This window comes from Taudactylus pleione, unplaced genomic scaffold (genome assembly GCF_031769625.1).
Source record: "Taudactylus pleione unplaced genomic scaffold, aTauple2 ptg000281l, whole genome shotgun sequence".
Taxonomy (NCBI): Eukaryota; Metazoa; Chordata; class Amphibia; order Anura; family Myobatrachidae; genus Taudactylus; species Taudactylus pleione.
Genome location: NW_028284683.1, coordinates 1610031 through 1731413, shown reverse-complemented (window position 1 = coordinate 1731413; position 121383 = coordinate 1610031). Strand labels below are relative to the sequence as shown.

General features: G+C 44.8%; 2 protein-coding genes and 1 pseudogene across 2 annotated transcripts; all 3 read left to right on the top strand.

Moving 5' to 3' along the window:
- The first annotated feature begins 7450 nt into the window (after nucleotides 1-7450).
- Nucleotides 7451-76279, top strand: LOC148512595 (vomeronasal type-2 receptor 26-like; annotated as a pseudogene).
- A 3242-nt stretch (nucleotides 76280-79521) lies between these two features.
- LOC148512594 (vomeronasal type-2 receptor 26-like) lies at nucleotides 79522-82091 on the top strand. Its single transcript, XM_088482053.1, has 2 exons — nucleotides 79522-79528; nucleotides 81193-82091. Exons 1-2 carry the CDS (start codon nucleotides 79522-79524, stop codon nucleotides 82089-82091), a joined length of 906 nt encoding a protein of 301 aa, XP_088338179.1.
- Nucleotides 82092-84569: 2478 nt separating this feature from the next.
- On the top strand, nucleotides 84570-85478 carry LOC148512593 (vomeronasal type-2 receptor 26-like). The gene has a single exon (XM_088482052.1). It carries the CDS (start codon nucleotides 84570-84572, stop codon nucleotides 85476-85478), a length of 909 nt encoding a protein of 302 aa, XP_088338178.1.
- Nucleotides 85479-121383: the final 35905 nt, after the last annotated feature.

The following is a 121383-nucleotide window of genomic DNA, read 5'->3' as shown; positions in this document are numbered from 1 at the left end:
AGTGTAGACAATCATGGAGGATAGCTGGAACAACCAGACCGAGCTGTAGGAGGAAACTCTATAACCAGTGAGGGGGAATTAATCTGGAAGCTACAAATAGGAGGAGCAGCCAATCAGCAGCATAGGAGTATGAGTCACTCTCTGCAGCATCCCCGGTGCTTGGTAATCAGCGGAACCGGATTCTGAGTCAGTGTAGGTCCCAAGCTGGTGGGAAACAAGCCGCTGCCATGGCTTGTGACAGTACCCCCCACTTGACATGGGGTTGAAGAACCCCCAGAGCCTGGTTTAAAGGGAAATTCCTGAAAAAACACCTCTAGATACTCTAGAATCCAGCACTTTCTCAACCACAAACTCCTGTTGACCGTGGACCACCACCTAAGCAGGCCTGAAAGAACTCCAGTTCCCAAATCTATCTGACTTATGGACTGGCTTTAATAAAGTGGCATGAAAAGTGTTGTTAATCTTTAACGAATTTGGTAGTTGGAGTTTGAAAGCAACTGGGTTAACTTGAGAAATGATCCAGAAAGGACCAATAACCCGAGGCCCCAATTTGTGAGAGGGTTGCCGGAGTTTGATATTCTAGTGGACAGCCACACTAAGTCCTCCGATGTCTATCTGCCAATTTATTAGAATGGAGAGATGCCTTGAGGAGATTATGATGCACCTTGGCCCAAATACCACGGAGTCTGGAAACAGTCCCTGCAACAGAGGATCTGGAGAATGATAAATCAAATGAATTGGCCTGAGGATGTTGGCCCGTCACACAATAGAAGGGTGAAACTGAAAATGCAGAGTGAAAGGAATTGTTAAAAGCAAATTCAGCCATGGGAAGATGAGACACCCAATCATTCTGGAATTTTGAGACATAACACCGTAAATATTGCTCCAGGGTTTGATTAGCACGTTCTGTCTGCCCATTAGACTGTGGGTGATATCCTGAAGACAAGCTGAGACTGATACCCAGTGCAGTGCAGAAACATCTCCAAAACCGTGCAACAAATTGCATCCCACGGTCGGAAACAATGTCACAGGGAAGACCATGCAAACGAAAAATATGTTCCAAGAAGAGGACAGAAAGTTCTTTGGCAGATGGCAATTTGGGTAGAGGAATAAAGTGCGTCATTTTGCTAAAGCGGTCCACGATACTCCAAATAACTGAACAGCCAGCAGAGTGAGGAAGGTCCACAATGAAGTCCATCGCAATGTGTGTCCAGGGTCTTTTTGGTGTGGAAAGAGGAAGCAGTAATCCTGATGGTGGGGTACGAGGAGTCTTGTTACGAGCACAAACCTCATATGCCAAAACAAACTCCCGAATGTCCAAAGCCAAAGATGGCCACCAAACCGCACGAGACATTAAGTCAATGGTCTTATTGATGCCTTGATGTCCGAAAGCCCATCTCACATGGAAGTCCTGTAGGACAGCTTTTCTCAAATTTACAGGAACAAACAGGTGATTGGACGGTCTACCAGGAGGCGAATCCTCTTGAAACACAGACAGATCCTCAGCCAAATTTCTAGATAAAGCCACCTGGATACAAGATCTGGGAATGATGGATACTTTGATCACAGTATCCTGTTGGACAGGAGTGAAACTCCTGGGCAATGCATCAGCCTTGATGTTAGTAGATCCGGGTCGAAAAGAAATGAGAAAATTAAATCTGGTAAAAATAGTGCCCATCGTGCTTGCCTGGAGTTAAGCCTCTTGGCCGATTCAATGTATGCCAAATTTTTGTGGTCGGTGAGGACAGAGATCCGGTGTTTGCCTCCTTCAAGCCAATGTCTCCAATCCTCAAAAGCTAACTTTAAAGCAGCTCCCTGTTCCTAACGTCATAATTACACTCGGCTGAAGTAAATTTACGTGAAAAAAATGCACATGGATGGAGTTTGCCATCCAACAGATTATTCTGAGAGAGAATAGCTCCTGCACCAATCTCAGAGGCATCCACCTCAACCACAAAAGGCAGATCTGGATCTGGATGTTTGAGAACAGGGGCACTGGTGAAAGCAAGTTTGAGATGTTCAAAGGCCCGAACTGCCTGACTAGGGCAGTTAGAAGCATCCGCACCTTTCTTGGTTAACTCTACTATGGGGGCAACAATGGAGGAAAATGAGCCAAGAAATCTCCGATAGTAATGTAAAAACCAAGGAAACGTTGAATGCCTTTCAATGTAGTAGGCTGAACCCAGTCCAATACTACTTTAACCTTTCCAGGGTCCATGGAGAAGCCATGAGGAGAAATAATATATCCAAGAAAAGATACTTGCTCCACATGAAACTCACACTTCTCCAACTTGGCAAATAACAAATTCTTTCTCAATTTAGATAGGACCTGACTGACATGCTGGATATGCTGGTGCATGGAGTGAGAGTAAATGAGGATATCATCGAGATAAACAACCACAAAAATGCCAAGAAACTCCCGGAGTACATTGTTGATAAAGTCTTGAAAGACTGCTGGAGCATTAGCCAATCCAAACAGCATAACTAAATTTTCATAGTGCCCCGTATGCGTATTGAATGCCGTTTTCCAATCATCTCCGGTCTTGATCCGGATCAAATTATAAGCTCCACGGAGATCTATCTTTGAAAAACTGGAAGCTTACCGGGGCTGATCAAAAAGTTCCGAGATCAAGGGCAAAGGGTACGAGTTTTTGATGGTGATTTCGTTCAATGCCCTAAAGTCAATGCAAGGATGTAATGACCCATCCTTCTTCTGGACGAAGAAGAAACCAGCCCCAACCGGAGATTTAGAAGGACAGATGAATTATTTAGCCAAGGCATCCGCAATATACTCCTCCATGGCCTTATTCTCAGGTATAGAAAAAGAATAGAGATGACCCTTGGGTAACTTGGCTCCTGGTAACAGCTGTATGGCGCAATCATATGGACGATGAGGTGGTAGAGAATTGGCCTTTGATTTAGAAAAAACATCTGCAAAAAGATGGTATTGAGTAGGAAGTCCTGGAAGAGACTCTGAGACAGCAGAGATGGCCGTCTGGATGGGTGTAGATAAACAGCAATTTTGACATGCTGGACTCCATTTGACAATATCCCCCGTAATCCAATCAATGACGGGATTATGGGTCATTGACCATGGAAACCCCAAAATGATGGGAGCAAAAGGACACTGGAGTAGCAAAAAAGAAATCATCTCCGAATGCAAAATTCCAACTGAGAGACGAAGAGGTGGTGTCTTGAATTTGATAAGACCATTAGCCACCAGACCACCATCTAACCCACAAATAGGAACCTCTTGAGGTAAAGGAACTGCAGCTAAACCTAAGGAATGAAAAAATGATAAGTCCATGAAGTTCCCAGCAGCACCGCTGTCCACAAATGCCGATACGGAATGGACGGATTGCTACAGATGTACCACCGCAGGAACTAGCAATTATTTTTTTGAGGAAACAGATGCCAGGCCTAAATGTAACTCCTCTTTTACATTCAGGCCCGATCTTTTACTGGCCTATGTGGGCAAGATTTCAGCGGATGACCTCTAGCACCACAATATAGGCAGAGGCCTTGAGATCATCATCTTTGTCTCTCCCTGGGCGATAGCCAGAAAGCTCCCAATTGCATGGGTTCCTCAGAGTCCTCCGCCAGCAGCCAGGAAGGTGACTGAAGCGACTGTACAGAAAGACTGCGTTCTCATTTGCGTTCTCGGAGGCGATGGTCAGTACGGATGGCTAAAGAGATTAAGTCGTCAAGGGACTCAGGTAATGGATGTTGGACCAAAATGTCCTTGATGGCATCCGAAAGACCCAAGCGGAATTGGCTACGCAATGCCGGGTCGTTCCATCCTGAATCCACTGCCCATCTCCGAAACTCTGAGGAATAATCCTCTGCGGGATTCTTTCCCTGCCGAAGAGCCCGCAGCTTGGATTCGGCCAAAGAACTACGGTCAGGATCTGCATATAATAATACAAGAGCATTAAAAAAGGCATCTACTGATAAAAGCGCAGAATGTGTTGAAGCGAGACCAAATGCCCAAGTCTGTGGATGTCCTTGTAAGAGCGAGATCACTAATCCTACCCATTGAGTCTTGGATCCAGAAGATAAAGGTCGGAGACGAAAATAGAGTTTACAACTCTTACAGAAGTTCAGGAACTGAGTACGGTCTCCAGAAAACCTATCAGGGAGAATCATTTTAGGTTCCTTGGGAACGGCTCCTGGAGTGGATGCCCGAACATCCTCAAATCTTATAGAGAGCTCCTGAACTTTTTGGGTAAGCACTTGGATTTGTGCAGCAAGGATTTGTGCAGGGTTTTGAGCCTGCTCCATAATGAAGGACACAGAACGCACAGACTTAAATACAAAGTTGGTTAAGGCAGGAAAACTTGGTTTGTAGAGTAGCCTGGGAGGAGGGCAGGATAACTTAGTTAGATGAGTTGCCTGCCAGGAGGGCAGGATTTCTTGGCTAGATGAGTTGCCTGCCAGGAGGGCAGGATTTCTTGGCTAGATGAGTTGCCTGCCAGGAGGGCAGGATTTCTTGGCTAGATGAGTTGCCTGCCGGGAGGGCAGGATTTATTGGCTAGATAAGTTGCCTGCCGGGAGGGCAGGATTACTTGGCTAGATGAGTTGCCTGCCAGGAGGGCAGGATTTCTTGGCTAGATGAGTTGCCTGCCAGGAGGGCAGGATTTCTTGGCTAGATGAGTTGCCTGCCAGGAGGGCAGGATTTCTTGGCTAGATGAGTTGCCTGCCAGGAGGGCAGGATAACTTGGCTAGATGAGTTGCCTGCCAGGAGGGCAGGATTTCTTGGCTAGATGAGTTGCCTGCCAGGAGGGAGACGGAGAGTGGTAAATAGAAGCAGTGGCTGAAGTGTAGACAATCACGGAGGATAGCTGGAACAACCAGACTGAGCTGTAGGAGGAAACTCTATAACTGGTGAGGGGGAATGAATCTGGAAGCTACAAATAAGAGGAGCAGCCAATCAGCAGCATATGGAGTATGAATCACTCTCTGCAGCATCCCCGGTGCTTGGTAATCAGCGGAACCGGATCCTGAGTCAGTGTAGGTCCCGAGCCAGTGGGAAACAAGCCGCTGCCACGGCTTGTGACACTAACCCGGTCCTCCTACAAATGAGCAATTGCTGTTCTGGTAAAATAGATTCAAGATGGAATTTTGTATTGTGGACACATTACCTCAACTAATCATCTAAAACCAGACACATTGATTGCATTACAGGGTCCAGTTCACTAGCCAGTGCATGGCTATTTTCCATGGTGAAAAAAATGGTTCCCTAAGATGCAGCATCAACAATCTATGGCTCAGTGAAATCACAATAAAGACGTGGTACCCGCTCACACTGATCGCAGACCTCTTCAAGATGCTTCGCCATTTCACAGTCCTCACCTCACTGAACCTGTGTGGGGCCTATAACCTTATATGTGTCCAGGAAGGAGACAAACATAAAATGGCCATCAGGAATTAGGATGGCCACTACAAATACAGGTTTGTGCAGGTCAGCCTGTACAATGCCCTAGTTGTCTGTAAGAATACTCCTGGAGGATCAGTTATTTGGCAGGAATGGAAAATTTTCCCTTCAACCAATCCAGAGTGTACTTCTTGTGATATATAATTTCAACCCACAGGGCTGAATCCAGATGTTTGTGGGGTTTAAGATCTGCTACAGACTTAATTTTCTGAATTTTTTTCAAGTGTTGTTAGCCTTATAACTGAATTCACAAAAACAGAGGACTCCAAAAGACAGAAGGATTCACAGCAGGTGTCTGACACCTGAAGAACCATCTTAGCACCCAGTATCTCTGTCACAACCAGGCACTAGGGATGCCTCTGTTGAGGTCAAGAACTGGGGGGTAAGGGTGATAGAGCAGCAACTGATGAGGGTTACAGTGATAATGTCTTCCTATTGTGGCCAAACCCAGATTTAGCTAGACCTGCCCAGAGGCACAGAGTCTAACCCACGTGGTGGTCTTCACCAGTGAACCCTCCTATTGGGATTTGGGTTCCGCTGCATCAACTGAACAGGTACCTGGGTGTAATGTTCTGGTTTAGTTGTGGGCCCGGGGTGGTGACAGGAGCAAACACAGAAGCAGATTTAAATACAAAGGTAGCATTTTTAATGAGTGGCTTAGAAGACATGGGAATAGCAAAAGCAAAAAGTCCTGGTTTAGCACTAAAGTGCACTTGATTACAATAGTGAGGATAATGGGAGAATGTCCAGAAAGTGGCAGATAAGAACAGTCCAGTATGCAGGTTAGTGATCTGAAATAAATACAGGCAGTGGTGATGAGTCCAGCTGGGAGTGAAATAAATACAGGCAGAGGTGATGAGTCCAGCTGGGAGTGAAATAAATACAGGCAGAGGTGATGAGTCCAGCTGGGAGTGAAATAAATACAGGCAGAGGTGATGAGTCCAGCTGGGAGTGAAATAAATACAGGCAGAGATGATGAGTCCAGCTGGGAGTGAAATAAATACAGGCAGAGATGATGAGTCCAGTTGGGAGTGAAATAAATACAGGCAGAGATGATGAATCCAGCTGGGAGTGAAATAAATACAGGCAGAGATGATGAGTCCAGCTGGGAGTGAAATGGAGGCAGGGTGCAGGGTATCAGCAGGCTCAGGCACTCAGGCAGGGGAAAAGGTAGTGGAGGATGCAGGGTAGTCCAGCAGGTTTTAGGAGTTGACAAGCAGGCTGGCAGGTAGCATTTACACAGGTAACAAGAGGTGAGCACAGAGAACTCCCTCTCAGCTAGGCTGAGATACACGTTGCACTGGCAATGAAGGAAGGCTCTGGACCTTCCTAAATACCCCGTGCTGCACTATGACTGGCTGGAGGGAACACATGACTCACCAGGATTGGGCAGTTGAATCACATGGTCAGAAGGCAAGATGGCGGCGCCCATGCCAAATGGAACGGAAACACCACCAGGCCTTATCAGCCCTGAATGACAATGTGCCCGCACAGAACCACGCGTAGCCAAAGCCCCTCGCCAAACACCAGCGCCACTGCCAGACACCCCCCACCATAGTGACCTCACAGGTAATACCCGCCGACCACCATGCCGAGAAACCCTGGCCGTGACACTGGGAGTGGCAGAAGACAGAGATATAATACTAGAAATTAAATAGCACTGAGAATTATTGGAAATGTAATAATACTGGACATTTCTAAAAATGTTGTATCACTGGAGATTGCTAGCAATGAGACAGTACTGGGAATAACTAGAAATGGGATGGCACAGGGAAACACTGGAAATGGAGTGGCACTGGAAAAACTGGAAATGAACCAGATGCAGGCTTGCTCTGGGAAACAAGGGAGATCCTGAGACTGACTTGCTGTAACATCCAAACACTGAATGCTGTAAGAAACAATGGAGATCCAGATGCAGCTCTGCTCTGAGTAATACTGGAGATCCAGACATGGATTAGCTCTGGGAAGCTCTAGGAATTCAGACACAGAGTGCTTAGTGGAACACAGGGGATCCAGATGTGGATTAGCTCAGGGAAATATTGGAATCCAGATGCAGACTTGCTCCAAGAAACACTAGAGAACAATGTGAGAGCTAAACATGTAACTCAGGGAAATCAGCATGAGAGGTGAAACTTGGAACACTGGTAATCCGCTAAACAGCTGAAACATGTAACACAGGGAATCAGCATGTGAGCTGAACAGCACACTAGAAATCAACATGAGAGCTGATACATATAGCACAGGGAATCAGCTTGAGAGCTGAACTGCACACTGCAGAGAGAATCGCTGGAAGTCACTTGAAGTTGAAGACGACAGGGAGCCTGGAGTGAAGAAATAGTACACTGGAACACTGAAGACATGAAATAATTGAAGAAATTAAGTTGATCAGGCAACTTCCTGTTCCTGGACTCAGACCTAAATATCCCTAGGCAGTTAATCATTGGATCAGGAGATCAGCTGATTGACCGCAGGACTCCCATTGGGAGAGACTAGCAAGGTGACATGGACCAACATGGCTGTGGCCATGCTCACCACCATGGAAAGCAGGATGCATGCACGGAAACCCTAACACCTGGTGTCCAAACATCACAGAGCCCAAGAACGCCAGCGCATCAGTGAATAGTGGCCGATCCCAGGCTGCATCCTGACAATTCCGACCAAAGTTAGACCTATGTACATGAAGTTGATGCATGCAAGAGTGGAAGAAGTTGTGCCCTCCCAGGCAGTCTTTCACTTCAGCTTCTTTTTCTCAAATAAGTTTTCATTAGACTGGGTACATTTTGACATGGGTATCTCATGGTCCATAATGAGTGGAAGCACCTCCAGACCAGAGAAGGTTTCTAATGGGTATACTGAATGATATTCAAACAGTACAAATAAATTGGTATGTATGGAAATGTACATTTTCAAATATATTTGTTTTATTTTCGAACTTTGGTTAATTTTTTCGTAGTGATTTTGCTTTAATTATAAAGGATAAATATTAGACTTCTTATGTATATCAGGAACTGTGCTCACCTTCAGGGTCATGCTGCTCTGTCCTGGCGGGGGTCCTAGCCTGGGGTCTTGCAGAGGTGCTGTTGGTGGGTCCCCAGCATGATGGTGGTCTCAGGGGTCTGGAGCTCTGGCAGATTTCCCACCACTGAGTGCAATCATGGAGGCTCCTGTCCGGCTAGGTGTGTCACTGGAGGGTCCTCAGTGTGCTGTGGTTTCAGGGGCCTTGGTGTCCCAGCAGTATTCCCATCTGCCTAGGACACTGGGTGACACCATGTTGATCCTGGTCAGCTGACCACTAAGTCTCCAATGAGTATTTAGGTTGGCGGTCACCTGACGGCATTACTCAATCCCTGTGACTCACAGGGTATAAAGCCTTGCTCCTGATAGCATTTAGCACCTAATCTTCATTGTTGATATATGTTCTGATTCCAGCTCCCATGCTAGTTGAGCTTATCACTCTGACAATTCTGGCTCCAGCTCCAACGTATTTTCCAAGTCTGGTCTCAATGTGGCTCTACAGTATTCTCCAAGTCTGCTCCCAACCCAGCTCCTGTGTATTCTCCAAGTCTGGTCCCAGTCCAGTTCCAGTGTACCAGTGTATTCTCCAAGTCTGGTCCCACTCCAGCACCAGTGTATTCTATATTCTCCTAGTCCTGTCCCATTCTGGCCTCTACTCCAGTACCTACCATAAGCTCTGCTCTTAGTCCTTGCTATCATTGTACTTTGCATGATATTGTCCTGCTGCTTATATCCCATCTATGAGGAGTACTTATATACAACCATCTCTACTGCAAACCTCCCATACCATCAGTGAGCAGGTACCTGAGCCTCTACTGAACAGTCCAGAGTCCCCAGTCCTTACAATGTATTTATTTTAGTAGTGAGCGGGTTCAGTTCTACTCGGTTCCATTCGGATTTAAAAACCGAATCTTATTGGCTATCAGCTGTCACGAGTTTTGGATAGCCAATAAGATTCGGTTTTTAAATCCGAACGGAACCGAGTAGAACCGAACCCGCTCACCCCTAATTTATTTATTAGTAATTTCTGGAGTGGTTCTCTATGACATTGATAAGAAATTTCCGGGGTCATCTACTTTACTAAAATTGTATGTAAGAAAGTTTGAGCTTAAAAGTGTTCTACTTCCCTGATGAAGTCTGCTTATAGATGAAATGCATGGGAAAATATTTTGCTCAGCTCAGGAGATAAGTGCTGCTTAAAATCTCAGTGTTTTTAGAGCCCCCCCAAAGGACTGGTAAACAATCCAGAGGAGCTAATAATGTACCCCTCACCTTACAGATTTTAGTACTTTTACTATATTATTTCATGTATGTTTTCAAACAACTTGTATTATTACACAAGCAATATTATATACTTGTTGTAAAACCCAATTTGCTTTTTCTATTACAGTACCTTCGAATACTACATATACTGTAGATACATTGTGCTCATGTAGAGGGGATGTGCTTTGTGGCCCTGAGTTAAATCTTTATGTTTTATTTACATACATGCTTATAATGTTTAGGCACAAGTCCACTTAATAATACATCACCATTAAATGATGAATTCCAATATCTGTACCAACAAAGAAAAAGTAATTCCATACTCAAAACAATGGGTTGATAACAATAACAAATACTTTTTGTACAACAAGATGGAAATCAGTCAGTATCCACATACAAAATAAATTTCTTTCTCAAGAAGAAACATACTGTAAGTGAGCCAATGCAGATATCTTAATTGGGTATTAATTACTGCATCCCCATTTCTTCTAAGAATGTTCCCCATCTTTACTAATTTGCAGCTGTAGCTCTTCTTGGCAATAGCTAGGGTGTCTTTTTATGGGTTATCCAACCCCTTGACGCCACATTCCTCCACCACTGATCTGTCTATGACTCTCTCTAGTCTTCATCCCAATGGCCCTGATCTGACTTCTACTGTCTACTGTACTTCTCACCTTCTGTCTTCTTGACTCTCTACCACAGCTAGCTTGGGAACAAATGTCCATATGAATCCTCACCCCACCCGCACTGGCTTTGGCACCCATTCCCCTGTTTCCTACAATATTTACTCTGCTAAAGGCCTAACCATCCCTACTAATTGTCTGGTCATCCCAACTATACTGCCCTGTCACCTCTATGCCATATAGCCCACACCCCATAACTCCTCAGTTCTTTTGTCACCTATCTAGAGTTTTTAACCTTGTTTTCCAGCAAATTTATCTAGTAATGTTAGTGTATAAAGTAAATCAGCCATAAATTAAACACAATTACTACAATAATTTAACTATCCTCCCTCTTTAATTAGCTAGACTGCATCATACATTTATTTAAGCATTTTGCATGACATTTGGGAATGTCAGGAATAACATCACAATGGAAGTCAGAGATCTTGTAAAGTTCAAATATCTATTCTATATTTCATTATAAAAGAACTGACAAAGATTTGTGAGTCTTTAGGCCAGAGAGACTTATCATGGTAGCACATTAATAGCAGGGTGTCTGGAACTTAGCATACACATGGACAGCAGAGTGTCCAAATCTTAAGATTGCACATGGGTAGCAGAATAGCAATAGCTCACAAATGCACATGAGCAGCAGACTTTGATGAACTAATGATTGCACAATGGTAGCAGGAATCCAGGAAATCAAGATTGCAAATGGGTAGCAGAATATCAAAAACTCATAATTGCACACTGATAGCAGAGTATCAGAAACTTGGGAGTGTACTCTTGTAGCATGATGTAAGGAACTTTGGATAGCATAAAGGTAGCAGAGTGCAAGGGACTCAGGATTTAAGAATAACATGCCAAATACTCAGGACAGCAGGAAAAGTATTTGTGAATAGGTCTGAATCACAAGAACTGTAGCAGTGTGACAGCATCATTTCATCAAAATTCTGGCTCAGATTTTAGCAGAGGCAAAGTTTTAAAGGCCAAGCAATGGGTGCAGCAGCTTTAGTTAGAATATGGTATTCAAACTGCAAAATCCACAGTTATCAAGGACCAAAGCTTGAAGCTCTGACACATCTTCATAAAAATATATGAATGTTACACCTTGCAATTTGATTTCATGCCCACCTGTCATACATTTGACAACCACTTTATCAAGATTAAAAATTGGTGTACAGATGAAAATTACTCTTCTCAGGAAGGGACTTAAACCCACAGTGAAGAAGTTCTGTTATTAATTTTCTTTACTTTTATTTCCCAGTGTTGGTGGAGAATACTAACAGTTGCCAGAAGACAAACTTTTTCATTAGTGTCAATTTTTCTTATCTACTAACATTATTAGGACAAAACAGCTATCAGAACAAAATCAAACAGAATCTATACTATCAGGCTCAGATAATCAGTCTGGGCCCATTTTCTAGTTTATATTTTACAGTGATTTTTTCTCTGTGGTATATTTTTATTTTTTTTATCATGGAAAAAGATGCAGTGTCTGGAAAGTTGGATTTGTTTTTAATAAAAATAAAGTTTCATAAATTTTCTTTCCAAACAAATGTAATTATCCACGTTACATAAATATATATCTATATTTTTCCACTTACATCAGCCACATGTGTAGGCAACAACTATCTTGTCACTATGTAATTTTTCATCCATAAAAATATCCACAGTTTCACCTGCTGAGAGGGAAGTTATAATAAGATTATGGCATGTGAGCTCACCATCTAAAATCAGCATCCTGGGTATCACTACTGTAGCTTCCTATAAATGTCCTCTCTCCTCTCAGTAACGGTTTAGAGGATTCAGGAATATTCTCTGTACATCTCGTTCGTTAATCAGAAATACTGATGAGGAAGATTGAGCGGAGCCATCTGAGAGCAGAGAATTCCCTGTAATACTGTCAGCTAGAGACACAAACTAGCAGTCAGACCTCTGCTAAATCAGTGCAATTATTAGTCTGCATTTCTTGGACATGTAAGTACTAAACTTATTGTAAGTTTTTCTTTATAATTCTGCCAGAAAGTTACTTTGTATACTGTCATTCCTCTTTCTTACATTACATATATTACATATTATTGAGGAATATAAACTTTTTCTGTAACACAGAACATTAAAGTTGGGGTGGGGGGATTTACTCATCTTGAACATCTTCAGTACAGATCGTAATTTGTATTATTACAATATACTGTACACTGCAGCTAATAACATACAGATGTGTCCTCATTTAACTATCCTACCGGACAGACATTTGCATGGATTTGCGCGATATGCTGGAGAAAAATAGCATGATAAGAAATCAACTCACAATAAGGTGTCATAAGCTAGAATACTAAAGATTTCCACTGAATAGGACACTACAGTAGCTATTTATAGCTTATCACAAGTTGTTATATCTTATTATAAGATGTTCTTTTTTTAATTGAATATGACTCAGTCGCTTTGATTTACTGTATGTACAGCCAGATGCATAGTTATATGAGGACACACCTGTAAATACTGTACAAACACAGGGTCTTATTCTGGGTCTGACTGATACTTAATTGCAATTTGTTATAAAAAAAAAAGCTGCATCTCTGCGAACTATTCAGTTGGGATCGGTTGCATCTGCTATTCTTGAGCTGCGACTCCCTTCCCCTGGCTGCGACTCCTTACCTTGGCTGTGACTCCCTTCCCCTGGCTGCGACTCCCTTCCCTTGGCTGTGACTCCCTTCCCTTGGCTGCTACTCCCTTCCCCTGGCTGCGACTCCCTTCCCTTGGCTGCGACTCCCTCCCCTTGGCTGCGACTCCATTCCCTTGGCTGCGACTCCATTCCCTTTGCTGTGATTCCCTTCCCTTGGCTGCGACTCCCTCCCCTTGGCTGCGACTCCCTCCCCTTGGCCTCGACTCACTTCCCTTGGCTGCGACTCCCTCCCCTTGGCTGTGGCTCACTTCCCTTGGCCTCGATTCCCTCCTCTTGGCTGTGACTCACTTCCCTTGGCTGCGACTCCCTCCCTTTGGCTGTGACTCCCTCCCCTTGGCTGCGACTCACTTCCCTTGGCTGCGATTCCCTCCCCTTGGCTGCGGCTCACTTCCCTTGGCTGCAACTCCCTCCCCTTGGCTGCGATTCACTTCCCTTGGCTGCGACTCCCTCCCCTTGGCTGCAACTCACTTCCCTTGGCTGCAACTCCCTTCACTTGGCTGCGACTTCCTCCCCTTGGCTGCGACTCCATTCCCTTTGCATGTGACTCACTTCCCTTGGCTGCGACTCCCTCCCCTTGGCTGTGACTCACTTCCCTTGGCTGCAACTCCCTCCCCTTGGCTGCAACTCACTTCCCTTGGCTGCGACTCCCTTCACTTGGCTGTGACTTCCTCCCCTTGGCTGTGACTCCATTCCCTTTGCATGTGACTCACTTCCCTTGGCTGCGACTCCCTCCCCTTGGCTGCGACTCCCTCCCCTTGGCTGCGACTCCCTCCCCTTGGATGTGACTCCTTTCCCTTGGCTGCGACTCCCTTCCCTTGGCTGCGACTCCCTCCCCTTGGCTGTGAGTCCTTTCCCTTGGCTGCGGCTCCCTCCCCTTGGCTGCGACTCACTTCCCTAGGCTGCGACTTCCTCCCCTTGCAGCACCTGGCTGAGACGAGACTGGACTGCGACTGGATTGGTGGCTTCTCGGACAGTACCGATAATGCTAAAAATCTCAGCACAGAATAGAAATATATTAATGTACAGAGTAATAAGTACCCAAGAGCTTGGAACATCTGAATTGCTCCATGAATCAGACAAAAATATATATATATTTTTTTTTTTAATCTCAAGACTTTTGAAAACATGAGCAGGCTTCCTTTAACCCAATCGTTTTTATGTATTGCATATTGAAGAGAATACAGAAAAAAATAACAGTTACTGGTGCATAAAGTTTAAATAAAATATAACTTTTATTAATCGATTTAAAATAATTGAATATTTGCACCACATGTATTACAAACTAGCAGCGAAATATTGAAAAAACAAATCATGACAGAAAGGGTATAGATGGAAAAAATATTCATCCTACATTGTATTTTAGTGTGTAACAGAGTAAATCAGAGCTACCTTTAAATTGATCTGTCCTAGCTCAGACTATTTCTGTATATTTCATCTGATTTTCTAGAGATGTATCAATATATGAATATTAACACCACGCTGAGCTGATTACCCAGCAGGTATAGGATCATTTGCGCACATTATGTAGTCATATAGCACAATGTGGTTCTTGTTGGTAAAATGTCCTCATGAACAGATGTTTATTTGTGGATTAAGGAGTCTGGCTGTATTTATAGACTATGGATATTCCCTCTATATTATATGTGTATATACCGTAGATGCCATTTATTGTATATATATTGGCATAATTACTTCAGCTCATATAAAAATGTAATAGCATGAAGAATAGAAAACTAATAGAAAATGTTTTATTAAATCTGAAAATACAGATCATATAGAGCGCTGTAGCATTAGCATAAATTTATTACGAAGGCTCTGCCAATGCTGTAAATACTGAAGAGATTGTTAGATGTTATTAAGTTGCAACATGAAGAAAAGTTGTTATTCTGTATTAGTTTATTAGCAACATTGGTAACTTTTTGTATCATGTGATTCTTACGTCTCATTACTGGTGCTACAGTTTCAAAATAGTTAGTAACTTGTGATAAAGTATTTATAAATTGCACTATGGAGAGCAGTTACTCCTAAATACAATATTATCATAGCTGGCATATATTTATTGGCTAGATTGCAACAATCTTTTAAGTTAGTTTCTCTATTATACACTAACACACAATATATTGGAAAAGAAGACACAGGACAGGCACGCAGATGATGAATATTGTATTTGTCACTGTTTTCCATCTGTACACTTTATGTCATGATTTGTTTTATATTTTGCTGCTTGTTTTGAATACATGTAATATAAATGTTCAATTATTTTCAATTATTTATTAAAAATATAATTTAATTTAAACTTTAGTGCACTTATATTTTTAATTTCACCTGAGTTACTTCTATCCAGTCTGTGATAGCGCCCACTGCTTGGTAATGAATTAATTGATCATACAGATGTATAATGTACAGGGGTTAATATAAATCTATTATTTTGGGTGAAACTTCCTGGTGCAATAGACGATCCTCTTCTCTCTTTTAACCAAGTTGTATATTAGTCAGTGGATGCTCTCAGTATTTTATATTGGTACTTATAGTTATCTCTGTATTGTAAATTGTATATAGGCCACATGAATATTATATGTACTATAACAGCACATTAGGTGTATTACAAAAGGTGTCAGTAAGCAGAAAAAAGGTACTCGCCTATAGTCACTAGTAGATACAAAATGTATAGTAGCTTCCACACTATGGTCAAGTCTTCAGAAGTGTATTTTTAGTAATTTGTGAAATGATTTTACTGATTTCATCCTGTTTCTGAAACTTTTTCTAAGAATTAATAATTATACCAAACAACAAAAAATATCATCAGAAAAAAAGTTTTGATCTTTATCATTAAGTCTATTTTGGCATTTTTTTTTTTTTTACTCTAGTCACATAATCAGTAATTATTTTCATGCAGTGCACAAAAGCAATGCCTTGTATTTATCAGAAGACTAAAGGGGTGTATTGACTAAAGTGAGAGTTTTTAGAAGTGGAGATGCTACCCATAGCAGCCAATCAGATTCTGATTAACATTTAACTAGCGCCTTCTACAAGATAATACCTAGAATCCGATTGGTTGCTATGGGCAACATCTACATTTCACTTTAGTAAATATACCCCTATGAATTTTCAGAAAATACCCTTAATTTGTTTGAACCTACACTGCAAATTTAATCTACCCAAAGTGTCCAAATAAGTGTTTGTTTTTTAATTGAAAAAGTTATCCCCTATTTTTGGGGATTTTTTTTAAATAGTGTTTTGTTTGTAATCGGTTGGTAATTACATGAGATCACCATACAATAACTACTAAGAGGCTCATTGTATGAAAGATGGGGCCTCTTCTTTTTGAAATGAGGTTGTCCCCAAGCATGCAGGTGCCAGTATTGGAGAGAGGGGTCACATGTAGAGCCCTGCCCTTATCTATGGAAAATGTAGTGTGTTCTGCAGTGCAGGTTGATATTGTCTGGTGATTACTATGACGGGATTCCCCCCTTTTCAATGTAAGTGGCCCTAAGATAATGGAATCCAGGATAGGGGAGATCTTCCCTATCCCCTGATATGTCTTTGTTTTTTGGAGGGAGTTATTGTCTGTTGATCACACTGATGACCAGATAATAACTTCTATGTGTGCTCACAGCTTCAAAGATGGGTCACCCCACTTTGAAACAGGAGTGCCCCATGTTTTTAGGGTGGCAGGAATGGAGTGAAAATAGATTTTCATTCTCATTCTCCCACCAATACCTGCAGTACAATTTTATTTCTGTCTAATGTAGGACCAAGTTGACATGGACTTAAGGTTGACAAACAATATGTTTGCATTCACGCTTTTTATTTATTTTAGCCTGACCCTAACCATTACCCCAACCCTAACTCCTAAACCTAATTCTAAACCTAACCGTAAAAATAAGCAAAAAACTGTATGCCGACATTCTGGCATTGACATGTTAAATTTTGACATTCTGACTGTCGACCTTCTTACTGGACACCGTGTCAGGGGGAGGGGGTGGCGTGTGTGCAACCCTTGCTCTCACTGGCACTGGTGACATCCTAGAGCAGTGGTTCTCAAATTCGGTACTCAGGACCCCACACAGGTCACGTTTTCAAGGTCACCCAGCAGGAGCACACGTGTAGTCATTACTCACCGACACATTTTAAAAGATTCACTTGTGATTCTGTGAGGAGACCTGGAAAACATGCACTGTTTGGGGTCCTGAGGACCAAGTTTGAGAACCTGTGTCCTAGAGCATGAATATTTGTAGAAAGCTACAACGCATATCATCCCCACTGTCTCACTTTCACTGTATAATGCCTTCCAAAATGGCACCAGCCTATAGAGGCACAATAGTAGCCAGTGTGCTTTACGAATACACATGCATTCATGTAACATATGACATGTAAGTCACTGCTGACACTGCCCTTTGGTCTCCCCTGGAGCTGTAAAGGTCAGCCTGTGGGCCCTCATTCTAATGTTGCTGGAAGCCTCTCTTAGCATAGTGCTATGTCCTTCCTCCAATGAGACCAATGAAATAAGCCCTCTCTCTGTCTATCAGTGACAGCATAGTCAGTCTGCCTCATCCTCCTGGTGTTCCTGCATTCAGGCCATGTGTAAGCTATCAGCACTTCTGTAAGTTATTCCACACATTTCTGTGGCATGTGGGGTAGTCAGATCAGTATGGGATAGCTGAATATTACACACAGTGCATGTATGGGGATCTGATGAATTGTGGGAGGTCTGATTGGCACTTATGGGGGGTGCAGTGTGGGGTTTTGAGGGCATGGGGGTGGTCTGTTTTGGATCTTAAGAGTGGGAGAACTCTGATGGGAATGTGGGAGGGGTCTGATTGGCTCTTGAAGGGCATATGGGTGTGATGATATGGGGGAGATCTGTTTGCCATTTGAGGAGCATGTGGGAAGTCTAATAGCATTATAGAGGTCTGATAGCGAGGGAGACAGGGGTAAGGGGAGAAGCACTCGCGACACAATTTTATGCACTAACGACCCAGTGAATGACAGGTCCAAAATATTAGTGTTTTCTATATTTATGTTTGTTGCTAGAATGCTCTCCTTTTTCAATATTTGATACTAGAATGACCCTGTAGTTTAATTAGAATAATATTTGAATAGTTTTTATGTCAAAATGACAAAGAAATATTTAAATAAATTACTAGAAGGCTTTGTACAATTATCTCAATTTGTTCCCCAGAATTATGACTGTATTGTATGTAAGACAATAGATAACTTTTGCATGTGTATTGGTTACTAGAATGCTCTATTTATTGTATTTTTGTCACTAGAACAATCTCCATTTGTATAGATGTCATGATAAGCCCCCCAGTATTTTACAATGGTCTTTAGAAAACTCACATTATTGTACATTGTCACCTAGAATGCTCTCTGCAATTTATATTGGTCCCTAGAATTATCCCTGTATTGCATAGAAGACTCATGAATGTGTTGTATTGTATTGAGGTCACAATAATGCTCTTTGTTTCTTATATGCGTATAATTGGAATTATCTACATAGCTTATATTGGCCCAGGAAGAATCTCTGTATTGTAGAGTAAATACTTGAAGTCTCTCTGTATTGGATAGCTTTCAATAGAACATTCTCTATAATGTATATCGGTTGCTAGACTGTGCTTATTATTGTTTATAGGTCACTAGAATGCAAACTGTTTTCTTATATCAGTCACTATAATACTTTCTCTATTGTATATCGGTTACTAGAATGATCTTTGTATTATATGAAATTAACAAGAATACTTTTTCAGCCAGTAGAATGGCCATTGTTTTTTACAAGAATGCTTTATGTATTGTATAGTAGTCAAAGACTGTTCTGTGTATAGTTAATGATCACTAGAATGTTGAATGTATTGTATAACAGCCACCAGTCTTATCTCGGTTGTATAAAAAACAATGGAAGGTGCTCTGTATTGTATTTTGTATTGTATAAACCAGATCTCGGGATTACCGCAAAGGTGGATGATGATATCACAATGTATGCAACTACACGTACCTCACTTACGAGTCAGCCAGGCTTTTGTCATGCATATAACCGATGCCTGACAGTTTTTTTGAACGGTAATGCTGTAGCCTCACTAGTTGTTAGTTACAGTATTAAAAAGTGACCAAATAATATTTTTATGGTAAAATCATATTGATTTATAAATATGCTAGCGACCCACCCCGGCTTCACACAGGAGCTATTTTGAATTTATGGCGGTAGTCTTTTTTAACCAAGGTCTTATAAGATTGCCTTGTAGACGACATTAGTCGTTTTCCCTCTTGACGACATTACGATAGGGCCATGCAAAGTTGTCCATGAGAAAAACATTAAACTCCAGCCACATTAAGTGTCTGTCCCTGCGCTGTATTTATGGTCATGCCAAAGCCAACTCCTACCGGGAATTGGACTAGTTTGTAATCAAAGAATCATTTTTCACATACATGAAATAGGAACAGTAATAAAAGGGAAAAACTGAAAATTTGTGTCACTAAACAGGACTTGCATCAATTGTTATGGAGAATCCAGATAATACATATCAAGCTCTACACGGTATAAACTAAAGTCCATCGTTGTGATATATATATAACGGTATATGCAGCGTAAGCCAATTTTTCATGGACTTGCTTTACTATTAATGGCAGAGGGTCTTGGAAACATTGCAGCCCTGGATACTGTAACAAAGGCACTGGCAAAAGTCTAAAGTTATTAATGTAGAAATGTTACTGTATATTTAGCTGAAGGGTTACTAGTAAATGTAATGAACAAGTAGGTACATTTTACAAACAGCAAAACCCATTTTTCCAATGTGAGTAACATCTGTATTACCTTTTTATCTGGCTATTTTCATACAATTAATAATATATCCTGCTTACTCCCCATCAGGCAAAAAAGGATTTGGAATATTGCGGCTCTACTGCTCTTCCGTGAAATCTTGTTGACTTTAGCAGTAAAAACCTCTTGTGTTATTAGACATTATGGATCTCCTCCGCACAATATTAAAGATGGCGACCTGATTCTAGGGGGAATGATGCAGTTATTCTACTTTTTGCCCCACATTCCTCCTGGGAATAATCAGCAACCAATCACGACAATGTGCTCCACGGAAGCCTTTGCTAATTTGTTTTACCACTCTATGGGGTTAAATTAGTTGGGTGCAAGATGGCTCGCCCTGTGAGTAACGGCGGCCAGGGCCGGATTAAGGTCTGTGGGGTCCCCTGGGCAACAAACATCTGGGGGCCCCTATTAAATGTGTCAAACTGGGGGTATGCGCAATAAGGACCCCAGTAGTGTCAGTGCCCATAGTGGTAGTGCCCCGTATGCAGAGCCCACAGTAGTGGTGCCCTTTATGCAGTGCCCCCTATGCAATACTCCCATTAGTAGTGCTGGTGTATCCATGCCGATGCGCTTAATTAAATTGACCCCTTTACTGTATATCATTAGAGGGAAGCAGTCATAATGTTCTATATGCTAATTCAACTGGTTTCAATCAACTACCAACCACGGGCGAGTAGGAGACCAGAAACACTATGAAGGATACCCTGGGGACTTACATCCCCTCAGGCTTAGGGCAGGCCTTCAGTTACTTAACTTTGATTGGCTGATGTTTTTTAAACATTCTTACATATCTCCGGCTGTTACATTCCTGCTGTTAGGAGGAGAATACTAAGAGGCTGGCGCAGAGGAAACCAGTACAATGGGCTCTCCTGAGTCAGTCCCAGGCATCCCGCTACATAGCAAAGAGGTTCTCTGTAAGTTACCTGATCTCCGTATACCAGGTGCCTGTCCTTACTACACCTGACTGGTGAAGCTCCGACCAATCAGATTGTTCAGCGAAATGTGGTTACTAAGCGGTTTATTCATCATCACTTAATTTAACATTTCACCTACGTTTATATAAATTAAGTGTCAGACCCATTTATCATTCATGTAACGCAGGAGATATCACAGATAGCTAATGGTTACAAATGTGCCTCCTTCATTTCAACAATCCCCATACTTTAGTACTTTAGAGGTCAGTCATTTTTAGAGCAAGGAAAGTGGGCGGGCGGGAGTGTGGTGGGAGCTGGGGTTGGAGGTGTAGTGGGGGGAGAAGATGGGGGTGAGCAATCAGTCAGTGAGTCTAAATAGACCCCTGAGTGCCATTGTATAATCCCCAGACAGATGCTGCTTATTCCCAGTTATATGGGATGTTAATGAACTGTTGTTATTGGAGGAGCTTTATGCCTGGATAGTTACATAAGGACAAAATAAATACATGTGAAGGTGTTACAGCACAACTAAGGAAAAGGAAAAGAAAACTGATATTAAAAGATAAAAACAAAAGTCTGAAGGAATAGCAGAAATACGTTTCTTTCCACGAGTGAATAAACGTACTGTAAATAACTATTTGGAAACAAGGTGGGTCACTCAGAGCCGCTTGCGAGCGCAGAACGCTTGCAAGCGGGTCGATGTTCCCCCACTGCGCATGCGCACGACGGGTCTCGCATCAAAGGGGCCGTGCTCCGGGTCTCGCACCAAAGGGGGCGTGCTGTCGATGTTGATTGACAGCACGCCCCCTTTGGTGGGCGTGCCGGGGGCGTGCTTGCCAGACGGAGGCGTTCCCATGGGAACACCTACCGTCTGAAGCCGGCCCCACTGACATCAGTAGTGATGTCAGTGGGAGTGATTTTGGCTCTGATAGGGCCAAAATCAGTCCAGAGCTTGCGGAAGCGAAACCCTACCGCAGGGTCTCCGTCGCAAGCCCGATGGTCGCGATGGTCAAGACCATGGCGACCATCATCATGGACGCTCGCATATGCTGTGGGTGGTCACCCACAGCTATGCGAGCGGCCAGGAGGCCGCTCCATTTTCATGGAGGAGGGCCCTGAATCAGGCCCAAAGTTCATAAATAAGTGCTACTATGGCATGAAAAATGGTGAATAAACTGATAAAAGCCCAAAACAGGACTCAACAACCTATTTCTCATATCAATGACAGATGATAATACAGTAAAATAAGTATAAAAAATAAAATAAGGGAAATCCTGACTCAGATCAAGAAATAGACCATTGTCAACATGAAATGAAGACAGATGAATACAAAAAACAACTAATTATTAGGAGTACTCCAGATTATTTGGACAAATCACTGTAAGCAAATAATTAAAAGGGGAAAAAAACCTTCAATTTTCTAAAAGCCTAATCAGCACCAAGCCCAGTATCCTCGGTAGGATGATTGAGGCCAGGCACAATGCTTGCTGATTACTACGGGGGTCTTTCTAGAACTCTCTCCTGCCAACTGATTAATTTCCCCATTCTTGCCTCTAAGACTTTGGGGGCTATTTATTAAGCAGTGTTAGGAGACAGAGTGAAAAGTGATAAGAAAGTGATAAGGTGCCAGCCAATCAGCTCCCAACTGTCATTTTTCAAACACAGCCTGTGAGATGACAGTTGGGAGTTGATTGGCTGGCACCTTATCACTATCTTATCACTTTTCACTCTGTCTCTTAATACTGCTTAGTAAATAGACCCCTAAGTCTGTGCTGCTCCCTACCTATGGAACTCTCTCCCTCTCCCCATCAGACTCTACAGCTCTCTACTACTATCAAACAGGCGGTCAAGACCCACTGCTTCATCAAAGCTCTCCAGCTCTCATTCTCACCCACTGCCCCAAGCTCACTATCCACCCCATCTGTGTCACCCCTGTCTGGCTGACCATTCCCTTTAGAATGTAAGCTCTTACGAGCAGGGTCCTCCTCCCTCATGTGTTTGTCCTACCCTTACTTATACTATCATTTACTCCTAACTCCCCACAACAGCATTTAACACTTGGTTGCTGGCGCCCTGCTCCTTTTTTAAGTGTTATGAATCGATCACTAATACAGCAAAGTGTTTATACCATGTCCGTGTCCTGCACTGATTTGCACTGTTAATAATTGTTTTTTTGTGTTCTCATTTGCATATGTACTAAGGCGCTGCACAACCTTTGTGATGCCATATAAATAAAGAATAATAACTCCATACTGTTGGCTACTTTGCAATTGTACCCCATGCATGTTGACATATGTTGTTCTACAAGTGCTAGCATGCAGCAAAAGTCATGGGCTGCAAGTGTGCATGCTGGAATTTGTAGTGTCACTTGTGCTTGTACAATACTTTAATATCTTCTCCCTGATACCTACTGTACATTCCACATTTTCCATGAGGGGCTCCAAGCTACTCAGAAATGGTTGGGTCAACTGTAGATGCGGAGATCCTTTTGAGGCCCACTCCAACCAGACCCCCACAGAGTACCGACTAGCTATATGATCTTATATGATGTAATATAAAGGACAAAATATCTATTTTACAGACACAGACAAACATCAGAAAAGGAATATTTATTTAACGTAGCAAAATACAACACAAATACAGAGAATATTTTAATGACCACCACACAATACAGAAAGCATCCCAGAGACCATCACTGTACAATAAGAGATCGTACACAAATAAAGGGGATGTAATCGGGAATCCGGCTGCCTTAATACCGACAGCCGGCTTCCCGGCTGCTTTATCCCGGCGTGGGATAAATGACGGGCGTCTATATCTAGACGCCTGTCATTTACCTGACGCCGGGAGACTGGCGCCCAGCATCCCGTATCGAAGGGATGCCGGGTGCCGCGAGTGGACAGCTGCGGGGGGGAGGGTTAGGTTTAGGGCACCCGGGGGGGGACTTAGGGTTAGGCACCCCCCTGGGAGGGTTAGGGTTAGGCTAGGGGAAGGGGGGGTTAGGGTTAGGTACCCCTGGGGGGAGGTTAGGGTTAGGCACCCCCCCGGAGGGCTTAGGTTTAGGCAGCAGGGAAGGGGGCTTAGGGTTAGACACTTAGAGGGGGGATTAGGGTTAGGCACAGGGGGGAGGTTAGGGTTAGGCACCCCTAAGGAGGGTTAGGGGGGTTGGTTAGGTTAGTTTTTACTTACCTTAGGGACGATCGGGATTTCCAGCGGTGTCGGGCTTCCGTTGCCGGGCTCTGCTGATCTGTCGGGCTGCCGCTGCCGGGAATCGAACTGCCGGCCATGCGGCAGCCGGGATTCCATTCCGATTCCAAATAAAGGGTGAGGAACAGGGGGAATACTTCTGCACTAGTAGGTGTTATTTGTAAATTAATATCAAAACCCTGGATTACTATTCACAATGTGTAATATTTCTTTATCTCTCTTTTACACACACAGACAAACATCAGAAAAGGAATATTTATTTAACCTAGCAAAATACAATACAAATACAGAGAATATTTTACTGACCACCACACAGTACAGAGAACGTCCCAGAGACCATCATTGTACAATAAGAGATCGTACACAAATAAAGGGTTAGGAAGAAGTGGAATACTTCTGCACTACTAGGTGTTATTTGTAAATTAATATCAAAACCCTGGATTACTATTCACAATGTGTAATAGAGTCATTAAATTTTCTTAGACAAAAAAAAAAAGAAAAAAAGGGAATTGTCTTTTTGCCTAACGCACTGCAGAGAAACCCCAAATAAAAGTGCGCCAGGCAAAAAGACAATTTCTTTTTTTTTCTTTTTTTTTGTGTCTAACAATAAAAGATCAAACCAGAGACCGCCACGCAATAGATAGAGCATCCCGGTGACTGAAATACAGTACACAGAGCATCCCATGATTGACATACAATAGACAAAGCATATCAGTGACTACCATAGAGTACACAGAGCATGCCAATGATCACCATACATAAGACTAAGCTTCCCAGTGACTGCCATACAGTAAACAGTGCATCTCAGTGCTCACCATACAAAAGATAGAACATTGTTGTGATTTCCATACAGCAGCGTCACTAACCCTTCACACACCTGGCGCAAGGGTCAGGGATCCTATAGCGTGCCAGAGGCACGCGCACGTGAGGGGGCGTAGCCTCATCCCGCAAAGTTTCGGCCACTCTTGGAGTTGTGACCTCCTGTCACACCCCCCTGTTTACGGCACTTAATGGGGCTTAGAGGCAGAGGAGAAGCTGGGGGCTGCTCTACCCAGAAGATGTTGCTCCACGGAGTAAGCCCGGTTACTCAGCGAACCAGCAGCAGCAATTGGTCAGTCCTCTGCCTCTCACTGCAGTGTGGCTGCTCGGTGACACCATCTGAGGGGGTGACACCAAAATAGCAGAGCAGCTCTGCTATTGTGGTGTCACCTCCTAGGATGGTGTCACCCAGTGCTCCTCGCACCCCCCTAGTGGTGCCAGTGTTGTCATGCACTACACAGTGCATCCCAGTGATCATCATACAATAGACAAAGCATCCAAGTGACTGCAGTCCCATACACAGAACATCCCAGTGATCACCATATATAATAGATAGAGCCAGAGCCGTAACTAGACTTTTTGGTGCCCTGTGCCAGAAAGAGCATTGGCGCCCCCCCATTTTTCAAAGGGACATAATGCACCCAAAAAAGGGCCATGGCCTCATGGGGAAGAACCAGGGAAAAGATAGGGGAGGCCAGGAGATGCTGGGGATAAATAGGGACATAATATAGTGCACCTGAGAGAGGACCATGGCCTCTTGGGGAAGAACCAGGGAAAAGATAGGGGAGGCCAGGAGATGCTGGGGATAAATAGGGACATAATATAGTGCACCTGAGAGAGGGCCATAGCCTCATGGGGAAGGGCCAAGGAAGAGATAGGGGAGGCCAGGAGATGCTTGGGATAAATAGAGACATAATATAGTGCACCTGAGAGAGGGCCATGGCCTCATGGGGAAGGGCCAGGGAAGAGATAGGGGAGGCCAGAAGATGCTGGGGATGAATAGGGACATAATATAGTGCACCTGAGAGAGGGCCATGGCCTGATGGGGAAGGGCCAGGGAAGAGATAGGGGAGGCCAGGAGATGCTGGGGATAAATAGGGACATAATATAGTGCACCTGAGAGAGGGCCATGGCCTCATGGGGAAGGGCCAGGGATGAGATAGGAGAGGCCAGGAGATGTTGGGGATAAATAGGGACATAATATAGTGCACCTGAGAGAGGGCCATGGCCTCATGGGGAAGGGCCAGGGAAGAGATAGGGGAGGCCAGGAGATGCTGGGGATAAATAGGGACATAATATAGTGCACCTGAGAGAGAGCCATGGCCTCAAGGGGAAGGGCCAGGGAAGAGATAGGGGAGGCCAGGAGATGCTGGGGATAAATAGGGACATAAGCAAACAGCGCCCCCTGACCTGTGGTGCCCTGTGCGATGGCACCGGCCGCACTACCCTAGCTATGGCCCTGGATAGAGCATCCCTCTGATCTCCATACACTATAAAATGCATCCCAGTGATTGCCATACAATAGACAGAACATACAGTATCAATGCCTACTATATGGCACATATTGCATCCCAGTGATTACCATACAATAGACAGAGCATACGATTGAATGCCATTTCACACAAAGCATCCCAGTGACTTCCATAAACTACACACTGAATCCCAGTGATTGCCATACACGAGACAAAGCATAGCAGTGACTACCACACGGTACACAGAGCATCCCAGTGATCACCATAGAATAAACAGAGCATCCCTGTGACTTCCATACACAACAAAATGCATCCCTGTGAATGCCATACAATAGACAGAGCATACAGTATCAATGATTACTATATGGCACACATAGCATCCCAGTGATCACCATACAAGAGACAGAGCATACCAGTGGCTGTCATATTGTATAAAGAGCATCCCAGTGACTGCCATACAGTACACAGTACACAGAGCAACCCAGTGATCACCATACAATAGAAAGAGCTTATTATCAGTGACTATCAGAGTACACAGAGCATGCCAGTGATCATCATACAATAGACAGAGCATCCCTGCGAATTCCATACATTACACTGTGCATCCCAGTGACTGCATAATAGAGAAATTTGTTAACTCCACACAATATCATCCGCTCATCATAAATTAACTGCTCTTATACATAACATGTGTTGTAACTCCTAGCCACAGGAACGCAGCATTCATCTGCATCAAATTTAACATATTAATACATTATTTTTTTTTTATAAAAATATTGACACCATTTTGAATATAATAAATAGTTTTCACCCATTACTTGGGAAATGGTGTGCGACTTGGTTAAATCAACAGTGTTTTGGGGGGTATATTGCTTACGATCAGATGTATTAAAGCCATACTCATTGGAAAAATTGCAGAAAAATCAGAGTGTCCAACACAGCTTGCCACAAACTGTCGACCCAATTTTTTTTGTTCTGAACACAAATAGTCAAATTTATTCAGCTGCAGTTTCACAAACCACTGCAAAAGCACCAAAAAAAAGAAGTGTCTTTGGCTGTGTGATTGCAGAAACTGCATGCAATTTTATAATTCTGTCCAGAACATAATATTAACATTATAAATAGGCACGTTAAAAAGATGTATTAAGTTGTCACTAAATAATAATTAAGGGGCCGAAACTATTTAAGGGGCACAATTATTTAATTTATATTTGGCTCTAATTAATAGTAAATAATAACAATTTAATTGAGTGGGCAATATAACAAATAATATTAAGGGAACAATATTATTTATAAATGTAATAATGGGGCAAGAATAATTGGGGTATTCTTAATTAATTAAATAATAATGGAAGGATGTGCATGCTGGTACATGTAGTGCCACCAGTGTGGAATAAATTGGTTTTTCCATCATTAATATGGCTCCAATTAAAATACAATTTTATTACTAATAGCATTTAATTTATAAATAATATTGGCTCCTTGATATTCTTTAAATAATATATAGTCCACATAATTAAATTTATTTTTATTATTCATTATTGATTTACCCCTATTATAAACTAATTCTATAATTCTGCGCTATAAATTTATGTATTTATTGTTTGGGCACCTTAATTAAATATTCATTTGTGATAACTTTTTTATGTTCTGGACAGACAGTTTGATCAAACTTGCTGGCTAGAACCATTCTCTGACTTTTTTTGGATGAAATCGCCGACGTGTTTGGCTTTGCAATCCTGCCGCAAATCACCACACATCCATTATATTTCCTCCTGCATGTCAGGTATGTCTGAGAAGTCAAACTGCAGAGTGAAAAAAATGTGTTTGAGTCCGACAAAGATTATTGGACAGTCAGATTTGTTTTGTGTTTAAAGAAATGTGTGTTACAATGTTGTATGGAATATATTATCAATTATGTTAGCTTTTTTGTTTCTTTCTTTTGTTTCTAGGGATCTAGCACTGAACTGTATGGCTGGCAATAGGGATCTATCAATGGAATGTATGGCTGGCAATAGGGATCTATCAGTGGAATGTATGGACGGCAATAGGGATCTATCAGTGGAATGTATGGATGGCAATAGGGATCTATCAGTGGAATGTATGGCTGACAATAGGAATCAATCAGTGGAATATATGGCTGGCAATAGGGATCTATCAGTGGAATGTACTGTATGGATGGCAATAGGGATCCATCAGTGGAATGTATGGCTGGCAATAGGGATCTATCAGTGGAATGTATGGCTGGCAATAGGGATCTATCAGTGGAATGTTTGACTGGCAATAGGGATCTATCAGTGGGATGTATGTCTAGCAATAGGGATCTATCAGTGGAATGTATGGCTGGCAATAGGGATCTATATGTGGGATGTATGGCTGGCAATAGGGATCTATCAGTGTAATGTATGGCTGACAATAGGGATCTATCAGTGGAATGTATGGCTGGCAATAGGGATCTATCAGTGGAATGTATGGCTGGCAATAGGGATCTATCAGTGGGATGTATGGCTGGCAATAGGGATCTATCAGTGGAATGTATGGCTGACAATAGGGATCTATCAGTAGAATGTATGGCTGGCAATAGGGATCTATCAGTGGAATGTATGGCTGGTACTGGTGGTGTGAGTGGGAATAACATCTGCACACAATAATTTAAGGATAAATCTTCATAATCAATTTGTTTTGTATTCATTATTCACTATAGACAATATACAGAATTACACATACATCTGTACTAATATAATAGGAACGCTATGTCTGTCTATTTGTTCCTCGTTGGTGCAAAAACTACTGAACCAATTTCTTTAAAACTGCATCATTGTGTAGTAGAGGCTCCTAGAAATAACCTACACTTTGTTTCATCTCGATTCACCGTTAAAGCTGAGCAATAACAAAAACAACATTTATTAACAGGCCCCTATGCAAAGCAATGGGACTATAACATCTCAAATAATAAACATGATGGCAGAAACTATAACATTGGGGGCAAAGCTGGTTTATTTATAACGTTTTCAATAACATGCCTATAGGGTACAACCTAACATTGTCCACATCGTCTACATAATAACATTATATCTCTTTGACAGGCCATCTCCTCGTTTCCTGCGTCATTTTCTGGCATTTGAATTCGCTGTTAATGAGATTAATAAGAACAGGGATATTTTACCCAATGTGACTCTTGGTTATGACATCTTTGACTCTTGTTTCTGTGAGGCTACAGCTGTAGAGGGGATTCTGAGGATCTTATCAGGCGGAGAGCTGTATCCTAACTATGACTGTCATCAATATGGTAAAGTGGTGGCTTTTGTTGGTCATCTACTCTCTTCCTCATCACAAGCCATTGCAAGCCTGCTTAGAGTTTATGGGTACCCCCAGGTAAGTTCAACAAGCAACATATTCAGTTGATCAACCCCTTACTGACAGCATGGTCTTGGTCTTCATTTTTCATGTGGTTTCAACCAGGTTGGTTTTACCATCAAGCAGACGCGTCAGAAGCACATTGATGCCTTCATGTTGCTTGCTATTACATTCCCTCCCCCACAGTCCATGGGTGCCAGGTTGGGTCCTAGGGCTGGTAGCCTCTAAGAAAAGAAGCAGAAGCAGGGCGAGGTCGGGAGAGAATGTGAAACCAGTCCCAACCCATTTCAACCGTAGGTGAAACTAGGGGGTGTTCTGGGGGTGCACCGGACCACCCATTAGCCCAAATCCACCATATTTATTGAAGGCAGCGCTGCGGTGATGGTTTGGCCGAGCCACCTGCTACAGCCGGGCATGAAACAGCATATAAACATGGCGCCGGAAGTGAGCCAATGACAGCTCGTGGAACAGCAGCCATTCAGGAGCGCCTTCTCCTGATTGGCTGCTGTTTCACAAGCTGTGATTGGCTCTTGGCTGGCGCCATATTTAATATGCAGTCAGCGCTTCACGGTTGAGCTAGCGGTAGTGTATGTATAGATCCCCTTCAGTGAAGTGCTAGTGCACTGCTGCTTGTGCCAGTGCTCCATACAGGTACATATATCATTACCCTGCCTCCTGTGCACCCCCCTGTTCAGCCAGCTTGCCCTGTAGCCCCAAACAATGTCCTGCCTTCCCTGCCTTATGTTCCCCCAGGTCCAGCCTTTCCTGCCCTGTGCCACCCTAACCTTGTGCCTTCCCAAGTCCAGCATTCACTGTCCTGTGCCACTCCTCCACCATGTCTATCCATCCCTGTGCTATGCCCCAATAGGTCCAACCCTCCCTGTCCTGCAGTATTCTTATCTAGCCCTACCTTCCCTGTGCCCCCATATTAAGCTCCAGCCTTGCCTGCCCTGTTCCTCCAAACCCTGTGCCTCCCCAGGTCCAGCCTTCCCTACCTTGTGTTTCCCCAGGTCCAGCCTTTCCTGCCCTGTGCCTCCCAAGCCCTGTGCCTCCCCAGTTCCAGCCATTCAGGAGCGCCTGCTCCTGATTGGCTACTGTTTCACAAGCTGTGATTGGCTCTTTGTTGGCGCCATATTTAATATGCAGTCGGCGCTTCACAGTTGAGCTAGCGGTAGTGTATATATAGATCCCCTTCAGTAGAGTTCTAGTGCACTGCTGTGTGTGCCAGTGCTCCATACAGGTACATATATCATTACCCTGCCTCCTGTGCCACCCCCTGTTCAGCTTGCTTGCCCTGCAGCCCCAAACAATGTCCAGCCTTCCCTGCCTTGTGTTCTCCCAGGTCCAACCTTTCCTGCCCTGTGCCACTGAAGCCCTGTGCCTCCCCAGGTCCAGCATTCCCTGCCTTGTGTTCTCCCAGGTTCAGCCTTCCCTGCCCTGAGCCTGTCCTCCACCATGTCTATCCATCCCTGTGCTGTGCCCTTATAGGTCCAACCCTCCCTGTCCTACAGTACACTTATCTAGCCCTACCTTCCCTGTGCCTCCATATTAAGCTCCGTCATTCCTAGCCCTGTGCCTGCCACAGCCCTCCCTGACCTGTGACCCCCTATTAAGGTCCAGCCTTCCTTTCACTGTGCCACCCCCCACCATGTCCAGCCATCCTTGTGCCCCAATAGGTCCAGTCCTCCCTATCCTGCACTATCCCTTAGTCTAGCCCTCCCTGCTCTTTCTCCACCAGGTCCATCCCTCCCTGACCTACATCCCCCTTGGTCCTGTCCTCCCTGACCTACATCCCCCAGGTCCTTTCTTTGATGTCCCATATCTGGCCATCACTGGTCTCAAAAAACACTTTTCCTCTTGCCCTGCACCTCATTCCACCACTCCCTTTCATCTTTTACTTCTCCCTTCTTTATCCCTTACCATATTCCTCCTCCTTTCAATGATTAGAAGCAACGTGGAGAACCCTAGGCATGGCAGGTAAACACAAACTTCTGACTTAAATCTTACATTTTTTCCCTGTAACGCTGCTATCGCTGGCAAACACCCTGACGGCAGAAACATTTGCCAGTTTTCACCAGTGAAAGCTTCACAGTGTTATGGTGGATCTGGCTTCTTCAATGTTTTTTTTCATCTAGCGCTGGCTTTTTATATGTATTTTATGTGGATCTGGCTATTTCAATGTATTTATGTGGATTATTTTTATTATTTAAATTGGGCAGCACATACGGCCTCACAACACTGTGGTCGTGAGGCAGTAACTGCCTTTGAATATTCTCCCTGTGCATGCGTGGGTTCCCTCCAGGTGCTCCGGTTTCCTCCCACACTCCAAAAATATACTGGTAGCTTAATTGGCTCCCAAAAAAAATTAACCGTAGTGTGTATATGTATGCGTGTACATGTGATAGGGAATATAGAGTGTAAGCTCCACTGGGGCAGTGACTGGCGTGACCCCTAGTGTGTATGTGTGTGTACATGTGATGGGGAATATAGAGTGTAAGCACTGGGGCAGGGAGTGATGTGACCCCTAGTGTGTATGTGTGTGACCATGTGATGGGGAATATAGAGTGTAAGCTGCACTGGGGCAGGGAGTGATGTGACCCCTAGTGTGTATGTGTGTGACCATGTGATGGGGAATATAGAGTGTAAGCTGCACTGGGGCAGGGAGTGATGTGACCCCTAGTGTGTATGTGCGTGACCATGTGATGGGGAATATAGAGTGTAAGCACTGGGGCAGGGAGTGATGTGACCCATAGTGTGTATGTGTGTGACCATGTGATAGGGAATATAGAGTGTAAGCTGCTCTGGGGCAGGGAGTGATGTGACCCCTAGTGTGTATGTGTGTGACCATGTGATGGGGAATATAGAGTGTAAGCACTGGGGCAGGGAGTGATGTGATCCCTAGTGTGTATGTGTGTGACCATGTGATGGGGAATATAGAGTGTAAGCACTGGGGCAGGGAGTGATGAGACCCCTAGTGTGTATGTGTGTGACCATGTGATGGGGAATATAGAGTGTAAGCACTGGGGCAGGGAGTGATGTGATCCCTAGTGTGTATGTGTGTGACCATGTGATAGGGAATATAGAGTGTAAGCACTGGGGCAGGGAGTGATGTGACCCCTAGTGTGTATGTGTGTGTGACCATGTGATGGGGAATATAGAGTGTAAGCACTGGGGCAGGGAGTGATGTGATCCCTAGTGTGTATGTGTGTGACCATGTGATGGGGAATATAGAGTGTAAGCACTGGGGCAGGGAGGGATGTGACCCCTAGTGTGTATGTCATATCTGTGAGAATGTAATAGGGAATATAGAGTGTAAGCTGCACTGCGGCAAGGACTGAAGTTATCCCTAGTGTGCCTGGTGCTATCCGGGTCTGGCGCATGCACACAACGAAGCCTGCTCCGTCGTCCGCATGTGCTCTGGGCCACCATTAACCAGGTTGCGAGTGCTCAGCACTTGCGACCGGGTCTGAATCAGGCACATAGAGTTTAAGCTCCACTGGGGCAGGAACTAATGTTTCCCTTAGTGTGTATGTGCGTGTACATGTGATAGGGAATATAGAGTGTAAGCTCCACTGGGGCAGGGACTAATGTTTCCCATAGTGTGTATGTGTGTGTACATGTGATAGTGAATATAGGGCCTGATTCAGAGCCGCTCGCTCTGAATCAGGGACAGGCATTTTTTTTTTGGTCGGCCTCCTGGCGTACAAAACTTGCGGTCGTTTTTTGGGAAACTACGCCCCCTGGCCGCTCGCATCCTACGTCATGTCCGCTATTTATTAGATTAATCGAGTACATCGAACAGGGTATGAACTGCTCACTATTCTTGTGGTCGGTTTTTGCTACCACAATTTTGCGAGCAGTTCTGGCTATAAAATAACCCAGTGACGTGGTCAATGACGCTGCTGTTTTAATTATGCACACCCATAAAACGCCCGTTTTGACCTTTAAGCACGCCTGCGTTCGGATCTCCACTCCCCGTTTTCAAGCACCTTCCCCTGTTACCACCCACATACGCCTCATTCTGTCACTCAAATTAGCAGGCATTCGCTATTTTGTGAGCACATGAATTTCGACCGCACTGACTGGTTCGCGCATGCGTATAACGATCCGTACGCATGCGCAGTTGCCAAACATCGCTCGGAGCGAACGAGCTGCCGCTTACGAGTGGCTCTGAATCAGGCCCATAGAGTGTAAGCTGCACTGGGGCAGGGACTGATGTTACCCCTAGTGTGCATGTGAGCATGTGATAGGGAATTTAGGGGTCTATTTACTAAGCAGTGTTAGGAGACAGAGTGAAAAGTGATAAGGTGCCAGCCAATCAGCTCCCAACTGTCAATTTTCAAACACATCCTGTGAGATGATAGTTGGGAGCTGATTGGCTGGCTCCTTATCACTTTCTTATCACTTTTCACTCTGTCTCCTAACACTGCTTAGTAAATAGACCCCATAAAGTGTAAACTCCACTGGGGCAGGGACTGATGTGATTGGCCAAACATTCTCTGTAAAGCGCTGCAGAATTTGAAAAGGGGGTGTGTCTCAAAATCATGCCCCCTGTTAGAGTGAACATGCCCCCTGTTAGAGCACGCCCCTTCTGCAAAAGTTCCCTTTTCGCTAACGGACACCCTGCCCCCTGAACTCTAGAATATATATATTAAGCTAAAGCTGGGAACACCCATTACCATATCTCAAGTTTCGCCTGTGGATCTGTAATGTCCCATTATAACTCAGGGACCAGGTTCAAATTTGATAAGAGGGGCAAACAATGTGTTTCCCTTTTAAACAAACACAATGACAGACACTAAGAGGAGGGTATAACACAATTTTATTGTAACCAAGTTTAGTCACAAACGCCAGATAAGTAGATACAATTTCAACTACCTCTCTAAACATGAAAACTTCATATAACATAATACCCGATGTCCTCCATACAGTAAATCCATAAATACACGTGCATTACAATAAATATACCTCAATTAATACAAACATACAAACGAATCCTGTAAAATAATATGGTGCATCCAGGCCATGTTTCTAGTTCCTCCTGATCGTGTGGTGTTCATTTGCTCGCCAAACCTCTGGCAGGAAAAAAACCTTTAGCTAAAATGACAGGTGGATGACAACTTCCTGTGGGCAGAACGGATATCCGGAAGTCATCATCAACTCCCGACCGGATGTTGTCGACGTCACATGGCAGTGCACATCTAGTGTAGTCTGGTCTACCAGAAAGCATAAGGCAGACAACTGTAGTTCCTCCCACAATACCAAACGGAAACACCTTTTGGCAGGGAACCACGGAGATGATACTTCCTTTGTTTGGAACACATCGTCTTCAGTTGGTAACAAGTAAGGATGCCAACCGGAGTTCCCTCTAGACTGATGTATTCACTAACTTGGAATTTCAAAGTTCTAACAGGTGGAAATTCATCAAGGATCCTCGTATTCATTCAAAAATGCATGAAAAGTAAAAACATGCAATTAATAAAAAATACAGCTCAATAACAATGTATAATAAAAATAAATATACCAAGTCACACGATTCAATAAAAAATATATAATAAAATCTACGTTTAACCCTTTTGGGGGTTAGGGATTTTAACATGTAAATCGTTTTCATTTCCATTTGAGCAAGAATATTATCTCTGTTGTTGGTTCTCCAATCAGATTTTACTACTTGAATGCCACAAAAAGAAACTAAATGTTTGATATCACATTGATGTTTAGTTTTAAAATGCAATGAGACATTATCTGATTCTAAAGCCTTTTTCACGTTCCTCACATGTTCATCTAGACGATCTTTCAACATTCTAGTGGTTTTGCCAACGTATTGGCTACCACAAGAACATTCAAGTAAATAAATACAGTACTTAGTATGACATGTAATAAAATCGTCTATTTGAAAGACTCTATTTGCGTGAGTGGATTTACATTGTGTAAATTTAGAGATAGGGTCTTTACATGCCTTGTACATACTGCATGTCCCACACCTATAGAATCCCTTTGATTTGTTTGTAGAGGATGGGGTGGGGACTGCAATGGCACTTCTTACTAGGCTATCCTTTATGTTACGTGCCTTCCTATATGTAAATCTAGGTCTTTTATTAATAAAAGTTTTTAATGCTGGATCTGTGAAGGTCTGGGTTTGTTGTGGACCCGGGGTGGTGACAAGAGCAGACAGAGAAGCAGATTTAAATAAAAAGGTGGAGTTTTTAATAAGTGATTTAGCAGACATGGGAATGGCAAAAGAAAAAGTCCAGGTTTAGCACTAAAGTGCACTTGATAACTGTGGTGAAGCAAATGGGAGAATGTCCAGACAGTGACAGGCAGGGAATGTCCAGTATGCAGGTTTGGTGAGCTGTGACTGAATGCAGGTATGGTGAGCTGTAACTGAATGCAGGTATGATGAGCTGTAACTGAATGCAGGTATGATGAGCTGTAACAGAGTGCAGGTATGATGAGCTGTAACTGAATGCAGGTATCATGAGCTGTAACTGAATGCAGGTATCATGAGCTGTAACTGAATGCAGGTATCATGAGCTGTAACTGAATGCAGGTATGATGAGCTGTAACAGAGTGCAGGTATGATGAGCTGTAACTGAATGCAGGTATCATGAGCTGTAACTGAATGCAGGTATGGTGGGCTGTAACAAATGCAGGCTGAGGTAATGAAGTCCAGCTGGGAGTGAAGGGAGGCAAGGTGCAGGGAAACAGCAGGTTCAGGTACTCAGGCAGGAGAGAAGGTATATGGAGGGTGCAGGGTAAGTCCAGCAGGTTGGAGCAGGCGAGTTTCAGGCTAGTAGCATAAATAGACAGGCAGGTAAGGCACAGGTACTCTCTCTCAGCCGCAGCTGAGAAACATGTTGCACTGGCAATGAATGGAGGCTCTGGACCTTCCTAAATACCAGGTGCCATGCTGTGACTGGCTGGAAAGAGCACATGATCCACCAGGATTGGACAGCTTGAATCACATGACCTTAGGCAAGATGGCAGCGCCCATGCCAAATGGAACGGAAAAACCACCAGGCCTCAGTGACAATGTGCCCACACAGAACCATGCACAGCCAATGCCCCTCGCCAAACACCAGCACCGCTGCCAGAGACCCCTCGCCACAATGACCTCACAGGTAATACCCGGTGACCACCATGCCCAGAAACCCTGGCCGTGACAGGATCGTGGTTAAGGATCCCCCAATGTTTCTGTATTATTTTGGCCACCTCCCCGTATTGGTTGTTGTATTGGGTTATGAATGTAATTTCACTATTTTTGAGTGTGTTATGTTTCTTTTTTGTTTTTCATATAGCATCCAATCTCATTTTAACCCATTTTCTTTTGCTTCTTCCACTAACTTTGTATCGTATGCTTTTTCCATAAATTGATTTATACGTTGTTTGGCTTGATCCTCGTATATATTAATTTATGTCCAATACCTATGTACAGTCAGGTGCATAAATATTGGGACATTGATAGAATTTTCATATTTTGGCCTCTATTCACCACCAGAATGGCTTTGAAATGAAACAAACAAGATGTGCTTTAACTGTAGACTTTCAGATTTAATTTGAGGGTAATTACATCCAAATCAGGTGAACGGTGTAGGAATTACAACGGTGTCTATATGTGCCTCCCACTTTTTAAGGGGCCAAAAGTAATGGGACTATCAACTCAAAAGCTATTTCATGGACAGGTGTGGGCTATTCCCTCGTTATTTCATTATCAATTAAGCAGGTAAAAGGTCTGGAGTTGATTCTAGGTGTGACATTTGCATTTGGAATCAGTTGCTGTCGACTCTCAATATGAGATCCAAAGAGCTGTCACTATCAGTGAAGCAAGCCATCATTAGGCTGAAAAATCAAAACAAACCCATCAGAGAGATAGCAAAAACATTAGGTGTGGCCTAATCAACTGTTTGGAACATTCTTAAAAAGAAAGAATGCACTGGAGAGCTCAGCAACACCAAAAGACCTGGAAGACCACGGAAAACAACTGTGGTGGATGACAGAAGAATTACTTCCCTGGTGAAAAAAACCCCTTCACAACAGTTGGACAAATCAATAACACTCTCCAGGAGGTAGGTGTATATGTGTCAAAGTCAACAATCAAGAGAAGACTTCACAAGAGTGAATATAGAGGGTTCACCACAAGATGTAAACCATTGGTGAGCCACAAAAACAGGAAGACCAGATTAGAGTTTGCCAAACAACTTCTAAAAAAGCCATTACAGTTCTGGAACAACATCCTATGGACAGATGAGACAAAGATCAACTTTTACGAGAGTGATGGGAAGAGAAGAGTATGGAGAAGGAAAGGAACTGCTCATGGTCCAAAACATACCACCTCATCAGTGGAGCATGGTAGTGGTAGTGTCATGGTGTGGGCATGTATGGCTGCCAATGGAACTGGTTCCCTTGTATTTATTGATGATGTGACTGCTGACAAAAGCAGTAGAATGAATTCTGAAGTGTTTCTGGCATTATTATATGCTCATATTCAGTCATATGCTTCAGAACTCATTGGACGGCGCTTCACAGTGCAGATGGATAATGACCCAAAGCATACTGCAAAAGCAACCATAGAGTTTTTTAAGGCTAAAAAGTTGAATGTTATGCAATGGCCAAGTCAATCCCCTGACCTGAATCCGATTGAGCATGCATTTCACTTGATGTAGACAAAACTGAAGGGAAAATGCCCCAAGAACAAGCAGGAACTGAAGACATTTGCAGTAGAGGCCTGGCAGAGCATCACCAGGGATGAAACCCAGCGTCTGGTGATGTCTATGCGTTCCAGACTTCAGGCTGTAATTGCCTGCAAAGGATTTACAACAAAGTATTAAAAAGTGAAAGTTAGATTTAGGATTGTTTAGTTTGTCCCATTACTTCTGGCCCCTTAAAAAGTGGGAGGCACATATAGAAACCGTTGTAATTCCTACACCGTTCACCTGATTTGGATGTAATTACCCTCAAATTAAATCTGAAAGTCTGCAGTTAAAGCACATCTTGCTTGTTTCATTTCAAAGACATTGTGATGGTGAATAGAGGACAAAATATGAAAATTCTGTCAATGTCCCAATATTTATGCATCTGACTGTATATGGTGGAATTGACTGTTAGGTATACTCCTAAGCCAATTGTAATGATGGTTACTAGTAGCTTCAATGTATCCATTGCAATCCATCTGTATAATATAGTTTATGGTTTTAATCATACCTTCCGCAATATATACAGTATAGTCAGATCCAAAAAGTCCTCAATATATACAGTATAGTCAGATCCAAAAAGGTGAATGTAATGTTATTATTATTTCCATTCAGGTGTTTACAAAAATATTCCAGGGAATTGTGATTATCATCCCAAATAAAAATGATGTCATCTATATAACAACGCCAGGACACCAGGTTGGCACCAAAACTATTGCCACTCCTAATTGAGTGGTCCTCCGATCATATCATAAATAAATTGGCATAGCTCGGTGCCAACTTGGTGCCCGTGGCACTGCCTTTAAGCTGTAAAAAAAAATCAAGTTGCCTTTGCCATTTTTTTCTATACTGTGGGAGATATGTCTGCTGTTGACTTTGCTCAGAAGGGCAGAAGCTCACTGGCAGAATTTCATCCTAGGTAAGGGGATCTACAAAGGTATATAGGGTCACTAGCACACTTTGTTTATAAAACAAACTTCATCAGGGATAAATTGCGTGTACTTTAGAAGGTGCTTAAATTGGGCTAACAATTAACTAGAGCCAATAGCCTTTCATCTAGTATTGGCAACCAAAATTACTAGATACATAAAATACAGTAATATACTCTGACTACAAGAAAATGGCTGCCAAAATAGATGTGCCAATTGTGAGTGAAAAAGTGTTAAAAAATCGATACTAAACACATTCCCATCACCACTGCATCTTTTTACGCAGTTATTATGAGATAATAAGCAAATGTTGCAGCTCCCGGTATTGAGACGACCACCGGTGACTTCGCAAGTCCAAGCAGCTGAGTAAAACTTTGCAGCAACTGCGTACAAAGACGCATCATCAGTCGCAGTTCAGACGATCATCGGCCTAGGGCTACTCAGAATGGCCAACGAAACCAATACGCCGGCACCAGTGGAGCTGCTTACAAAGGCACAGTCATTAGATCTGATACACCTATAAGACGGTTGCGACAAACCCGCATTTTATTCTAACCACCCCTCCGTTACCACCCACAAATGCTCCCTAACTGTCAATCACTCTGCATCTAACTTCTCTCTGCATGCAACATCGCAGAGGCATCAGGGCACATGAGCCGAGTGACTTAAACGCATGCGCTGTAATAAAAACATCGGCCAATTGCGTAAATATCAGCATAGCGTAAAAGTCCGAATCAGACCCTTAAATGAACCATAAAATAAAAATATGAAGATTATTTAAATTTATTAGTAGTATATGTAATTTGCGATCACCCAGAATCGCATCCATACTTACGTACAGTATACAACCCATTCATTTAGTGACCTAAATTTACTTCGCTTAAAAAATGGCTCCAAAAAGGCTGATTGGATGCCCAAGTCTGGGCTTGATGACCTATATAAAATCCTATGTAAAAGTGAATGTAGAGGCGGCGCCAAGAGGTTCCCAATCTCTGCAACCTAAAATAAACTAGCGGGTTTCCCAACCTAACCGAAATGGAATGGAATTGAAAACAGGAGACTATTGCTGGTGCTGAGAATGGAACTTTATAGATCAAAACTTCATTGTGACACTTCCTCTATGCAAAACGAGCCCCTTACTCTCCATAAATGGGAGCTGAGCATTTTAGGACTGTTACAGGTTGTGTCAGCACTTAGGATGTAAGTGGTCAAACACCCTCTTACCCAAACATGAAATATAGGCTGCAATTTCCAAATAAGGGGTGACCCAACAAAAAATTGATAATCAATAATTAAATGATTTATTAGTTAGATTAATGGCATCATAATTCAACTCACTATTGCCATATGGATAAACAAAATTTTAAAATAACAAAATCATTTTCACTGTTGAATGAAATCATACAACACTGCCTGAGGAAGCTGCCAGGTGTTGTGAAACGCGTTGTAGTTTTAAGTGAGAATTTAATTTTTCATTTATGCTTTAATAGTGTCTGAATTTTTTTTTATAAGTCTTTATTTTGAATGGCAGTCAAAAATACAGAAAAGGGAACAATAAAACTGTGGCACAGACAGAGAGGGACACATAAAACATTGGGAAAGTGGCAGAGAGCGTTAACTTGTGATACTATGTTTTTAAATTATTTTTACATTATTTTTATTTTTAATTATTCCTCTAACCATTGTCTACAATAGTGAAACTGATTTTGTTCTTTTTAAGTTTCAGTTATCCATGACAATAGTGAGTTGTAATATTATGCCATTTAATTATTGTTTATCAGTTTTTTGTTAGGCCATCCCTCATTTGCCAGTTGCAGCCAATATTTAATGTTTGGGTAAGAGGGTATTTGACCACTTATATCTTAAATGCTGACACTACCTGTAATAGTCCTTTATTGCTCGGTTGCCTATTATAGAGTGTAAGAGACTAGTTTTTATAACGGGAGTATTACACTGAAGTTTTGATCTATAAAGTTCCCGTCTCAGCTCCAGAGATAATCTCCTATATATTAATGGCACGGATATCCGCCGCCGCCCCCTCCCTGCCCAGAAATGGCAGCAGACTGTGGGCCTGATTCAGCTTTGGCAATAGAGTAAGATATAGCAAGTAACTGTGAACCAGGACAAACCATGTTGCAATGCAAGGGGTGCAAATACATACATTTTATTTTGCATGCAGGGTAAATACTGGCTGCTTTTGCATGTAGCCCACAAATACTGAACAGCTTTATTTTTACATTGCAATTTGGATGTCAGTTTATACACACTCCTCCCAAATCTAACTCTCTCTGCACGTTACATCTGTCCCACCTGCAGTGCAGCATGGTTTCACCAAGATGATCAGTTACGTTTTATATGTACTATATTCCCAAAGCTGAATCAGGCCCTGTATGCGATCACGCAAACTCATACCGCATATTCGCAGTACGGATCCTGCGCCTGCGCAAATTCCCGACCATTGTGAATCTGTGTTCAGCAATCATGCCAGTGTCCAGCAGTTAGCACCATGCCATATCCGCGTCATTTCCATAGTTAAAGCAGCCTTCGCCATTAGGACGGTAGAATTTTTATATATGCGCAGACTTGGGCATATAATATATTACAGATTCAGATAATATTGAGTGACGTGGAAAGACAAGTTCTAGAAGATTACGTCACAATTCACATAATTCAGATAAGCTTGTTGATTTTTCATTGACATACAGAGCGTGATTCAGAGACGGGCGCAATTCCGATATTTTCGCAGAACAATTGATTGTTTGCTAATGCACATGTGTGAATACTGCTCTGCGCATGCGCAGCAATTGCATTGCGATTATTCTCGTACATAGGAACCACTCGCCAGGTGACTGACAGGTAGTCAGCGCTTGGGGGTGGTAACGGGGTGGTGGTTTGAAAAACACAGGCGTGTCTGACTGGTTAAACGCCGTTTCATGGGCGTGCATAAATTAGACATTGCGTTCTTCTGCGCAGCATGAGAGCTCTCTGCGTGTCATGAGAGCTGCAGTGTTTGCGACAGCTCATACGTGACTTACTGGCTCCGTTACTCCCCGATTTGCGCTGATAATGCTGATGTTTACGCTGTTGCATGTCGTCGGACAGATATGAGAAGGCAGCGGCGGGCGTCCCTGTGCTCGGGTATGCTTTGGAAGGCATTAGAATACTCTCGTAGCTGCGTGCCGTGCAAAATGGAAGCTGCGATTGCATTAGCGCAAATCTCTGAATCAGAGTACGCACATTCATTTTAGTATCATACCTACTACACTATGAGCGCCTTCCTATTTTGTTCTCATGTTTGTTTTTTAGATCCATCGCTGGCTAGGATCATACAGAAGTGGCCATTGGTAATTTCTCATGAATGCTGGCAAATGCCAGAAGGGCCGATGGCCTGATGGGCTGGGCCGGCATGAAAGCCCGGCTTAGCAGCTCCGCCTCCTGGTGCACTGCCTGACCGGGATACTGAGAGGCAGTGCCCCCGTGACTCGCAGCACCTCCCCATGAAAAGTAATCACGCCCCCATGAGGCGGGCCATGCCCTGTGAGCGAGGTCACGCCCCTTTTACGTGAGCATGTGCACCTACCGTGGAAGGGAATGCCAGGGCAGAGTTAGAGCACCAGTATGTCCCTGCCTAAAGGTGAGTGTATAGAGCTAATACCAAAATTACATTTTTATTGGTGTTATTTGGAGGAGGTCACCCCGGGTGTATGACAGCTCTTTAATAATCCACAGTAACATTCATTTTTTTTATATACACAATACTAAATCGGCGCGCTGGCTACTTTCACACGTGGATGGATAGAGGCGGTGCAGTCACATGTATGGGGCTACTTTCACATGTGGATGGGTAGAGGCGGTACAGTCACATGTATGGGGCTACTTTCACCTGTGGATGGATAGAGACAGTGCACTCACATGTATGGGGCTACTTTCACATGTGGATGGATAGAGGCGGTGCAGTCACATGTATGGGGCTACTTTCACATGTGGATGGATAGAGGCGGTGCAGTCACATGTGTGTGGCTACTTTCACATGTGGATGGGTTGAAGCGGTGCAGTCACATGTATGGGGCTACTTTCACATGTGGATGGATAGAGGCAGTGCAGTCACATGTGTGTGGCTACTTTCACATGTGGATGGGTTGAAGCGGTGCAGTCACATGTATGGGGCTACTTTCACATGTGGATGGGTTGAAGCGGTGCAGTCACATGTATGGAGCTACTTTCACATGTGGATGGGTAGAGGCGGTACAGTCACATGTATGGGGCTACTTTCACATGTGGATGGATAGAGGTGGTGCAGTCACATGTATGGGGCTACTTTCACCTGTGGAAGGATAGAGGCGGTGCAGTCACATGTATGGGGCTACTTTCACATGTGGATGGATAGAGGCAGTGCAGTCACATGTACTGTATGGGGCTACTTTCACATGTGGATGTATAGAGGCGGTGCAGTCACATGTATGGGGCTACTTTCACATGTGGATGGATAGAGGCGGTGCAGTCACATGTACTGTATGTGGCTACTTTCACATGTGGATGTATAGAGGCGGTGCACTCACATGTATGGGGCTACTTTCACATGGGGTTGTATAGAGGCAGTGCTGTCACATGTATGGGGCTAGTTTCACATGTGGAAGGATAGAGGTGGTGCAGTCACATGTATGGGGCTACTTTCACATGTGGAAGGATAGAGGTGGTGCAGTCACATGTATGGGTCTACTTTCACATGTGGATGTATAGAGGTGGTGCAGTCACATGTATGGGTCTACTTTCACATGTGGAAGGATAGAGGTGGTGCAGTCACATGTATGGGGCTACATTCACATGTGGATGTCTAGAGGTGGTGCAGTCACATGTATGGGGCTACTTTCACATGTGGATGGATAGAGGCGGTGCAGTCACATGTATGGGGCTGTTTTCGCATGTGGATGTATAGAGGCAGTGCACTCACATGTATGGGGCTACTTTCACATGTGGAAGGAGAGAGGTGGTGCAGTCACATGTATGGGGCTACATTCACATGTGGATGTCTAGAGGTGGTGCAGTCACATGTATGGGGCTACTTTCACATGTGGATGGATAGAGGTGGTGCAGTCACATGTATGGGGCTACTTTCACCTGTGGAAGGATAGAGGCGGTGCAGTCACATGTATGGGGCTACTTTCACATGTGGATGGATAGAGGTGGTGCAGTCACATGTACTGTATGGGGCTACTTTCACATGTGGATGTATAGAGGCGGTGCAGTCACATGTATGGGGCTACTTTCACATGTGGATGGATAGAGGCGGTGCAGTCACATGTACTGTATGTGGCTACTTTCACATGTGGATGTATAGAGGCGGTGCACTCACATGTATGGGGCTACTTTCACATGGGGTTGTATAGAGGCGGTGCTGTCACATGTATGGGGCTAGTTTCACATGAGGAAGGATAGAGGTGGTGCAGTCACATGTATGGGGCTACTTTCACATGTGGAAGGATAGAGGTGGTGCAGTCACATGTATGGGGCTACTTTCACATGGGGCTGTATAGAGACGGTGCATTCACATGTATGGGGCTACTTTCACATGGGGGTGTATAGAGGCGGTGCTGTCACATGTATGGGGCTACTTTCACATGGGGATGTATAGAGGCAGTGCTGTCACATGTATGGGGCTAGTTTCACATGTGGAAGGATAGAGGTGGTGCAGTCACATGTATGGGTCTACTTTCACATGTGGATGTATAGAGGTGGTGCAGTCACATGTATGGGTCTACTTTCACATGTGGAAGGATAGAGGTGGTGCAGTCACATGTATGGGGCTACATTCACATGTGGATGTCTAGAGGTGGTGCAGTCACATGTATGGGGCTACTTTCACATGTGGATGGATAGAGGCGGTGCAGTCACATGTATGGGGCTGTTTTCACATGTGCATGTATAGAGGCAGTGCACTCACATGTATGGGGCTACTTTCACATGTGGAAGGATAGAGGTGGTGCAGTCACATGTATGGGGCTACATTCACATGTGGATGTCTAGAGGTGGTGCAGTCACATGTATGGGGCTACTTTCACATGTGGATGGATAGAGGTGGTGTAGTCACATGTATGGGGCTACTTTCACATGTGGATGTATAGAGGCGGTGCTGTCACATGTATGGGGCTACTTTCACATGTGGATGGATAGAGGCGGTGCAGTCACATGTATGGGGCTACTTTCACATGTGGATGGATAGAGGCGGTGCAGTCACATGTATGGGGCTGTTTTCACATGGGGATGTACAGAGACGTGCAGTCACATGAATACAGGAAAAGATGCACATTAATTTCTGAACACATAATGTGGCCACCATGTTTGCAGCTCTGAAACAGGCACCAATGTACCATGATTTTTCCCCAGAATCATAGTTTTGTTCGCAGCCCCAAAGGGGTGCGTACAGTATTAAAATACGCCATCTCTGGGCTTATCATGCATGCACTACATTGTTGGCATCACCGGCATAGCCGGCTATTGGTTCGACCCCGGAAACGAAAACACAGACACCTGCAAAAGTTGTATTTAGAATTTTGCACTGTACATGGAAACGTTGGGCATTGTCTCAGAGTTGTGTTATCACTTGTTCACTTTGCTCAGATCAGTTATGGAGCAACAGACCCGATATTTCATGACAGGGCTCAGTTTCCGTACTGTTGAAAACAATTACGTCCAGAATGAAGCGTTGGTGCAACTACTGCTGGACTTCCGCTGGACCTGGGTCGGTATTGTACACTCAGATGATGACAGCAATCAAAGAGCCACTTAGGCACTTAAAAGATTGATTATCAGAAGTGGCGGCTGTGTGGCCTATACAGTAAAGATATATAAAGTGGAAAATACTATCAATTGTGAAATGGCTGTAAAAGAGATCAGATCTTCTTCAGCTAATGTAATTATTGTGTACAGTCATGTAGACCAACTGATTCTCCTGCTGGCTCATATAGGTGATCCTACACTCATTAGTAGAAAAGTATGGATCTTATCCTTCTCCCCAGAAGTTCACATGCATTATATATTAAAACATTTTGCACCTTTCCTTAACGGATCTGTGATAATAGCTTCCAATAAAGGGAATATTCCAGGTTTAAAGGATTTTCTGTACAGTGTCACCCCAGAGACTCATCCAAACAGAGTAGTAAAGTCAGTGTGGAGAGGAGCGTTTACTAAAATGAAAAATAAAACAGTGTTGAATGAAGTGATAATTACAAATGGGGAAAGACAAGTGAAATCCTATTTTTGGGATGCCAATGTGTCTCTAAGGCTTCTTCCTCTGTTGGATTATGATGTTGATAATTTCAGAATCACGTACAGCGTTTATACAGCCGTATATGCTGTGGCCCACGCCTTACATAATATGATTACCGCTCACTCCAAGGGTAACTTTATTACTCCTGCTAAAGCATTTTCTCCATATCAGGTAATTATTAAAAAAATAAGATAAAACATGCACAAGATAGCAATTAAGGCTTTAGTAAATAAGAAGGTACGTACTGACTTTATCTTTCTACCCTCTGGGAAATGCACAAAGGATAACCACACACACATGCTGCCCCCATAGCCACACACACATGCTGCCCCCATAGCCACACACACATGCTGCCCCCATAGCCACACACACATGCTGCCCCCATAGCCGCACACACGCATGCTGCCCCCATAGCCACACACACACATGCTGCCCCATAGCCACACACACACATGCTGCCCCCATAGCCACACACACATGCTGCCCCCATAGCCACACACACACATGCTGCCCCCATAGCAACACACACGCATGCTGCCCAAATAACAAAATACAAGCATGCTGCCTGCATAGCCACACACAAGCATGCTGCCCCCATAGCCACACACATGCATGCTGCCCCCATAGCCACACACACGCATGCTGCCCCCATAGCCACACACATGCATGCTGCCCCCATAGCCACACACACGCATGCTGCCCCCATAGCCACACACACGCATGCTGCCCCCATAGCCCCACACACGCATGCTGCCCCCATAGCCACACACGCATGCTTCCCCCATAGCCACACACATGCATGCTGCCCCCATAGCCACACACACATGCTGCCCCCATAGCTACACACACATGCTGCCCCCATAGCCGCACACACGCATGCTGCCCCCATAGCCACACACACACATGCTGCCCCCATAGCCACACACACACATGCTGCCCCCATAGCCACACACACATGCTGCCCCCATAGCCACACACACACATGCTGCCCCCATAGCAACACACACGCACGCTGCCCAAATAACAAAATACAAGCATGCTGCCCGCATAGCCACACACAAGCATGCTGCCCCCATAGCCACACACATGCATGCTGCCCCATAGCTACACACACGCATGCTGCCCCCATAGCCACACACGCATGCTTCCCCCATAGCCACACACACGCATGCTGCCCCCATAGCCACACACACGCATGCTGCCCCCATAGCCACACACACGCATGCTGCCCCCATAGCCACACACATGCATGCTGCCCCCATAGCCACACACATGCATGCTGCCCCCATAGCCACACACGCATGCTTCCCCCATAGCCACACACACGCATGCTGCCCCCATTGCCACACACACACATGCTGCCCCCATAGCCACACACGCATGCTTCCCCCATAGCCACACACACGCATGCTGCCCCCAAAGCCACACACACGCATGCTGCCCCCATAGCCACACACATGCATGCTGCCCCCATAGCCACACACACGCATGCTGCCCCCATAGCCTCACACATGCAATATGCCCCCATAGCCTCACACACGCATGCTGCCCCCATAGCCACACACACGCATGCTGCCCAAATAACAAAATACAAGCATGCTGCCCGCATAGCCACACACAAGCATGCTGCCCCCATAGCCACACACATGCATGCTGCCCCCATAGCCACACACACGCATGCTGCCCCCATAGCCACACACATGCATGCTGCCCCCATAGCCACACACACGCATGCTGCCCCCATAGCCACACACACGCATGCTGCCCCCATAGCCACACACATGCTGCCCCCATAGCCACACACACATGCTGCCCCCATAGCCACACACATGCTGCCCCCATAGCTACACACACATGCTGCCCCCATAGCCACACACACATGCTGCCCCATAGCCACACACACACATGCTGCCCCCATAGCCACACACGCATGCTGCCCCCATAGCAACACACACGCATGCTGCCCCCATAGCCACACACACGCATGCTGCCCCCATAGCCACACACAAGCATGCTGCCCCCATAGCCACACACACGCATGCTGCCCCCATAGCCACACACGCATGCTTCCCCCATAGCCACACACACGCATGCTGCCCCCATAGCCACACACACGCATGCTGCCCCCATAGCCACACACGCATGCTGCCCCCATTGCCACACACACGCATGCTGCCCCCATAGCCACACACATGCATGCTTCCCCGATAGCCACACACACGCATGCTGCCCCCCTTGCCACACACACGCATGCTGCCCCCATAGCCACACACGCATGCTTCCCCCATAGCCACACACACGCATGCTGCCCCCATAGCCACACACACGCATGCTGCCCCCATAGCCACACACACGCATGCTGCCCCCATAGCCACACACACGCATGCTGCCCCCATAGCCTCACACATGCAATATGCTCCCATAGCCTCACACACGCATGCTGCCCCCATAGCAACACACATGCTGCCCCATAGCCACACACACATGCTGCCCCCATAGCCACACACATGCTGCCCCCATAGCTACACACACATGCTGCCCCCATAGCCACACACACATGCTGCCCCATAGCCACACACACACATCCTGCCCCCATAGCCTCACACATGCAATAAGCCCCCATAGCCTCACACACGCATGCTGCCCCCATAGCCACACACATGCTGCCCCCATAGCCACACACACATGCTGCCCCCATAGCCACACACATGCTGCCCCCATAGCCACACACACATGCTGCCCCCATAGCCACACACACATGCTGCCCCCATAGCCTCACACACGCATGCTGCCCCCATAGCCATACACATGCTGCCCCCATAGCCACACACACATGCTGCCCCCTTAGCCACACACATGCTGCCCCCATAGCCACACACACATGCTGCCCCCATAGCCACACACACGCATGCTGCCCCCATAGCCACACACACATGCTGCCCCTATAGCCACACACACATGCTGCCCCCATAGCCACACACACGCATGCTGCCCCCATTGCCTGACACACGCATGCTGCCCCCATAGCCACACACACGCATGCTGCCCCATAGCCACACACACGCATGCTGCCCCCATAGCCACACACACGCATGCTGCCCCCATAGCCACACACACACGCTGCCCCCATAGCTTCACACACACACGTTGCCCCATAGCCTCACACACGCATGCTGCCCCCAAAGCCACACACACGCATGCTGCCCCCATAGCCACACACACGCATGCTGCCCCCATAGCCACACACACGCATGCTGCCCCCATAGCCACACACACGCATGCTGCCCCCATAGCCTCACACATGCAATATGCCCCCATAGCCTCACACACGCATGCTGCCCCCATAGCCACACACACATGCTGCCCCCATAGCCACACACATGCTGCCACCATAGCCACGCACACGCATGCTGCCCCCATAGCCTCACACACGCATGCTGCCCCCATAGCCACACACATGCTGCCCCCATAGCCACACACACATGCTGCCCCCATAGCCACACACATGCTGCCCCCATAGCTACACACACATGCTGCCCCCATAGCCACACACATGCTGCCCCCATAGCCACACACATGCTGCCCCATAGTCACACACACACATCCTGCCCCCATAGCCTCACACATGCAATATGCCCCCATAGCCACACACACGCATGCTGCCCCATAGCCACACACATGCTGCCCCCATAGCCACACACACATGCTGCCCCCATAGCCACACACATGCTGCCCCCATAGCCACACACACATGCTGCCCCCATAGCCACACTCACATGCTGCCCCCATAGCCTCACACATGCATGCTGCCCCCATTGCCACACACACGCATGCTGCCCCCATTGCCTGACACACACATGCTGCCCCCATAGCCACACACATGCATGCTGCCCCCATAGCCACACACACATGCTGCCCGCATAGCCACACACACGCATGCTGCCCCCATAGCCACACACATAAGGTTGGAGCCCCAAAACTGAAAGCTCGACCCCCAGACGAATCCTGGGAGATTCTAAGTACTGTTAATAGTCCTTCATCAACGGATCACAGTTATCAAGTGGGACGGTAAGGAATCAGAAGCTGCTTTAGGTACCTTGGGGCATGGTCAAGTAGGGCTTTGTAAGTTAGTAAGCCAATCTTTAAAAAATTCGCCATCTGACAGTCAGCCAGTGAAGGGAGTAGAGAATGGGTGTTATGTGGCTGGAACGGGGCTGGTTGGTTAATAGCCTGGCAGCTGCGTTTCGTACCATCTGCAAGAGGTGTAATTCTTTTGCTGGGAGACCAAGGTAGAAGGCGTTGCAGTAGTCTAGGCGTGATGATATAAATGCATGTATGACTTTAGGCAGATCTTCTGAGGGAATTAAGTGCTTGATTCTGGTTATGTTCCTCAGATGAAAGAATGATGATTTGATTGTGGCTGATACCTGATGTTTAAGTGTCAGATGCCACTATCCAGGACAACACCAAGATTCCGCACATGTTCAGTGTTTTGTAATTCTGATCCCCCAAGCGTAAGTCCTGTTGGTTGGCTATGCTGTAGCCCTGACTTGTGACCTATTATAAGGACCAGAGTTCAGTCGCAGCCAACTGGCACTCATCCACTCCTGAAGCTCAGCTAGGCAGCCATTTAGGGTTGTTATGGGGTCCTTTGTACCTGGATCAAAGGACAGGTACCGTTGTGTATCATCTGCATAGCAGTAGTAGACCAGGCCATGACGTCTGATTATTTCACCCAATGTAGCATGTATAAAAGCATGGGAGATAGTATAGAACCCTGTGGGACACCGCATGGAAGTGGCACTGGTGATGAAGAGTTTTCTCCAGAAGAAACTCTCTGTGACCTGCCGGCCAGAAATTATTTGAACCAGCTAAGAACTGTGCCATCCAGTCCACAGAAATTTTTCAGGCGCTCAATTAGAATCCCGTGGTCCACAGTATCAAATGCTGCTGAGAGATCCAGAAGGATTAAGATTGAACAATCACCTCTGTCTCTTGCCATCAGAAGATCATTAAGCGTACATACCAGAGCTTCTCCTGAATCCTGACTGGAATGTCTCCTAAATATCATGGGTAGACAGGTGGGTTTCTAGTTGCATTGCCACCACTTTCTCAATGATCTTTCCTAGAAAAGGAAGATTTGATACTGGTCTATAGTTGGTCATGCAGTCGGGGTCTAAATTAGGTTTTTTAAGTGGTCTAACAATTGCTTCCTTTAGTGGTTCTGGAAAAATGGCTGTTTGCAAAGAGCATTGAACTATTTTTACAATTACAGGGCCAATAATGTCTATACACCCTATGAGAAGCTTGGTTGAGGCAGGGTCCAGATCACAGGTGGTGGGTCGCAACATTCTGATAATTTTAGCAATGTCTTTTACATCCATTAGGTCAAAGCTGTTCCAGGGAGACAGGTGGCTTACCTTGGCAGGCTTGGTAGTTTGGCACTCCTTTGATGGCACTGTGGGGATTCCAGCCCGGATGGAGGATACTTTATCTGCAAAGAATTTTGCAAACTCATTGCGTCTTGACTGGGAGAGGGATTCATCATGCTGCAGGCATGCTGGTTTGCAAAGCATCTCCACTGTACGGAAAAGCTGAGCTGGCCTATTGTTTGCTGCCTCGATCTCATTTGAAATGAACTCTGGGCCTAATTCAGACCCGCTCGCGAGCGCTGAGCGCTCGCAAGCGGGTCGATGGTGCCCAAGTGCGCATGCGCACGACGGAGCCGGCACTGTCGTGCGCATGCGCGAGACCCGAATAATGATGGCCAAGCCGTCATTATGGGTCTCGCACCAATGGGGGCGTGCTGTCGATGGTGATTGACAGCACGACCCCTTTGGTGGGCGTGCCGGGGGCGTGGCTGCCAAGCCGGAGGCGTTCCCATGGGAACGCCTACCGTCTGGGGCCGGCCCCACTGACATCACTAGTGATGTCAGTGGGAGTGCTTTTGGCTCTGATAGAGCCAAAAGCACTCCTGGGCTTGCGGCAGTGAGACACTACCGCAGGGTCTCGTCGCAAGCGCGATGGTCGCGATGGTCTTGACCATCGCGACCATCATTTTGGCCACTCGCTATAGCTGTGGGTGGTCACCCACAGCTATGCGAGCGGCCAGGAGGCCGCTCCAAAAAAGAGCAGGGACGGCCCTGTTTCAGGGCGAGCGCTCTGTCAGAGCATCCGGCTCTGAATCAGGGCCTCTGTGTTCTTACGTGTTATTGTTGATTGATATTCTCTAATATGTTTGATTAGTGTTAACTTATCCTCTACCAGGTTTGTCTTCCTCCATCGTCTTTCAAGTCTACGCCCCCTTTTCTTGAGTTCACTAACACTATTGTCAAACCAAGGGGCTTGACGGTGTGGTACAATATATAATTCCGATCCGCATCGGAAGGATATATCATACGATACATCGTATAGTGTGTACACATATTAAAACTACTGTAAAAAAAAATCTATTTTTAAATAATCTGTTTTCAGATACTTTGAGGAAATTTAAATTATCTGCGTCTGACTAGCGCCCATTGTACATCTCTCATCCAATGACCAATCACCAGCGGCACAAACCATCTTTCTCTTTGCAGCTGACACAATACGTAAAGCGTATATGGTTTAGGACAACATCCGGAGACAAAATCTATTTTGATGAGAAAGGGGACTCTCCTGCTCGCTTAGATTTCCTAAACTGGGTGATATCTCCTAATGGAACAGTGAAGGAAACCCGGGTTGGACAATATAACTTACAGCGATTACTTCTAAATAAAAGTGTTATTATATGGGGAACACGTAACAATGTGGTGAGTGAGTCTAAGTAACTTCCCAGGGTGCCAGATTCATGCTTTATATGAACAATTTATTTTACTTCTATAGTTATTTATTTACTACATTCCTTTTTAGTTTTTTGTACTATTGTTATTAATTACTATATAGGGAGATAGGAGAAACAATACATAGAACAATTACATTGTCACAGAGTTTTAATAAAGGGATGTAGCTATAATTGTAATTCATAATGTTGACAAAACAATGATGACAGTTATGATTACATTGCTGAAATGTCAACATTAAACAAGTTGGCATCTGCATGGACTGGCAGCAGAAAGCTAAGGTTAGGCTATGGGAGCGAGTTAGGGATAAGGTATGGGAGGGGAGGGTCTGGGTTAGGCACTAGGGGGAGGATTAGGCACTAGGGGGAGGGTTAGGGTTAGGCTATGGGAGGATAGGTTTGGGTTAGGCACTAGAGGGAGGATTAGGCACTGGGGGGAGGATTAGGGTTAGACACTAGGTAGAGTGTTAGGCACTAGGGGGATAGTTAGGCACTAGGGGGAGGGTTAGGGTTAGGCTATGGGAGGATAGGTTTGGGTTAGGCACTAGAGGGAGGATTAGGCACTGGGGGGGCTAGGGTTAGATACTAGGATTAGGATTAGGCACTTGGTGGAGGGTTAGGGTTAGGCACTAGGTGGAGGGTTCAGGTTAGGCACTAGGTGGAGGGTTAGGGTAAGACACTAGGTGGCTAGGGTTAGATACTAGGATTAGGATTAGGCACTTGGTGGAGGGTTAGGGTTAGGCACTAGGTGGAGGGTTCAGGTTAGGCACTAGGTGGAGGGTTAGGGTAAGACACTAGGTGGAGGGTTAGGGTTAGGCACTAGGTGGAGGGTTGTTAGGCACTAGGGGGAGGGTTAGGGTTAGGCTATGGGAGGACAGGTTTGGGTTAGGCACTATTGGGAGGGTTAGACACTAGGGGGAGGGTTAGGGTTATTCACTAGAGGGAGGATAAAGCTATGGGAGGGGAGGTTAGGGTAAGGCACTTGGGGGAGGGTTAGGGTTAGGCTATGGGAGGAGAGGTTAGGATTAGGCACTAGGGGGAGGGTTAGGTTATGGGAGGGCTGGTTAGGCACTAGGGGGAGAGTTAGGGTTAGGCAATGGGAGAGGAGGTTAGGGTTATTTACTAGCGGGAGGGTTAGGGTTAGGCTATGGGTGGGGAGATAAGGGGTGGGCACTAGGGAGAGGATAAGGCTATGGGAATGGAGTTTAGGATTATGCATTAGGGGGAGGGTTAGGTTATGGGAGGGCTGGATAGGCAATAGCGGGAGGGTTAGGGTTAGGCTATGGGTGGGGAGATTAGGGTTAGACACCACGGGGAGGATAAGGCTATGGTAGGGGAGGTTAGGATTAGGCACTAGATGGAGGGATAGAGATAGGCACTTGGGGGAGAAAAAGGCTATGGGAGCAGAGGTTAGGGTTATGCACTAGAGGGAGGGTTAGGCTATGGGAGGGGAGGTTAGGTTTAGGCACTATGGGAAGGGTTGGGGCTATTTCACACACAATGGATTTGTCAGTTCGGCAAAAAAACCCAGTGTTCTTTTCTCCATTGTTTAATTTCCATTAAGGCTTTCACACTACATGAAAACACCGCACAATCGTAGCACGGTCGCCGTGTAATATCCATGGTAACTATTGGCTAGGATGGCTGTCGTCCACGGTCTTCAGTTTTACAGATTGAAAAGAGAGTCAAACACAAGGCAATAACATTACACATGGCACAAACCTGCTGCTTGTAAAAGGGACTGATACACAGGAAAAAAAATTACTTTATTTTCTTTACGGTTATGATAAGGGAGGTTAGGTTGTGGGAGGGGAGGGTTAGGATTAGGCACTAGGGGGAGGGTTAGGATGTGGGAAAGGAGGATTAGGCACTAGGGAAAGGGTTAGGCTAAGGGGGGGGGATTAGGGTAGGCACTAGGAGGAAGGATAGGGTTAGGCTAAGGGAGGGTTAAGATTAGGCACTAGGGGGAGGGTTAGGATGTGGGAGTGGCGGTTAGTGATAGGCACTAGGGAGAAGGATATGGTTAGTCTAAGGTAGGGGAGGGTTAGGTACTAGGGGGAGGGTTACGGTTTTCCATACTTATCGTTGAAAGCACCACAGGTTCCACCGAAGTCATCAGGATGTCACCGCCAGACCCAGTAGACACCGCTGGAGCTGCCAAACCTGCCAGACCAGGTAAGTCACCATTGGACAACCAGGGGTGTTTTGTTGACATTCTATTCATGTCGACATTTCATCAGTGTCACTAGGTAACCATCAATTACCATCAATAGGTAACGCACTTTTGTTTTGATGATGTGAAGCAGGGCGCGTGCACTAGTTACCTTGGTAGACAAGGAGACATTGACACTTGTTAAGGCCAAACTTGGGTGAAGCGGCTAGGTGCTTCTCTTATCTCGGCACAAGAGGAGACATTCTAAAGTTATCAAAATTAACAAAAAGTGGAACTTAAGTTAATACTGTAATACTAGTCAGAGCCGTAACTAGACTTTTTGGTGCCCTGTGCCAGAAAGAGCATTGGCTCCCCCCTCATTTTTCAGAGGGACATAATGCACCCAAAAAAGGGCCATGGCTTCATGGGAAAGGCCAGGGAAGAGATAGGAGAGGCCAGGAGATGCTGGGGATGAAATAAAAGGAAGCTACAAGCAAGAATGATAATAAATGGAAATTTGACAGGCCCAAACAGCGCCCCCTGCCATGTGGTGCCCTGTGCCATGGCACCGGCCGCACTACCCTAGCTACGGCCCTGATACTAGTACATGATCTTCACAGAATGGCATCTTCCACCCCCCCATAGTCAATCTGAAATGAATGTCACCACCGTGTTACTCACCTCTGGTTTTCTTGCTGTAAAAAAGCATTTATCTGCTTGTTCTGGTCTTCTCAAAATGGTGATTACTTACAGCATTAGATGGTTTATTAGTAATTCTCTGTTTATACAGTTATAGTATTTCAGATCGGTTGGGTACTCGGGTTGTCGGCACTCAGGGTTAGGATACCAAAATACAATATAGAAAGAGTGAGATTGATAGGTGTGCTCCCGGAGTGCCTTTTCCTATATTGTCTTGTGATTTATGTATTGTGAGAGAGGTAGCTGCATTTCCCTAATGTATGATACATATATAAAAATAAGAATATAGGTGAAAACAATAATCAGTTACAACAAACGAACCCCTCTAGGGGATTATAGAGGAATAAGGGAGCCCATAAAATTGTACTTACAATTAACCAGTTCAGTGCAGGACCACTACCTCTGTAGGGTTAGGATACCGACACCTGTCGGTCGGTATCCTAACCCTCCCCATCTCCCTACCCCTAACCTTCCCTCACCGATGTCTAAACCTAATCCCTCCCCCTAGTCAGGGTTGTCTTAACAGCAGTGTGGGCCCTGGGCAGAGCAATGCACTGGGGCCCCTACCCACCCATTCACGGGAAAAAATTTAAATGGTCAATAAAATTAAACCCTTCTGCATGCTCATCAGACCTCCCACACATGCAGAGAGACTCTGTCTGACTGGTCTGAAGCCGGCGGATGAAGTGAAACTGGGACTGAGGTGAGTACTTGTCACCGGGGGGGGGGGGGGGATGGGGTGGGGGAGGTTAGATCAGAATACAGCGTACTGGCGGCCGGCTTATCAAACTATCACAAATTTACCAACTGGCCGCGGCTGTAGGGGGGTGGGTTGGCGGGCCCCTACAAGCTTCGGGCCCTTGGGCCACTGCCCAACACGCCCAATGGAAGAGATGGCCCTGACCCTAGTGCGTAAACCTTATCTCCCCCTCCCTGCACCCTAACCCTCCCCCTAGTGCCTAACCCTAAACCAGGGGCCTATTTATAATGGATGCAGGGTGACGGAGACTGCACATGGGCCCTCTCCTTTCTAGAAATGCCCCTGCCCTGACCCCAGAGTTATTTTTCAGCAGGAACTCAGTTCCTGAACCTATGATTAGCTATGACGTAATGTCTTGGGCCAAAATGTATTTTCCATAAGATAAGCTTTATTATAAATGCCATTTTGAGTGCCTTCTTTTCTAAATACTATATATATGTACATATAATATACATTTAAGTATATATAATATATATAATTGTTTTTCTATAGCTATTTTTCCAGAGCTGCCTAACCCTAACGCTAACCCTCCCTCTAACCCCATTACTTACCTTTGGGATGGTGGTGGTCAGGATGCCGGCAGGGCTGCAGCGAGGCCGTGCGGGCCCGGGTAAAGGGGGCGTGGCCTAATAGTGGGAGGCGTGGCCACGCCCCCTTGACCAAAAAATGTAAAATAAATCACTTATGCAGCTGTAGTGTGATCGCTCTCCCCCACAGCCATAGGAGACTGCTCCGGCTGCAAACAGTCTCGCACTGCAGCCCAGCACAAGCTGTGTGCTGAGCTGCTGTGAGGGAGGGGGGGTGATGGCAGGCCCGGGCCCCTCTAGCAAGCCCGGGCCTGGGTAAACTGTACCTGCTTCCCCCCCCTCTTGGCACCCATGGATGCCGGCACTGGGATTCTGGCGGTTGTCAGGATTCTGGCACCAGCATTCTGAGTGCTGGAATCCCCACTGACGGTTTTATTACCGGATCCCTTTCAGATATATATAGCAAGTACATGACACAGGAAGAATTATAATGCTAAAGGTAAATGCTGGCAATCGGTTCATTCTGTTGATACATCGGTGAATGGTTTGAGAGATGCTGACACAGATGGTTAAAGCAATAACAGGCAGACAATACTGGATTATATACTATAAGTACATAGAGAGGTGACTACTGAAATTACTGTACAACCAAAATCCACAAAACAACGTCCAAATATCTCAAAGCATGATTACCATGGCCAGGGGCTTACATTCATACCAGGCACCTGGAGGCGAAATAGATGGCGGTGCCCCCAACCCTCCCATTCTGCGGTGGCTGAGGGGGCAAAGGAGGAAGTAATGCGATCGCAATGCAATCACATTACTTATTAGTGATTGCCGGGACCGGCTCTGCCACCATTTTATTTGTCAGATTTTAGGTCATTTTTTTTAAAATGAATTTATGGCTTCAGACTCTCTCATGCCCCTACATACATATCAGAGTAAGATTGCAGTTTTTCAGTTACTGAGTGGGTATATCAAGGAGACTTTTTGACCCACAACACATACTCCTAGGAAGCTGAGCGCTCATTGCTCAGCGAAACGCGTTGAGACCCCTCACCCACAATCCGGACTCCTTGTACTTTTGGACTTTTCCATTTGGACTCTCTGTTTCCCTTGGTGATTATCACGGCAGCATTGGATGATTCCTCATGGATAGTGCTTCAGCCCTCCCTTTGGATTTTCTGGATGCTACCGTCAAAGCTACCTCAACCATCTATTTGGTAAAGTCTTTATCGCTGCTAAATACTTTCAATTTTGGGTCATACATTAGAACATTAGAAGGAGAGAACTCTCAATTCCAATATAACAATTATTATAGGAGCGGATTCAAGTGGAATCTATCACTTATTGTATTGTATGTTATTGCTGTGTCACATCGGTATGCATTCTTAGCATTAGAACCATTTGTACATGAAATTGCAGACTGCAGATTTTAGATTATTTATTAAACATCTGTTGATTTATTATAAAACCGTCCATCATGTATAATTGTGTCTCTAGCGTTGGTTACACACCCCTTTTTTTTCTTGACTCTTGTTGGGACTGACGACCCCTTTTTCCAGCTGCTTTCACGATAGCGCGTTATAGTTTTTATTCCTAGTGCCATAACTAGGGGTGTGCAATCGGTGCTGCAGCAGAGAGTGCAGAGTCCTTTGGGTGGCACCTCTGGTCAGCCACAGCTCCTGCATCTCGCTAGCGGTGGCTGGAACCTATGAGGTTGCTCCAGTCAGTGCTGTAACTACTGGTAGTCCTGCCCTGCCCTCTGCACATGACATCATGCTCTCAGGGGGTGTAGCCGGCACAGAGCGCAAAAAAGCTCTGCTACAGCCCTGATAAGGAGCATAGTGCACCTCACCCCAATATTGATGGTTTCTAACTGATGGTTTTGAGCTGTCGATGGACAACCCTGGTCAGAGCCAAATTTCAATGATATCCAAAGCCAGTGGTTAGAGGTCCCATTTATTTGATCAGTCTCCAGGAACCAAGAAGCTAGCGTAGGAAATACTAGGAATTGATGGCAGGAGAGGTGGGGACATAGAGCTGGGAGACACCCAGAAAGATAAAGGCAGATGACACAACTCCAAAAGCGACGAAAGGGAAAAGATTGCCATCTCTCACACAAACTTGTATGGTGTCCACCTAGCTCAGGCCTAGTCCAGCAGACAGACATCTAGCGCGTTCCCTTAATATTCCATGTTGCTTAATATCTGTTTTAGCGTAGGGAAGTGGAAAGTGGGCACAATAGTCAGTGAACAGTGGGTCTCGTTCAGACCCGCTCGCGAGCGCAGGACGCTTACAAGCGTGTTGATGGTACCCAAAAGCGTTATAGTTTGGTGGGCGTGCCGGGGGCGTGGCTGCCAGACAGAGGCGTTCCCATGGGAACGCCTACCATCTGTGTCCGGCCCCACAGACATCACTAGTGATGTCAGTGGGAGTGATTTTGGCTCTGATAGAGCCAAAATCACTCCTGGGCTTGTGGCAGCGAGACCCTACCGCAGGGTCTCGTCGCAAACCCGATGGTCAAGACCATCGCGACCATCATCATGGACGCTCGCATAAGCTGTGGGTGGTAATCCACAGCTATGCAAGCGTCCAAGAGGCCGCTCCAAGTTGAGGTAGGAGGGCCCTGATTCAGAGCGAGCGCTCTGGTCAGAGCGTCCGGCTCTGAATGAGGCCCAGAGTCTTGGGAAAGTCACTGAAAAACAACAGCAGAGATGACTAAAGGGCAGATATTCGGTGAGGAAGGGGGAATCCGGTGACTGAAGATGGCTGGGGCAGTGAGGCCATGAGCACTGAGCTGTATCTGAGGTGCTGGACCATACCAGCCTGACACCAGCACAATGCAGAACCTCATCAATTACTGTAAATTAATCATTTCAATGTACATTTCATTTTCATTTGTCCACATCCACAACATTGGATTGTTACCTGATGGCTGCAGTAAATATGGAAAATATACTGTATGAAATAACCCTGAATATTGGGAAATGACAGATCAGGTAATCAATAGAATATTGTACCAAATAAAATATAAATAGTGTAATGTTTCTTTATTCACCAATGATATAATGTTTTCTAGAGTCCTCGCTCCGTGTGCTCTGAGGACTGTATTCCGGGATACAGAAAAGCTGCTAGTGAAGGAAAGTCTATCTGCTGCTTTGGATGTGTCTCCTGCTCAGATGGGGAGATCACTAACACAACTGGTGAGTCCTGATTTATTCCCTACAGTATTGTATAAAGGACACAAAAGGGTAAATTTACTAAGAATCGTGTCTGTCCGAGTATTAAAGACGTTGGGCATCGCCGGGACACAAATTAGTTTGTTTAAAACAAAGTCACAAATTTGCTAGAAACGTGTTTGACTGAATCGTGTTTTCCAATGGTGTATGCAGTCATGTTTGTGTGTACCCAGCGATGCAACGGCCGATGGGCCTACATATGGGGCGACCGGTACACATTACACAATCCGGTGCCCGACCGCCCAATATGTCAGGCACCGGCTCCATTCACCTGCCTGATGTCAGCAGCTGGGTCGTTCCATTGGCTTTACATGCAGGCCGACAGAAGGACCCCTATGGACAGCCTGCCGGAACGTGCATGGTCTCCATAGTGGGTACACATTTGCCGACGATGAGCAGACTTATGGGGTGACCGGTGCACATTACACGATCCGGTGCACGACCGCCCCAATATGTCTGGCACCGGCTCCATTCACCTGCCTGGCGTCAGCAGCAGGGTCGTTCCGTCGGCTTTACATGCAGGCCGACAGAAGGACCCCTATGGACGGCCTGCTGGAGCGTGCATGGTCATCCATAGTGGTACACATTTGCCGACATGGATGATATCCACTGGATCGGGCAACATATCGTCCAATGTGTACTCATCTTTAGATTTGAGAGCGGTGTGTCCAATTGCATCACCCCCTCTGCGACATCCACCATATAACAGCATGACGCGGAGTAGCTGTGCCCATTCCATGTCTCATAGGTCCATTGAATGTTTCATAGGTGATGTCCTGATGTCAGGGCCGAAATAAATGACCCAATTAGGAAGACACCCTTCAGCCCTCTTTGCTGGTATTATTGGACCTCAGCGGCCCCACTGAAAATACATAAACTAAAGACACCAGTGAGGGAGGGGAAACTAGATAATACTCCAGCATCCAGCAGTCACATCGCCCTCTCCGCTGATTCGTCCTGCATCACATCGCGTCTGCTTTAGGAGATGCAATCATTAAATGTCCAGATCTTTAAAGTCATGTAGCAACATAACACTTAGTAATATCTAGATGGTGTTGTGCAAAGGTGTGTATTGCAGTGTGTGCACCCCTGTGGGGCCCTTTAGTGCAGGAAAATGTGTGTAGAAGCTGACTAATGGTAATTAGAGGGCTGGGGAAGTTAAACACTACAAAGGCTGCGCTGGGATGGGAAGGAGAGACAGGTCACCAAGACATATAAAAGTCATCTTCCATTTTGTGAAATGCGTCTTCATGAAACAAAGCCCACCTAAAATGTGCTAATCCAGAGCACTTGGGGGTAAGTTTGCTAGGTGCGGTTTATTGTCAATAACCAATGAGAAACTGCTGAGAATTTCAAGCACTGCACAGATCAATAGCATCCACGGGGTGAGGGTACATAGAATGTACCAGGTGGGTATACAGAGGAGTGGGCAGTGGAGTATTCCCTGTCTATAACCCAGTATTGCTATTAACATCAGTACAACATCTGTACAAAACCATCAATGGTGGGAAAACACCTTCAATGTTCATCATTATTATTATTATTATTATCCTTTATTTATATGGCGCCACAAAGGTTCCACAGTGCCTTACACAGTACATAAATGAGCACACAAGAAAAACAGTTAATAGTAATACAAAACAATGCAGGACAAGGACAAGGTTATAAACTCAGCTGCAAAACACAAGCAGCAGGACATGAGCAACCAGGTGTTAGGTGCCGTTGTGGGGAGTTAGGAGTAAATGATACTATAAGTAGGGGGAGGAGAAACACGTGAGGATGAGGGCCCTGCTCGTGAGAGCTTACATTCTAAAGGGGAAGGGCAGACAGACAGGGGTGACAGAGGGGTAGATAGTGAAGAAGGAGCATGGAGCAGTGGGTTAGGATATGTGCTGCGGAATGTGTGTGTATAAGATGACCTGATGTTATGTAAAAATTAAGTCATTCATACATCTATCTCTATGATAGAAAATAGATTGTTTGTGTTATTTACATGAGAGATGTACAAAGTAAAGTAGAAGCACTTTAATTTGTGTGTTACATTTTAGCATCTATATACAGCCTGACAAGAAATGCAGCTATTATGGGACTGTCCCGCCATCCTAATACAGTAGTGACTACTTTAGTTCCAGCTGCTGGGTGCTATGCCATGCTCCTGTGAGTGGGTGCATCTCACATGCTAGACCCACTCACAAATGGGTGCAGCCATACATGATGTGGTCATTACTCTGCACGTGACCGGCTCTGGTTGTGGTTCTTTCCTCATTAGACATTGACTTTCCCCTGGATCACTGCCTGCCCTGACCTTTCTGCATTGGGCACTGACTATTCCCTTGATCACTGCCTGCCCTTACCTTTCTGCATTGGGCACTGACTATTCCCTTGATCACTGCCTGCCCTGACCTTTCTGCATTGGGCACTGACTATTCCCTTGATCACTGCCTGCCCTGACCTTTTTCATTGGACTCTGACTATTCTCAATGATGCAGTCTACTCTCTTAGTATGTATTGCAGGCACATTACATTGTGAGTAAAACGTATCTTGTGCTTCATGTTTATTACTAGTTGCTGCGATTTCTAACATGTCCTGTGTATGTATAACAGCTATTTCCAGCATGGACAGAAGCATAATTTAAAGCACATAGGTACTATATCAGCCAACCAGTTCTGAGAGACAACTTAGTTATCTTGATAGGATCCCTTATTCTATTTATCATGCCAGGTAAATGCCTCTGTCTGTGGCACTACTGACCAAGGATTACCGACTCAATAGCTATGGTGGGGACTTATCACCTGGTTATGTGTTTAGCCACTAAAGCAACATAGACATCCTTGAAGGAATTAGTGCTTAGAATGTACAAAACAGCAATTATTATGAATAAAAAATGAAGATGGACACTTTATATACATTCTTTTAGAACTCTATTGAAAAGTGAATTTTGTCTCTGCATGTAGGAGAGACGCAAAGGCCCAGCACAATATCCGTCCACGAGGGATTGGTGCCTTTCATTTATGCTGGACAGCAGAAGTGTGTATGACATCCATATATTTATTGATACTGGTGTGGTGATATAAATAATCACATAGGGTCTGATTCATAGTACAATAATGACAGGAGCAAACAGAGGACCTGATTCAGAGCCAGACGCTCTTTCAGAGCGCTCGCTCTGAATCAGGGCATTTTTTTTTTATGGAGCTGGCCTCCTGGTGACCACCCACAGCTTTTGCGAGCGGCCAGGTGATGGTCGCACCCATCGGGGCTTGCGACGAGACCCTTGTGGTATTCTCTCATTCCCGCAAGCCCTAGTGAGCTTCCTGCTCTAAATAGAGCAGGAAGCTCACCACTGACATCACTGGTGATGTCATGGTGCCTCCCACAAACGGCAGGCGTTCCTTCGGGAACGCCTCCGTTTGTGTAGTCACCATCCTGCCCGCCTCCAAAATGGGGCGAGCTGTCAATCACAATCGACATCCTCCCCGTTTTGGTGCAAGACCTGTAGCGATGGAGCACCCGTCGCTGGCCGGGTCTCGCGCATGTGCATACCGGAGGCGGTGCATGCGCAGAGAGCAAACATCGACCCACTTGCAAGCGCACAGCGCTTGCGAGCAGGTCGGAATCAGCCCCAGAGTCCAGAAACAAGAACAGGATGGTAATGTGGTGAGGGGCAGAAGCAAACACAATACAGAAACGCGCAGCAGAATGGTAACCTAATAAATGGCAGACGTTCCTTTGCTTAGCAGGCACAGAACACAGGATAAATCGCAGAAGTTCCTTTGGCTTAGCAGGAACAAAACGCACTGGGATTAAAAGTCCTTGGAGACAGCAAAACAAGGAACAGCAGAAACCAAACATGAAACATTAAAGACCCAGCAATGACTGCTGGGCTCATACCGACTAAATATTATTATTATTATTATTATTATTTATTTATATGGCACCACAAGGGTTCCACAGCACCTTACATAGTACATAGGCAAATAGGTTGACTTACAGTGACTTACAGTACAATACAATACAGGACATGGATAATATACATTGCTACATTCACGACCATAACACTCAGATGACTACTGTAACCTTCTCCTAGCTGGCCTCCCCAACTCCCTACTCTCCCCTCTCCAGTCTGTGCTCAGTGCTGCTGCTCGGCTCATCTTCCTCTCCAAACGCTCTACATCTACCTCCCCTCTCCTACAAGCCCTCCACTGGCTCCCCTTCCCTTTCAGAACCCAATTTAAGGTTCTCACACTCACTTACAAAACCCTCACCCATTCCTCTCCCATTTACATCTCGGATCTCATCTCCCTTCACTCTCCTGTCCACCCTCTTTGTTCAGCAAATGCCACCTCTCATGCCAACTGATTACTTCCTCCCACTCCTGCCTCCAAGATTTTGCCCGCGCTGCTCCTTTACCTTTGGACCTCTCTCTCTCTTCCCATCAGACTCTCCACCTCTCTACAATCCTTCAAACAGGCTCTCAAGACCCACTATTTCATCAAAGCCTTCCAGCTCTCATCTTAACTTGCTTCTACATATACCTTTCTCCCTGCCCATCCCATCTGTGTCACCCCTGTTTGTCTGTCCCTCCCCATTAGAATGTAACTCCTATGAGCAGGGCCCTCTATCCTCTTGTGCTTCTTCTAACTTTACTTTCATCTACTTCTTAGCCAGCTGCCAGGCGTAGTCCAATATTTTTAATGCCAGTGTCAGTCCTGGAATAAGTTTCTACTTTCATATGTTTGGGGCAACCAAGTACTGGTCAGCTCAAGTAGAAAGGGGGTTGCAACAGGAAAAGATGAAGACCTGGCTGATTCCAGAGGTTCATTTGCATCATGATTAGGTCAGTGTACAAAGATGGGACCTGAATTAGCATAAGGATTCCAGTTCCAATTTATGGTCAATATTGTCAAATTGATCACTTTCAAATAGCTGCTGACATCATGGAGACTGGCTCAATTTACATTATCTATTTGGAGAGTTTTCACTTTACAGTACTTCATAGTCTTCTAAAGTCTTAAAGAACCAATTGTGATTAAATCATATTTTAGAAAAATAAAATACTAATTTTGGAAAATGCAGTATATGATAGTGTATTTTAAGTATTGCACCGTAAATATGATCATATATCATTTTAATCTAATAAATATCTACTAGGACTATGCAAACATTGACCTATTCTATCTCTCTATAGGGGTTATGTACAGTAATAGGTCCTGAGATTACGGAAGTGGTGTAATTTCCTAGAATTCGCTGCAAAATTTGAAGTGGCAATCACCTAAAAAGTAAAACCGGCCTTATAACTGATTGCAGCTTTACATTTAGTGGCAAACTCTCCAAAATCATCCCAGTTCTGCAGTCTTGGGACCAATTATATAACCTCCTATGTCTGAGATGCAGAATGAAGTCATACATAAAGTTCTAATACATAGCTCCAATACATACAGGACCTCATTTAAAGTTGAGCACAATTTTGGGACCGTAAAGACCTCCTTGTGCTGTTACCTGGTTATTTTGTCTTAAAATATGAGCAACTCAGAATAGGCGGTCAGCAATTATTGGTGGTAAGCGAATTAATCTGTATCACACTGCTCATGCGTCAGCTTTCATTACCATCGGCGGTCGCGAGTATTTGCCCGCAGTGTGTTTGACAGTCAGGATGTGCATGGGGGAAGTAACGAGGGGCGGGCTGACAGGGCCGTCACCTGGAGCTGTAGAGTCTTGGAGGGGGTGCAGTTACAGTGCTGGATCCATGGCGCCGCTGAGTCTCCCTAACTAAAAAAATGGGAATCACATAGAGAACAAATCAGCGCTGTCCCTGCATCACTTCGTCTAGGGCTCCATTTACTAACGAGTTCCAGGTGTGTGAACTTGTTTATGAGGGAGAACAAATGTGATATTATTAATTATTGCATGGATAGTGTTTTTTTTACAGATGCGCTATTTTTTTTCGTTTCCCCATGCAATCCCGTAGGCTACCCTTATTTATGAACGAACGTTATTGCTAACTTACCATTCGTTTCCTTAATTTGAACTCTCCACCTGCAGGCATCTGTAAAACAGCACTCACAAGTGCTGTGGTCCATTCCATCCGCTGACACTGTAACGTAGCATTTGGCATGCAGATACACCAGCGGTCGCACACAGAACATAGGCATGGCGCATGTCATTTTCATCAGCAGAAGCTGCTCGTGCGATCTATTCTCTTTGTGAATAAGACGCATTTGAAGGTAAAAAAATTGCACAAAAAGATGCTCTGCGCTACCGAGTTGCACGGCGCTCATGTGTTATGTGTAACGCAACTTATAGCGCATGGAGGTAAGATGTATGTGAACACATCTGTACCTACCCACTCTAGACAGCATCATACAACCCGGTTATTGTCCCCCTAATTTGTAGAAAAGATTTCACATTTCAGAGTAAGAAAAGACATAAGACCATTAGCTACTATGAAATGTGAAATCTTTTGTACAAATTTTTGCTACCTTAAGAGACTTGTGCAATATTTTTATTACATGAGTGATTGCTATGTTTTTAGGGATATGTGCAATATTTACAACTAACTGCCATGATACAGGGATATGTATAACATTGTTATGTTACAACTGACTGGCACTTTACAGGGATAAGTGCAATATTGCTATGTCACAACTGATTGCAATGTTTTCAGGGATATGTGAAAAATATACAACTAACTGCCATTATTCAGGGTTATGTGCAATATAGCAATGCTACAAGTAACTGGCACTTTATAGAGATAAGTGTAATATTGTTATGCTACAAGTAACTGGCACTTTATAGAGATAAGTGTAATATTGTTATGCTACAAGTAACTGGCACTTTATAGAGATAAGTGTAATATTGTTATGCTACAAGTAACTGGCACTTTATAGAGATAAGTGTAATATTGTTATGCTACAAGTAACTGGCACTTTATAGAGATAAGTGTAATATTGCAATGCTACAAGTAACTGGCACTTTATAGAGATAAGTGTAATATTGCAATGCTACAAGTAACTGGCACTTTATAGAGATAAGTGTAATATTGTTATGCTACAAGTAACTGGCACTTTATAGAGATAAGTGTAATATTGTTATGCTACAAGTAACTGGCACTTTATAGAGATAAGTGTAATATTGTTATGCTACAAGTAACTGGCACTTTATAGAGATAAGTGTAATATTGTTATGCTACAAGTAACTGGCACTTTATAGAGATAAGTGTAATATTGTTATGCTACAAGTAACTGGCACTTTATAGAGATAAGTGTAATATTGTTATGCTACAAGTAACTGGCACTTTATAGAGATAAGTGTAATATTGCTATGCTACAAGTAACTGGCACTTTATAGAGATAAGTGTAATATTGTTATGCTACAAGTAACTGGCACTTTATAGAGATATGTGCAATATAGCAATGCTACAAGTAACTGGCACTTTATAGAGATAAGTGTAATATTGTTATGCTACAAGTAACTGGCACTTTATAGAGATAAGTGTAATATTGTTATGCTACAAGTAACTGGCACTTTATAGAGATAAGTGTAATATTGTTATGCTACAAGTAACTGGCACTTTATAGAGATAAGTGTAATATTGTTATGCTACAAGTAACTGGCACTTTACAGAGATAAGTGTAATATTGTTATGCTACAAGTAACTGGCACTTTATAGAGATAAGTGTAATATTGTTATGCTACAAGTAACTGGCACCGTATAGAGATAAGTGTAATATTGTTATGCTACAAGTAACTGGCACTTTATAGAGATAAGTGTAATATTGCTATGCTACAAGTAACTGGCACCGTATAGAGATAAGTGTAATATTGTTATGCTACAAGTAACTGGCACTTTATAGAGATAAGTGTAATATTGTTATGCTACAAGTAACTGGCACTTTATAGAGATAAGTGCAATATTGTTATGCTACAAGTAACTGGCACTTTATAGAGATAAGTGTAATATTGTTATGCTACAAGTAACTGGCACTTTATAGAGATAAGTGTAATATTGTTATGCTACAAGTAACTGGCACTTTATAGAGATAAGTGTAATATTGTTATGCTACAAGTAACTGGCACTTTATAGAGATAAGTGTAATATTGTTATGCTACAAGTAACTGGCACTTTATAGAGATAAGTGTAATATTGCTATGCTACAAGTAACTGGCACTTTATAGAGATAAGTGTAATATTGTTATGCTACAAGTAACTGGCACTTTATAGAGATAAGTGTAATATTGTTATGCTACAAGTAACTGGCACCGTATAGAGATAAGTGTAATATTGTTATGCTACAAGTAACTGGCACTTTATAGAGATAAGTGTAATATTGTTATAAAGTATCACAGTCCTATCACTAGGAATATTATCGATTATTTCCTGGATTGTGTTGGATAGTGATATAAGTGGTAAAAGACATGCACAATAGATCGATTTGACTATTAACCACTTATTTGTCACATTTGCTTTCCCTTAGGAAGTATTTGTAGCCAACAATTATACATGACTTTAATATTAATATTGTTACTGTAACTAAAATTTATTGAAATGACTTTCTTTTTTTCTACATATATATTTTTTGCCTTTTTTTTGTCTATTTATTAGTGTATTGACGGTATCTTCCGTTACCTATTTTATTAAGTATTTTGAATAAAAGGTATGTTTTACAACCATATCATAGATTTACCTACATAAAGATGCCCCACAAAGAGAATTTTCTTTTTTGCCTGTGCAAAACCAAACGAAATATAAAACTTGCCTACATCTCTAAATCAGGCTCTGTGTACACAAGGACTATGAGGAAAGTGCAGGTATTTTGAATTTTAATTACATTCTTTTATGTTCTCAGATGCAGAGACGTGTATCATATGTCCAGAGGATGAATGGCCTAATGAGAAGAAAGACAGATGTATAAAGAGGGTGATGCTGTTCCTGTCTATGCAGGAACCACTAGGAGCTGTACTAATTGTTTTCGCTGGAATTTTCTTTGTTGTGACTACTGCGGCACTAGTGATCTTTATAAAACACATGGACACTCCGATCGTTAAAGCCAATAACACACATCTAAGTTTCATCCTCCTTGTGTCTCTCATGTTTTCTTTCCTCTGCATCCTGTTATTTATTGGAAAACCCACAGCGCTGACCTGTCTACTGAGACAAGTGGTCTTCAGTGTGACTTTCACCCTGGCTGTCTCCTGCACCCTGGCCAAGACCACCATTGTCATAGTTGCCTTCAGATCCTCTAAGCCTGGAGAGAAGCTGAAGAACTGGATGGGAGGACCTTTATCTAGACTGATCATCTTTGTCTGTTGTTCGGGACAAGTTGTGATATGTTCTGTTTGGTTGCTTCAATCTCCACCATTCCCAGACAGAGACACAAGCTCAGAGGTGGGAAAGATGATATTACAGTGTAATGAGGGGTCCATCGCTGCTTTCTTTGCTGCCCTTGGATACATGGGCATCTTAGCCGCCCCCAGTTTCACTCTGGCTTTCCTAGTGAGAAAGCTCCCGGACCGCTTTAATGACGCTCATTACATTACGTTTAGCATGTTGATATTCTGTAGTGTATGGGTTACCTTTATTCCTGTATATCTGAGAACCAAAGGAAAGAACACTGTGGCTGTGGAGGTATTTGCTATCTTGGCCTCAAGTGCAGGACTCCTGAGCTGTATATTTATCCCCAAGTGTTTCACAATTATTATAAAACCGGAGCTGAACAGAAGAGGAACACTGAGAGCTAGAAAGTAGCACTGAGTAACAGGCACCCAGCTGAGGTGCTTAGTACTGTATATTGTAATAGCTTGCTGTATTTTGTGCTTTATTTTAAAACTAATTTGTGTGGTACATTGTAGATATTGGATTTTCTTACACACACACACACACACACCTGCTGCCAAGGTAATGATGACTTACGTAACTCACCAATTAATTGCTTTGTGATAAAGATTTTACAATTTATTTTGGATTCAGGTCTTAGGGGTATATTTACTAAAATGAGAGTTTTTAGAAGTGGAGATGTTGCCCATAGCAGCCAATCAGATTCTACTTAACATTTAACTAGCACCTTCTAGAAGATACTGTAATAGCTAGAATCTGATTGGTTGCTATGGGCAACAAAGGCACTTCTAAAAACCCTCACTTTAGTAAATATACCTCTTAGTATGTTATAATATTGAAGCAAATATGCCAATCACCATTTTATAACTACTTAATAACTAAACTCATTTATGAACCACTTACGAAGACATTTTCCACTCTACCATACCTACTTACAGTACCAAAAGGTAATTTATAATTAAATAAGGAAAGACTACAGATGTTTCCTCATACAGTATACACAATTTCATCAAAGTGCTGGTGGATAACAAGTAATAAGTTAACAACATATATGTGTATGTATATATATATATATATAGAAATAATAATAAATAAATACATAATAAATAAAAATTAATCTATGTCATAAAATACAACAAAAATTAAACATAAATATTTAATTATAATTGAGAATTAATTGCAGTGTAAAATATTTAAAATACAAAAGTTAAAAATGCTATAAAAATGCTATATAGCTCCCAATATGTAAGTGAATATGAAGCTGTATGAAATGAAATTGAAATAAAAGTTTCAGGGCAAATTCTTATCAGAATTGGCTGTATAGTAAGGAACGTAACTTGAAATAATCCAGAAAAAAAATAACAACCTGTGATAAGGAGCTGCAGGATCCGGTAGTTTAGGAGGTATACTTCTCCCCCAATGATGTGTAGGTCCTTCAGTCTGGAGAGTTTATTGGGATCTGGTAGCTGACTGCCCATAGCTACAATGGTGAGGTACTGTAGCAGGTCACATAAAGCTGTGTGAGTCTACGATAGATTGAAGTATGTGGACTCAGGGCCTGATTCAGGCCCGCTCGCGAGCGCTGAGCGCTCGCAAGTGGGTCGATGGTGTCCTAGTGCGCATGCGCACGACGGAGGGAGCTCCGTCGTGCGCATGCGTGAGACCCGAATAGCGACGGCCAAGCCGTCGCTATGGGTCTCGTACCAAAGGGGGCGTGTTGTCGATGGTGAGTGACAGCACGCCCCCTTTGGTGGGCGTGCCGGGGGCGTTGCTGCCCAGTCTGGGGCCGGCCCCACTGACATCACTAGTGATGTCAGTGGGAGTGCTTTTGGCTCTGATAGAGCCAAAAGCACTCCTGGGCTTGCGGCAGCGAGACCCTACCGCAGGGTCTCGCCGCAAGCCCAATGGTCGCGATGGTCTTGAACAGAAACTTATCGTGCATGCCCCTGCTATTCGCCATATTCAATTCCAAAGGACGTGAAAATGCGTCCTGGCGAAACTCAAACAGGCGAAAAGTGCTGTCAAAAATTGAGAAATCAGCCTGACACCCCCCAAAAGATGTACTAACATAGGGGATCAGTATAAATTTCCCAGAATAGCCCCTCTGAAGCTATTTGGGGTACTTAAGTGCTGTCAATTGCTTCTAAATAGCGTCTTTGCACAAGAGGTGAAGAAGAGCATTAAGCAGTATTTTTTTTGTGAAAATAAGTAGTCCTGTCAAATTTGGGGAACTTGAAAATGGGATTTTTTGACGCAGTTATGCTGTGGGGGACTGTCCCAAGGGTTCAGAGTGATTTCCCGAGGTTTGCACCCCAAAACGTCAATTCTGTACTTTTTTCCGCCTGCTATTCACAGGTGAATCTTTTCCGCCTATTGCATTGACTTTCCGCGTATACGAAAACTCTTTGGAATTGAATATGGCGGAAAGATTCCACCTGGCAAAATTACGTCACCCGAGATACTTTTTTGCGGATTCTGACTTTTTGCGTCTAATTGAATACGGCCCAATATCTTTACTTATAGTCAATCACCAGATGACAATATTTCCCAGAGGACCAAATCAATTGAATTGCTGATGCCAGGATGTCCTGCCAATAATGCCCCCTTTGCAAGACCACCAGAGCCAGCCCTAGCCAATTTGGTGCCCTAGGCAAAATTTTGGCTGGTGCCCCCTAGCAGATAATCCCACCACCAATCTTAAGCCCCATACACACTAGACGATTTTGTTAACGCTTTGGCCCATTCTGACGCGTCGGAACGACAAATTGGTAAAATCGTCCAGTGTGTATGCAATACATCATGCATTGCATGTTCCTGTGGGGTCGTCAGCCACATCGCCTGATCTACATGTACATGCAGTCCAATCAGGCGATGCAGCTGATGATCCCTTGCATTGCCATGCGGCTGGGGCCGGCATATCAGGCAGTCGGGCACCGTATCGCACAGTGTGTACGTGGAAGCGGGATAGATATTTGGGGGGGGGGGGGACACTGGCTGGGGGTTATTAGAATTATATTGAGATGGGGACAGATAACAGTGATCCAGGGAGTTATAGAGATACAGGATGGGGGAGGTCAGCAATTGCTGCTGATGTACTGTAACTGGTCTGGATGTACTGAGTATACAAATATCAACCTTATTTAGCATCTAAAACATAGTTTTGTTTTTTTTAAACCAACTCTTTATCTTTACATATTTTACATTGTAGAACTATTTAAATAATTAAAAAATTGCTGCAGATTTAACAGTTATAGATAACAAGTTATTTTCATTATAATTTGTTGAATTTACAGGAATAAACAGGATACAATAAGGGTATAAAACAAATGAGTCACAACAAATTTGCTTTAAATCAGTTTGTACTCTAATAAAGTTACCACAGTGGTTTTGTGACTGTACATAATGAGAGTAACCCCATTTGTTAGCAGGCATTTAAATATTAGAGCACAAAATGTACCAGAAGTTAACTTAACACACATGCAGACACACATCACACACAAGTAGCACACATCACACACACATCACACACACACACACACACACACACACACACACACACACACACACACACACACACACATAGCCTCTCCACCTCCAGTTACCTGCTGCGGATTTTTTTTTTAGACTGGGAAGCAGGTACCACCATGTCTTGTAAGTAAGGGGGCACTTTGAAGGAGGCAGGGGCAGTGCACTGTCAAAAGGGTCTGCACAGCTCCTGCATTACACAGTGCAGTTATGCGTTACACCTTCTTGCAGTTACTCAACAATTTTATATAAACAAAACTGTATTAGAAACTAAGTAAATGGTGCCACTATCAAATATATAGGAGCCACCAGCCAGTCCCTTTCCTCTCCAGTTCCATGCCCAAGCAGCCGGTGTCAGATAGAAACCCAAGCAGGGTCGGGGAGAGAGTCAGGGAGGCGAGGTGCAGGAGTGGAAGGACAGTTCAACCTGAGCTCAGCTCAGGGCTGCCGCACTGATCCGCATCACATCTGATATGGTGGGCAGTCTCAGGGGAGGGACCAGCCACCATAAAGCACCATTTTAAGCTGATGCAGCTACGTTCACAGCCGCGCGCCGATCGCGGCATATATATATCTATATATATATTAGGGGTGAGCAGGTTCGGATTTCTGAAATCCGAACCCCCTCAAGCCCCCCCGATCAGAGGCCGATCCGAGTCAGGCTCGACTTTTCCCGCCTGACTCGGATCTGAAATCGAGGCAAAACGTCATCATCCCGCCTTCCGGGTCTGACGGGTTTTGGATCCTATATAAGGTACCCGCGTCGGCGCCATTTTCTCACTCGGCTGTGGACAGTGAAGAGGGAGGGTGGGAGTTAGGGCTGGCTGGGCTGTGTAGTGTAGTGTAGTGTAGTATTGTGCTGTGCTGCGCTGTGCTGCTGTTGTCCATAAGGACTGTGTCCACTCCTCCAAAGTCCATAGGGGCTGGCTGTGTTGTGCTGTGCTGCTGTTGTCCATAGGGGCTGTGTCCACTCCTCCAAAGTTCATAGGGGCTGGCTGTGTTGTGCTGTTGTTCTCCATAGGGGCTATGTCCACTCCTCCAAAGTCCATAGGGGCTGGCTGTGTTGTGCTGTGCTGCTGTTGTCCATAGGGGCTATGTCCACTCCTCCAAAGTCCATAGGGGCTGGCTGTGTTGTGCTGTGCTGCTGTTGTCCATAGAGGCTGTGTCCACTCCAAAGTCCTGTGCAGAGTCCCAGTCCTAAAGGGGTGCTGTAGTGTTGTCCAGGGGGTGCTCTGTCCATCAGGGGTGCTCCCACCAAGTGCAAAAAAAATAAAATATTTTCTGTGTTTGTGAATTGTGTGCGCAGTAGCCGCACGTGCATCAACAAAGTAGTGCCAAGCGTGCGCCTGTGTCATAAGTAAAGGGCTGGCTGGCTTGACCATTAAAGGGTGCTGTAACCCCCAAAGTACACTCCAAACAAAATAAAAAATTATTTTCTGTGTTTGTGAATTGTGTGCGCAGTAGCCGCACGTGCATCAACAAAGTAGTGCCAAGCGTGCGCCTGTGTCCCATAAATAAAGGGCCAGCTGGATTGACCGCTAAAGGGTGCTGTAACCCCCAAAGGGCACTCCAAACAAAATAAAAAAATATATTTTTTTCTGTTTGTGAATTGTGTGCGCTGTAGCCGCACGTGCATCAACAAAGTAGTGCCAAGCGTGCGCCTGTATCCCATAAATAAAGGGCCAGCTGGATTGCCTACATCTCTAAATCAGGCTCTGTGTACACAAGGACTATGAGGAAAGTGCAGGTATTTTGAATTTTAATTACATTCTTTTATGTTCTCAGATGCAGAGACGTGTATCATATGTCCAGAGGATGAATGGCCTAATGAGAAGAAAGACAGATGTATAAAGAGGGTGATGCTGTTCCTGTCTATGCAGGAACCACTAGGAGCTGTACTAATTGTTTTCGCTGGAATTTTCTTTGTTGTGACTACTGCGGCACTAGTGATCTTTATAAAACACATGGACACTCCGATCGTTAAAGCCAATAACACACATCTAAGTTTCATCCTCCTTGTGTCTCTCATGTTTTCTTTCCTCTGCATCCTGTTATTTATTGGAAAACCCACAGCGCTGACCTGTCTACTGAGACAAGTGGTCTTCAGTGTGACTTTCACCCTGGCTGTCTCCTGCACCCTGGCCAAGACCACCATTGTCATAGTTGCCTTCAGATCCTCTAAGCCTGGAGAGAAGCTGAAGAACTGGATGGGAGGACCTTTATCTAGACTGATCATCTTTGTCTGTTGTTCGGGACAAGTTGTGATATGTTCTGTTTGGTTGCTTCAATCTCCACCATTCCCAGACAGAGACACAAGCTCAGAGGTGGGAAAGATGATATTACAGTGTAATGAGGGGTCCATCGCTGCTTTCTTTGCTGCCCTTGGATACATGGGCATCTTAGCTGCCTCCAGTTTCACTCTGGCTTTCCTAGTGAGAAAGCTCCCGGACCGCTTTAATGACGCTCATTACATTACGTTTAGCATGTTGATATTCTGTAGTGTATGGGTTACCTTTATTCCTGTATATCTGAGAACCAAAGGAAAGAACACGGTGGCTGTGGAGGTATTTGCTATCTTGGCCTCAAGTGCAGGACTCCTGAGCTGTATATTTATCCCCAAGTGTTTCACAATTATTATAAAACCGGAGCTGAACAGAAGAGGAACACTGAGAGCTAGAAAGTAGCACTGAGTAACAGGCACCCAGCTGAGGTGCTTAGTACTGTATATTGTAATAGCTTGCTGTATTTTGTGCTTTATTTTAAAACTAATTTGTGTGGTACATTGTAGATATTGGATTTTCTTACACACACACACACACACACCTGCTGCCAAGGTAATGATGACTTACGTAACTCACCAATTAATTGCTTTGTGATAAAGATTTTACAATTTATTTTGGATTCAGGTCTTAGGGGTATATTTACTAAAATGAGAGTTTTTAGAAGTGGAGATGTTGCCCATAGCAGCCAATCAGATTCTACTTAACATTTAACTAGCACCTTCTAGAAGATACTGTAATAGCTAGAATCTGATTGGTTGCTATGGGCAACAAAGGCACTTCTAAAAACCCTCACTTTAGTAAATATACCTCTTAGTATGTTATAATATTGAAGCAAATATGCCAATCACCATTTTATAACTACTTAATAACTAAACTCATTTATGAACCACTTACGAAGACATTTTCCACTCTACCATACCTACTTACAGTACCAAAAGGTAATTTATAATTAAATAAGGAAAGACTACAGATGTTTCCTCATACAGTATACACAATTTCATCAAAGTGCTGGTGGATAACAAGTAATAAGTTAACAACATATATGTGTATGTATATATATATATATAGAAATAATAATAAATAAATACATAATAAATAAAAATTAATCTATGTCATAAAATACAACAAAAATTAAACATAAATATTTAATTATAATTGAGAATTAATTGCAGTGTAAAATATTTAAAATACAAAAGTTAAAAATGCTATAAAAATGCTATATAGCTCCCAATATGTAAGTGAATATGAAGCTGTATGAAATGAAATTGAAATAAAAGTTTCAGGGCAAATTCTTATCAGAATTGGCTGTATAGTAAGGAACGGAACTTGAAATAATCCAGAAAAAAAATAACAACCTGTGATAAGGAGCTGCAGGATCCGGTAGTTTAGGAGGTATACTTCTCCCCCAATGATGTGTAGGTCCTTCAGTCTGGAGAGTTTATTGGGATCTGGTAGCTGACTGCCCATAGCTACAATGGTGAGGTACTGTAGCAGGTCACATAAAGCTGTGTGAGTCTACGATAGATTGAAGTATGTGGACTCAGGGCCTGATTCAGGCCCGCTCGCGAGCGCTGAGCGCTCGCAAGTGGGTCGATGGTGTCCTAGTGCGCATGCGCACGACGGAGGGAGCTCCGTCGTGCGCATGCGTGAGACCCGAATAGCGACGGCCAAGCCGTCGCTATGGGTCTCGTACCAAAGGGGGCGTGTTGTCGATGGTGAGTGACAGCACGCCCCCTTTGGTGGGCGTGCCGGGGGCGTTGCTGCCCAGTCTGGGGCCGGCCCCACTGACATCACTAGTGATGTCAGTGGGAGTGCTTTTGGCTCTGATAGAGCCAAAAGCACTCCTGGGCTTGCGGCAGCGAGACCCTACCGCAGGGTCTCGCCGCAAGCCCAATGGTCGCGATGGTCTTGAACAGAAACTTATCGTGCATGCCCCTGCTATTCGCCATATTCAATTCCAAAGGACGTGAAAATGCGTCCTGGCGAAACTCAAACAGGCGAAAAGTGCTGTCAAAAATTGAGAAATCAGCCTGACACCCCCCAAAAGATGTACTAACATAGGGGATCAGTATAAATGTCCCAGAATAGCCCCTCTGAAGCTATTTGGGGTACTTAAGTGCTGTCAATTGCTTCTAAATAGCGTCTTTGCACAAGAGGTGAAGAAGAGCATTAAGCAGTATTTTTTTTGTGAAAATAAGTAGTCCTGTCAAATATGGGGAACTTGAAAATGGGATTTTTTGACGCAGTTATGCTGTGGGGGACTGTCCCAAGGGTTCAGAGTGGTTTCCCGAGGTTTGCACCCCAAAACGTCAATTCTGTACTTTTTTCCGCCTGCTATTCACAGGTGAATCTTTTCCGCCTATTGCATTGACTTTCCGCGTATACGAAAACTCTTTGGAATTGAATATGGCGGAAAGATTCCACCTGGCAAAATTACGTCACCCGAGATACTTTTTTGCGGATTCTGACTTTTTGCGTCTAATTGAATACGGCCCAATATCTTTACTTATAGTCAATCACCAGATGACAATATTTCCCAGAGGACCAAATCAATTGAATTGCTGATGCCAGGATGTCCTGCCAATAATGCCCCCTTTGCAAGACCACCAGAGCCAGCCCTAGCCAATTTGGTGCCCTAGGCAAAATTTTGGCTGGTGCCCCCTAGCAGATAATCCCACCACCAATCTTAAGCCCCATACACACTAGACGATTTTGTTAACGCTTTGGCCCATTCTGACGCGTCGGAACGACAAATTGGTAAAATCGTCCAGTGTGTATGCAATACATCATGCATTGCATGTTCCTGTGGGGTCGTCAGCCACATCGCCTGATCTACATGTACATGCAGTCCAATCAGGCGATGCAGCTGATGATCCCTTGCATTGCCATGCGGCTGGGGCCGGCATATCAGGCAGTCGGGCACCGTATCGCACAGTGTGTACGTGGAAGCGGGATAGATATTTGGGGGGGGGGGGGGACACTGGCTGGGGGTTATTAGAATTATATTGAGATGGGGACAGATAACAGTGATCCAGGGAGTTATAGAGATACAGGATGGGGGAGGTCAGCAATTGCTGCTGATGTACTGTAACTGGTCTGGATGTACTGAGTATACAAATATCAACCTTATTTAGCATCTAAAACATAGTTTTGTTTTTTTTAAACCAACTCTTTATCTTTACATATTTTACATTGTAGAACTATTTAAATAATTAAAAAATTGCTGCAGATTTAACAGTTATAGATAACAAGTTATTTTCATTATAATTTGTTGAATTTACAGGAATAAACAGGATACAATAAGGGTATAAAACAAATGAGTCACAACAAATTTGCTTTAAATCAGTTTGTACTCTAATAAAGTTACCACAGTGGTTTTGTGACTGTACATAATGAGAGTAACCCCATTTGTTAGCAGGCATTTAAATATTAGAGCACAAAATGTACCAGAAGTTAACTTAACACACATGCAGACACACATCACACACAAGTAGCACACATCACACACACATCACACACACACACACACACACACACACACACACACACACACACACACACACACACACACACACACACATAGCCTCTCCACCTCCAGTTACCTGCTGCGGATTTTTTTTTTAGACTGGGAAGCAGGTACCACCATGTCTTGTAAGTAAGGGGGCACTTTGAAGGAGGCAGGGGCAGTGCACTGTCAAAAGGGTCTGCACAGCTCCTGCATTACACAGTGCAGTTATGCGTTACACCTTCTTGCAGTTACTCAACAATTTTATATAAACAAAACTGTATTAGAAACTAAGTAAATGGTGCCACTATCAAATATATAGGAGCCACCAGCCAGTCCCTTTCCTCTCCAGTTCCATGCCCAAGCAGCCGGTGTCAGATAGAAACCCAAGCAGGGTCGGGGAGAGAGTCAGGGAGGCGAGGTGCAGGAGTGGAAGGACAGTTCAACCTGAGCTCAGCTCAGGGCTGCCGCACTGATCCGCATCACATCTGATATGGTGGGCAGTCTCAGGGGAGGGACCAGCCACCATAAAGCACCATTTTAAGCTGATGCAGCTACGTTCACAGCCACGCGCCGATCGCGGCATATATATATCTATATATATATTAGGGGTGAGCAGGTTCGGATTTCTGAAATCCGAACCCCCTCGAGCCCCCCCGATCAGAGGCCGATCCGAGTCAGGCTCGACTTTTCCCGCCTGACTCGGATCTGAAATCGAGGCAAAACGTCATCATCCCGCCTTCCGGGTCTGACGGGTTTTGGATCCTATATAAGGTACCCGCGTTGGCGCCATTTTCTCACTCGGCTGTGGACAGTGAAGAGGGAGGGTGGGAGTTAGGGCTGGCTGGGCTGTGTAGTGTAGTGTAGTGTAGTATTGTGCTGTGCTGTGCTGCGCTGTGCTGCTGTTGTCCATAAGGACTGTGTCCACTCCTCCAAAGTCCATAGGGGCTGGCTGTGTTGTGCTGTGCTGCTGTTGTCCATAGGGGCTGTGTCCACTCCTCCAAAGTTCATAGGGGCTGGCTGTGTTGTGCTGTTGTTCTCCATAGGGGCTATGTCCACTCCTCCAAAGTCCATAGGGGCTGGCTGTGTTGTGCTGTGCTGCTGTTGTCCATAGGGGCTATGTCCACTCCTCCAAAGTCCATAGGGGCTGGCTGTGTTGTGCTGTGCTGCTGTTGTCCATAGAGGCTGTGTCCACTCCAAAGTCCTGTGCAGAGTCCCAGTCCTAAAGGGGTGCTGTAGTGTTGTCCAGGGGGTGCTCTGTCCATCAGGGGTGCTCCCACCAAGTGCAAAAAAAATAAAATATTTTCTGTGTTTGTGAATTGTGTGCGCAGTAGCCGCACGTGCATCAACAAAGTAGTGCCAAGCGTGCGCCTGTGTCATAAGTAAAGGGCTGGCTGGCTTGACCATTAAAGGGTGCTGTAACCCCCAAAGTACACTCCAAACAAAATAAAAAATTATTTTCTGTGTTTGTGAATTGTGTGCGCAGTAGCCGCACGTGCATCAACAAAGTAGTGCCAAGCGTGCGCCTGTGTCCCATAAATAAAGGGCCAGCTGGATTGACCGCTAAAGGGTGCTGTAACCCCCAAAGGGCACTCCAAACAAAATAAAAAAATATATTTTTTTGTGTTTGTGAATTGTGTGCGCTGTAGCCGCACGTGCATCAACAAAGTAGTGCCAAGCGTGCGCCTGTATCCCATAAATAAAGGGCCAGCTGGATTGCCTACATCTCTAAATCAGGCTCTGTGTACACAAGGACTATGAGGAAAGTGCAGGTATTTTGAATTTTAATTACATTCTTTTATGTTCTCAGATGCAGAGACGTGTATCATATGTCCAGAGGATGAATGGCCTAATGAGAAGAAAGACAGATGTATAAAGAGGGTGATGCTGTTCCTGTCTATGCAGGAACCACTAGGAGCTGTACTAATTGTTTTCGCTGGAATTTTCTTTGTTGTGACTACTGCGGCACTAGTGATCTTTATAAAACACATGGACACTCCGATCGTTAAAGCCAATAACACACATCTAAGTTTCATCCTCCTTGTGTCTCTCATGTTTTCTTTCCTCTGCATCCTGTTATTTATTGGAAAACCCACAGCGCTGACCTGTCTACTGAGACAAGTGGTCTTCAGTGTGACTTTCACCCTGGCTGTCTCCTGCACCCTGGCCAAGACCACCATTGTCATAGTTGCCTTCAGATCCTCTAAGCCTGGAGAGAAGCTGAAGAACTGGATGGGAGGACCTTTATCTAGACTGATCATCTTTGTCTGTTGTTCGGGACAAGTTGTGATATGTTCTGTTTGGTTGCTTCAATCTCCACCATTCCCAGACAGAGACACAAGCTCAGAGGTGGGAAAGATGATATTACAGTGTAATGAGGGGTCCATCGCTGCTTTCTTTGCTGCCCTTGGATACATGGGCATCTTAGCCGCCCCCAGTTTCACTCTGGCTTTCCTAGTGAGAAAGCTCCCGGACCGCTTTAATGACGCTCATTACATTACGTTTAGCATGTTGATATTCTGTAGTGTATGGGTTACCTTTATTCCTGTATATCTGAGAACCAAAGGAAAGAACACGGTGGCTGTGGAGGTATTTGCTATCTTGGCCTCAAGTGCAGGACTCCTGAGCTGTATATTTATCCCCAAGTGTTTCACAATTATTATAAAACCGGAGCTGAACAGAAGAGGAACACTGAGAGCTAGAAAGTAGCACTGAGTAACAGGCACCCAGCTGAGGTGCTTAGTACTGTATATTGTAATAGCTTGCTGTATTTTGTGCTTTATTTTAAAACTAATTTGTGTGGTACATTGTAGATATTGGATTTTCTTACACACACACACACACACACCTGCTGCCAAGGTAATGATGACTTACGTAACTCACCAATTAATTGCTTTGTGATAAAGATTTTACAATTTATTTTGGATTCAGGTCTTAGGGGTATATTTACTAAAATGAGAGTTTTTAGAAGTGGAGATGTTGCCCATAGCAGCCAATCAGATTCTACTTAACATTTAACTAGCACCTTCTAGAAGATACTGTAATAGCTAGAATCTGATTGGTTGCTATGGGCAACAAAGGCACTTCTAAAAACCCTCACTTTAGTAAATATACCTCTTAGTATGTTATAATATTGAAGCAAATATGCCAATCACCATTTTATAACTACTTAATAACTAAACTCATTTATGAACCACTTACGAAGACATTTTCCACTCTACCATACCTACTTACAGTACCAAAAGGTAATTTATAATTAAATAAGGAAAGACTACAGATGTTTCCTCATACAGTATACACAATTTCATCAAAGTGCTGGTGGATAACAAGTAATAAGTTAACAACATATATGTGTATGTATATATATTAGGGGTGAGCGGGTTCGGATTTCTGAAATCCGAACCCCCCCGAGCCCCCCCGATCCGAGTCCGATCCGAGTCAGGCTCGACTTTTCCCGCCTGACTCGGATTCTGAAATCGAGGCAAAACGTCATCTTCCCGCCTTCCGAGTCTCGCGGGTTTTGGATCCTATATAAGGTACCCACGTCGGCGCCATTTTCTCACTCGGCTGTGGACAGTGAAGAGGGAGGGTGGGAGTTAGGGCTGTGTAGTGTAGTGTAGTGTAGTGCTGCTGTTGTCCACTACTTCAAAGTCCATAGGGGCTGGCTGTGTTGTGCTGTGCTGCTGTTGTTAATAGGGGCTGTGTCCACTACTTCAAAGTCCATAGGGGCTGGCTGGACTGTGTTGTGCAGTCAGTTCTCCATAGGGGCTGTGTCCACTCCAAAGTCCTGTGCAGTGTCCCAGTCCTAAAGAGGTGCTGTAGTGTTGTCCAGGGGGTGCTCTGTCCATCAGGGGTGCTCCCCCCAAGTGCTAAAAATATAATATATTTTCTGTGTTTGTGAATTGTGTGCGCAGTAGCCGCACGTGCATCAACAAAGTAGTGCCAAGCGTGCGCCTGTGTCATAAGTAAAGGGCCGGCTGGCTTGACCGTTAAAGGGTGCTGTAACCCCCGAAAGTACACTCCAGTCCAAACCAAAAAAAAATTATTTTCTGTGTTTGTGAATTGTGTGCGCAGTAGCCGCACGTGCATCAACAAAGTAGTGCCAAGCGTGCGCCTGTGTCATAAGTAAAGGGCCGGCTGGCTTGACCGTTAAGGGTGCTGTAACCCCCGAAAGTACACTCCAGTCCAAACCAAAAAAAAAATTATTTTCTGTGTTTGTGAATTGTGTGCGCAGTAGCCGCACGTGCATCAACAAAGTAGTGCCAAGCGTGCGCCTGTGTCATAAGTAAAGGGCCGGCTGGCTTGACCGTTAAGGGTGCTGTAACCCCCGAAAGTACACTCCAGTCCAAACCAAAAAAAAAATTATTTTCTGTGTTTGTGAATTGTGTGCGCAGTAGCCGCACGTGCATCAACACAGTAGTGCCAAGCGTGCGCCTGTGTCATAAGTAAAGGGCCGGCTGGCTTGACCGTTAAGGGTGCTGTAACCCCCGAAAGTACACTCCAGTCCAAACCAAAAAAAAAATTATTTTCTGTGTTTGTGAATTGTGTGCGCAGTAGCCGCACGTGCATCAACAAAGTAGTGCCAAGCGTGCGCCTGTGTCATAAGTAAAGGGCCGGCTGGCTTGACCGTTAAAGGGTGCTGTAACCCCCGAAAGTACACTCCAGTCCAAACCAAAAAAAAATTATTTTCTGTGTTTGTGAATTGTGTGCGCAGTAGCCGCACGTGCATCAACAAAGTAGTGCCAAGCGTGCGCCTGTGTCATAAGTAAAGGGCCGGCTGGCTTGACCGTTAAGGGTGCTGTAACCCCCGAAAGTACACTCCAGTCCAAACCAAAAAAAAAATTATTTTCTGTGTTTGTGAATTGTGTGCGCAGTAGCCGCACGTGCATCAACAAAGTAGTGCCAAGCGTGCGCCTGTGTCATAAGTAAAGGGCCGGCTGGCTTGACCGTTAAGGGTGCTGTAACCCCCGAAAGTACACTCCAGTCCAAACCAAAAAAAAATTATTTTCTGTGTTTGTGAATTGTGTGCGCAGTAGCCGCACGTGCATCAACAAAGTAGTGCCAAGCGTGCGCCTGTATCCCATAAATAAAGGGCCAGCTGGATTGCCTACATCTCTAAATCAGGCTCTGTGTACACAAGGACTATGAGGAAAGTGCAGGTATTTTGAATTTTAATTACATTCTTTTATGTTCTCAGATGCAGAGACGTGTATCATATGTCCAGAGGATGAATGGCCTAATGAGAAGAAAGACAGATGTATAAAGAGGGTGATGCTGTTCCTGTCTATGCAGGAACCACTAGGAGCTGTACTAATTGTTTTCGCTGGAATTTTCTTTGTTGTGACTACTGCGGCACTAGTGATCTTTATAAAACACATGGACACTCCGATCGTTAAAGCCAATAACACACATCTAAGTTTCATCCTCCTTGTGTCTCTCATGTTTTCTTTCCTCTGCATCCTGTTATTTATTGGAAAACCCACAGCGCTGACCTGTCTACTGAGACAAGTGGTCTTCAGTGTGACTTTCACCCTGGCTGTCTCCTGCACCCTGGCCAAGACCACCATTGTCATAGTTGCCTTCAGATCCTCTAAGCCTGGAGAGAAGCTGAAGAACTGGATGGGAGGACCTTTATCTAGACTGATCATCTTTGTCTGTTGTTCGGGACAAGTTGTGATATGTTCTGTTTGGTTGCTTCAATCTCCACCATTCCCAGACAGAGACACAAGCTCAGAGGTGGGAAAGATGATATTACAGTGTAATGAGGGGTCCATCGCTGCTTTCTTTGCTGCCCTTGGATACATGGGCATCTTAGCCGCCCCCAGTTTCACTCTGGCTTTCCTAGTGAGAAAGCTCCCGGACCGCTTTAATGACGCTCATTACATTACGTTTAGCATGTTGATATTCTGTAGTGTATGGGTTACCTTTATTCCTGTATATCTGAGAACCAAAGGAAAGAACACGGTGGCTGTGGAGGTATTTGCTATCTTGGCCTCAAGTGCAGGACTCCTGAGCTGTATATTTATCCCCAAGTGTTTCACAATTATTATAAAACCGGAGCTGAACAGAAGAGGAACACTGAGAGCTAGAAAGTAGCACTGAGTAACAGGCACCCAGCTGAGGTGCTTAGTACTGTATATTGTAATAGCTTGCTGTATTTTGTGCTTTATTTTAAAACTAATTTGTGTGGTACATTGTAGATATTGGATTTTCTTACACACACACACACACACACCTGCTGCCAAGGTAATGATGACTTACGTAACTCACCAATTAATTGCTTTGTGATAAAGATTTTACAATTTATTTTGGATTCAGGTCTTAGGGGTATATTTACTAAAATGAGAGTTTTTAGAAGTGGAGATGTTGCCCATAGCAGCCAATCAGATTCTACTTAACATTTAACTAGCACCTTCTAGAAGATACTGTAATAGCTAGAATCTGATTGGTTGCTATGGGCAACAAAGGCACTTCTAAAAACCCTCACTTTAGTAAATATACCTCTTAGTATGTTATAATATTGAAGCAAATATGCCAATCACCATTTTATAACTACTTAATAACTAAACTCATTTATGAACCACTTACGAAGACATTTTCCACTCTACCATACCTACTTACAGTACCAAAAGGTAATTTATAATTAAATAAGGAAAGACTACAGATGTTTCCTCATACAGTATACACAATTTCATCAAAGTGCTGGTGGATAACAAGTAATAAGTTAACAACATATATGTGTATGTATATATATTAGGGGTGAGCGGGTTCGGATTTCTGAAATCCGAACCCCCCCGAGCCCCCCCGATCCGAGTCCGATCCGAGTCAGGCTCGACTTTTCCCGCCTGACTCGGATTCTGAAATCGAGGCAAAACGTCATCTTCCCGCCTTCCGAGTCTCGCGGGTTTTGGATCCTATATAAGGTACCCACGTCGGCGCCATTTTCTCACTCGGCTGTGGACAGTGAAGAGGGAGGGTGGGAGTTAGGGCTGTGTAGTGTAGTGTAGTGTAGTGCTGCTGTTGTCCACTACTTCAAAGTCCATAGGGGCTGGCTGTGTTGTGCTGTGCTGCTGTTGTTAATAGGGGCTGTGTCCACTACTTCAAAGTCCATAGGGGCTGGCTGGACTGTGTTGTGCAGTCAGTTCTCCATAGGGGCTGTGTCCACTCCAAAGTCCTGTGCAGTGTCCCAGTCCTAAAGAGGTGCTGTAGTGTTGTCCAGGGGGTGCTCTGTCCATCAGGGGTGCTCCCCCCAAGTGCTAAAAATATAATATATTTTCTGTGTTTGTGAATTGTGTGCGCAGTAGCCGCACGTGCATCAACAAAGTAGTGCCAAGCGTGCGCCTGTGTCATAAGTAAAGGGCCGGCTGGCTTGACCGTTAAAGGGTGCTGTAACCCCCGAAAGTACACTCCAGTCCAAACCAAAAAAAAATTATTTTCTGTGTTTGTGAATTGTGTGCGCAGTAGCCGCACGTGCATCAACAAAGTAGTGCCAAGCGTGCGCCTGTGTCATAAGTAAAGGGCCGGCTGGCTTGACCGTTAAGGGTGCTGTAACCCCCGAAAGTACACTCCAGTCCAAACCAAAAAAAAAATTATTTTCTGTGTTTGTGAATTGTGTGCGCAGTAGCCGCACGTGCATCAACAAAGTAGTGCCAAGCGTGCGCCTGTGTCATAAGTAAAGGGCCGGCTGGCTTGACCGTTAAGGGTGCTGTAACCCCCGAAAGTACACTCCAGTCCAAACCAAAAAAAAAATTATTTTCTGTGTTTGTGAATTGTGTGCGCAGTAGCCGCACGTGCATCAACACAGTAGTGCCAAGCGTGCGCCTGTGTCATAAGTAAAGGGCCGGCTGGCTTGACCGTTAAGGGTGCTGTAACCCCCGAAAGTACACTCCAGTCCAAACCAAAAAAAAAATTATTTTCTGTGTTTGTGAATTGTGTGCGCAGTAGCCGCACGTGCATCAACAAAGTAGTGCCAAGCGTGCGCCTGTGTCATAAGTAAAGGGCCGGCTGGCTTGACCGTTAAGGGTGCTGTAACCCCCGAAAGTACACTCCAGTCCAAACCAAAAAAAAATTATTTTCTGTGTTTGTGAATTGTGTGCGCAGTAGCCGCACGTGCATCAACAAAGTAGTGCCAAGCGTGCGCCTGTGTCATAAGTAAAGGGCCGGCTGGCTTGACCGTTAAGGGTGCTGTAACCCCCGAAAGTACACTCCAGTCCAAACCAAAAAAAAAATTATTTTCTGTGTTTGTGAATTGTGTGCGCAGTAGCCGCACGTGCATCAACAAAGTAGTGCCAAGCGTGCGCCTGTGTCATAAGTAAAGGGCCGGCTGGCTTGACCGTTAAGGGTGCTGTAACCCCCGAAAGTACACTCCAGTCCAAACCAAAAAAAAATTATTTTCTGTGTTTGTGAATTGTGTGCGCAGTAGCCGCACGTGCATCAACAAAGTAGTGCAAAGCGTGCGCCTGTGTCATAAGTAAAGGGCCGGCTGGCTTGACCGTTAAGGGTGCTGTAACCCCCAAAAGTACACTCCAGTCCAAACCAAAAAAAAAATTATTTTCTGTGTTTGTGAATTGTGTGCGCAGTAGCCGCACGTGCATCAACAAAGTAGTGCCAAGCGTGCGCCTGTGTCATAAGTAAAGGGCCGGCTGGCTTGACCGTTAAAGGGTGCTGTAACCCCCGAAAGTACACTCCAGTCCAAACCAAAAAAAAATTATTTTCTGTGTTTGTGAATTGTGTGCGCAGTAGCCGCACGTGCATCAACAAAGTAGTGCCAAGCGTGCGCCTGTGTCATAAGTAAAGGGCCGGCTGGCTTGACCGTTAAAGGGTGCTGTAACCCACAAAGTACACTCCAGTCCAAACCCAAAAAAAAAATATTTTCTGTGTTTAGCCGCACGTATATATCAAATCGATATAACATAAATGGAGGACCAAACTTTCTCCGATAAAAATAAAATAGAGAAAGATCAAGAACCACTTCCTCCTAGTGCTGAAGCTGCTGCCACTAGTCATGACATAGACGATAACATGCCATCAACGTCGTCTGCCAAGGCCGATGCCCAATGTCATAGTAGAGGGCACATACAATCCCAAATGGCAAAGTTCAGGAAAATGACCTTGAAAAAGACATTTAAATCAGCTGAAGAGAAACGTAAACTTGCCAATATGCCATTTACGACACGGAGTGGCAAGGAACGGCTAAGGTCGATCCCTAGTATGTTCATGACTAGTGGTTCAGCTTCACATGACGATGGAAGCCCTCCTCCCACTAAAAAAATCAAAAGAGTTAAGCTGGCAAAAGCACAGCGAAGAACTGTGCTTTCTAAGAAGATATCACAAATCCCCAAGGAGAGTCCAAGTGTGGTGGTGGTTGCGATGCCTGACCTTCCCAGCACTGGACGGGAAGAGGTGGCTCTTTCCACCATTTGCACGCCCCCTGCAAGTGCTGAAAGGAGCACCCACAGTCCACTTGCTGATATGCAAATTGAAGATGTCACTGTTGAAGTACAACAGGATGAGGATACTGGTGTAGCTGGCGCTGAGGAGGAAGTTGGCGAGGAGGATTCTGATGGTGATGTGGTTTGTTTAAATCAGGCTCCGGGGGAGACAGTTGTTGTCCGTGGGATGAAAAAGCCCATCACGGTCATGCCTGGGCAGAAGACCAAACATTCCACCTCTTTGGTCTGGCAATATTTCTATCCAAATCCGGACAACAACTGTCTTGCCATATGTACCATATGTAAAGGTGAAATAAGTAGGGGTAGGGACGTCAACCACCTAGGAACATCCTCCCTTATACGGCACCTGCAGCGCGTTCATAAAAAGTTACTGTCAAGTTCAGAAACTTTGGCTAAGACCGTAAGCAGTCCAGGGACACCTAAATCCCGTTGTCCTGTTGTATCCAAGCGCCTGCAAACCACACCGTCAACTCCCTCCTCGTCAATTTCCTCCTTAGTTAGGATCGGAAGTAGTCCTGCAGGCCATGTCACTGGCATGACTGACTCTCCTATCCGGGATTCCTCCGGAGGATCCTGCATTGCTACGCCTACTGCTGCCGCTGCTGCTGTTGCTGCTGCTGGGAGTCGTTCATCATCCCAGAGAGGAAGTAGGAACACCACTACTTTTACTAAACAATTGACCCTCCAACAGTCCTTAGCGAGGAGGATGAAGTACGACAGCAGTCATCCTGAAGCAAAACGTATAACTGAGGCCTTGACTGCTATGTTGGTGTTAGACGTGCGTCCGGTATCCGCCATTAGTGCAGTGGGATTTAGACAATTGATGGAGGTAGTGTGTCCCCGGTTCCAAATCCCGTCTAGATTCCACTTCACTAGGCAGGTGATACCGAGACTGTACAGAAACGTCAGAAAAAGTGTCCTCAGTGTCCTGAAAAATGCCGTTGTACACAATGTCCACTTAACCACGGACATGTGGACAAGTGGAACAGGGCAGACTAAGGACTATATGACTGTGACAGCCCACTGGGTAGATGTATCACCTTACGCAGCAACAGCAGCAGCGTCACCAGTAGCAGCATCTCAGAAATGCCAGCTCGTTACAAGGCAGGCTACGCTGTGTATCACCGGTTTCAGTAAGAGGCACACCGCCGACAACCTCTTAGAGAAACTGAGGGAAATCATCGCCCAGTGGCTTACCCCACTTAGACTCTCCTGGGGATTTGTGATATCTGACAACGCCACCAATATTGTGCGGGCATTACATCTGGGCAAATTCCAGCACGTCCCATGTTTTGCTCACACAATAAACTTGGTGGTGCAGAATTTTCTGAAAAGCGACAGGGGCGTGCAGGAGACGCTTTGGGTGGCCCGAAAAATTTCTGGCCACTTTCGCCATTCAGCGACTGCGTGCCGAAGACTGGAGCGCCAGCAAACACTCTTGAACCTGCCCCGCCATCACCTGAAGCAAGAGGTTGTGACGCGGTGGAACTCAACCCTCTATATGCTTCAGAGGATGGAGGAGCAGCAAAAGGCCATACAAGCCTATACATCCACCTATGACATAGGCAAAGGAGGGGGTATGCACCTGACTCAAGCGCAGTGGAGAATGATTTCCGTGTTGTGCAAGGTTCTCCAGCCCTTCGAACTTGCCACACGTGAAGTCAGTTCAGACACTGCCAGCTTGAGTCAGGTCATTCCCCTCATCAGGCTTTTGCAGAAGCAGCTGGAGAAAGTGAAGGAGGAGCTAAGACGGAGCGATTCCGCTCGGCATGTGGGACTTGTGGATGAAGCCCTTCATTCGCTTTGCCAGGATTCCAGGGTGGTCAATCTGTTGAAATCAGACCACTACGTTTTGGCCACCGTGCTCGATCCTAGGTTTAAAGCCTATGTGGTGTCTCTCTTTCCGGCCGACACAAGCCTGCAGAGGTGCAAAGACCTGCTGGTGAACACACTGTCAGCTGAAGCGGAACGTGACACGTCAACGGCTCCTTCTTCATTTTCTCCTGCAACTGGGGCTGCCAGGAAAAAACTTAGGTATCCTAAGCAACCCGCTGGCGGTGATGCAGGGCAGGCAGGACCAAGTTTGGACATCTGGTCCGGACTGAAGGACCTGGCAACAATTTCTGACATGTCTACTGTCACTGCATATGATACTGTCACCATTGACAGAATGGTGGAGGATTACATCGGTGACAGCATCCAAGTAGGCATGGCAGACAGTCCATACCTGTACTGGCAGGAAAAAGAGGCAATTTGGAGGCCCCTGTACAAACTGGCTCTATTTTACCTGAGTTGCCCCCCCTCCAGTGTGTACTCCGAAAGAGTGTTTAGTGCAGCCGGGAACCTTGTCAGCGAAAGGCGTAGGAGGTTGCTTCCACAGAATGTGGAGAAGATGATGTTCATCAAAATGAATTATCAGCTCTTCCAGGGAGACCAGCCTCCAGAAGGTACAGAGGGACCTGTGGTGGTGGATTCAAGTGGGGACGAGTTAATACTTTGTGAGGATGAGGATGTACACACTGAAGAGGGTGAGGAATCGGTGGATGAGGAGGATGAGGATGACATCTTGCCTCCATAGAGCCAGTTTGTGCAGGGACACATTAATTGCCAGCTTGTTTTGTGGGGGCCCAAACGAACCAATCATTTCAGCCACAGTTGTGTGGCAGACCCTGGCGCTGAAATGATTGGTTTGTTAAAGTGTGCATGTCCTGTTTATACAACATAAGGGTGGGTGGGAGGGCCCAAGGACAATTCCATCTTGCACCTCTTTTTTTTCTTTGCATTATGTACAGTTTGGGGCCTAGTTTTTCAAACTGCCATCCTGTCTGCCACTGCAGTTTCACGCCTAGATGGGTCACGTGTTTGTGCCGCCCACTCGTGTCGCTTAGCATAGTCATCCAGCTACCTCGGTGCAACGTTTTGGACATAAAAACACTATTGTGAGGTGTGAGGTGTTCAGAATAGACTGGAAATGAGTGGAAATTAAGGTTATTGAGATTAATAATAGCATAGGAGCAGAAAAACCTACAAATTCTGTGATTTTAGCTGTTTTTATGCTTTTTTTAAAAAAAATACAGATCCAAAACACAAAACCCAGAACCCAAAACACGGAAGGGTGGTTTTGGCAAAACCAATCCAGATCCAAAACACGAAGAAAGATCCAGATCCAAAACCAAAACACAAAACACGAAAAGTGGCCGGTGCACACCCCTAATATATATATATATATATATATATATATATATATATATATATAGAAATAATAATAAATAAATACATAATAAATAAAAATTAATCTATGTCATAAAATACAACAAAAATTAAACATAAATATTTAATTATAATTGAGAATTAATTGCAGTGTAAAATATTTAAAATACAAAAGTTAAAAATGCTATAAAAATGCTATATAGCTCCCAATATGTAAGTGAATATGAAGCTGTATGAAATGAAATTGAAATAAAAGTTTCAGGGCAAATTCTTATCAGAATTGGCTGTATAGTAAGGAATGGAACTTGAAATAATCCAGAAAAAAAATAACAACCTGTGATAAGGAGCTGCAGGATCCGGTAGTTTAGGAGGTACACTTCTCCCCCAATGATGTGTAGGTCCTTCAGTCTGGAGAGTTTATTGGGATCTGGTAGCTGACTGCCCATAGCTACAATGGTGAGGTACTGTAGCAGGTCACATAAAGCTGTGTGAGTCTACGATAGATTGAAGTATGTGGACTCAGGGCCTGATTCAGGCCCGCTCGCGAGCGCTGAGCGCTCGCAAGTGGGTCGATGGTGTCCTAGTACGCATGCGCACGACGGAGGGAGCTCGTACCAAAGGGGGCGTGTTGTCGATGGTGAGTGACAGCACGCCCCCTTTGGTGGGCGTGCCGGGGGCGTTGCTGCCCAGTCTGGGGCCGGCCCCACTGACATCACTAGTGATGTCAGTGGGAGTGCTTTTGGCTCTGATAGAGCCAAAAGCACTCCTGGGCTTGCGGCAGCGAGACCCTACCGCAGGGTCTCGCCGCAAGCCCAATGGTCGCGATGGTCTTGAACAGAAACTTATCGTGCATGCCCCTGCTATTCGCCATATTCAATTCCAAAGGACGTGAAAATGCGTCCTGGCGAAACTCAAACAGGCGAAAAGTGCTGTCAAAAATTGAGAAATCAGCCTGACACCCCCCAAAAGATGTACTAACATAGGGGATCAGTATAAATGTCCCAGAATAGCCCCTCTGAAGCTATTTGGGGTACTTAAGTGCTGTCAATTGCTTCTAAATAGCGTCTTTGCACAAGAGGTGAAGAAGAGCATTAAGCAGTATTTTTTTTGTGAAAATAAGTAGTCCTGTCAAATTTGGGGAACTTGAAAATGGGATTTTTTGACGCAGTTATGCTGTGGGGGACTGTCCCAAGGGTTCAGAGTGGTTTCCCGAGGTTTGCACCCCAAAACGTCAATTCTGTACTTTTTTCCGCCTGCTATTCACAGGTGAATCTTTTCCGCCTATTGCATTGACTTTCCGCGTATACGAAAACTCTTTGGAATTGAATATGGCGGAAAGATTCCACCTGGCAAAATTACGTCACCCGAGATACTTTTTAGCGGATTCTGACTTTTTGCGTCTAATTGAATACGGCCCAATATCTTTACTTATAGTCAATCACCAGATGACAATATTTCCCAGAGGACCAAATCAATTGAATTGCTGATGCCAGGATGTCCTGCCAATAATGCCCCCTTTGCAAGACCACCAGAGCCGGCCCTAGCCAATTTGGTGCCCTAGGCAAAATTTTGGCTGGTGCCCCCTAGCAGATAATCCCACCACCAATCTTAAGCCCCATACACACTAGACGATTTTGTTAACGCTTTGGCCCATTCTGACGCGTCGGAACGACAAATTGGTAAAATCGTCCAGTGTGTATGCAATACATCATGCATTGCATGTTCCTGTGGGGTCGTCAGCCACATCGCCTGATCTACATGTACATGCAGTCCAATCAGGCGATGCAGCTGATGATCCCTTGCATTGCCATGCGGCTGGGGCCGGCATATCAGGCAGTCGGGCACCGTATCGCACAGTGTGTACGTGGAAGCGGGATAGATATTTGGGGGGGGGGGGGGACACTGGCTGGGGGTTATTAGAATTATATTGAGATGGGGACAGATAACAGTGATCCAGGGAGTTATAGAGATACAGGATGGGGGAGGTCAGCAATTGCTGCTGATGTACTGTAACTGGTCTGGATGTACTGAGTATACAAATATCAACCTTATTTAGCATCTAAAACATAGTTTTGTTTTTTTTAAACCAACTCTTTATCTTTACATATTTTACATTGTAGAACTATTTAAATAATTAAAAAATTGCTGGAGATTTAACATGTATAGATAACAAGTTATTTTCATTATAATTTGTTGAATTTACAGGAATAAACAGGATACAATAAGGGTATAAAACAAATGAGTCACAACAAATTTGCTTTAAATCAGTTTGTACTCTAATAAAGTTACCACAGTGGTTTTGTGACTGTACATAATGAGAGTAACCCCATTTGTTAGCAGGCATTTAAATATTAGAGCACAAAATGTACCAGAAGTTAACTTAACACACATGCAGACACACATCACACACAAGTAGCACACATCACACACACATCACACACACACACACACACACACACACACACACACACACACACATAGCCTCTCCACCTCCAGTTACCTGCTGCGGATTTTTTTTTTAGACTGGGAAGCAGGTACCACCATGTCTTGTAAGTAAGGGGGCACTTTGAAGGAGGCAGGGGCAGTGCACTGTCAAAAGGGTCTGCACAGCTCCTGCATTACACAGTGCAGTTATGCGTTACACCTTCTTGCAGTTACTCAACAATTTTATATAAACAAAACTGTATTAGAAACTAAGTAAATGGTGCCACTATCAAATATATAGGAGCCACCAGCCAGTCCCTTTCCTTTCCAGTTCCATGCCCAAGCAGCCGGTGTCAGATAGAAACCCAAGCAGGGTCGGGGAGAGAGTCAGGGAGGCGAGGTGCAGGAGTGGAAGGACAGTTCAACCTGAGCTCAGCTCAGGGCTGCCGCACTGATCCGCATCACATCTGATATGGTGGGCAGTCTCAGGGGAGGGACCAGCCACCATAAAGCACCATTTTAAGCTGATGCAGCTACGTTCACAGCCGCGCGCCGATCGCGGCATATATATATCTATATATATATTAGGGGTGAGCAGGTTCGGATTTCTGAAATCCGAACCCCCTCGAGCCCCCCCGATCAGAGGCCGATCCGAGTCAGGCTCGACTTTTCCCGCCTGACTCGGATCTGAAATCGAGGCAAAACGTCATCATCCCGCCTTCCGGGTCTGACGGGTTTTGGATCCTATATAAGGTACCCGCGTCGGCGCCATTTTCTCACTCGGCTGTGGACAGTGAAGAGGGAGGGTGGGAGTTAGGGCTGGCTGGGCTGTGTAGTGTAGTGTAGTATTGTGCTGTGCTGTGCTGTGCTGCGCTGTGCTGCTGTTGTCCATAAGGACTGTGTCCACTCCTCCAAAGTCCATAGGGGCTGGCTGTGTTGTGCTGTGCTGCTGTTGTCCATAGGGGCTGTGTCCACTCCTCCAAAGTTCATAGGGGCTGGCTGTGTTGTGCTGTGCTGCTGTTGTCCATAGGGGCTATGTCCACTCCTCCAAAGTCCATAGGGGCTGGCTGTGTTGTGCTGTGCTGCTGTTGTCCATAGGGGCTATGTCCACTCCTCCAAAGTCCATAGGGGCTGGCTGTGTTGTGCTGTGCTGCTGTTGTCCATAGAGGCTGTGTCCACTCCAAAGTCCTGTGCAGAGTCCCAGTCCTAAAGTGGTGCTGTAGTGTTGTCCAGGGGGTGCTCTGTCCATCAGGGGTGCTCCCACCAAGTGCAAAAAAAATAAAATATTTTCTGTGTTTGTGAATTGTGTGCGCAGTAGCCGCACGTGCATCAACAAAGTAGTGCCAAGCGTGCGCCTGTGTCATAAGTAAAGGGCCGGCTGGCTTGACCATTAAAGGGTGCTGTAACCCCCAAAGTACACTCCAAACAAAATAAAAAATTATTTTCTGTGTTTGTGAATTGTGTGCGCAGTAGCCGCACGTGCATCAACAAAGTAGTGCCAAGCGTGCGCCTGTGTCCCATAAATAAAGGGCCAGCTGGATTGACCGCTAAAGGGTGCTGTAACCCCCAAAGGGCACTCCAAACAAAATAAAAAAAAATATTTTTTTGTGTTTGTGAATTGTGTGCGCTGTAGCCGCACGTGCATCAACAAAGTAGTGCCAAGCGTGCGCCTGTATCCCATAAATAAAGGGCCAGCTGGATTGACCGCCAAAGGGTGCTGTAACCCCCAAAGGGCACTCCAAACAAAATAAAAAAATATTTTCTGTGTTTGTGAATTGTGTGCGCAGTAGCCGCACGTGCATCAACAAAGTAGTGCCAAGCGTGCGCCTGTGTCCCATAAATAAAGGGCCGGCTGGATTGACCACTAAAGGGTGCTGTAACCCCCAAAGGGCACTCCAAATAAAATAAAAAAATATATTTTTTTGTGTTTGTGAATTGTGTGCGCAGTAGCCGCACGTGCATCAACAAAGTAGTGCCAAGCGTGTGCCTGTGTCCCATAAATAAAGGGCCGGCTTTGATTGACCGCTAAAGGGTGCTGTAACCCCCAAAGGGCACTCCAAACAAAATAAAAAAAAAAATTCTGTGTTTGTGAATTGTGTGCACTGTGGCTGCACGTGCATCAACGAAGGAGCAGCGTCAAGCGTGCGCCTGTGTCCCATAAGTAAAAGGCCGGCTGGCTTGTCCATTAAAGGGTGCTGTAACCCCCAAAGGGCACTCCAAACAAAATTAAAAAATATATTTTTTTGTGTTTGTGAATTGTGTGCGAAGTAGAAACACGTGCATCAACAAAGTAGTGCCAAGCGTGCGCCTGTGTCCCATAAATAAAGGGCCGGCTGGATTGACCAATAAAGGGTGCTGTAACCCCCAAAGGGCACTCCAAACAAAATAAAAAAATATTTTCTGTGTTTGTGAATTGTGTGCACTGTGGCTGCACGTGCATCAACAAAGGAGCAGCGCCAAGCGTGCACCTGTGTCCAATAAGTAAAGGGCCGGCTGGCTCATTTCTTAAAGGGTGGTGTAACCCACAAAGTGCACTAGTCTCCAACAAAAATAAAAAGATATTTTCTGTGTTTGTGTGCGCCTTAGCCGCACGTATATATCAATATAACATAAATGGAGGACCAAACTTTCTCCGATACAAATGAAATAGGGAAAGATCAAGAACCACTTCCTCCTAGTGCTGAAGCTGCTGCCACTAGTCATGACATAGACGATAACATGCCATCAACGTCGTCTGTCAAGGCCGATGCCCAATGTCATAGTAGAGGGCACATACAATCCCAAATGACAAAGTTCAGGAAAATGACCTTGAAAAAAACATTTAAATCATCTGAAGAGAAACGTAAACTTGCCAATATGCCATTTACGACACGGAGTGGCAAGGAATGGCTAAGGTCTTTCCCTATGTTCATGACTAGTGGTTCAGCTCCACATGACGATGGAAGCCCTCCTCCCACTAAAAAAATCAAAAGAGTTAAGCTGGCAAAAGCACAGTGAAGAACTGTGCGTTCTAAGAAGATATCACAAATCCCCAAGGAGAGTCCAAGTGTGGTGGTGGTTGCGATGCCTGACCTTCCCAGCACTGGACGGGAAGAGGTGGCTCTTTCCACCATTTGCACGCCCCCTGCAAGTGCTGAAAGGAGCACCCACAGTCCACTTGCTGATATGCAAATTGAAGATGTCACTGTTGAAGTACAACAGGATGAGGATACTGGTGTAGCTGGCGCTGAGGAGGAAGTTGGCGAGGAGGATTCTGATGGTGATGTGGTTTGTTTAAATCAGGCTCCGGGGGAGACAGTTGTTGTCCGTGGGATGAAAAAGCCCATCATGGTCATGCCTGGGCAGAAGACCAAACATTCCACCTCTTTGGTCTGGCAATATTTCTATCCAAATCTGGACAACAACTGTCTTGCCATATGTACCATATGCAAAGGTGAAATAAGTAGGGGTAGGGACATTAACCACCTAGGAACATCCTCCCTTATACGGCACCTGCAGCGTGTTCATAAAAAGTTACTGTCAAGTTCAGAAACTTTGGCTAAGACCGTAAGCAGTCCAGGGACACCTAAATCCTGTTGTCCTGTTGTATCCAAGCACCTGCAAACCACACCATCAACTCCCTCCTTGTCAATTTCCTCCTTAGTCAGGATCAGAAGTAGTCCTGCAGGCCATGTCACTGGCATGACTGACTCTCCTATCCGGGATTCCTCCGGAGGATCCTGCATTGCTACGCCTACTGCTGCCGCTGCTGCTGTTGCTGCTGCTGGGAGTCGTTCATCATCCCAGAGAGGAAGTAGGAACACCACTACTTTTACTAAACAATTGACCCTCCAACAGTCCTTAGCGAGGAAGATGAAGTACGACAGCAGTCATCCTGAAGCAAAACGTATAACTGAGGCCTTGACTGCTATGTTGGTGTTAGACGTGCGTCCGGTATCCGTCATTAGTGCAGTGGGATTTAGACAATTGATGGAGGTAGTGTGTCCCCGGTTCCAAATCCCATCTAGATTCCACTTCACTAGGCAGGCGATACCGAGACTGTACAGAAACGTCAGAAAGTGTCCTCAGTATCCTGAAAAATGCCGTTGTACCCAATGTCCACTTAACCACGGACATGTGGACAAGTGGAACAGGGCAGACTAAGGACTATATGACTGTGACAGCCCACTGGGTAGATGTATCACCTTACGCAGCAACAGCAGCAGCGTCACCAGTAGCAGCATCTCAGAAACGCCAGCTCGTTCCACGCGACTGCGTGCCGAAGACTGGAGCACCAGCAAACACTCTTGAACCTGCCCCACCATCACCTGAAGCAAGAGGTTGTGACGCGGTGGATCTCAACCCTCTATATGCTTCAGAGGATGGAGGAGCAGCAAAAGGCCATTCAAGCCTATACATCCACCTATGACATAGGCAAAGGAGGGGGTATGCACCTGACTCAAGCACAGTGGAGAATGATTTCCGTGTTGTGCAAGGTTCTCCAGCCCTTCGAACTTGCCACACGTGAAGTCAGTTCAGACACTGCCAGCTTGAGTCAGGTCATTCCCCTCATCAGGCTTTTGCAGAAGCAGCTGGAGAAAGTGAAGGAGGAGCTAAGACGGAGCGATTCCGCTCGGCATGTGGGACTTGTGGATGAAGCCCTTCATTCGCTTTGCCAGGATTCCAGGGTGGTCAATCTGTTGAAATCAGACCACTACATTTTGGCCAACATGCTCGATCCTAGGTTTAAAACCTATGTGGTGTCTCTCTTTCCGGCCGACACAAGCCTGCAGAGGTGCAAAGACCTGCTGATGAAAACACTGTCATCTGAAGCAGAACGTGACACGTCAACAGCTCCTTCCTCATTTTCTCCCGCAACTGGGGATGCCAGGAAAAAACTTAGGTATCCTAAGCAACCCGCTGGCGGTGATGCAGGGCAGGCAGGACCAAGTTTGGACATCTGGTCCGGACTAAAGGACGTGGCAACAATTTCTGACATATCTACTGTCACTGCATATGATACTGTCACCATTGACAGAATGGTGGAGGATTACATCGGTGACAGCATCCAAGTAGGCATGTCAGACAGTCCATACCTGTACTGGCAGGAAAAAGAGGCAATTAGGAGGCCCCTGTACAAACTGGCTCTATTTTACCTGAGTTGCCCCCCCTCCAGTGTGTACTCCGAAAGAGTGTTTAGTGCAGCCGGGAACCTTGTCAGCGAAAGGCGTAGGAGGTTGCTTCCACAAAATGTGGAGAAGATGATGTTCATAAAAATGAATTATCAACTCTTCCAGGGAGACCAGCCTCCAGAACGTACAGAGGGACCTGTGGAGGTGGATTCCAGCGGGGACGAGTTAATACTCTGTGAGGATGAGGATGTACATAACACTGAAGAGGGTGAGGAATCGGTGGATGAGGAGGATGAGGACGACATCTTGCCTCCGTAGAGCCAGTTTGTGCAGAGACAGATTAATTGCCAGCTTGTTTTGTGGGGGCCCAAACGAACCAATCATTTCAGCCACAGTTGTGTGGCAGACCCTGGCGCTGAAATGATTGCTTTGTTAAAGTGTGCATGTCCTGTTTATACAACATAAGGGTGGGTGGGAGGGCCCAAGGACAATTCCATCTTGCACCTCTTTTTTTTCTTTGCATTATGTACAGTTTGGGGCCTAGTTTTTCAAACTGCCATCCTGTCTGCCACTGCAGTGTCACTCCTAGATGGGTCACGTGTTTGTGCCGCCCACTCATGTCGCTTAGCATAGTCATCCAGCTACCTCGGTGCAACCTTTTGGACATAAAAACACTATTATGAGGTGTGAGGTGTTCACAATAGACTGGAAATTAGTGGAAATTAATGTTATTGAGGTTAATAATAGCATAGGAGCAGAAAAACCAACACATTCTGTGATTTTAGCTGTTTTTATGCTTTTTAAAAAAAAAATACAGATCCAAAACACAAAACCCAGAACCCAAAACACGGAAGGGTGGTTTTGGCAAAACCAATCCAGATCCAAAACACGAAGAAAGATCCAGATCCAAAACCAAAACACAAAATACGAAAAGTGGCCGGTGCACACCCCTAATATATATATATATATATATATATATATATATATATATATACTCTCTGTCCTCCATGGCCCAATCCGCACCTGCGTGTCACTTGACCACTGTGCTGCCTGATTGGAGCTGAGCTCCGATCACGGCAGCGGTGGGGAGCTGCAGAGCCATGGGATGCCCCCAAGGCTTTCCAGATGCCCTAGGCATTTGCTTAGAATGCCTATGCCTAGGGCCGTCTCTGGCTATGTCATAGATCATAAAGCTTAGAAAGCTGGGGCTCTTCCATATTTTCATGCACAATATGTGGCTGAGCTTATTGTTATGACACAAGCATGTACTGTACATTAACAAAAGCAAACTTAGCGAACATTCACTCTGATGATCTGGTTACATGTATGCCTTTGGGTGCTTCATGAGCTTGGAGCACTTTGGAAGCATAGACGCTTTCTGAGATCAAATGGTACCCGCATTGCACTGGTGTCAGCCAATAAGTGTCTGTTTAGAAGCTTTATTATTACTTAAACAGATAGCTGTTATTTAATATCAAGAACACAGAGGACAACAAAATGTGGCTTCAAAAGAGAATTGCTGGACAGATGCAGACAAAAAATGGCTGCAGCAGGAGGGGATTCTATTACTCCTCAATATTTAAATGTTGTGGTTTTACTTAGCAAAAAGTCTTTAGCAGGCAGAGACTGATAGCGCTGACAGTGGGAGGGGATACTATGTAACCAGTGCACATAGGTCAGCAAAATGGCTGAAAGCCCTCAGGAGGTGTGGCCAAGCATTGGGAAAGTACATCATACTGGTGATAGGGTTAGGAAGGAAATGGGTCCCTCTTGCTGGACCATGAGAGTGCAAACTGGGAGTGGAGGCAAAAACAAGGAGTGTGTAGGACAGTAATGGGGAACAGGGGTAGCATGGAAGACAGCAGGGCGTAAAAGAAGAGATATAGGTATGGAGGGTGAGTGCATAAGAGGACTGGAGAAGTGTAGTGGGGCAAAGGGCAAACCGAAACAAGTAATATAACAATGAGACTATACGGAAAAATATATATCAAATCTAGTAACAGTAAATGGAATCAGACATGCAGCGGCTTGCTTGAGCGCGGCACAGAGATCAAAATTTAGAAAGATGAGCAGATGCAGAAAGGCCGAAGTGGAGCTAAAAAGACATCCCAGAGGGCCATGGCAGCAACAGAGCATGAAACAGCGAGCAACCTGATGTAACAATCATAATATACTGTACTATACTGAATTAGAGGACTAAAGTAGATGCCTCAGTAGAGGGGGAAGACCTCAGTGGGTCAATTGCAAAACGTGTGAATTACACAGAGTACACCTGGCAGGAAGTCAAGTTCTGAAGGGCGGAGCAGGTGATGAGGATGAAACAGGAATGGTGTTCCATTCAGATCATGGGGGTTGATGTGGGACCATGTTTGACAGTCTTTGTGGTATGGGAGGGGCAGTAGCAGTCACGTTCTCATTCATGGCGAGTCTCAATTTAGAGAGCCAACTAAGCTTCAAGAAGTGACCTAGTTGTGAGTATTGCCCCTAGATACCATACCATTAAATAAAATGGAAAACCACAAAAATATTTAATGTCCTTCTGTGAAGCATACTTTAATAATGATAGGCTTAAAGTCCCTATGTTTAGCCAGGGCAATTGAGGAGAGGTCCTTGAAAATTTGCAGGGAGGAGTTAGCATAGGTCATCGAGTGAAGTCTGCGAACTTCCTCCATGATGGCTTCCTTTGAGGTGAAATAATGCATCTTGAGAATGACGTTTCTGCGTTGGGATGGCTCTTGTGGGTAAGTATGGAGTGCACAATGAACACGATCAACATTCTCAAGGATTCCCTGAATTCTCAGATTGTTTCTACAGGCCCTATTGTCCTTTTTTTTCCATCAATAAATTTTTATTGAATATCTTGCAAAATATTTATGGGGTACAGAAAAAAGAAAAGGGAAAACATAGTTAAAATAAAATACAAGGGGGGAGGGATTGACAATACATTCATAGATATTAAACAAAAACAACCGTAAATATAGGATTACATAATATATTAAGTGCTGTGGTCAGACTGTGGAAGCTCATTGAGATCAAAGGGAGAAGAGCTCTGCGGGTTTGGAGAAGATATGGACAAAGTTGCACCCCCTCCATCCGTAACATATAGATACCAGGGGTTCCATTTCGTAGTGGAAGACAAAGTGGCCATAGAATAAGTGAACTCTCGTCTCCATCTCAAAATGGAATTGTGTTATTGTTATAACTTTAGCAAATGGAGGAGGAGAAGGGGGCTTCTAGTGCTGGGCTATAGTGGCTTTAGCGGATATCAGTATATGGCCGAGAACATACCAGTCAGATTTGGGAACAGAATTTGGATACCAGTGGAGAAGAGCGAGGGAGGGGTCTAGGGTTAATGTGAGGCCGAGTACATCATTAATGAGACTGAATACTTCCTCTCAAAAGAGGCGTATAAGAGGACAATCCCAGCAAACGTGGAAAATAGAGCCCTCAGAGTTACAGAGGCGCCAACAAAACTTTGAGACAGTGGGCCATATTCTATGTAACCTAGAGGGAGTTAAATATAATCTATTTAAAAGTTTTACATACATTTCAATATGATTGGTACATGTGGATATTGAGAAAGAAGAAAGATATATACTCTCCCATTGTGAGAAGGAGAAGGTACACTGGAGATCTGTTTCCCAGTGGAGTTGAGCAGGGGATTTAATTGGCAGAACTGTGGGAGATAATAAAGAACACCAGTAAGATATGGCTCCACTAGAAGAGGGTTTAGAGAATTTACTCAGAAATTGGTGCGGCGGTGTTTGGAATACTGTGGGACCTGTATTCATCTTGGTATACCAATGTATTAATTGTTGGTAAAAAAAACATGCTGAGGGTCCTAGTGAGTATTTAGCAAAAATATCTATATATGTTAAAATTGAGGACAGGGAAAAGAAGTCTGCCAAAGACTCCATACCCAAACTCATCCAGTAAGACATATGGAGACTGGGCAATACTATATTCAATGCTCGAAAGGAAATAGTTCTAGCGGGGAGGGTAAAATCGAAATGGGCTGAGAGGTTAAGGTCCCAAACTTTTAAGGTATCTAGGATTGTTTTAGGTAGCAGGGGGAGTCTTTGTCGATGTTGTTGGGGTAACCATAGAAGGTCAGGGAGAGGGAATCACCGGATAAGGGCATGTTCTAAGTCTACCCAAACTTTAACAGAAGGGGGAAGTAACCAATCACATACTTGAGATAGAAGGGCTGCTTCATGGTATCAATTCAGATCAGGTAATTTAAGGCCACCCTGGGGATTAGGCCGAACCATATGGCTATAAGCCATTCTAGAGGGCTTACCCCTCCACACATAACAAATCATCAGACGGCGCATCTGGTGCAATAATTTGTGGGGAATAGCATAGGGAATAGCACAAAATAAATATATCAATCTTGTCAATAACATCATTTTGAACGCCGCTATGCTGTCACGGCCAGGGTTTCTCGGCATGGTAGTCACTGGGTATTACCTGTGAGGTCATTATGGTGGGGGGTCTCTGGCAGCGGTGCTGGTGTTTGGCGAGGGGCATTGGCTGTGCATGGTTCTGTGCAGGCACATTGTCACTAGGCCTGGTGAGGTCTGGTGGTGTTTCCGTTCCATTGGCATGGGCGCCGCCATCTTGCCTGCGGCCATGTGATTCCCGGCTGTCCAATCCTGGTAGGTCATGTGCTCATTCCAGCCAGTCACAGCACGGCACTGAGTATTTAGGAAGGTCCAGAGCCTTCCTTCCTTTGCCTGTGCAACATGGTTCTCAGCTACAGCTGAGAGAGAGTACCTGTGCCTTATCTGCCTGCTTGTATATGCTCCTAGCCTGAACCTTGCCTACTGCAACCTGCTGGACTTACCCTGCACCCACCATATACCTTCTTACCTGCCTGAGTACCTGAACCTGCTGTTTCCCTGCACCCAGTGTTGGACTGGAACATGATGGGCCCATCGGGGGAATGCAGTGGTAGGGGCCCATGCTTTGCAGTGTGGCCATTTACCACAGGGGATGAGGTCAGCCCCCACAGAGGCTTGGACAGACAATGGAGACCATGTAACTGACCCTCTAATAGAGTAACAGTGTATAATTCAAGTGTACAGTCTGAAACCTGACATTAGAGCAAGTGGTGGGGCCCTCAGGCAGTAGGGCCCACCGGGGATTTCCCCTGTACCCCTGTGGGCCAGTCCAACCCTGCCTGCACCTTGCTTAATTTCACTCCCAGCTGGACTTCACTACCTCTGCCTGCATCAGTTACAGCTCACCAAACCTGCATTCAGTTACAGCTCATCCAGCCTGCATTTAGTTACAGCTCATCATACCTGCATTCTGTTTTCAAACAAAAAAAAACGTCTCTTTAAAGAGCATAAAGATAAAGGTGGCATATTAATAGGTAACGCTTCGGTTTTCGTAACATTCAGTTTATAGTAGGAAGCTGCACTATAATTATCTACAATAGTGTAAAGAGGAAGCAACGAGATCTCCGGGTCAGCTACAAACAGCAAAACATCATCTGCAAACAGACATAACTTGTGGGAGTTATAGATGGAAAGCCCTGGGAACTCAGATGATTGTTGGATTTTTTGGGCAAGGGGTTCTATGGCCAACATATACATCAGTGGGGAGAGAGGACACACCTGTCTGGTGCCGTTAGAAATCGAGAAAGGTAAGGAGAGAAACCCGTTACTAAAAACACGGGCAGAAGGGCCAGAATAGAGGGCATTAATGGACCGAAGAATGTCACCCTGGATTCCATATTTGTACAACACCTGGCGCATGTAGTCCCAATGTAGCCTGTCAAAAGCTTTTCAGTGTCAAGAGACAGGAGGAGGAATTGCAGCTTGTTGAACGTCACCCATTCAACCAAATCTAAAACCCTACGGGTGTTATCAGGAGCCTGTCGCCCATGAACAAAACCTACCTGGTCAGGATGGATCAATTGTGGGAGCAATGGATTCAGACGATTAGCTATCAGTTTAGCAAAAAATTTTACGTCCGTGTTAAGGAGCGCAATGGGTCTGTAGTTTTTACACACTGAGGGGTCTTTAGCAGGTTTCGGAATGGTGACAATTTGTGCTTCTACCATTTCGGGTGGGAAAGAACCTTTATCAGAAGCTTCTGTGAATAAATTTAGAAGGATCGGGGACAAGGTCTCAGTTAATACTTTGCCCTTGGGTAATTTCTGAATTACTTCCTGAATTTCCTTCAAAGACCAGGGGGCATTTTGGGACGCCAGGCCATCCGCATCTAAGGAAGGGAAAGATAAATCATCCAAAAAGGAGGAGATAACATTAGCCGAATGCTGAGGAATTAAGGAGTCACCACATAAATTATATAGTTTTGCATAATAGTCCGAAAATAAATTTGCAATATCAAGGGGGTTAAGACATTTCGAACCAGAGGGGGTTAAAATGCACTTAATTCTATTGCGAGCTTGATGCCCATGAAGCTTACGTGCTAAAAGAGGCTTTATTGCCTGCCGTATAAAATTTATGGCGTAAACGAGTAAAAGCCACTTGCATTCGTGACAAAAAAAGTTTTTGGAGCTGTGATCTCACCTCTTGGAGTTGTTTGCGTAACACTCTAGTAGGGCAGAGCTGATTCTGGGACTCCAGGGACCGTTAAGTAGATTCTAAACCAATCTGTAATTCGCGAGAGCGAGCCTTAAGTTGAGCTCCTTTTTGAATAGAGGTACCACAGAGGACTGCTTTTAAGGCGCACCAGTGTGTAAAAACAGAGGTGTCAGAGGGAGAATTAGTCTGAGTATATAACATAAGGGAGTCGGTAAGGGCCTTCAAAAACTCAGGGTTTTTTAATTGATACTCAGGAAGACGCCAGGGACGGTTGGGAGTCAGATGATAACCTATATCCCAAATCCATAAAACCGGCGCGTGATCAGACCAAGTAATCGGGAGGATTTTAATCTTTTTTGTAGATTGGAGAATTCTTTTATCTAAAAGGACAAGGTCTATTCTGGAGTAGCTATTGTGAACTGAGGAAAAGAAGGTATAGTCTCTCTCGTCCGGTAGTAGGGTGCGCCAGGCATCATACAAATCATACTCTGCCAACAATTTCTTAAAGGCCAATGAGGGGCCTGTATCATGAGGGGAGGAGGAAAGGCCCTGGGGGGAAGATCTGTCTATTTTAGGGTCTAGGACTAAATTAAAATCGCCCATCACAATAAGTGCTCCCTGTCGAACTTTAGATATTTCCTCAAAAGTTTCTCGGAAAAAGGGGATCTGGCGAGAATTAGGGGCATAGAGGGAAACCAGGGTGACAAGAGTCTCTTCAATTTTACCAATAAGAATAAGAAATCTACCGTTCCCATCCTCTATCCTCCTTTGTAATACAAATGGGGTGTTAGCGTAGAACAATATAGCAACGCCATTACGTTTAAGTGGACTATTAGCCTTGTAGCATAAAGGATATCTGTGATCCTTAAATATGAGAGGAGCTAAGGATGAGAAGTGCGTCTCCTGAAGGGCCACAACATTAGCCCCATGTTGGTGGAATGTAGAGAGGGCCAGACGTCTCTTATGTGGAGAATTAAGTCCCTTAACATTCAATGAGAGGACTTTAACCATTAGGCATAATAAGACAGTGTATAAATAAAAATGTCCCAAATGTACATGTCATATATCGAAATTAAAATAAAAACATAAAACACAAAAATAAAGAAAAAGGGGGAAAAAAAACATTAAAAAAAAAACAAAACACATAGAGAAAATATAGAACCCAAAAGGCCCAGTATATCGGACAAATGATAAACCAAAATATACAGAAAATTATTTGGGTGCGCTGTCAATAAGCAGCCAATCAGAGGTAGTCAGCCTCTAAATATGTATATATAAGGAAGAAAAAAAGGCGCTAGAAAACTGATAATAGCTTTTTGAATATAAAATCCAATATTATTATATTAATTAATATACAGTTGAGAAGCGGATGTCTAAAAGCATAGTGTACATTTATTAGAATAAAAAAACACACATTTAGCTAAAATATACAAAAATAACTCTATGGGAGCATATATGTAAGAGTCATATAATGGAATACACTCTAAGGAAATCCTTGTGGGAGTAGATAAATAGGAATATTATCCAGATGAATGGTCAATACAAAATCGATATAAGTTTAAAGGCAGCAGATAATTACCATGTAAAAATCCTTTGGGATGGCAGTCCAATTAGCAGAATAACTGCAATGGCAATGGTGATGGTATAGAAGACTGGAATTGAATCGTCAGTCCACAGGAAAAGTCCCTCAGGATGGAATTTCAACCAGCAGATCACTGCAATGGTGTTTGATGTTATCGCCAGCTGTCTCCCCAGACGTTGGAAGGTGAAAACATGAATGGAAAAGCTGCAGAATAAGATGTCCCAATGTCCATAGAGCGTTGATCCAAAGATTGCGTAACACATTTCGTTGGATATTAGGACTTCTGATGAAGCTGGGGGTCCTAATATCCAGTGAAACGCGTTAAGCAATCTTTGGATCAACACTCTATGGACATTGGGACATCTTATTCTGCAGCTTTTCCATTCATGTTTTCTCGACCCAGCAGCCCGGCCCCATTATGACATGGCGCACGTGACATCATGACCTCACATGCACTGTGTCATAACACGGTGGCCGGGCCAAGGGGGGTGTCTCTGTCATGTTGGAGCCGGAGCGGCCGAAGTGGGCCCGCTCCGGCTCCAACCATTTACTTAATGGGGCCAGGTCGGCGGGCAGCGGCGCTGTGGATGCAGGCAGCCATGGGCCCCTGCACCACAGCTGGCCCCGGTGCAAGGCACCGGATGCACCTCCACTAGTCCTCCAATGGTAATAACTGTAACTTAGAAGGAGGAAAAGGAGAGGGGGAAATCTATGGTCATAATTCAGAAAACCATTTACTTTAAGCAAAACATTAATCAGAAATTGTAAGGGTACAACAAACCTTAGACCGGGAACATTTGCATCGTACAAAGTGCAGCAGAGAATGTCCACTTTGAAAATCCAAGGCTAGATATGCAAAAACAACAATGTTCTTGAGGAAGGATTTTACTTATAGCAAATGCTAAAATATTCCATAATGGCCCAGTGCAGATCCAATTTTAGCCAATAGAAAACCAAGAAATATTGAAGAAGTCCAAAAAGAGCAGACGACACAGCTTCATCCCACTCGAGACCATTCCGGTTGGAGAAGGGGACCCTGGGAGGATGTAGGGATCGAGACAGATATTTCCCATTCTGCCAGTAATTTGGCGCCAGTTTCCAAGGAGGAGATAATAAACGTGGAGCCATCCTTTCGCACCAAAAGCTTTACCAGGAATCCCCATCTATATTGGATATCATTATCCCGGAGTGCTTTCGTGAGAGGTTGGAATGTTCTTTGCTTATTAAGAATGTGGACCGAGAGATCAGGAAAAAATTGAAGGTTATTAAGAATTTCCGCATCCTCCGATTCGCGAGCAGCCCTTAATATATATTCTTTAATATGAAAGAAATGAAGCCATAGAAGGACATCTCTAGAAGAACCTGCCGGAGCTGATCAGGGCTTAGGTAGGTGGTGGATGCGATCAATCAGCAAATCGCGAGCTTCCACGGAGGGCAACAATTTTTGTAAAATATTCAAAGCAAAGTTCTGGAGGTCGGCATTAATTATTGATTCCGGGATGCTTCTGATTTTAATATTGTTCCTCCTGCATCTTTCCTCCAGGTCTGCCAATTAATCTTTAACAGCAACCAACTCCGTTAAGACAGAGTTATGAGATGTTAGCAGGTCAATGTGGGAGGAAACTAATTCTTGCATCTTAGTCACCAAGTTGTTTGTGCAATCTCCGATACCGGTCACTTCACTGGTGAGCTTGAAAGTTGGAGGTAAAGTCTGTACGGAATGCCTGAAGCATTTGATGGAGCGTACGGACTGTAAGCGGAGCATCAGTAGTGAGATCAAGGGTATCTTCAGGGCTAGGAGAGGGAGTAGCCTTGGTTGTCAGTGAGGATCTCCCCACAGACATTGAATTGGTGGTTTTCTGGGGTACAAATTTGATTGGGGGCGCAAGAGTGGATAGCTTACTCTGTTTATTGGGCACAATGGCTACTTCGGTAAATAAGTATAAACGATGATGAAAAGGCAAATGGTTTCTGTTGCGGTCAGTGCATTAAGTAAACATGAACTGTAGAGGTTCTCATAGGGATGAGTGATAGATATCACTGAAAAACATGGCAAAGTAGAGTATTATTTCCTTGCTGGTAGAGGAGTGTTGAGGAACCATATATTCAGCCACTAATAGCAATGCCACATTTTTGTAAAGCAGCCATGTAGACTTTATGGAGAAATGGTGGAGGCAGGACAAGCTGTGTGCTGCTTGCAGATGAGCAGTGGCTGGGATGCCCAGATCTAAGATGGCGCCCACAGCCTCCAAGGGAGAACTCCCGCAGCCCCCAAGTCCAGCAGCTCCTGAGAGGGAAGGATTTAGCCCAGCAGGTCATCAGGGAGATGTGGAGGCTGTGTCAGGTATGGCCTCTGTTCAGGGGAGCAAGACGGCGTCCACAGGAGTGATGTTACGCAGGTTCCCGGCGAGGCTCCAAACTCGAGTACGCAGCTTCTGAGTGGCAGGTAGGCCACGAACCACCGGGGGTCATAGCGTAGCGCCGGAGTCAGCGGGGACTCAAAGGGCACGGACGGCCGAGCAGGGGGGATCTGGAGTCTTTTATGCCAGCTAGTCAGTGGCATGGCTCCAGCCGCACTTGGAACTCGGACAAGGCCCCAAACTCGAGGCCGCGGCTTCTGAGCGGCAGGTAGGGCGTGAACCACCGGGGGTCACAGCCATCTCAGGGGGCAAGTAGAGCCGGGCAGGAGGACAGCAGGCACCCCCAGGCAGGTAAGAGTGTAGCGCTGATCGCCGATATTTGTGGTAAAAGGCACTTTTATAGCCTAATTAGCAGGAGCTCCAGCAAGGCACGTCTGTACTGAGACAGTCAGGCCATGCCCCTCCCAGACCTTATTGTCCTGATCATCTTGGACGTCTGGATGATGTCCTGGCACATTTAACAGAAGTTGGATTCATAGGATTGTTGAAATGACACTAGGTCCTCTATTTGGTGCTCCAGCTGGTCAGTCCTACAGTACCTCCGATTTCTGCAATGTCAGATTTCAGGGAGTGAAAGGCTTGAACAGAGGCTTTCACATCGTTTACCTCTTTGAGGAGGGAGAAACAATCCCTGTGCAAGGTCGTCTTTCTCAGATTCAGAGTCTGAGTGCTTGTGCTTGTTGTTTCTGGATTTGGATGGGATTTTATGCCAAGAGAGGTAAGGGATAAGGTCACCACCAGAGGATCTCTTCCCTTCTTTAAGCATCTTGAGGAGGGAATGTGAAAGTGGCAGGGAAAAACACAGGGCCAAGAGGGGCAGGTAGGCAGGTCTAAAGGAAAATCATCTGTGTTGCCGTGTCCACTGTGGAAAGTTCAAGAGATATGGGATCCTTAGTAGGAGGGCTTCCTGATCAGTGTGGGGGCAAGGACACCCAATACAATAGTCCAATTCTGCAGGAAGGACTGTGTAGATGGTACTGGGATGGGTGATGGGAGTAGTGAGGGTCAGATGTGGATTATACAGGATGGTGCATGTCCTAGGGGACAAGCATGCACAGTGGGGAGAGTTCAGGGGTGCAGTAATGGTCTGGGTGCATTCAGGGGTATTGGGAAGGGAAGATGGTCTGGTAGGCAGATGCAGGAGGGTGAAAGGTGGGCTACAGCATGACAGACAGTAACAGCATGATGGTTAATGAGGATCCACACCTGAGCTGGACCAGCCATTACAGTAACAGGTCCCCTACAGGTAAGCAGGTGCAGAAGGTGGTTCAGAGAGTGTGCCCAGGCATACAGAGTAGGCTTTGCAGAAACCTGGTATATGGGCAGTGATGCTAACCCTGAGAATGACAACAGGGAAGATGGAAAGTAGGACCAGGCCAACATAGGTGTCCTACTGGAGCAGAGGCAGAGTGGCTCTGTAAACAGAAATGCCACAGCTGTTTGTCACAATATTTAGTACATGCGCCCCTCAAGAAAGGCTCCCAGGTAAGGCAGGGTCAGGTCCGGGTCACTAGAGCTCCGATACAGCAGCCTGAGCATGTCCCATGATCAAGGAAGAGATGGCGGACACCCAGAAAATTTAGTCCGTGGTTGCAGGGCAGGAGATAGGCCCTGGTGGAAATAGGCACTCAGTGGTACTGCAGAAGGTTCAAACTGGACCTGGGGGGAAGGGGAGTAGATGGGGCAATAGTAGGGAGGCACACAGAATGTGGAAAAACACTAAGAAAGGCTTTGCTCCAGTGAAAGAAGCTCAGAGAGTCACAACTTACCTGTATTCACTCAGGTTATACACCTCTTGTTTCTGTTCCTGACTATTCCTCTGGCTGTGTCCCTCCTGACTGCTACTGTGTACAGAACTTGGCTCTGTTCCTGACCACTCCTCTGGTTGTGTATCTCCTTACTGCTATTGTGTACAGAACTTGGCTATGTCCCTGACTTCACCGGCTTTGTTCCTCCTGATTGATATTTGTTCCTGACTAGAACTTTTATTATATCTCCATTGAATTCACTGTATACCAGATCCTAGAAAGTTATTGGCCAAATCTGGAAACAGGAAACAATAAGGAATTAAGGTATTTAAATCCTCTCCAAACAGGATCACACATCACCATGACAAAGATACTAATATTGAAATGTGTTGGAGGGAGGTGTGGTGCCCAACTTACTGATAACCCGTGAAATCAATCCAAATAGGCCTAAGACAGACCAGTCAGGCCAGTGCGCATTGGAGCTATGAAGGCCAGGAAGCCGTGTCCAGACCTGCAGGTGACAGAAAGAACCACAAATATCTAAGACTGTGTCTATGTGAAGTTGTGGCAGCCAAGTTAGGCCTGAAGGCATGAGGCCAGACCTATGAGTGACAGGACTGAGACTTTTGGAGAGACTTTGCATGCAGACTAGCTGCCCATTAAAGATAGGGGTCAAACTGTGAGCTACTGCCCTGAGTGAGAGCTAGGTTGTCTTTTGTTTTCTAATTCATGCTGTAAGTTGACAGTAAAGCTTAATTTATTTAATTTTACCATGGAAGCTGCAAATGGGTCTTTATTATACACCTAAATACTGCACCACGGACCCCTCTATGAGCTAAAATTACCCCAGTTTATCACATTAAGGATAGTGGGTTTTTTTGCATGCGCGGACATGTATCTTCTCTGATAACTGGCCATGCTTTGGCCTGGGCCATACTAATCTATAGGAGGTCTATCTATTGATGTGAAACACATAGGATGTTTTTTAAATATCAATGTTGATTTTTTGGTCTCCAATCGCACAACCAATACCTCTACAAGACTAGCCTTGATTGAACAATTGGTCAGACATAGTGAGAATATGAGGATTACATAAAATATTAATTTACTTGCTGAAAACTCCACGTCCCTGGAGGGACTCATTGCCATTCACATTCAGGAGAATCAGAATCAGTGGAAAGAGATGGTTACTTACCATCCCCTGTTGGATCACCAGTCACAGATGTTCTTTGCCATACAAGCATCTCTTCTTCCATGTTCCCTTATGCAGTTTAAGCTATCCACCACTATCTCCTCTGGAGATTGTTCTGTAGACTCTGAGAAATACTTAATTTCAGAGGCATGGACAATTTAATAGATTTGGACTTCACCTGCAAGACGAAATACCCTTGTGTTGGCAGATCAGGCCAATAGCAGTGGAAGCCTTGACAATCTACATACAAGATAATGTGCAGTAAGGGTTCATTTCAGGGTCCAGTTCACCAGCCAGTGCTAGTGAACTGCAGCATCAACTATCTATGGCTCAGTGAAATAACAATACAGAATTAGCACCCCCTCCCACTGATCTCAGACCTCTTCAAGAGGCGTCGCCAGTCTATAGTTTTCACCAAGCTGAACCTGTGTGTGGTCTACAACCTTATTTTTTTTGCGGGAGGGAGATAAACATAAAATTAAGTTCAAGAGTAAGGATGGCCTCTACAAATACAGATCAGCCTGTACCTTGCCCGGTTGTCTTGAATTTGTAAATCCTCTAGGACATGCATTATTTTCTCTAGCATAAGTACTGCAGAGACTCCTGATGGATAAGTGTGGCTGAAGGCAGGCCACACGGGGTTAATGGCTGCCACAGCACTGAAGGGGTTAACCCCAGTGCTGTGCCGCCATTTTTAAAAGGACAAAAAGGCGCCAGGCGCCCATTGTAAATGTATACTCTGCGCTACGCGCTGAGTGTAGATAAGTGTTCTTTTAATGTTTTATATGCAGCGGCCTGGACTTGATGCACTGGGGGAGTGTAGGTAGAGTGTGTCATGGCCGCTGCGGGACAGGGAGAGCCAGTTCCCACTGCGACCAGCGCTGAAACAGTTAAAGTGGACAGTTTAAAAGCACACTGCACATGGTTTATAATAAACTGTATTAAAGTATATATGTATTGCTGTAATGCACTGTAGCTGATCTGCAATGCATAAGTGCATGAAGCAATGTATGTTTAATAGGCTATGCACTATATGGTTTACATGTATATTTTGTAGAGAAAGTGCACTTAGCTGTGATGCTCTGGACAGCCAGGGGATCCAGAGTCCTCCGTGGACTGCTGGAACCCCCAGCCCCTTCCAGAGGAAATAAAATGTTCCCCTATGCAGCCTCATGCCTGGAAGTGGTATGAGGGGGTGCATAGGGAGCTGGCTAAGGCAGCCAGCTAACCATTTCAGGGAGCTTCAAAATAGCTTCCCTTCCATGGCCAGGAAAGCGTGCCCGGGGACCCTGCTTTCCCACCTCTGGAGCTCAGATTCAGGCAAAGGTGGCTGGGCTGGTCCCTTAGCAGATTCCTGGAAGTATGTTTTTTTGGGAAAACCTCCCCCGGCCCTAGACGAGCTGACTCCTGGGTGGTGACCAAAACACCAGGTAGTCTCAGGCTCAGGGGAGTGACCACTCCCCACTGTCCATAGGGGACAATGTTACATGTGCATGTGGCTAGCACATGCACAGGTCATGCACTTAAGGTGATTGGTTGGAAACAACAGGGCAGACTTACCCCCTGTGGAAGTGTGTGTTAGAATGACATAAAAACAGGGCCTGTGAGCCCTGTATGTGTACAACCCTGTAACTTCTGTGTGGAGGAGACCTGCTGATAAGATTCCTGTATGTGGTACATCTTTGAAAATCCTTTGTGGAGAATTGCTGTTTGATTTCTGTGTGATATTCCCCTTCAGACGGGAGGGAAGGTCTTCTTTAAGACATTGAGCAAATAAACACCGTTTGCCTTTACTTCAATTGCCTCAATCTTGCGACCAACAGAATTGCGCCAAAACGCTATTCCGTTCTCCTGCTGTTCTGGGTAAGAGCTCCGTGTCTCCAAGTTCAAGCCCTCTGCCAAGCTACCGTGCAGACCTGGTCCACTGCGAGGGATCAGTTGGGAACAGCCGACACCAAACAGGAGGTGTGTCCGCAGTTAATCAAACGCATACGCAGCAGATGCGGTTCCAGGTTCCAAGGCAGGAGCCTGAGTGTACCTAATAAGCGGTTCCAAACGCCGATGGTAGAGTTTGGTGGTGGCAGCATCGTTAAATGCCCACGGCGCAGTGGGCGGAGTCAGTGACAGGTGGTCACTGACGGTGAGTGGGTCCAAAAGCGCTAACCCGTGACCAGTGACGGCCTAGGCGAAAGGCGTCCGGTCACATTATTTGCCAAGGATGGAAAAGTGTCTCTTTAACCAATCTAGATTGTACTTCCTGTGACACATAATTTAGGCCCAGAGGGATGAATCCAGAAGTTTGTGGGGTTTAGCAACTAATACAGACTTAATATTGAGATTTTTTTTCAAGCGTTGTTAGCCTTATAACTGAATTAACCAGAAAGGGCACTCCGAAGGACACATAAACTCACTGTAGGTTCTGACACCTTGAAATATTTCTTCATCTTAGCACCCATCCCACAGTACTTGTAGTTAATGCATCTGAGAGTGGAAAAGAAGTGTTTCCCCAGACTGACGTAAAGCAGTCCTTCCCCATGTCTCCTTTTTCTCAGGCTGGGTCAATTATGATGTGGGTAACTCATGGTCCACATCACCACCTCCAGATGGATAGGATTCCTCCTCATCATCATTATTAACCACAAGAACTTTCAGTATGCTCAGGTGTTGAAGAGGTAGATTTGGTGGCCCTAATTCTAACCAGCCACAACTTCATAAAAACATACCAGACAATATCCAGCAATGTCAAGCCTGACATAATTTGCAATGATGGAAGTTTTCTCCCATATGACCTGTCTTGAAGTTAAAAAGCAACAATTCATGATTGGCAATACATCACAGTATCAGAGAATCATGAAAATCAATTTGGTCTTCTGGGAGTTCTGAAGGCTAACTGTAAGAAAGCATGTCACCTCCTTTGCCCAATACTTTACTACCTATACATGCACCAAAGTGCCATGTCATTGATGACTTGCACATTCCACAGATCTGGCTATGACTGTCTCCATGACTGTTCACCCTACCAGCCTTGGTCTGGCTGTCTACTGTACCCCTCACCTTATCACACCGCCACTTGAAGAGTCAGTTTTCTACCTCCAGTCTTCTTGACTTTCTACAACAGCTAACTTGGGAACAAATGTCCACACAAATCCTCACCCTACTAACACTGCCTTTGGCACCCTTTACACACCTGTTTAAAATACTTTTTACTCTGCTAATGACCAAGCCACCCCAACTACTTGTCTGGCAACCACAACTATACTTCTCTGTCACCTCTATGCCATATACTCCACAGCCCATCACTCCCCAATTCTTCTGTTACTTACCAGGAATTTTTAGCCTTCTTATACTACACATTAGCATCCTTCACCTATCTGCCTCTCCTGCATCTCTCTCAAAAGCTCAGGATTGCATATGAGCAACAGAGTGTCAGGAACTTATAATTGCACAATGGTAGTGTGGTATCAGGAACATGGTAGAGCACAATGGAAACAGGAAGTCAGGAAATCAAGTTTGTACATGGGTAGCACAAAATCAAGAACTCATAATTGCACACTTGTAGAAGAATGTTAGAAATTTGGGAGCACACACTGGTAGCAGGATGTCAAGAACTCAGGATAGCACACAGGTAGCAGAGTGCCAGAGACTCAGGATTTCAGAATCAGGATGCTAGAAACTCAGGTCAGCAGGGATAGAATCATGCATAGATCTAAATCACAGAAACTGTAGCTCGAAAATGGTATTAAAGCTACAATAATCCACAGTTATTGAGGACCAGAGCTTGAAGCCCAGATATACTTTCATAAAATACATGGACGTCACACCCTCGCCATATAGTTCCATTCCCACCTGTCATACATTTGACAACCACTGACCTTACCCATCCTTTTATCAAGACTTAAAAAACAGATGAAAATTAGTCTTTTCATGAAGAGACTTAAACCCAGAGTGGAGAAGTTTGGTTATTCATTTTGATTGCTTAAATTTTCAAGTGTTGGAATACTCTTACTAACAGATGCCAGAAAATAAAAAATTTAATTAGTTTAACTTTTGCTTATTTACTGTACTCTTAACATTGTGAGAATGAAATAGCCATCAGAACAGAATCATACAGAATACAGTAGCATAACTACTGTGGGTGCATGGGGTGCGGCTGCTATGGGGCCAGGACCAACCCAGGGCCCGGCCCTCCACCTACAGTGCCAGGCCTCTGTATGTGGCCCTTCCCTCCACATCCTCCTCACTCCCCCATCACTCTCCTCACTCCACTTACCTGCTCCATGGTCACTGCACCCCCCGCTCCATGGTAACGTCTTCCCTGTCAGCTCCGCCTCTGGCTCTCCCCATTAGCTGATACCTGGAGAAGGCGTGGTCACCTCCTCCCAACATCAGTCATTGAGATGGAGCCGACCGGGAGAGAAGGTGCGCCTGCCTTGCACAGCGCGACCATGGATCAGGTAAGTTGGGGAGCGAGAAGGGTGCGGGGCTCGGGCCAAGGGGGGTCGATGGGACTAGAGCGGGGGTAGTAGACTGAGAGGGGCCGTGGGCTGAGAGGGGGGCCTGTGAAATTTTTTTCTATGGGGCCCCCATAGGTACAGTTACGGCCCTGACAGAATATATACTCTCAGACTCAGTTTATACAAGTATTTTACATTATTTTATTTTATCTATTTGTATATTTTTATTTTTTTTATCATGGAAAAAGATGCAGTGTCTGCGAAGTTGGATTTTTCTATAAAAAGAAAGTTTTCTAAGTTTTCTTTCCAAATAAATGTAACTATCAACGTTACATAAATATATATCTATATTTTTCTACTTACATCAGCTAAATGTGTAGGTAACAATTATATTGTCAATATATAATTTTTTTCATCCATAAAAATATCCACAGTTTCACCTGCTGAGAGGGAAGTTATAATTAGATTATGGCATGTGAGCTCACCATCTAAAATCAGCATCCTGGGTATCGCTACTGTAGCTTCCTATAAATGTCCTCTCTCCTCTCAGTAACGGTTTAGAGGATTCAGGAATATTCTCTGTACATCTCGTTCGTTAATCAGAAATTTGAGCGGAGCCATCTGAGAGCAGAGAATTCCCTGTAATACAGTCAGCTAGAGACACAAATGAGCAGTCAGACCTCTGCTAAATCAGTGCAATTAATAGTCTGCATTTCTTGGACATGTAAGTACTAAATTTACTGTGATCTGCCAGAAAGTTACTTTGTATACTGTTACTTTGTATACACGGCTCTTTCTTACACTACATATATTACATATTATAGAGGAATATAAACTTTCTGGGGTGGGGGGATTTAAACATTTTCAACAACTTCAGGACAGATCGTCATGTGTATTATTACCTTTTATGTTGCAGCTAATAACATACAGATGTGTCCTCATTTATCTATCTCACAATAAGGTAGTAACTCATGATAAGATGTCACAAGCTAGAATGCTATAGAGATCTCCTATATCAGATATTAGCTTGTTATACCTTATTACAGGTTGTGATTTCTTGTCATAAGATGTTATTATTTTAATCAAATATCAGTCAAAGCCGATCTGATTAATGTACAGCCAGATGCATAGTTACATGAGGACACACCTGTAAATACTGTACAAACACAGGGTCTCATTCCGAGGCAGTCTGATACTAAGGGGTCTATGTACTAAGCAGTGATAAGAGACAGAGTGATACTAAGGGGACTATGTACTAAGCAGTGATAAGAGACAGTCTGATACTAAGGGGTCTATGTACTAAGCAGTGATAAGAGACAGTCTGATACTAAGGGGTCTATGTACTAAGCAGTGATAAGAGACAGAGTGATACTAAGGGGACTATGTACTAAGCAGTGATAAGAGACAGTCTGATACTAAGGGGTCTATGTACTAAGCAGTGATAAGAGATAGTCTGATACTAAGGGGTCTATGTACTAAGCAGTGATAAGAGGCAGTCTGGTACTAAGGGGTCTATGTACTAAGCAGTGATAAGAGACAGTCTGATACTAAGGGGACTATGTACTAAGTAGTGATAAGAGGCAGTCTGGTACTAAGGGGTCTATGTACTAAGCAGTGATAAGAGACAGAGTGATACTAAGGGGTCTATGTACTAAGCAGTGATAAGAGACAGTCTGATACAAAGGGGTCTATGTACTAAGCAGTGATAAGAGACAGTCTGATACTAAGGGGTCTATGTACTAAGTAGTGATAAGAGGCAGTCTGGTACTAAGGGGTCTATGTACTAAGCAGTGATAAGAGACAGAGTGATACTAAGGGGTCTATGTACTAAGCAGTGATAAGAGACAGTCTGATACTAAGGGGTCTATGTACTAAGCAGTGATAAGAGGCAGTCTGATACTAAGGGGACTATGTACTAAGCAGTGATAAGAGGCAGTCTGATACTAAGGGGACTATGTACTAAGCAGTGATAAGAGGCAGTCTGATACTAAGGGGACTATGTACTAAGCAGTGATAAGAGACAGTCTGATACTAAGGGGTCTATGTACTAAGCAGTGATAAGAGACAGTCTGATATTAAGGGGTCTATGTACTAAGCAGTGATAAGAGACAGAGCGATACTAAGGGGTCTATGTACTAAGCAGTGATAAGAGGCATTCTGATACTAAGGGGACTATGTACTAAGCAGTGATAAGAGGCAGTCTGATGCTAAGGGGTCTATGTACTAAGCAGTGATAAGAGGCAGTCTGGTACTAAGGGGACTATGTACTAAGCAGTGATAAGAGACAGTCTGATACTAAGGGGTCTATGTACTAAGTAGTGATAAGAGACAGAGCGATACTAAGGGGTCTAAGTACTAAGTAGTGATAAGAGGCAGTCTGATCATAAAGGGATATGTACTAAGCAGTGATAAGAGACAGTCTGATACTAAGGGGTCTATGTACTAAGTAGTGATAAGAGACAGAGCGATACTAAGGGGTCTATGTACTAAGCAGTGATAAGAGGCAGCCTGATACTAAGGGGTCTATGTACTAAGCAGTGATAAGAGGCAGTCTGATACTAAGGGGTCTATGTACTAAGCAGTGATAAGAGACAGTCTGATACTAAGGGGTCTATGTACTAAGCAGTGATAAGAGACAGTCTGATACTAAGGGGTCTATGTACTAAGCAGTGATAAGAGGCAGTCTGATACTAAGCAGTGATAAGAGACAGTCTGATACTAAGGGGTCTATGTACTAAGCAGTGATAAGAGACAGTCTGATACTAAGGGGTCTATGTACTAAGCAGTGATAAGAGTCAGTCTGATACTAAGGGGTCTATGTACTAAGTAGTGATAAGAGACAGAGCGATACTAAGGGGTCTATGTACTAAGCAGTGATAAGAGTCAGTCTGATGCTAAGGGGTCTATGTACTAATCAGTGATAAGAGACAGAGCGATACTAAGGGGTCTATGTACTAATCAGTGATAAGAGACAGAGTGATACTAAGGGGTCTATGTACTAATCAGTGATAAGAGGCAGCCTGATATTAAGGGGTCTATGTACTAAGCAATGATAAGAGACAGAGTTATACTAAGGGGTCTATGTACTAAGCAGTGATAAGAGACAGTCTGATACTAAGGGGTCTATGTACTAAGCAGTGATAAGAGACAGTCTGATACTAAGGGGTCTATGTACTAATCAGTGATAAGAGACAGAGCGATACTAAGGGGTCTATGTACTAAGCAGTGATAAGAGTCAGTCTGATACTAAGGGGTCTATGTACTAAGTAGTGATAAGAGACAGAGCGATACTAAGGGGTCTATGTACTAAGCAGTGATAAGAGACAGTCTGATACTAAGGGGTCTATGTACTAAGCAGTGATAAGAGACAGTCTGATACTAAGGGGTCGATGTACTAAGCAGTGATAAGAGACAGTCTGATACTAAGGGGTCTATGTACTAAGCAGTGATAAGAGACAGTCTGATACTAAGGGGTCTATGTACTAAGTAGTGATAAGAGACAGTCTGATACTAAGGGGTCTATGTACTAAGCAGTGATAAGAGACAGTCTGATACTAAAGGGTCTATGTACTAAGCAGTGATAAGAGGCAGTCTGATACTAAGGGGTCTATGTACTAAGCAGTGATAAGAGACAGTCTGATACTAAGGGGTCTATGTACTAAGCAGTGATAAGAGTCAGTCTGATACTAAGGGGTCTATGTACTAAGTAGTGATAAGAGACAGAGCGATACTAAGGGGTCTATGTACTAAGCAGTGATAAGAGACAGTCTGATACTAAGGGGTCTATGTACTAATCAGTGATAAGAGGCAGTCTGATATTAAGGGGTCTATGTACTAAGCAGTGATAAGAG

Bases quoted from the DNA above. Each gene is read 5' to 3' on its own strand.
- LOC148512593 (XM_088482052.1), top strand. From the start codon at position 84,570: ATGTTCTCAGATGCAGAGACGTGTATCATATGTCCAGAGGATGAATGG.